General features: G+C 39.0%; 4 protein-coding genes across 15 annotated transcripts; 2 read left to right on the top strand and 2 right to left on the bottom strand.

Annotated features, from left to right (window-relative positions):
• Window positions 1–26556: 26556 nt before the first annotated feature.
• RPS27A (ribosomal protein S27a) lies at window positions 26557–29085 on the top strand. Of its 2 annotated transcripts, none has more exons than XM_075413616.1 (6): window positions 26557–26661; window positions 26747–26808; window positions 27251–27305; window positions 27453–27538; window positions 28180–28311; window positions 28900–29085. In XM_075413616.1, exons 2-6 carry the CDS (start codon window positions 26761–26763, stop codon window positions 29047–29049), a joined length of 471 nt encoding a protein of 156 aa, XP_075269731.1. In that variant the 5' UTR covers window positions 26557–26661; window positions 26747–26760; the 3' UTR covers window positions 29050–29085. The 2 variants fall into 2 exon arrangements, with proteins under 2 accessions (XP_075269731.1, XP_075269732.1); XM_075413617.1 differs by having other exon boundaries at window positions 26616–26654.
• MTIF2 (mitochondrial translational initiation factor 2) lies at window positions 29079–41429 on the bottom strand. The gene is made up of 15 exons (XM_075413615.1): window positions 41321–41429; window positions 40807–40933; window positions 39961–40192; window positions 39363–39468; window positions 37922–38093; window positions 37292–37452; window positions 36668–36844; window positions 35987–36126; window positions 34662–34786; window positions 33584–33788; window positions 32479–32731; window positions 31692–31832; window positions 30711–30875; window positions 30355–30495; window positions 29079–29948 (listed from the first exon to the last, which is right to left on the bottom strand). Exons 3-15 carry the CDS (start codon window positions 40183–40185, stop codon window positions 29779–29781), a joined length of 2181 nt encoding a protein of 726 aa, XP_075269730.1. The 5' UTR covers window positions 40186–40192; window positions 40807–40933; window positions 41321–41429; the 3' UTR covers window positions 29079–29778.
• Window positions 41430–43771: 2342 nt separating this feature from the next.
• Window positions 43772–45083, top strand: LOC104326534 (prolyl-tRNA synthetase associated domain-containing protein 1). Its single transcript, XM_075413614.1, has 2 exons — window positions 43772–43890; window positions 44646–45083. Exons 1-2 carry the CDS (start codon window positions 43807–43809, stop codon window positions 45081–45083), a joined length of 522 nt encoding a protein of 173 aa, XP_075269729.1. The 5' UTR covers window positions 43772–43806.
• A 5757-nt stretch (window positions 45084–50840) lies between these two features.
• CCDC88A (coiled-coil domain containing 88A) lies at window positions 50841–133956 on the bottom strand. 11 transcript variants are annotated; one of them, XM_075413609.1, is made up of 34 exons: window positions 132918–133533; window positions 132698–132798; window positions 114060–114168; window positions 110126–110195; window positions 105499–105557; window positions 104657–104740; window positions 103948–104088; window positions 101070–101239; window positions 97090–97171; window positions 96273–96431; window positions 92499–92645; window positions 91391–91535; window positions 90501–90685; window positions 88810–88947; window positions 85233–86303; window positions 84382–84509; window positions 79286–79427; window positions 78439–78615; window positions 77724–77885; window positions 74597–74874; window positions 74251–74394; window positions 73052–73238; window positions 72542–72687; window positions 71811–71903; window positions 71404–71618; window positions 65669–65752; window positions 64419–64622; window positions 64048–64119; window positions 63419–63505; window positions 62987–63067; window positions 61281–61543; window positions 58557–59046; window positions 52320–52419; window positions 50841–51762 (listed from the first exon to the last, which is right to left on the bottom strand). In XM_075413609.1, the coding sequence occupies exons 1-33, from the start codon at window positions 132978–132980 to the stop codon at window positions 52355–52357; spliced, it is 5742 nt and encodes a 1913-aa protein (XP_075269724.1). In that variant the 5' UTR covers window positions 132981–133533; the 3' UTR covers window positions 50841–51762; window positions 52320–52354. The 11 variants fall into 11 exon arrangements, with proteins under 11 accessions (XP_075269724.1, XP_075269725.1, XP_075269726.1 ...); XM_075413610.1 differs by having other exon boundaries at window positions 61281–61540; XM_075413611.1 differs by lacking the exon at window positions 63419–63505 and having other exon boundaries at window positions 132918–133532.
• Between the last annotated feature and the right edge of the window lie 10223 nt (window positions 133957–144179).

Below are 144179 nucleotides of genomic sequence, written 5' to 3'. Positions count from 1 at the left end.
TATGAGGCGTAGTCTTTCTATATTAATAACAAAGGTTTTTATCACACAGGGTAAATGGAAATTCCCTTAACAGGCAAAATGAAAGGTTTTCTATTCCGCCAAGAAGTCTGCCAACAATATGTCAAAGAGAATATATACCGGCCATCCAAACTGAAAAAAAAAAATCTCCTTATTTCTAGCCTAGCGAAAACTCAGAACTAGAACTGAACTTCAGAAATTAAGCTTATAATGGAAGTCACATAGACCTTCAAACAGCCCCTAGATTTGATGAAACTTATGATCCAAATTAAAACTTCTCTTTTAGGTCCATGTCTATGCCTGAAGATATCTGCTATGCACATATATAGAATTATTGTATCCTAAACTGTGGTAGTTGAATGAACACGGTTTGCCAAAAGAAGAGTATGCCTTTGTCAGCGTATGTACAATGTCAAGGCCAGCAATGTTTGGTACTTTAGCTAGGTAGTCTATCATAGGAAAGATTAAGACATATTTCGGTTGGATCAACACTCTCAGCACTAGGGAAAGACGTATTCTTCCAGTTTCTTCTAAGATATGTGCAATTATTATTCTAATTTTACACAGGGGAGAATGGCAACAGACACAAATCACATCACTTAATTAGCATCTACAGAAAACTTGACAGCATCGTTCCAGGTTAAGCTTTGTTCTCTAAGCAAATATATTTATTCAACATTTATCTCTGTCTTTATCCCAGGAGACATGAGCAGCTGAACAGGTATGCTTGGAAATTGCTGCTTCTCTGTATTTGAGACTTCAGCAACTACAAACTGATGCACCCAACGGGGCAACGCAGAGCCATGGCAGTCAGAGGTTCTAAACTGTAAATATGTTTTAGACTAGGACATTTTCGGTCACAAATAATATCATCAAGTCTGCTGGGGCACAGCTTTTTACAGCTAGTCCAAGCAACATTTATATCCACTGACTCCAGGGGGAGACACACTTAGCACCTCAGGGTGTCATGCCTGGAAAGTAAGTTTCATTTTCTGTAGCAGCAAATCAAGATTGGTATTTACTGCAGAGAGCTATTACAAGGTTTGCATAATATTAGCAGAGTGCTGTGAGCATTAAATATGCCTCATATTATTAAATATGTGACAGATGTACCTGCAGAGAACTCATTAATTCTAATTTCTATTCCTGTTAGTCTAGAAATATTAGCATATAATTGTTAGTGTCTAAAATATTCTGGCAAACTTTTTTTAACTGAAAAACTGTGTCAGCATTTATTTTGGAATATCAGATGAAGTCTGTTCTTTTGTATGCCCCTCAAGTAATGTGCTACAATAACCTCAATTACCTAACAGGAAACGTTAGAGCCTCAGAAAGCAGGCTTTCTGCAAGCCTTTGAGTAGGAGCTGTGAAATTTCTTCTCAATAAACCTAAACTAAGTAGCCTTCAGTATGACAAGAAAATTCAGAATGGACTATTCTGAAAATGAAAACCCAAACCAATGCATGTGTGATACACAAACAGACTGTATGGCAACTCTACATGTATTTTGAGATTGTATTGCAGTGCCCATCATGGAGCAAAAGGCTGAGTGAAGAAGCAGAGAGCAGTAGCAAGATGTAAGTGCATTGTTAGCTGTAACTGCAGTCTGATACAAAAAAATCCAAAGGAATTTGCGTATCTTCTTTCCTTAAAGAGTATGCTAGTTGAAGAAACACTGAATTTCTCTCTTCTGATGTTTTTTTTTTTTTTCCCCTGTAAGCCTCAAGATTAGTTCATTCTACACAAAACCAAAGACTGGAAGTAATATCAGACTCACTGATAGCTGTGTACAAAAGCCCTGCAAAAATGAATACATCCATCTTAGTGACAGAAACAGCTCGCATTCACAAACACTGCTTCCCTAGTAAGAATGGGAGAAGACCACATGTTGTTCTGTACAATAGCATATGGGGACCAGGAATTTAGTGTATGTTTCCCCAGACTGCAGCTTTAGGGACAAAATCTTCTATAAGTTTCAACCTCTCAGTCTGCCTCTTTAGCATCTGGTGATTTGAAAGCCTGACAAAGGAAAACTTCGTTTCACTAGAAAGGTATCAAAAGATGGATGTGCAAACAAAGCACAGCAGTATCTCTGCAAACACTGCTTAAGAATACCAACCGTATATGAGAAACTAGACTATGAAAAAAAAACATAGCTTCAACTCTTTCATAATGTTTAAAACACAGAGATTTGCAGCAATTACAACCTCAGCCAATAGCAAAGCTGAAAGTAAACTTCCAGCTGGCCAACAGATCTTTGCAGGAAATAAGCTGTTTAATTATGTAATTATTTTGAGAGGAAGTTAAAGAGAACAGAAATGCATGGAATAAATATGTGGGAATGTAAACACTTGCATAGCGTGTAATCACAAGCGTGGACAAGACAACTGCAGAAATCATGACATGGTTTTGCTGAGCTGTTTCCCACAGTATGTGATTACATGATTAAAGGCTACATAATAACCCATGTACACGGGGGTGGGGGGTGGGGTGGGGGGGGTGTCCTGCAAATCAGGACAGACTTCCCTCTCTGCTCACTCATGCATACCTTATTTCTGATTATTTATTTTTTATTTCATTGTGCTGTTAATCTAGAACACAGGTCTGTCTTACTGAAACTGAGGGTTGCCTTTGTTTATGGAATAATATGATAAAACGCTATGCAGCAGAATGCCTCTTCTAGTTGCTCCAAAAGCATCTGCTACTCAGAGTTAGTGTCTTGCAAGGTTTTCCTTCCAAGTATGCAGTGCGTTGCAACACTGCATAGTATCTGAGATGGTTTACTGCTTCCGTTTTAATTCCTACTAACTATTCACAGAGTACATATCTACCTTTGACTTCTTTTTGTTTGATTGGTTTTTTGAATCAGCACAGCGTGGCATCTTACCATGAATAGGAGTTCACTGTCTGCTTAAGCTTTTCAGGCCGATTCCTTGCAGTATCATGCACTCTGCAATTTCATAGGAACTCAGAATCCCAACTGAGTAGAATAAAAGTCTTTGAGATCTGTTTCTAAGCAATATCATAACTCTTAAGCCTCTAGTAGTATTTGTACTTTGAGAAACCAAACTAAATTTTATTTCTTGACTAGTATCTGTGAAAAAAAAAAGGCATTTTCTGTGAAACAAATCATGGTGCATAAGCAAATAGCGTACTGTGTTTCTGAACAACTGCTGAGTAAGAAAACAAACCTTATGAAAGGATAGCATTTCATTGCATTAAAGTGTAGCATGGCTCAGAAAATGTTTTTGACAATCAGCCTGCATGATTAACTTCTGCTTAGTTTGGCACATTTCTTTGTGCCATCCTGAACTATACTGAGAATTATAAGGAGCACTTTTAAAAGAGTACACATGGAATAAAAGAGACAAAGAGGGCTAGTAAAGAGTCAATTAGTTTGACAGAAGCCATGGAATAAATGGAAATTATATACACCAGTTTTATACTTTCAACCAAACACAGAACTTCCGTAGAACAGTGATACGGAATTTATGCTATATATTAAATAAACATAGATAGTTAACACATTACACGCTACAATACATTGAGAAAAACATGTTTTAAGCAATGTATGTTACATGTACTCTGCAGGATTTTATCTGTAGGACTAATGAAGGGTATTCATGCTACTCTCTCACAGTAAAGCTATTAGTACAAATGGGACCAACTCCTAGTGTCACAGACAGCATAATGCTAAAAGGTTGAATAGGCTATTTGGCAGGAGACAGACAGAATAGATTCAGCTGCTGAAACTGTGGCACTGACATTTTACCCTTCATTATCAGTGTTCTTATCTTTCCCAATAGAAAAATAAGCGTTGGATGGTGCAAGCTGTCAGTCTATCAGTTTCTAGTTTAGGCTGCACTACAACAGCCCTACTTCACAAAGGGAAATTTATTTCCCAGGAATATTTTTAATCTGTTGCTATTAAAGGTTTAATTAAATATAGCTTTAGGGCACCAATTAACACGTAATAATTACATGCTCTGACTATTCTCCACACCCATCATCTAGGAAATATACAAGTATAAATAAAAATGGGTGCACAAAGTATATACGCGTCATGGCCTCACTTCCTTCCCATTGAATTCAACAATAAAGTTCTGAAATAATCAGGCAGAGAACACTTCCCTAGGGAATAAATTGCCTAAAAGTAAAATTTCATATCTGGACAAGTTGGAATTACACAAGAGCTTTAGTATTAATTTATGGGTCACAGTTTTATTTCCAGTCCTACTGACATTTTAAGGCACATAAGATACATCACGGAAAGGTCATCTGAATAGAATTGTGAAGACACATTGGATACCCTGAAACAGTTAAAAATAAAGATGAGGACGGGAAAGACAAACAAACAAATAAGAAGAAAGCTGTAAATCAGATAAAAGCCAATATAAATACTGTGCTTTTCCACACCAGAAAAGGGCCAGGCAGTTTTTTGCATCCTTCACAATTAATAGGCCAGAGCACTGTTCCCGGAGTTGTCTGCTCCCTCAGGAATGCTTATCTAATCCATTTTTAATCGCTCTCCATGTTTCACCTGAGTGCTGAGAGCAAGAGAAGAAAGGTCCCACATCTAGGCATCCCAACTTATTCTGTCCAATATTTATAAGAGTAAAGAAATGCTTGAACATACGTTGCAAAGCATGACTAAGCAAAAAAATTCATTCCTGACATACCATCACCATTACACCCACCGAAGCAATTATTTATTTGCAATTAACTGGCCTTCTGCAAGGCTTTAGAAGGGTTTTATTTACCATACGCATTTGTTTCAGACAAGTCACTACTTTTGAAGTGAAGCCACATCTGGAACAAGAGATTTTTCCCTCCTGCCATGGGCACTGCCCTCTGGAATCCTGCAGTGCTTCTCTTCCCCTGTCACTAGCACTGCAAAGCCACTTCTTGCTGCAACCAACCTCCAGACAGTTCCAGTTCTTACACATAGCAATGAGTGGTTGTCAATTTGATGCATTATTTGTTGTTCTACGAATTAATTTAGGAAGACATACTATGTGGTGTTTCTCAAAAGTAGCACGTAAAAAAATGTTCTGGTAATACACAAAAGCAAATGAAAGTGGGTGGGACTAAATGACTTCCCTTCCAAGCCGAACTACTCTATGACTCTATGATTCTACATCGGTTCCCAGTGATCTCGGCACTCGATATTCTCGGGCGCCATCTGCCGGCATTTTATTAATTATTGACACCTCTAAGAACATCAAATGCCGAAGTCAAAGTTGAATGTTTTCTTATGAAAGGCATTTTCTCTTACAGAGGTGGAAGTATGCTCACCCACAACTTCTGGCAAAGGTCTGGAACACACATCTTTCTAGTCTTCCTCCACTCCCACTCATGGCAGCTAAAGGTGGGCCAGGAAAGCCCACCCAGCACAGGACACAACTCGTCCCACAGGTGGAGAAACTCCAGGTAGCACCTTGGCCTTTCATTACAAGCCTGTGATCTCCAGCCAACCGCCCTGTCTCTTACACCCTTATCCTAGAGGACAAAACTGAGCAATGCCAATCTCCATGCTCAGACGTTTCCTACCACCAACAGCAAATCATCACAGCAGCTGAATGTGACTTTTTGTCCAAGCTAATAAAACCTACAATATATTCTATTTATACTGCTGTTGTTAACCCACTGTATGTCTCACACATTTAGACAACGGTTGATCATAAGCCACAAAATGTTGGTCTTGACTATGAATGTGACTCTAAGTCTGAGGTCATTCTGACCAGCAGTGAAGACTGTGATTTACCTTCTTTATAAGAGCTTAAAGAGTGCATTGTGCCAAGATCTGGACTCAAAACCATGAATTCCCATTTCCCTGCTACTGAGAAACACATGGATGTGAGATTCCAGTTCATACCTATTCCTAGGGTAGACACTTTCTCTCCTTGTAGACAACGGCACCACACACCGCTCTAGAAAGAACAAACTGTTGTTTGTGGTCTGTCATTCAAAATCCAGCAGAATAAATACCTCTAAGAGTCAGATACTCCCATTAGGCTCAAGAGAATTAGGCATTATTCATGTGTGACAAACAATCTATATTTACAAGTGCATGCATCAAGAAGGGAATTTCCAGAAGCATTTTAGAATGAGAAGACCATTTAGTTGTCCCTCTTCAAACAAAACTGATGACACATGTAGGCTCTGGAATGAGGAAGAAACCCAGCTCTGAGATTCTCTGCCAATGACACAAAACCCCATTTGGAAACATTAGCTATTAAAAAATACAAATGAGCTCCTACAACCACAGCTATGAAGACAAATTGAGTATACTCACTGAAGGGAAATTAGAAGTATTTTTAATAGCTGGGCTTAGCAGAAGCAACTGTACAACTATGAAACCCTGTCATACATTTTTTTTGCCAAAGGTTCAACCCTAAGAATAACTAAAACCACCACTGTAAGTATCTCAATGTAAAGAGGATTTAGACATGTGCAACTAATAAGGGATGTATAAATCCTTATGTATAAGAATATTTATGCCCATACTTAGTACTGAAGGAGAATTCTGAATATAACCTCCCTATTCAAATATTTCATGAGCAGCTGCCAGTTCCCGATTGCACTTCAAATCCCAGCCTGGAATACAACTGCTGGGATTCAAATTCATGCAGCATTACTTGTCTGTCAGTCTAATTAAAGATACAGACCTGCTGCAAATGTAGGGAAAGCAATGCTGGCTCAGCTGTGCATGACATAGCACACCGATTCTGCATCACTCGTGTTCACACACAGAACATTTAGTAAATCATCACTCACCTTTTTGGTCTTCTGTCTGATCCAGTTTCAAATATCCATAAGGACAAAACTATAATCTCCCTTGAACAACACTTCCATATTATTCACACGGCTAAGAAATACCTCCTCATAAACAGAATAATTTAACTTTTCTGAATTTTCAGTTCAATATTGATATGACTGTAAGCAATTCCATTCATTCTTTGGGCTCCTTCTACTGAAAAGCTCAGTGAAAAGGAAGTGTAAAAAAAAAAAAAAAGTCTCCCCTACAGAAAATAAAACGAAAAGCATAAAAGCTATACAACCATCAGCTGAAGGTTTCACTTCTCTACCTGAAAAATAAAGATACGTCTGTCTTCTGACATTCCTTCAATGTTTTTTTATGAACTTGTGGTTGCTTTCTTAAGCATTCCCCTCTGTTTACCCAGAAACATCTGTATTATTTGTTTTTCACCGCTCAAAGATTGCCTATGCTTCCTTACAATTCTGTATCTTCTACCATCTCCTAGGGTTCTCTCCTGCTTTGTTTTTCTCTCATGTGAAAGTTTAGAAAAAATATTAAGCTTTCCCCTTACCTTTCCTCCTTCCTCACTTCCATATGGGTCTCCTCTCTCAGCTCTTCTTTCTACATTTTCCTTTCTGTGCAGCTTTTGACACCCTATATGGAATATACTCTCCCTCTCCCCTCTTGTTGTTCTTGAGCCATCCATTCTTGCACTGATGAAAAGGGTAACAAAACAAAAGCAACTAGTTATGTACCCAATGACAAAAACCCTACATTTTTATAGAATAATATCGCACATTCATGGTACAAAGTTGCAGCTTTCCACCAATGTGAGATACTGGATACTCTGCCGTAAGACATTAAATACCAATGAAGTGCCTTGGACTCCTGGCACGGAGTCACCACCCCATTTGCCAGCTCTTGTCTCCTGTTCATTCCACAGTGCTCTCATTATGGAGTTCTTCACCTTCCAGGTGACTCTGAACTAAATTTTCTTTCCCTTCTGACACCTTTCCACTCCTCCTACCACTTCCTACCCTGATCTAATGAAATCTATTTATTCTTCTTACGGATTCTAAACTCTGCATCTCATTCCAAAGTATTCCCTCTACTGGGACTGATAAAAATTTAGCCAACTGTTATTTTCAAGAGGTGAACTTCAAATGAGGAGGGAAATGTAAAAACTCGAAAGAGTATTTGTTCTGAAGCAGTGGCAAAACCACTTCTATCTGCATATTGCAGCCTTTAGGAGTGCTACACAGCCCAGCCTCAACAGCATCAACAAGTCTGATAACATCATCATTGTGCTGCTGCCATCTCTACCTATTTTAATGGAAAAATATACAGGAGGATGTTGGGATTTCTAGTACCATGCTGCACAAGAGCCCTAATCATAAACAAAACTTCATTTGCAGGGTACTATATATAGAACAAAAGACAATCAGTGCTCCAAAGATTCTACTGTCTGAGATGAGAGACAGCATATGTAAATTTTCTACAAAGGAGGCAATGAGATAATCATATTGGCCAACAGGAGAAGTACTAATCATATGGTTGTGATCAAGATTTTTGTAGGCATGGCTGTAAGAATTAATATCAGATCTTTCAAAAAATGACTACAAAACCAAACAGGTTGATCCAAACAATATCATTCTTCGCAGTTAAGAAGAAAAATCTAGTTGTCGATAGAAAATTTGACTGCAATGCAACTTTTAAAGAATAAAATGCATCTTTTTCATATGGACTGTATCAGACATAACGTAAAGCTTTTTTGCACAAAACAGCTAATAGATAACAGCAGTAAAATATATGTGAACAAAAACCTGGATCCTCCATAAGATGTGATAAAAATAAACATTAGTTCAGCCAATTGATAGTAATTAACTGGAAATCAGAATTGCAAGACAGAATGCAGTAAAGCCTACAGAGTATTCATGTTCTGTTACTGATGAATTCAAAAGCAATAGCTATCAGAACAAACGATAATGAAGAAGTAATATTTAGAACTAAGAAACATTCATTTTTTCTCAGTTTTAAGTTTAAAGAAATTTCAGTAACAAGTCCTTTAAGTAACTTTTAACAGCTTTGATAATGATATCAATACTGCAAAAGCATTTGCAGAAACACTGATTGACAGTCTGTGGGGCTGGGTCTTTTAAATATTTTTTCTACTCCTAAAAGAGGATGATAATTGACACCATCTTCCCCTACTTGGTAAACAAGTTACCAAAACCCGTCACAGGCAGGAGCCCTAAGATACACACCATCATCTCCTGAGAGCCAAGGGGAGAAGATGCCCCGAGTGCTCACAATGGCTCCTGGAGGTCCTAATGCTCCCCTGAAGGATGCACGTGTGTGCCAGAGCAGCTTTGTTGTTGGCCCAATACTGACCTCAGCTTGCGTTTAGCTAGATCAGATGCCTCATACCAATTTTACCAGGTACAGGCACCTAAATGACTCCTTACGAATGCTGTTCCAGTATACAGGAGGATATTAACACTGTCCAACACCAGGCACCTAATTTGATCTGCTCACCTCCTTCAAAAGCCAAGAGAGAGAAAGAAGCTACTCCAAATGGGAAATTTTGAAAGAAGCTTAACTGAAGTGCTTTGCAGCAGCTTCTGGCACCATTGTCTATGTAAGAAGAAGGGCAAATGTCTTCTCCGACACATGTACAATATTCTCCCTCCTCTTTCCTCTGTCCTTTCTATAGTGCCTGGGAAATCTCTCTCCTCCCACTCCTTACAGTTTCCTTCTGTGTCTTTCTGCTGCTGATTGAGCTTGTTGCCTGAGCAACTGCAGCTGAGGAGGGGAGCAGGGAGAGGGTTCTGGCCTAGTTGTGTGCTATCAGCAACAGCACTGCGTTCTGATCCTGCGATGCACGATAGCAACGATAGCAGCCTCAGGAAATTGACAGTTCAGCTGAGTTAGGTGCCTTGGTTTGGGTGTAACCTGCTTACAAGGTGCTGGGGATTTTGCAGCCGCCTTATATTTTTGTTGAAGTATAAATAAAATAACAAGATTGTCAAACGAGTAGTCATTTACCTTATTCACACACCCACATTATACTCACAAAGCAGCCACATTTAGTACACTTTAATTCTGGTCTTCTGACACCTTTCCACTGCTCCTACCCTGATCTAATGAAATTTATTTATTCTTCTTACGGATTCTAAACTCTGCATCTCATTCCAAAGTATTCCCTCTACTGGGACTGATAAAAATTTAGCCAACTGTTATTTTCAGAATACCAACTCAGAAGTACAAATGAGCTGGTAATTAATCTCTAGAAGCAGAATAATCTGCTCTAGAAATTTCATATTATTATGATGTGTGTCTCTCTCCCTTTGCTCTTTTCATTGTGTATTTTAGAACTCAGAAAAGTAACCAGAACAAAAGCATCTATGAATGACCTTTGCAGATCCACTTCAGTATTTCTACTTTGCTTTCTTTTCATCTTTGCTGTCTGTCTCTTGGTATTAGAACAATATCTGGTAAAATGAAAATGTAGTCTTGGTGCTATTGCCGTACAAGAAACAATAATCTCTGCAAGATATCCAGCAGAGATTTCTTTTCTAATATTGTTTTATTGAAAAAAACCCTTTTTTAAAAAAAAAAATAGCATTCTGTTTATAAGATTCTGTGTTCCTATAGTATATGAAACACTACAGGTTGCCTCCCCCCTCCCGTGATGGTTTATGATCAAAATGATTGTAATGGACTACCTGCTGCTCCGCTGATTGTGGGAGGGAGGCTTGTGCAGTTTTTTCCTGCATTTCAGCAAAGTATCACTTGGAACACAAAGCATGGAATTGTCTGTGTTGATACTTCTTAACAGATATTAGCACCAGTCTTGTTAAAATAAAACAAAAAACATCAGGGATTCCAGACCTAAAAGAGTGTAGCTACTATGACATTTCACTCTCTCTTGTATCATTATTTAGTTTTTACTTCTGAAGTAGAGGTGTAGTTAGTTAGAGGTTCCAGTTACATCAGGGGTTAATGGTGAGTTACTGGAAAATGATTTGACCTTTTAAATTTCATATCAATGTGAGTTTCATTCAAAATTTGTTTACTCCATCTTATCAAATCTGCCTTCAGCAGCTGCATGCTTGCTAATTCTGTCCCCTGCACTGTATTTATAGCAATTTTTGTTTAGTTTTTGGACTATGTTTTTATTTTTGTTGAGCATAAAATACAGAACAAATGGAGTTTAAGCTTGACAGAACCCAATCACAACAGCTTAGAAACTAATACTTCATTTTTTGCTCTGTTATCTTCAGAGATAATCTACTTCCATTTTCAGCTATCCAGTAGAATAGTCAGAGTGAATATCACTGGAGCAAAACACAGTCCAGAGTTTGTATCTCACTAAATTCAGTGAGAAACTATAATTAATGAAGTCTGGAGTGCTGTGACTAGACAGCAGATTCCATCAGTTCATTTGGAATAAAACTATCAGGATTTCTCAACTTATGTGGAAGTTTCAAAACTATCTGTCAAAACAATGTTGGCACATCTAGGACATAAGTAATTGTGCTTGGGAGAGCTTAGATAATTGGTCAGGTACATCCAGCGCTGCCTCTTCAATAGCTCTTTCTGACTAATAGCTTCAGCAATGATGCAAATCAGGTGACTGTATATACAGCTTTCAGAAACAGAAGGGAGGCTCACAAAGTCATAACATTTAGTGGAGGAAAAGGCATAAGGCCAAGCATCCTTAGTGTGACTCATGGATTTTGATGGGTTTACAGAAGGATGGAAATAGACCACATTTACCGTATTAGGTCACCATACTAACATCATTAATCTTCTGCCAGTGAAAGACTGATCCCTACCATTCTGTGATTTTAAGTATGAGGATAATTGGCCCATGGGGATACAAGAAAGTTGGAAGAAAAGAAATAATTGGGAGAGCCTGAAGAAGCAATGTAAAAAAATATTTAAAATTTTAATGTCTTAATTTTCCTGAAAAGGCCCTAATGAATATCACAGAATCACAGAATAGCCTACTATTGGGTTGGAAGGGACCTCTGTGGGTCATCTAGTCCAACCCCCCTGCCCGAAGCAGGGTCACCTACAGTAGGCTGCACAGGACCTTGTACAGGCGGGTCTTGAATATCTCCAGAGAAGGAGACTCCACAACCTCCCTGGGCAGCCTGTTCCAGTGCTCCGTCACCCTCAGAGGGAAGAAGTTCTTCCTCATGTTCAGACGGAACTTCCTGTGCCTCAGTTTGAGCCCATTGCCCCTTGTCCTGTCACTGGGCACCACTGAAAAGAGCTTGGCCCCATCCTCCTGACACCCACCCTTCAGATATTTATAAGCATATATTAGGTCCCCTCTCAGCCTTCTCTTCTTCAGGCTGAACAAGCCCAGCTCCCTCAGCCTCTCCTCGTAGGAGAGATGTTCCAGTCCCCTCATCATCCTCGTAGCCCTCCGCTGGACTCTCTCCAGTAGCTCTTCATCTTTCTTGAACTGGGGAGTCCAGAACTGGACACAGTACTCTAGATGAGGCCTCACCAGGGCAGTGTAGAGGGGAAGGAGAACCTCCCTCGTCCTGCTGGCCACACTCTTCTTGATGCACCTCAGGATCCCATTGGCCTTCTTGGCAGCCAGGGCACACTGCTGGCTCATGGTTAACCTGTCATCCACCAGGACGCCCAGGTCCCTCTCCGCAGAGCTGCTCTCCAGCAGGTCCACCCCAAGCCTGTACTGGTGCATGGGGTTGTTCCTCCCCAGGTGCAGGACCCTGCATTTGGCTTTGTTGAACCTCATCAGGTTCCTCTCTGCCCAGCTTTCCAGCCTATCCAGGTCACGCTGAATGGCAGCACAGCCTTCTGGTGTATCTACCACACCTCCCAGTTTGGTGTCATCAGAAAACTTGCTGAGGGTACATCACTGATGGACTCTATCAATATAAACTCTGTGCTGGTTTTGGCTGGGGTAGACTTAACTTTCTTCCTAGTAGCCAGTATGAGGCTATGTTTTGGATTTGGGCTGAAAACAGAGGGATGTTTTTGTTATCACTGAGCAGTGCTTACACAGAGTCAAGGCCTTTTCACATCACCCCACCAGTGAGTAGGCTGGGGATGCACGGGAAGCTGGGAGGGGACAGAGCTGGGACAGCTGACCCCATCTGGCCAAAGGGCTATTCCATGCCCTATGATGTCATGCGCAGCATATAAAACTGGGGAAGAAAGAAGGAAGGGGGGGACGTTCAGAGTGATGGCATTTGTCTTCCCAAGTCACCATTACACATGATAGAGCCCTGCTTTCCTGGAGAACACCTGCCTGCCGATGGGAAGCAGGGAATGAAGTCCTTGTTTTCCTTTGCTTCTGTGCATGGCTTTTGCTGTACCTATTAGACTGTCTTTATCTCAACCCATGAGTTTTCTCAGTTTTACCCTTCTAATTCTCTCCCTCATCCCACCAGGGGCGAGTGAGCAAGTGGCTCTGTGGTGCTTGGTTGCCCACCTGGGCTAAACCACAACAGTTCTTATCAATATCTTTAGCATTTATCTGTTTATCAATATAAACTCTTTTATACTGATAACTCTCTACCCATGATTTGCATTTGGTGAAAGCTGTATCACAAAATTTTATTTTGCTTTTGACAACTTCAGAAAACCTCTCACAGTTCTGTGATTAAAGCATGCAAAAATCTAAGTTACAGCCATCTCCAGTTCATAGAACTCACCAGAGTAACATTAAAAAAAAACAAAACCAAGAATGCAATAAAAATAGCATTATCACTTCTTTAAGCTCTAATGAAATTTCAGGGGTGGGGGGGTGGAACTGGAGCAAGATCATCTTATATATGGTAAGGGCACTCACCTGGGAAGTGGATCTTGGATGGGCTTTCTATTTTTTCCAGTGAATAATGAATTAACTTAAAGACAGAATATGGATAGTGAATTCATTTTAAGACAGAAGAATTCCATGAAGCAGGAAGCACAGCTTATGATTTCCTCCTTCAGGTAAGTGTCCTGGGCACTAGGCTAGGTAACTAACCACACAACATTTCTTCTCATTCCAGTATCTTTCATCTCTCATTCAGCACCTATCTTTTAAGAGCCTAATTTCTTCATTAAATCAAGGTATAAACCTGTTGCTAACCTTTGTGAAGTTTGCATTTGAAGGAAGTGAGTGCAGCACATCAGTCAAGTTGGGATAGGAATTTAGTCAGCTAGTCAGAGCTTGGCAAGAATAAATTGCATAGGACCATGTTGCTGTGTACCTGTAAATTTTGTTCATTATTGAAGTATTTTTAAAACTCACCACCACTTTATTATATTTTGACCAGACTGTTTTATCCAGGTTAAAGTCTGTCAAACACTGGGAAAATGATAAAATCTGAGTTTGATTAATAAATAAGAGAAAAAAAGAAATGTGAGTGCTGGCAGTATCCCACGTGTTTCAGAATCTCTCTTACCCATGAGTTGACAAGACAGCTCTCCTACTTCTCTGTCTGTGAAACTGGATACCTCTTCTTCAAAACAATGTCTAAGATTGGGGACAAAGTTTTGTAAGGAATGGATTTTTAAATCTGCTTAGGCATTTACAGATGTCTCTAGCTTTTTGAGATTCTGTCTCTTCTTTATATATAACTTCGGGTGTTTCAATATTACTAAAATGCTATTTGGGTTTTATGGACACTTTGGGTAGAAGTATATTGTCACCTTGCTAAATAGAATTTTTAAGACAGTGGGGTTTTTTTTCCAAGATGAAGTGACTGAAAATTCTTGATGTTGCTGAATAAAACACACACTTCTAAATCACTTTAAATCCCAACAGCTGATTAGCAACTGATTCTTGGATTGGAAGACACCCAGTTCTTCTGCAGGAAAATAAGGCAGATGAGACAGTGGCACAGTCTTTCTCAGTAACAGTTGTGTTTGCTCTAGAGAGTGTACATTTGACACTGCACTTGCATTGTTTTTCTTACGTAGCACGATTCCTAAAACTTCCAGAGAATGCTTAATACAGAAGAGCTAGCAAGTAAGCAGGCCAACTAAAGAAGCACGTACCTCAGGCCTGCCATTTGATCATGTATCCCTGCTAGAAATCACTTCTGCACAGTTAAAATGGCTATAAAGAATAAAACTTTGCTTTAGCCCATCACTATTGTGTTCGATTTAACAAGTACTTTCATTTTTCAGCTGCCGCAAATATTAAACAAGAATCATAAAATCACTCTTGGGACTATCACAGTTACATCTGCACTGCTTTCTTGTATGATGTCAGCCTTTGTGAGGTAAGAATGTCAGTCATCTTTTCATCCATTGTTTTCATCCTTTTGGTCAAAATCTGGCGTATGTTATACTATAAATTGAGTTACAATATATACAGTGTATCTGAGGTCAAACACCCCGTCTTATGATCGGTGTGACAACTTATCAGATAATGACCTTTTTTCACTCATTACGTATCTAAGAAATAGCACCATTAAAATTCATATACATCCACCAGCATAAAAAGAAATTAGATAATTGAACGGAAGTTTCAGTAGGCTTAGCAATGTATAATAACAAATCAATTTTCATCTAGCATGGACTGTCCATGTTTTACATTAAGATGTATTACTACTTCTGAGAGTTTACACCTGCTGTCTTTTCCCAGCATACAAAATGTATTTGGACATTCTTTCTGATCCCTTGCTTACTCCTGTATTTAATTATACTTCAGCTTTGAACTTTACAATGCAAGATGGTCATTAGTAAAATTCTAGAATTTCATAACTAAATTAAATTATATAAGTGGGAAGAGAAATGGCTATTGACCTCTGCATTCATCATGTGTAATACCACCAGATTCTGGAAAAAGGTCTCCTATGGAATTCAACTGCTCTGCATTTCACAGTCAAAAAGTGCAGAAGTATGCGGTCACTTGGGTGGTGTCAAGCTGAGTTAAGGAGAAGATCAGGTGTCAGTAATGAATATTCCAGTTCTGTTACAGAAATAACAGTCTGGTGAATACTCTAGTTCTGTTACACAAATAACAGTCTGGACAGCTAAAACAATCTCAGTCCGGAAAATAAGCATCTCGAGCTCTCTGCATTTCTTATAAAACCAAACAGTCTCCAAAGCCTGTATTTGCAAACAGTGTGCAAGACTTTTTTTCCCAATCATTAACACTTGCTCAGCACTCTAATATGTAGATGTGCTGTGTTCAGAAATCCCACAGAAACCACCAGCGTTGACCTTTTCACCTGGCTGCTCTTGGAGTATCTGCATCAGCATACACCTTCATAATGGCAGGATTACATTAATTCCAATAACATGAACAGCAAACAGCACTAAAGGGGAGAACTACATGCTTAATTTGTAGTTCACCCTCAGTAATTCTGGGAAAATGTATTTGAACATTAACCAAAATTCAGTTGCAATGATACGTAAAGTAGACATCACCCATGTCATTTGTTCCTGAATATGTTCTTAAACTAAGGCTTCAGTAAATATTTTAAATCCCTGTTCTCACATTCTTTTGACAGTATCACCTCTTTCTCCCACCTCTCCTTTTGAAAATGCTAGAAATTCTTTCTCAGCACAGCAGATGAAGTACAGAAAATGCTACATCAGATTAAAAAAATCCAACCTAGGAAAAGATGTGATCAGCTGAGACAACTACAAAAGCATCCTGGCAAGGCCCTACTTCCCACAGTCATAGAACTTACTTTTTCTCCAGCACTAAACACACTTCGAGCACCACTAAACTGGCCAGTCTTTAATAGATTTGAACCACTCTTGAGGCAGAAGTTTTAATGCCCATTACAAAGAGTATATCTCTAATAAAATTTGCATAAATTGCAAGCTCTTCAGAGCAGTAATAATTCAGAAGCATTTAGAAACACTCTACTAAGTGGCAGCCGTTACCAGAAAAAAAAAATTAACACTAATTTATTTCAGAAAATATCTCTACATTTATATATTTAACTTAAGGGTTATATTTACAGGACGTTATTCTACATGTTGAAAACAGAAGTTGCATACCTTTCCCTGTTCCTCATCCACACAATACATACAGTATCTGTAGACTTGTAATTCTTCTCTTTTAAAGAAAGTTCTCTTGTGAATCCTAACTCTGCAGACTTATCCATATAATAAATATGGCCTAGCATCTTTTAAAAAGTGCCAAAACTTATTAAAGCTGAAACAAAACAGGAGTAGTTATATCTAGCTTAATTATAGAGATATCTGTTATTTGGGAACATGTAGCACAGTGACAACAGCAAATGACATTTAGTGTTCTTCCTGTTTATACTGGTTGTGGGCTGAGAGCTAAAAAGAAGCTCTGCCAACGTGCACCCAGTGAATCTGCCAGCATAGGACTGCAGTTGGACATCTTCCTTTCCCTAAGACTGAATTACCCATCTCTTAATAATCAGCCTAAACTAAGTTCCAGTACTGGCTGTTACAGTGTAATCTAGTGCTCAAAACACACAATTCCCACAATAATCTAAAGAGCAGGTGGATGCACACAATTGAAGCATAAATTTGTTCTAAGTAGACATTTGTTGTGTTTTGGCAGGATTTTTAGATTATCTTAATAATCTAACTTGTACTGTGACTGTAGTGATGGTAAGCCTTCTGGTCTATGAAGAAAAAACCTAAAAGACCAAGGCATCAGGGTACGTCTACACTGCACAACGCCCTTTGCCCAGCTTCCTCAGAATGAGGACCCGCTCGGAGCAGTTTCCCTTACCCATGCTGATTCTAAACCCTGTGCCGTATCTCCCTCCAGCACTATACTAAAGGATAGACACTATGTACTGAAGCTGAGAACAGGATCAAAAGTATGTGTGTACCTTTACCATACACCATGCCGGAGCACAACACATCAACTGTCTTCTACACTGAGAACACATTTTCAGTTAAACAAAACACAAACATGCACACATTCTCACATAGATATATTAAAAGGGACAAATAACTGATATTTGATGGTAAAATAATTCTCAGCACTGTTTCTGCATGCTTAGTGTTTACTACGGTTCATACAAAGAGCTAACAGGATTCTTCACTTGACTGCTCTAAGAGCTCCCTCTGCTGTTATACAGAAAAACTAACAGAAAACACGTTCCATTAGCCTTGTCTTTTCCATCCTGAAGTAGAGAATTTTCAAACACTCCATCCTGTGAATCGACATGATTTTCTGAGATAACTTTTCACACTTTTTTTTCTGCACAAGTAACTGCTGTCTTATTCCAGTCTTCCAAAGTGCAGACAGTATAATTTAGAATAATCTCTTTCAATGCATCTAAGAGAAAAAACCAACTGCATACAAAGACCTGCATTTGCCTTAATACACTTTGTACTATTCATATTAAGCATACTGCACAAATCATTCACTGTTTTTTTAGATGCATTATAAATCCTAAAACTGAGGGGGGAGGAAAAGAAAGCAAGCTGATCAAATTAGAGACCCACAAGAATAACAGTGTTTATTGTAATTAAAAAAGATCACAGGCTAAAATCTCTGATTGCACTCAGAATCACTTCTGAAACCCATAAGAGCAATAGAATGACAGGGGAGTTGCAGGCACTGAAGTTCAGGGCAGTTTACTGAAGCAAGACACAATAAGCAAAATGGACGCAAATAACCATCCCTGGATCCAGAAAAGCTAATTTTCAGAAATCTTATCTTTAAATTTAAGCACTTTTCTTCGCTCAGTCCAGGCAGTAGTCTCAGGATCTGGCACTTGCTGCCCATGTGATTTGTTGCAGCTGTCTGCACCAAAGGGTGCTCTGCGCAACAGTAGAGGGTGAACCTGTGTGCGAGTGCAAGCAGGATGGGTCCTCAAATCCGACACAGTGACCCTCATCCCTGCGGGAGCTCCAGAAGATGTGAGAGTGCACAGTTCAGCTCGCTGCAAAGGAAAAGCTTTTATTCAGATCACAGTATAAACTAGGAGCACTGAATCCAAAGTAATTTATAGGCTAAAATGGGAGTTGAATTAAAATTTCAAGTTTGAAAGTTTGTTATTAAAATTTTGCTGTACTTACTTTTCTTGCTCATTTCCTCCAACAGCTCAAAATTGTGCTTTTCGTGATCAGCTGAGATAAAAGACAGGATCGTAGCTCCCATAGATGAAAATGGGTGTTTTCTAGTCCACTATTGACTGAGACAGCGAATTAATGCAGCGCTAGGACAGTTCTCCAACAGAAAGAAGTAATCATCTGAAAATCAAATACCAAGATTATTATGTATTTGCATACGATTACCTCTCCCTTTCCTCACCGTAAAAACCCACAATGATCTTGACTGATTTCTCTGAACACTGTGGAAAAGCTAGTGGACACATTAAAACCTAACCTTCTTTTACTTGAAAAAAAAAAGTAAAGAATATGCATTTCCAGTAATTATTTCAGAAATCTCATAGAATGAGAAAATCAACAAACATTAGAAGAGATGATAACCTGAAAATCCTTCCTTCAAATTATCTGAAATATGGCCAGGAAATAAAATAAGAATGAAAAGCTGTAACTTAACTGACAATAACAGTCTAGGCAAGAATACATATAGAAGAAAAAAAAGACACTGCCAGAAGGCAGCTAAGTAGAAAGGAACCTAAGAGAGAGCACAGGGCACCCTTCTTTTCTTTCATCATTTGATTAATGAACTCATGATCTACCAGAGAGAGCCACATTAATCTTGGTTTTAGAACTGTAGGCTCTGAGAACCTCCACAGCCTTCTGCTGGACCCCTTGACAAAATGCTGTGGAGATTTTCCAGCAAGTGTACAAAAAGAAATTCCTTACTTCACCAGAGCAAACATATATTATGATAAAATACATATGGGCATTTTAACAGTGCTCTTGACATCTCAGTAAACAAAATTACAAAAGTTCAGATATTTGTATTCACTTCAAAAGCTTTCTATACAAATATGGTCAAAAACATCACCATTAAACCTGATATATATTGTAGAACAATCATGAAAGACAATGCAAGCACCTTACTAAAGAAAAATGCTCCAGTTGCTGAATATAATCCATTGCTCCAGAAATTCGGCCCTGTTTACATAGGCACAGAGCAACTTCTTTGTGTGTGTGCCACACTGACCATACACGACCTGACCCAAAGCCAGGCATTTTGGCTCATTGCTTGGTTCCACTTTGCCATAGTCATAAATAATACCTCCTACTGCCTAGGAAAATGTTAACATGAAGACAATAAGGTAATAAAACAAACCAGAATTACTAAGGTGTTCTGTAACTTTGGAATATTTCCTGAAACTAGGAAAAAGGAAGAAAAAAAACCCCAGAACATGATACGTTATACAAACACTATATAAATACACATATACATAGATAAAATAGTTGGGTGATAGCAATCTAGTCAAAAAGCCCAAACATTGAGAATACACAGCTTTAAAATGTACATTTTTAAACCTAGTATATCTTGATCACACCATTTTGCAGTATGAAACAGCAATTCTGTTTCCACACATCCCATTACATCTCTTCTGCCTCACTACCTAGTGCTTCTGACAGTGTCCATAATTTAAACTTTGAGAAACTTTGGAGTGAGTTATCTATGGGCAACTGGAAGGATAAATTAACTATCTTTTAATGTATGTCTTATAAAAGATTGTGATTTGGGAAGGACCAATCTAATTAATCAATGGTCAGAACCAGGAGAGTGCTATTTCTGAGTAATAGTTACACAGCAGGCCATACGAGATGAGTTCATGAACTAATTCCTGTTTTCAGTATCAAGGTATTATATTAGCAATGAGATCCAGGCACCTAGAAGGAGATGGTTGCATTCCTGGGATTTTCAAAAGCATCTAATGTCCAGTTTCCTCCAGGCATCTAGACACTTTTGAAAAACCCTCAAGTTGTACATTTTCATCTGTACACACAGAAATATATTTAAGATTAACTTGTCAGTTTTCACAACACACGGAACTGCTGGTCTCTTCAATTTCAGTCCCAGGCACAAAGAACCTCTGAAAATGTATAAACAGTTGACTTAATGTGCATGGCTGCAACAACAGCACTTTTTACAAACACCAAAAGGGCCACACAAAGAATGTGTCCTGGAAGGACTGCATTCAATATGATGTATTAACCATGATATTGCAAATTGCTAATGCAGAGCATAATACCCATATTGTTTTTAACTTTCAAAATAGTGAATCTTCAGCCATTTTACTAGGGACATCAAGACCTGAAATACAAAACATAGTAATGTGCTTATCCTACACTGTTATCTCCACAAGCAAATAGGAACTAAGAGTGTTTAAGCATTTAAAAAACAAAACAAAATAAACCAACCAACCACTAACTTTATCAACTGATACATTTATATGAAAACATATTTTTTAAAACTGAGAACATTTTCTTTTTTTTTTTTTTTAAATGTTTTGGTTTGGCCTGGATAAATGCCAGATGCCCACCAAAACCACTCTATCACTCCCCTTCTCAGCTGGACAGGGGACAGGAAATACGATGAAAGGCTCGAGGGTCGAGATGAGGACAGGGAGAAATCGCTCACCAATTACCGTCACGGACAAAACAGACTGAACTTGGGGAGAAAAGGGAGTTTATCACCATTCAAATCAGAGTAGGATAGTGAGAAACACATCCAGATCTTAAAACACCTTCCCCCCACTCCTCCCTTCTTCTCAGGCTCAGCTTCACTCCCCGTTTCTCTCCCTCCTCCCCCTGCAGGGAGACGGGCAATGGGGGTTACGGTCAGTTCATCACACACTGTCTGTGCCGCTCCTTCCTCCTCAGGGGGAGGAATCCTCACACACTTCCCCTGCTCCAGTGTGAGGTCCCTCTCATTGGAGACAGTTCTCCACAAACTTCTCCAACGTGAGTCCTTCCCACGGGCTGCAGCTCTTCACGAACTGCCCCAGCATGGATCCCTTCCCACGGGGTGCAGTCCTTCAGGAACAGGCTGCTCCAGCGTGGGTCCCCCACAGGGTCACAAGTCCTGCCAGCAAACCTGCTCCAGCATAGGCTCCTCTCATTTCATGGGTCCACAGGTCCTGGCAGGAGCCTGCTCCAGCGTGGGCTTCCCACGGGGTCACAGCCTCCTTCAGGCATCCACCTGCTCTGGCGTGGGGTCCCTTCCATGGGCTGCAGGTGGATATCTGCTCCACTGTGGACCTCCATGGGCTGCAGGGGCACAACCTGCCTCACCATGGTCTTCATCACAAGCTGCAGGGGAAAAATCTCTGCTCTGGCCTCTGGAGCACCTCCTCCCCCTCCTTCTTCACTGACCTTGGTGTCTGCACAGTTGTTTCTCTCATTTAATCTCACTCCTCTCTCCCAACTACTGCTTCACCGCAGTTTTGGGTTTTTTTTTTTTTCCCCCCCTTCTTACATACGTTATCCCAGAGGCGCTACCACTGTCGCTGATTGGCTGGGCCTTGGCCAGCAGCTGGTCCGTCTTGGAGCCGGCTGGCATTGGCTCTATCAGATATGGGGGAAGCTTCTAGAAGCTTCTCACAGAAGCCACCCCTAGAGCCCCCCTGCTACCAAAACCTTGCCACGCAAACCCATAACATTAAAGAACTGAAACAATCTCCTTAAAAAGATAATTTAGGGAACACCTTTTAGAGCATCAGTTAAACCCAGTTTTCCCTTCAATGCCCTCAGAGTTCAGCAGGCGGGAATAAAAGACACTATTTTAAATACCAGAGTCTTAGTCCACTATTGCTGATTGTCTAATCTCACACTCTCATTCTCCATCATTCTGACATTTCATTTTTAATGACTTTACATCTTTCATCTTTTTTATTTTTCATGATTGGAGAGAGGAAATCTTGCAGGGTGACAATCTTGTCCGATTTTGCCCAGACAGAAACATCATTTGCAACTAACACAATTCTAGTGTATCTGTGGACAGTTAGAGGGAAAGATGGATGTGATCAGCACAGTTATCCAAATCAAGAAATCTTCATCATGGTATCAACAGTATCTATGTTAATAATTGATTAATGTATAGAACCTAATCCATATGATTAAAAAAAATCTATGTAATGTAATAAACACATCTAAATTAAAAATATTTGTAGATATGCATTTGAACATGAACTTTCACCTTTTCTCTTTTCACTTCAGTTGTATCTCGTACTGCCAGTAAGTGCAGGAGTTCTAACTTAGGGTTTTTCTGCCGAAGGATACACCTTTTTCCCTTTCCTTTTTTGATTCCAGCACCTGTCTGTCTAATTGAGTGAGGTGTTTAGAAAAAGAATCCAAGCTGAGTGATTCTTCTACACTCTGGCCTGTGGGAGAAGAAAATGCTGGTCATGAGCTCCCACCTCAGGGCAGTAAGGCCGGCTGGTAACAGCAATGCAGGCTGCAGCTCCCCACAACAGCAAAGACCTTTGGGATATGTTGCTCTTCAAGCCTACACCTCTCCATTGCTGCTGTGTCACTGCTGTTCTGCATTCCAGCAAACGGATCCGCATTTTGCTGCTACATTGCACTACCCTGGGTGGCTTAGTTTTGGGTTTTTTTTTTGTTTTGGCTTTGTTTTTATGTATTTATTTTTAAAAAATACTTAATCTAGAAGAAACTATCAAACCAGCATGTTGCCGAAAATCCGGGAATAAACCTCGTAACACCAATGTAGTGTTAAAAGGCAGGCATTCTTTATTGCGATGTCGGATGCACGGGGGATAATTCCACCGAACGTGCATACCTCATACCTTTTCCATATAGTTTATATAGATCAAAATATACATATTTATTAGGTTACATAACTTATCCCTTTCATAGTAAAATTAGTTCATTTTCATACACTCCTTCCACCCGCGCTTTGCGCAGTGCCTCCTAGTGGTGGTCATCGGGGGTCCCAAGATGAAGGCTCATCCTCTTCATCACAGTGTCCGCTGGTTGACCCCAGCTTCTGCACATGCGCAGTCCTCTTCTGGCTCTTGTCCCGTAGCTAGGTCGCTGTAACTATGTCGCTGTAGCTAGGTCGCCTTGACTGGCTCTAGGCGACCGCTAACATTCCAGGTGGGAAACATGGGACTTTTTGTTTCAGTTAATTTAGACAATAGATAAAAACCACAAACACACCTGCAACCATAGTAATGCTATTTCTATTAAAATATCACCCTTTACCGTTATTGTTTATCATTGATAATTACCTAGAGACCAAACTCTCTGTTCCTGGACCTAACGTCCAGATGGGCATGGGCTATACAAGGGACATAACTAGTAGCATGATTTATGTTTATGGTTAACAGATTTCATCCCCTTGGTTACAAGCAGAGTATCAATTTTACCTGGGATGGGCTTAAGAGGTTGTGCTGTTTTCTCTGGGGTGCCAAAGGTTTCAGAGGGCACCTTTCTTACATTATAAACTTCTGATGTTACTTTTTTAAATTTTGCAGAATTTTATTGAATAGCTTTTATTCCGGAGAGAAAAGAAAAACCACAAAGAAAAACCCAAATCCCCCAAAAAACCAACAAAACCCTCAAACCAGAAACTATTACCTGGTTCTTTTTATGCATCAGGATGCAAGGATATCAGTACCGAACGTTGCTGAACTAGGCTTGCTGTCACACTGTTCTGCTCTTCTCAGTAAAGCCTGTCCCCCCCCCAGTTTGCCATATTGCTCTAATTCAGACTGCATATGGCAAGGTAACTGGGTCTCTTGACAACCCTATTACATACATGCAGCTACATAACAGTACTCAATATAAGACAGTAAATGAGAAAAAGTGAGCAATTCACTCACTTTTCTGTATTTCTCAACCTCAGACAGCATGTTCTAGCAATGCAATAGCTTCACTTTGAGGCTATACTGTCTTTACAGGCAGAATCTGTATGTCTTTAACTTCCGAGACTGATCCTCCAGTTTTTCTGCAAACAAAGCCTTTGCTGATTACACTACAAGTCTGACTGCCCAAGAATCAGCACCAGGATGTGAAGAGCAGAAATTTAACGTTATCAAGGTTTTACACAATCATTGGCAGCTTCCATACCAAAATAAAACAAAAATTGAAACATTAAAAAATATGAGAGAAGCCAGCGACAATTCATATCGTAATTAAAACAACATATTTTGCTTTAAACATTATTAGAGACAGTTCTTCAAGCTCCATTGCTCTAATATAATAAAAAAACAGCCCCAAAAGCAAGCAACATTGTTCAAGATAATGAAAAAACAGAAGAACTTTACATTGTGAAAGACAGCCACTAAACTTATCTCAGACTTGATAATCACAAATGTTATTTAAAACTAAGGCAATCAGCACTTATTTGGACAGCTGCAGCAACCATTTCCATGCAATAAAAGGTATTTTCTCTAAATGGGCGCTAAATGTCCTTACCACTTACAGGTGTGGAAAACCAAAGAAGCAGGGACTGTGCATTTTAATGTCTTCAAAAAGCAAACCAACTCAAGATTTAAAAGCAGACCCAGGAACCCTTATTCGTATCCATCTCAAAAACTAAGAATCTTTATTTGTTCTTGGCATCTCCCATCTCGGTCAGGCACTGAAAAAGGCAGACAGAATCAGGCAGGCAGGAGTCCTTCAGGAACTTCAGCAATAACCTTTCAGCCAAACTGAAGAGCCGTTCATGCTAATACAGGACATGGGATATACATCATGGGTCTTTTTAGTGACGCAGATTTTCTCCTGTTTTAGGACAGCTTTATAATGCTTCATCATTTCAACACTACCATAAAGTAATGAAAAGTGGTTATCAAGCATGAACCCTACTGTAACTTCTGGTAGCATGAATGCATCATAGTGGCTTCTATTCAACTGCGGTGTATACAGGGGCACAAAAATCAGCTGAAAATATACCAACCCTTGATTTCTGTAACTACACCAACAGGTCACAACTGGTCTGCTTATACCTTTTTTCCCTAGAAGACAAAGAAGCAGGAAACCACTTTTTACTTATTATTATTCATTGCTCATTTACCTGAAAAACACGTTACCTTGTCAAACACATTACTTCATGCAATGCTCCTCAGATGGTCCTTGCTCAGCACAACCCACTTTCTCACTTTCTGTCAATAGGTATGTCTGCACGCTCTCCAGAACTCTCCTGTCCCTCAAACAGGGCAGGAAGGAGAACAGAATGTTTCTGTGCCCCCACGCAATGCTTTGGCACAGCAGCCTAGCACCTTCCTCACACAAAGTCTAAACCCCTATCCTCCCTTGTTCAACAACCGCCTCAGACCAAAACCTAGAAGAGGAGCTGAGACAGTTCAAATAGGATCAGCTGATACTCATGTATTCAAGCAAGCCTTCATTCTGCTGTAACACCTCCCATATCAATTCCTAAGCATAAAGCCACCTAACAAGTAATTTCCAAATTTGACTCTCAGTGCTCCTCTATTCCTAACTTACCTATGGCTTTTCTAATTCTAAAAATATTTCCTCTACGAACGCAGACAAATTTGCCACTGATCTCGGGGAACCTGCAGGTGGCAAGGTGGCTGTGGCATCTATTTAAATCGCCTCCACAGGGCTGAACCACGGGGAGGGCACCGACTTCTGGGATTCCATGCTGCAGCGCAGACCCGTGGAGACACAACTACAGAGAAAAACGGCAGAGCCCACACCGTCAGCCGAGACCCAGAGCGGCGACTCCGCGCAACCACCCTCGGCCGCGGGGGGCCCTCACAGCCGCGCCGCGCCCTCTCCTCACGGCCGAGCCGCGGTGCACGGCGGGAGCTGCAGTTCCCCCTCCCCCTCGCGCCCGCGCCCGACTACGGCTCCCATAGCGCCCCTCGGGCGGGACTACGGCTCCCGGCAGGCCCCGGCGCGGCCGCCGGCGGCGGAGAGCGCCGGGAGCCGTAGTCCCGCCGCGCCCGCCCCTCCTCCGGCGCGGGTGGAAACCCCGTGCGGGCGGACGCGGCGCTCTTTCGGGGAGCCGCCATTCCGCGAGCAGGTCGGGGGTGAGTGCTCGCTCCGCGGCCGCAAGCGTGGCCGCGTCCCCCTCTCCTTTCCCCCCCGCCGCCCCTCACGGCCTCTCCCCCGCAGGTGCCGGCCTCGCCATGCAGATCTTCGTGAAGACCCTCACGGGGAAAACCATCACCCTCGAGGTGAGACGCCGCCGCCGGCCCCTGATTGCGCTGCCCCGGCGGGCGAGGGGAGGCGGGAGCGGTGCCCGGGGAGGGTTTGCGCGGCGGAGGCACGACCCCCGCCCCGGGGCGGCCCAGGCCGGCGAGGCCTCGGCGGGTCCCGGCTCCGTTCGGCGGCAGGGCCGCGCCCACCCTGCTCAGGCTTTCCGCGCTGCCCCCTGTCCCGCTGCCGCCGGGCCGCGGCCGGTGCCTTCCGGTACGCCGAAGTGTCGGCGGGCACGGAGAAACGCGGGCCCTGCCGCTGCGTGGGGCGACGGCGCTCGGGGCTGGCCGCCCCGTGGCGGGGCCGAAAGGGCCGTGACAGCCTCGGTGGTGGTTCTGAAGGTCCTCGTGGTTCTTCTGCTTTTCTGGGCAAATCAGAAGGCACCGTGCCTTTTCACTCCGTGGTTTTGTTTCACGATAGGTTGAACCTTCTGATACTATAGAAAATGTGAAAGCTAAGATCCAGGATAAGGAAGGTAAGTTCAAAATGCACTTACTGTTCTCTTCTCTGTTGGATTGATGTGTATTTTAACCAGATGTGATTGTGTGCAGCAAGCTATTGTTTTGTTAAAGAATATCATAGTTTACGTTACTCCTTTAATCATGATTTATGTCACCATTAGGCATTCCTCCTGATCAGCAGCGACTGATCTTTGCTGGTAAGCAGCTAGAAGACGGACGCACGCTGTCTGACTACAACATTCAAAAAGTGAGTAGGAAAGGCTGAACAGTGCTGTGGTACCAACTAGCTGGTGCTATCGGAGCAGACTGACCTTTGCTGTTGGGCCTGAGAAATGCTTCAGAGGGATTGAACCAAATTAGTTGATTCAGGGTTGGGTATCACTTCTGACTGGGGACTAGAACTGGCAGTTGCTGTAGCCCCGTCTATAGTTTCAGGTTGGAAGAAAACATTTCTAACAGCTTCCACTTCAGCACATCCCTTCTGTCAGTCCTGGCACATGTGGTGAGCTGCTTTAGGGGGCTAACGTGAAAACTCCTGCTCACTTCTGCCAGATTAACCTGATGGTGAGGCCAGTGAGTGCCACCGGAAAGGAGGAGCAACAAATAGCTGTCAATTTGGCTTAGTTACATCATGAAACTATTCTGCAATTGCAGTTGGAACTGAGAAATGTAGTCACAACAATTTTTACAGTAATTGAACCTTCTGGGATTTGGGATGCAGCAGGCCACTGTTGTCTGGAGCCTCTTCATTTGCAGGCATACTGGCAAAAAAACCTTTCAGAGCTCTCCTAGTTCCCTGGAGCTTGAGATCTACTTAAAAGAAAAAGTAAAGCCTCTTGTCTTGAGAAAGCATTTTGAGGCTATTTATTTCATGTGCTTTACAAATAGGAATCAACTCTTCACCTTGTGCTGAGACTTCGTGGTGGTGCCAAGAAAAGAAAGAAGAAGTCTTACACTACTCCCAAGAAGAACAAGCATAAGAGAAAGAAGGTTAAGCTTGCAGTGCTTAAGTACTACAAGGTACGTAGAACTAACTCTAGGAGAAACTTGATGAAGACTTAGCTTTCACCAGGAAGGACATGAAGCCTGTAGCTAATCTGCCTGTAGCCAATCTGCCTGTAGCCTGGCATATTTGAAGTCCTCTATTTGCAAACACCCTACCTGTTAAATATAGAAGAGAAACTGACTTGCAGTTGGGCACTTTTGAACTTTGCTTCAAGAAATTTGATGTAGTAACTATGGTGAAAACTATACTCAGTATATCATAGAATTACTAAAGTTGGAAAAGACCTCTAAGATCGAGTCCAGCCGTCAACCCATCACCACTGTGCCTGCTAAACCATGCCCTAAAATGCCACATCTACACACCTTTTGAACACCTCCAGGGATGGTGACTCCACCACTTCCCTGGGCAGCCTACTCCAATGCCTGACCACTCTTTACTGAAATTTTTCCTAATATCCAATCTAAACCTCCCCTGATGCAACTTGAGGCCACTGCCTCTCGTCCTGTATCAAATATATCAATGTATGAAAATACACAAAGTTATCACTGGTGCTAAAAGGTGGCAGGTATATATATGAGATGTTGCCTCTTTGCCCTTCCCAGGTGGATGAGAATGGCAAGATCAGTCGTCTGCGCCGTGAGTGCCCCTCTGAGGAGTGCGGAGCAGGAGTCTTCATGGCTAGTCACTTCGATAGACACTATTGTGGCAAGTGCTGTCTGACATACTGCTTCAATAAGCCAGAAGACAAGTAAATGTACTAGATAATAAAAATCTGAAACTGTACAGAACTTAAGGATTTATTTCTGCTTCCTGTGGCACTGTATTTCCTCTCTGCTGATAAGCAAGAAAAATCTGTGAAACTTTGGATGGTGACTAAGATGAACTAGACCAACTAGGATGAAATACTTTAGAACTGAAGCAGCAACTTAGTGGCTTCGGTTAGTTAAGTCTCCTTCAAAGGAGATAATGGATAGTGATAGCAGAGAAAAAAAAACCCAACACTAGCTAACCTTAGAAGTGGTCTCTTTAAACATGTGAAGAGTACACAGTACAGTAGTTGTAATCCAGAAAAACAGGATATCAAGAGGTCCGAAGTGATGTCTACAAGTGGGTCAAATGCTAGAGAAAAGGGTAATAGAGTCCTGGTAACAAAATGCAGACTACATACTGAAAAAATGTGTAGCAGCACTGAGGGGGAGAAGGAAGATGGCTCAGCTATTTTGGAACCAACAGTCATCAGAAATAATGTATACTGTGATGGTTTTACACACTTCAAGTGTTTCCAGTTAATTGTTGTCGCTTATCCTGTGTTCCAAGGAGGTAAGCTGGTTGCTTGACAAGATTTAAAAGCAGAACATTGTTACATAAACATCAGATACACAGAAGCTCATGTTCATCTCTGAAAGTTCATTTAATGTTCAGAGGTGAAGGCCAGCCAGGAATAATACATGTCCTTGAGTGTTCATGTATTCAAATGTATTTTAAAATCCTGGATCCCAGGAAGTTGTCTGTTGAACTTCTTTTTCTTCATAGCAGATGATTTCATCTCCAATACTGAATTCTATATACTTGTCCAAACTCAATCCGCAATCCATACCCGTTTTTATTACCTGGACATCATCTTTATGATGCTTCAGTGATGATAAATACCCTACAAAGAGAAAGTGTGTCACAGAAAGAGACCACTGTAACATCAAAGCATAGAAGTGTTCTGGTTTGCCCTTTCAGAGTTAATGTTTCACCTTGTAGCTACAAAATGAAAGCAAGAAAATAGGGATTGTGAGCACTTGCAGCTAACAAAAATCAGACATCAGTCCTTTTCAGCAGGTAAATCCTGTGATGCTACTGCTGTCCTACCAGAGTTGGTGGTTAGAAAAAGGGCGGGATAACAACAGTACAGTGACATTCTGCAGCTTTTCTCTAGTTGGAGCAACTCCATCCTAAATAGCATATGGGATTGCCCTACGACTGGCTGCGCCCATTTTGCACTCACTTCACAGGGAATTAGCAGTGCTAATACTGAATGCAAATACACGTTTTGTAGCAATTACACTTACCTGTCCAAATAATATCCCCATTACGGATTAACTTAAATTTCATTTTTTTGTCTAGCAGCCCCTTCTGTACTCGGCATCCAGCTACTGGAATTTTGTTTTTTCCTACTGTTACAGAGAAGGTGTTGAGAACAGAAGCTTCCCCTAAAAGAAAAAAGTACAAGTTGTATGAAGTACACAAGAATAACAAACTGACAGTAAGTAAAAGCAAGCTATGCTCTTCCACTCAACAAGCTTTGCAACAAAAGAGAAAAGGAGCTACAGAGGAATATGAAATATTTGGTACACTAGGAATACGATAGGAGAACAAACCTCAGGCCACACGGTGAAGCAAAAATTTTAAGTCAATGAAAACTCACCTATTGTATTTTCCACCACAGATGGAGGTAGTCTGCTGTTTAGCTCATTTTTCAAGTCTTCAATAAGTTTGTAGATGATACTGTGAAGTTTAATTTTTATTCCCTTTTTAGCAGCCAGCTGTTCAATACTTGCATTGGCTTTCACACTGAATCCAAATACAACACCTGATAAATAAAACAATCAGCAACTGATGACTACAAGAGATCACTCTTAGTAAGTGAAAGCATCTGCCATCTCTATTCTGTAATGTTGAACTAGCAGCACAGGTTAGAATTGGCAGTCAGCAATACAAGAAACAACCTTTTAGTACTACTTCCCTTTTAAGGAGGGACCATTTACTTCTGCTATTGCACATCAGCTGGCACTAGCCTTGTAGCAAACAAATGGCTCAAAAAAGCCCTCATGGAAAGCTCCCTGATGACAGAACTGTAGGTATTGAGGCAGAAACTAATGCTTACACACAGCTCACCAGAGCTCACGTTAAAGGACAAGAACCCCTGTTTCTGGGCTGGTAAAACAGTCTGGTTGTCCAGCTTAAGCTGGAAGTGAATTCTAAATCATTGTCATCCACCTGTGGACTACAGCAGGTCCAGTGACCCCACACCCTCTATAGCAGGTAAGAATTACAAACAGGAACAACTACTGGCACAGTCTTTCCAACGACCTCCCTGAACAAAAGGAAATTCTTTTGTACAGTGCTTTTCTGGCTTTGTGCTGCTTAAGCATCTTAAAGCAACCCAAGTGAAGAGTCAGAGTTTTAACAGTTCAACTACTGGCAACAGCTTGTCAGAGTACTTCCATTTTCATGAGATTTCCAGCCTTCCCCACCTGCACTACTGTTTAACGTTGAATGAAACATTTTTAAGATACGTGTAAGTTTACCTTATGATGCTGCTAATTGATAAAACAAGACTAGACCAAGACCTACCCATCACAATAGTTTGTACTAATTGCAAACTGATTTTTAAACATACACTTACCATTAAATGCTTCAGCAAGACTTAGATCTGTTTCACTGATATCTCCCATTCCAAAATGTATTACATCCAATTTACATTCATCGTCAGCATCATAGCTGTCCAGAATGTTCAGAATTGCTTCAACAGATCCATCCACGTCACCTGCGCGTGTAAGTGGAAGTACTGCTGACTTTGTATACATCAAAGAAACACTGAAGTAGAACTAAGGGAATGACAGCTCCACACAATGCAATATGAAGTCTTTTGACATCTATCATTCTTACTGTATTTTCAGTAGTATGTTAAAACACATCTAACAAGTCTATTAATTCCAAAAATGAACTGAAATACTGAAATGACATCTGCTGTCATTTTCAGGTCAAGTTTGCATTCAGCTACTACCATCATGCTTGTGTATCACCAAATGTGAGGTCAAACCAAGTTCCTCCTGTCCCACTTCAATTGTTCTTGTCCTCCATTTTGCTGATGCAGTACTGCCGCTCATACAGCTTGGGGTTTTGTTTTGTTTTAAATTTACATACATATACAGGCGCTTCTATGGGTTTTACTCAGGGGTTCCTGGGTAACAGGGCTGCTGTTGCTCTGGCCCTGCTGGAAGCGCATCCTCCGGACCACTGGTTGTTTTCTGATGCCTTTCCCCTTACTAACAGAAGTTCAATCATCTGTTCAGTTTTAAACCGATCAAACTTCTGCTAACAAAAATTTTGTTAATAGTTTAGGGCTATGCTACAGACTGAGCACTTGAGAACACAAAAACAACAGAGCAGTAAACAGAACGGGACAGCACCTTTAACAATTATCGACAGCACATTTTTGTCCATCTCTGTTCTCTCTTTAGGCTTTGAAAATATTAGATGCTTATTGGCCTTGTACAGCACCGCCTTCCTCTGTCTCCAGGTCAGATGGGCTAGCTTCTGTTGCTTCTTCTCATATTCCACCCTGTGTTCCTTTTGCTTTGCTTCAATAACTTCCACATCCCTTTTCATCCTCTCCTGTTGTTCAACATAGGTTCTCCAAGCCACAACTTCATGCGCCCTTTGCTGGGCAGGAAGAGACAGAAACATTATTACCCTTCGAAGCATTGCACCGGAAAACTCCACATTAATGCAGTTTCATCCTTTTGCATCTTCTCTACAGGCTCACTCATTCTCTTTCACATTTAACAACAGATTTCACTGCAAGGATGGCAGAGAACGAGCACAATAGCTGCCTCCCTAGGCTACAACAACATGACCTGAGGCCGATTTATATGATATCTCTGCATTGCACATTCTTTCATGTGGCATTTGTCCAGCTCTCAACAACTATTTCAAGCTATATTTTATGTGTATTATTTTGTCAGAAACTAGTTCTCTCATTCTAAAATTAAAACACTGATACCATTAAGTACTGGATTGTTCTCCACGTAGGGCGATAGTGTGATCATACAAAAGAGACAAGTCTTCTCTGCCTTTAGACAGGGAGCACTTTAGAGCATACCCCATATTACCCCAGCAGAAGCCATTCAAGACTGCAGTCACTGCAAACGAAGCATAGAAGAAGGCAGGATGACCACGAGAAGCAAAAGCATGAACCAAAGGTGACTCATCTGTAATCCCAGCGACAGCATGCTCTCTTCATCTGATTGTAAAGCAGGTTAGTCTGGATGCATGGAGATGAGAGGACAGTCCGGCAGTGGAGAGGTGTGAGCAGCAAAGAAAGAGGCAATACGCAAATCCTCATTTCTTTTACAAAGCACCTAGCTCAGGTCTCTTAACATCCATGCTCGGCCTTCGTCTTTCATTAGATTATCCCGGTTATTTAGAATGAAAGCTATCACTTGTTTTTTACTCAGCTCCTTCCCATCCACCTTACTGCAGTATAACTTTTCCATTAAACAGTTCTTTCTGTACCTCAGATTCTACTTCAAGGATTTCATCTCCCGCTGAAGGGACTTCCTTCCAGCCCATGATTTCCACCGGGATGCCTGGAGAGGCTGCATCCACAGCTTTGCCATTCTCATCAAACATGAAACGCACTTTTGCCCAGGTCTTCCCTGCAACCAGAACACAGCCTTTTCTCAAAGTTCCTCTTTGGATGATGGCAGTGGTAACTGGACTAGTGAAGAGCAGGAGAAAAATAACAGACAAAATTCAAGTGACTCTTCTCCCCATTTGCATTGTTAGCATAAGTAAGCAAACACAAAACGGATCAATCATAGACAGAATATTCCTGTGACACATTTTATTAGAGCGCTAATAACTTTTTAAAGTGACTTGCAAAAAGCTCAAAGCTTGTACTGTACTCTTTTGATTTCTGCAGATCAATACAAGATTTGGCATTTGTGAAATCAGCAACCGGCTGATTTTACACATTGACTCCCCACCACAAAAACAAAAACCTAAACCTGAACAACTTTCTAGAATTCAGTTCATTTTTAAAGAGGGCAGAACACACCTTATTTACAGACAACCTGCAAAAGGACTGAAACATTTTAAAGAGTAAAGTGTCATGTTACACACAATTAACGAAAAATTGTATATGTATTCTGACTGTTAACTTCATCATTCCTACTTTTTAATGACATTTTAAAAAATACATCTGTTCTAGCATTTTAAAGTATTTCCTGTGCTTAGAGGATTTTATTTCAGTGATATGATTAATTTTGCCCTATTAGTTTATCCTTTTTTTCTGGCTCTCATGCTGTGGTATAACATTTCAATGGTTTAGTTACAAACACTGCAAAGAAATTGTTACAGTTTCATTTAACAACAACAAAAAGTTCAACGTTTAACATAAATACTGAGGTACAAACTACCTGAACAGTATCTCTGCATTGTTACGAATTACATCTTTAAAACTGTAAAGGCGGCAGATTAGCAACCTGGTCTAGTTGCACATGTCCCTGCTCACTGCAGGGGGGCTGGGCTAGATGGCCTCTAAAGGTGTCTTCCAACCCAAAGCGTTCTATGTTTCTATGAGATTACTTACCCTTTCCCTTTGTCTTTGCGAGACTCAATTACGCTCCCCTCTACCAGACCTGTGGCATCTGCCTTCAGTTCTAACATCTCTGCTAAAGCAACAGTTGCTTCTGCTAAAACCATCAGGTTTTCACCCTGTATAAAACCATACACACATACAAAAAAAAGGAACAAAGCAAGTGCCCAGTTAAAGTTAAGATCAGAAGTTGAAATATTAGTGCCAAATTCCCCCATTTAATCAAGAACTTCTAACAATACAATACAGTCCAACAGCACAGATCCCTTTGCTTTCAAAACAAGATAGCACTGAAGTAATGAACTGACAAGACTGCTGCACAGCCAGCCCTGAATGCACAAAATATTGAGAAGGACAGCTTCCTTCTTCTCTGTTCACAGCATCTGGGTTAAGGATGCAGGAAATGACCTTGCATTATTCTGTTACAAGTATTGTAGGAATGCAAATTAAACAGACAAACACCTAAACAGCCAAATTAAAACTTGATGACATCTACCACCCAGTCAGGAGTCCAGGACATCAAAGACACAAAACTCTTGGTCTGTTTTCTTTTTTTTCCTTTGTTCTAATTACATTCTATTTTTGAGAACAGATACACCAAGCGAGCTGTCAGTCAGCAGATCCAGATCTACAGGAATTAGGACAACCATGTGTGCTACAGAGGTGAATGGAGAAGCCATTTTTATGTATGCCTATTTTAAAGTGTAAGGCATGACTTCAAAAGGTCTTGAGCTTGCCTCAAATTTTAGAGTATTACTTGGGATGCATTAAGAAAGATAGCAATAAGGCTAAGATACTGCTGCATCATTTTGGACAAAGCTGCTTTGGCCACCACAAAACTAAAGTTCAGCTTTTAGTTCAGGTTCTGCCTAGCAGTTATTTGCAAGGATAACATGGTACATCTTGTGAGACCCCTACAAAACTATGCTCCTGCGGTTAGCCATGTGTTAGGAAAATATTTATTTACACTCATTTGAACTTCCCTCTTCATGCATAGCATTATCACCAACCTTGACTTTGCACCAATTTCATACAATGAGTAAATATATGAAGAAACAACAATTAGGATGAACCTGAAAAATATCCACTAAATTCCGGAAGAAAAATGAGATATTACTGCTCACTGAAGGTCTGAGCCTTCAGCTATGACAGCATTATGTTTCAAATAATTTTGGTGAGAGCTAGCAGCACTTAGCTCATGGTAAGGTGTCAAATACCAGGAAGATAAGCACTTGTTTTCCAGCTGCCAAATAAAAATGCAGCTGTGTGCACATACTAGACACCTATGAACACTGTCATTTTTTCCACCAAAACTTTACCTTGAGTGCAGAAATATTTACAGCTTGAACATCACCTCCAAACTCTTCACAGACCACATCATGAGCCAGCAATTCCTTCTTTACTCTTTCAGGATCAGCTTCAGGTTTGTCACATTTATTAATGGCGAGGATAAGAGGAACTAAAACGAGAACAAAAAAACCTCATTATCAAGCTAACCAAAACTTGCTGCTACTAGCACAATTGCAATAAAAAGTTAGAATAGGTTACGACCACTTAGAACAAATGATCTCACATTCTGTCTGTTGAGCATCCATTGAGATCTGAGCTACCACGAGTAAGCTGGAGGAGTTATCCTAGTAGGGAAGGGGAAAAAAGAACCCAACAATAAAACCCCCACACACACTCCCTGAGTGCTTTTCTTGCAAACCTGCAAGTCTTGCAAAAAATATTAGTATTTTAATATATTTATGTATTACTGCAACATTCAGTATATTTTCAAACACCTTCCCATGGGAGAAGGAATGGGACTACATCAGTTACTTCCCAAGTTCTGAGGATTCCAGGTCAAGGAGTTTCCTTTGAGAGGGAAATAAACATTTGCAAAGCACTCCTTATTTGAACTGCACAGTAACACACACCTTGTATATTAACTTTGTGTACTGGGCTTGCTACTCACTTCAGAACGTAGTATTAACAAGTTAAACACGGTACCACCGTACCTCCTGCATTTTTAGCATGTTGAATGGATTCTATAGTTTGCTGCATTACTCCGTCTTCTGCTGCTACAACCAGTATGACAATGTCAGTAATGTGGGTACCTCTCGCTCGCATGGCTGAAAAAGCTGCATGTCCAGGAGTATCAAGAAAAGTTATCTTTTCCCCAGAAGGCAAATGCACTGTGAACAAATGGATACCGTACATTTTAAAAGCAGAATTTCACATAGTTTTATTTGACCTACTGCAAATCAAGCATCACTCCTTTAAGAACTTTTTTTATAATAATGACATATTTTAGGCAGACAGGTAACTGTTGGCATAGAGGTGAAAGGTGCTTTTAACTCCTCAAGAAAGAAAAAGTGTCCTGGGGTCTTTCATAATCCAAGTTAGTCTAAATATAATTCCAACTGCACAGACACTTCAATATAATTCCAACTGCACAGATACTTCAAAGTTCCATCTGCACAGTTACGACAGTTATCACGTTATTATTTCCTCTTTCACTGCTCATGTATAAACTGTTTATGTCACTACATTTTTCCCCAATAAACTGGCCGCAAGTCAGCCCATTATGCAAGAAAAAGAGTAAGCTGTTTAATACACATGCATGTACATTTGAATCATACCAAGAAAAGCACCAATGTGTTGTGTAATGCCTCCTGCTTCCATTGATGCCACCTGAGTTTTTCGCAGACTGTCAAGTAAGGTTGTTTTCCCATGATCAACGTGGCCCAATATAGTTACAACTGGGGGCCGCGGGGTTAGTACTGCTGGGTCTGCAGGAGGCCTACAGTTAAAACAAGAACGTATTTTGTAAATACTGAAAAAGTTCAATGAGTGATGTGCATGCCCACTATGGCTAACAAAAACCCATTTACCAGAACTCTGTAACGAACAGGTGAGGCTCGCTTCTCCCCACTGTGATCACAAATCCTAGCTACACCACGCAGTTAGCCCTCTTAGTACTCAGTCTCACTGCTGCATCAGTTCATACAGCAATTCAGTATATCAAAAGAAGAATTGGCTTTTCTTCAGAAAACAGCATAGAAAAAGCTCACCTAAAAAAATCAAACCCGAGCATCAGTTTTATGGCCAAAGAAATCAAAATAGTAAACTTTACCCTCTAGATATTATCAGATTGTGACTATATCAGGTATTACCAAAATAACATCAGAACAAAGAAAATACGATGTATGAAGAACATTTGCAGAAACAAATAGGATAAAAAAAGCTAAAAAGAACAGTTCCCAGCTTACCTTTTCACGGCATCTGTGTTTTCTCTTTCTTTTTCCTCTTTCAGTTTTGCTGATTTATACTTCATTCCTGATTTTTTAACAATTAGCTTGATATGATCTTCATATAAGATGGAATCTGGTTCTAGTGAATCAAGGTCAATGTCTGTGTATAGCAGTGCTTCATAAATATGATCTGAAGGAAAGATAAAGGCATTTAACAATTACATCCACAAAACCATATGGGACAAAGAAAACCCCACTTCATACAGTTTAAGACTTTTTCATTAGTAGTTTATATCAAGCTAGTAAGTTTTATTTACAAAGCATTTTTCCTTTAGTTAGATTTATCTAAAAGTTTGTGTTACACTACATACTTGCAAAGAACTTGGCTCAGAAAGATTTACTGAAAATGACTGCCTCATTAGATGCTACAACCTTATTTCTCACTCAGGTTTTCATAACCTACTTCCCCATTAAGCCCTAAGAACAAAACAACCGAAACTCTATCTAAACCAAATAGTTAAGAAGTGATTCAAGGATGGAGGGAGGAAATTTGATAAATCTGTTCACACGCCACTTTCTTTGGCAGTAGAAATACAGAACACACTGCATTAGTCAAAAATTGCTACATGTTGACCCAAATATCATTACAAATCTATCTCAGAAATGCACAGCAAGACATGACAGACTTTTCTGCTTCTCTCTCTCACTGCTGAGAAGGAAGTTTCCCAGAGAAAGCACCCAGATGGATAAAAAGAGATTGGGGATTGGTACAGAATTATCTCAAATGTCAAGTCAAAACTTGTTAATAATCCCCCTAAAACAACACTGAAAACTAGTCAAGCTACGCCACTATGGTTCATGGGATTAAAAGACCAAGCCTGCTTCCGTAACCCAGTTGTCAGGGGCAGTCACCTAAGAGGGGAGTGTTTCCTGACAAGTCCTGCCTGCTCCCAGTAAATCAAATAACTGTTTTAATGAAACACATACTGCTCCTGATCCCAAGATTCCTGTTCCCAGGTGAGTATCTAAGGGTTGGATTACAGCTGAAGCGCTTTTGTGCTTTCTCTCTTTAGCTATGAATTATTTACCCACAGTGATCCAGCTTTGACAAACCAGGGTGCAATGTTTTTCCTTCCAGAATAATTTAGCACTTGGGGAACACAGTCATAAAGAGCAGCCTACATGGATCTGAAGCCTTTTGGCCCGAGATGGAAGAGAGTCCTGGCTTCTTTACATTGAAGTGTTTTGCCTGGTAACCCAACTTCCTTTCTCTTTAATCTGCCATTGCATCTACCAATGTTTTCTTTGGTATGGGTGCAATCTACCGTGCTACAGGAGCGATTAGCAACCACTAATAATGCCACTGTAGACATCTTTGGCTTTACCACTCACGACAGTGGCATGACAGAGTTTAACTGTTGCATTTCATTCAGTCTCAAAAAACAGTGCAAGCTCTCACCTATGTCTTTACCCATAGCTCGTGCAAGTTCCTCGACAGTCATCTTCTGCCTTATCTCTACTTCCCCTTTTGTCAGTGGTATCTTCTTTCTTTTCTTTTTCGTCTCCTACATGGAATTAGACATGTATATAGGAACACATAGCTGGCATAAACTAAGAAATAATAAAAACAATGTTAAAAAGACAATGGTCTCAAGCCATATGTTGTAAACATATCTTTTTGGCTACAATACTAATGAATTACAATAAATGAATGACTTAACACATCACACTGAATATGCAAAATGTATAGCACACTGCACTTAATCTTTTTTAACTGTTCAAAACAAGGAAAAAAAGACAAGAAAATAATTTCTATTTTTGTTTGTAGTCATTTCGTCCTGCTTCTGCAAGGTTCACAATGCTGCTGGTATAAGCACTTTCGGTCAATATCTGAGAGCGAGTCACAGTACGGTCATACACTAAGTACATTTTGTCTTATAACAACTTCTCTATATTCATTAATAAAGCTCTTTTTTTTGTCATTAAAATGCTCAGACTGAGCTCTGGTACTCTGAAATGTCACATAAAAACAGAGATTACTGGATTTTGTTAATTACCTCCTTTGTAGCTAGATGTCTGCATTGCGGTAAGGCAACACTGATTAATCTGTCTTTTTGCCAGAACTGCGGATACAGAAGAACGGACCACACAGGATGTGCAGATGACTGCACAGGCTTCCATTGTGCTCTGTTAACTTTTCTGTAGGAGGGAGTACACAGCTGTCTGCAAGCACCACGTAAATGGACCAGATTTTCAAACTTTAGTATCAACCCTCGATTCATTTCCTCACTGAAAATACAAAGGACGTGTTGAATCAGACTCAAAGGAGAAAGATACTCTTTCCTATGACAATACAGACAGGAACACGGGGCATACGTGTTATGTTTCAAAACAGGCTTTTAAATGCTGAGAAAGTTAAACTATTTGGTAACTGTTCCGGTTTTTTGGTTTCTTTAAGTGCTTCACCTTTCTCCGCTATCCCATTGCAGACACACAGCTCTACTAATATCGCCACAGCTTACAAATCTCTCGCCTATCTCTGCTGATCTTTAATATGAATTACTAAAATCCCCACTTCAGGTTCTTTGACATTGCCTAGGCAAAAAGGGACATTTGCAAAACGCCGCTCACATGAGCATATACCACCATGAAAAGACTGTATCACTGTAGTAATACCAGCGCTGTCACGTGGACAGAGTAGTCCTTTGAGGTTAAGACCTGGCTTAGCAATTAAGCTTTCCAAGACACTTCTGTCAGATCATCCCACATCTCGTTTTAAGCATCTTAACTTTGTTTTCAGTCATTTTGCTAACTACTCTGTACAACAGTCTCCTATCCAAACTTCTCTTCTGGCTCAGAGTTGCCTATTTTGTCCTTCTGCTCAATAACCCCATTCTCTGTACCTTCTTTATCTCCTCTCAAAGGTGGCTTTGTACCATCCCTTCTCAAGCGGCTCCAAATGAGTGAAATGCCCTCAGTTCCTCTCAGAATTCCTGCGGTCCCTTTAAAAACTCTCTTGTATCCGGATGCCTGCAGGAAGGGAGAAGATGACAAACCAACCAACCGAAACCAACGACTCGAAGGACCCCACCCCCCCAAGAGAACTTTACAGGGCCAGAAGCGGTAAAACCGAGGAACCCTCAGCAGCTGCCAGAAGACGCTGCACACGCTGAAAACAAACAGAAGGCCAAGGCGAGGCTGGACAAGCTCCCAGAGGAGAGACCCACGCGAGGTTGCTAACTGCAAAGAAACCGCTCCCGGCTCTCCGGGCCCAATGGCCGGGACAGGCGCACCCGTCCAGCTCGCACCGCTCTCAGGCCGCTCGCTTGGGCTAGCGCTGCAGAGAAGCCACCCCGCTCCACAAGCTCTTCGCCTAACACACGGCGTCCAACGCCGGGGCCTCAAAACCAGCCTCACCCTGCTGCGAGCGGGACTACACCGCACCGGCGCGCACTGCCAGGCCGCCAAGCTCCCGAGACCTGCCGGCCGCGGCCCCCCCAAGCCCCTTCGCCGCTGTGCCCCGGCCCCCCGCCCCGGCAGTCCCGCCGAGGGCGCCCGGCGCCCGCTCCCCCTCCGTGCCTGGCGGCGGGCGAGCCGCTCTCTGCGCAGGCGCCGGGCGGCGCGAGGGCACCGCGCCGCCGCAGTGGCCTCCCCGCCGAGGGGGCGGGAGGAGGCTCCGGGCCTGTGCTGAGGTGTCCTACCCTCATCCCAGGGTTTTGTGTTTAATGTATCTGTGGTGTTTTATGTGTGTGTGTGTATATGTATATAGACACACTTAAATGTGATTTTCTCCTGTCAACCTGGAGCTGGACACTTTTCTTTGCAATGTCCTCCCACCTCCAACGTAAAGCTTTAATATGGCTGATTTTTTACAGTTCTCTCCAATTTGGCATCTCTGAAATAATAATACAGTAGAGAGAAAAAAAAAAGAGGAAGCTCTGTAAGTACTTCTTGAAAAATCCTTCATGTTTCCTCATTAATGGTGTTAGTAGAACCCAGAGATGATCGCAGGTGACATCCTGTGACGCCTGTCAGGCTTGGGGTCCGCTCAGGACAGCAGTGCTTCCACGGTGATGTCCCTTGGGCGGCTGCAAAGGGCTGTCACAAGTAAGAGCCGCCATTCCCTCTGCACGCCTTCGGGCTGGGTGTTAGGCACGCTCTGCCCGTAGCGTGGGACTCGCCATGGTTCACACGGGCGGCTCTCCGCACGCTTGCAGTCGGAGGTAGCTACGTGCTTTGCTGCCCTCCATATCTCGCTGCTGCAAGTATTTGCTAATTCATGATGCCGAGTGTTGACAAAAAACCCGTGTCCTGTATTTCAAAGGCAGTAGCTGCTGAGGAACGAGCCAGGTACTAACTGATACCTTAAAATGCACAAGGCCCTCGAGAGTTTCTGCAAAAGTAAAATGAGGAAAATAAACCATAGTAAAAAAGCTTAAATATCAAAGGTTGTGCAAAGGGCATTAAACACAGTCTGTGTTCCTGCACAGGGAGACAAATCAGTCAGAGAGACTGAGCTGCCAGCCTGCATGCGGAGAGCAATGCGTCCTTCACACGATCAGACTGTCTGGTGAGGCTGGGATTGACCTGGAAAACGTTTTATCTGAAAGATGGATTTAGCAGGCAAAACAGTCACCAGAGTTTACTGCAAATCTGCTTTTTGAGTTGATCATCTGTTGGATGCTGCCTGGAAATCTTTCTATGCGCTGCCTTAAGGCTCTGGGAATTAGTGTGGGATCATATTTTATCCACATGTCTCTTAGCCACAGATTCATACTGTTTTAATTTAAAGCTTTACTATAGGTTGCCTGTTTTTCTGAAGGGCAAACTGAGAATAAATACTTTCTGATGTTATAGATCAGGATGATGGTTTGGGTTGTAGAAGTATTTTCCACTGAACTGTGTGGCTGTTAATGCTTGGCTTTGTCCCTTAGTTGCAATTCTTGATTATTATTGGTTGTCCTTAAAAAAAAAAATTTCATTATGGAGTTATCATTTTTAGTGTGCATGACGAACTAGTTTACCTTGGTTTTTCTAGCTTTTTCTTAACTTATTTAACAGCAACGTTTTCAGCAAAGCTGTATACAGGGAACAAGCTAGCACGTGAAATTGCAGTAGGCACCTATACGGAGAATTTAATGGGTACGTGTTTGAGACAAGTACCTGTTTGAAACCAGTATTTGAACCAAAGACAGGTCACACTGGGTGTGAACACCTGGTGTGTGTCAAAGCAATGCATTGTTTTAATGTCACTGTTTTGACAGGGGAAAGAGACAGATGGTTGTAGGGAGCACGAAATACGTTGAGCCGTGCGGGAGGGCAGGTGCAGGAGTCGCACGGAGAAGCAGTATGGAATTTGTTCTCCAGCTCGGCGAGGCCGAAGCACGGCAGGAGGCCACCCGTGGGGCTGTAAGACGGGAGGGACAGCCAGGCTCTTCTGCCCCGAAGCAGCCAGCCAGCCCGGGGAGCTCGCCTCGGCCCCTGCTGAAGCAGGGCGGGAGGCGGCAGGCTGCCCGGCACCGCGTCCCGCCGGGTGTTCTCTCCACAGACGGAGACCTCACAGCCCCGCCCGGCGTTTGGCGTTAACGGACGGCCTCCGCGCTGGCTCCGAGCTCCCCGCTCTCAGTCCGGCCTGACGGCCAAGACTGCCACTTTCCGAGTGCGCTCGCTGAACCCCGGCCGGCCGATCGCCCCAGGAGGGGCGCAGGCCGAGCGAGCTAGGCGGGTCCCGGCCCCGGCCGGTCGAGGGGCCAGCGCGCCCACCGCGACCCCAAGCCAGCGGCACAGCTGCCGCCACCTCAGGGCGGCCGGCGCGCCCTCCCCGCAGGGCGCTGCCCGACGGAAGGGGCGGTGCTGCCGGCGCTGCCCGCCCCTGCGCGCAGCCCCGGCGGAGCGGGGGGGCGATGGCGGCGGCGGAGCTGCGGGAGGCGCTGGGGCAGCGGCTGCGCGACTTGGGCATCGCCACGGTCACCGCCGAGCACCCCCAGGTAGGGGCCACCGCCGCTCCTCGCCGCGGGCCGTGGCGCTGCGCCGGCCCGTTCGCCTTCCGAGGGGGCTGCGGCGGCAGCGTCCCGCCGCGCCGCCTCTCGGCATCCCCCGCGTCTTTTTAAACCCGGAAGTAAAATCCTACGTACGGACACCGCCGTCACCGTTTGGAGCAGGCCACGGGGCAGATTTAGGCCCCGCGCGAGATTTTTTTAGCATAATCAAGTATCGGTACGCAAAGCGTCAGACTCCGCATTTCCTGCTCCAAGGACCTGCAGGGGCTGGGCCTGGCAGGCAGCTCTGTGGGTTTTTCGGGCTACTTTGAGCGCTGTGTTTCTGCCCCCCGGACCCCCCCCGTTCCCCTCCAGTTCCCTGCGGTCCATCCACTTCACCGTGAAGTCGCCAGCATCTAGGGCGCGTTTTCTCACCCCCGGATGGAAGTACACGCGCCACATCACTCCCATTGGTGCCTGTCGTGGAGCCGCAGAAAGGAGTGCTGGCGGGGCCGCCTTTCTGCGTTGCTGAAGAGTGGTATCCTTGCTGTGAACATGAGACAGAAATGATTCGGACAGCATGCAGTAGCAGTATGTCACATTTTATTTGTGTTGTTTTAAAATTTCTTCATGAAAGGGTACAGTTCTTAGGCTGAGTAGAACATTCAATATTTTCTAAGTATTTAACAAAAGATACCTGCCAGTACGCAACTAAAAGTCTGATGGCACGTAAAGCCTCACTCTACACTGATTATCTTTCCCAGGTGTTCACTGTCGAAGAAATGATGCCTCATGTCCAACACATGAAAGGAGGTCACAGTAAAAACCTTTTTCTTAAAGACAAAAAGAAGAAAGGGTTCTGGCTGGTGACTGTTCTGCACAACAGGCAAATCAATTTAAATGATCTTGCTAAAAAACTGGGTGTTGGAAGTGGAAACCTAAGATTTGCTGATGAAAACGCCATGCTTGAAAAACTAAAAGTGGGCCAGGGCTGTGTGACACCCCTAGCCCTCTTCTGTGACCAGGGAGACGTGAGCTTTGTATTGGATGCTGCCTTTCTGGAAGGTGGCCATGAAAAGGTGTATTTTCATCCAATGACAAACTCAGCAACCATGGGCTTAAGCCCCGACGACTTTTTGAAGTTTGTGAGATCAACAGGCCATGATCCCATCATCGTGCATTTTGATGAAGACACCAAGTAGAGGAAGTTCACTTTTCCATTACTAGGCATAGGTTTTGTAGAGCAAAACTGGTGAAAGTATAATTACAAATAAAATCTGTAAAAAAACAGGCTTACTCCTTTATTTTTGCACTTGTGTAAGTTTATATTGTATCATCTAGTGAGAAAAATACTGTCTTTGGGTTATTAGAAGTTTAACAGAATATTCTTAAGAAGACAAAGACATGTTTGCAATCTAACACTAAGTAACCAGTTAAGTAGAAAAGGCATTATTTAAATAATATTACAGTCTTTATTAACAACATGGATGAAACTGGAACTTCCCGTGTGTGGTACTGGCCTTGAAGGTTTAAACTTAAAACGTCATCATGAGGAAATAACAAATTAACTTCAAAGTTATAAAATACCTGTCAGTACACACAGGACAGAGATGCCTAGATTGTACACCTGTACCCGTTTATTCCCTACTACACGTTGCTTTCTTTTTATTATTTTTGCCTAGAAAAAAACCAACTTGGCTACACTACAGAAAAACGCATTTGATTGTCTACATTTTTAGTTGCATTTTCCCACTCACAGTATCCTCCCCTTGGGAAATACTAAGTCTTCTGGTAATTCCCAGATGACACAGCTACTGATCGCCCTGTTAAGGCAGGTGCATGCCTCACCCATTTCTAGAGCCTCTCCAAAACCAGCAGAACACGAGGGAGCCATCTGCCCGCACATGCGGCAGGACGCGAGCCCTGGTACCAGCCTCTCTCCTGGCAGAAGAGCTCTAGCAATAATGTCACTGTGGGTTCTGGACCAGTTGCAATATGGCCTGGTGACACCTGGTGACACCTGGGAGGAAAGTTAATACAACCCGGAACTGCGTTAACTTTTTGTGCACAATTTCTACAGATTTGCGAACCCATGGAGGACGTGCATCTTCTCTGCTCCACTGCACCTTAACCAGCACCTATGGAAATGGAAAGAATAGTACAACAAGGAGCTGTACTTGAGCTTCTCCCTTCAGCAGAAGGGGACTGCACGTACACATATCCACGTGTTTAAGAGGTTGAGGAGAGGCTGATTTGGCTTTCAATAGATGATATATGTTTTGTATAGAAAATATCTACTATCACAGGAACAATACCAGTACATTCTCAACATTACATTTCTAATTCTTTCTCCTCCTCTCTCCTGACTAAATGAATAAAACCCCCTTCAAACAGATTTTGTGTTGAAGAGAGAAGCAGCAGAAGCTCCATGAAGTCCAGTAAACATACTGTTGGCAACGAGTACCCACACAAAACCCAGAGATGAGAGTAGTGAAAACGAGGGACAGAAATCTGAAGATGATGGGGAAAAGGGCTTTTGAACACAGCATGAAAATGTCATGTACAAACTATGCCTAAAAGGCAAGCAATAGCATCAACACAGGCTGAGACAGAATACAAATAATACAGAGTGAAGAAAAAACACACAAAAAGACCTGCGATCTTGGATGACCATTTGCTACTGCATCATGCTAAACAATGGAATACTAACAGTGACAAAGGAAAACACAAGGCAAAAATTAGCTGATTTGACTCAGTTTCATTCTAGATGGCCAAGACAATTATGTGAGAACATCAATATTTGTGTGTTGGGTTTTCTTCTCCTATTAAGAAAATGAAATCTTTAATTCTACAGAACGAACAACTACCAGTAACCGAGTAAGAAAAAGCATCTTCTAGGGCAAGGCAAGTTACTTCACAAACATCCTTACCATAGTTTCCTGTTCTGAAGGATCTGGCACCTGTTCTCAGAGCTGTGATCTGAACGAGAGTACTTGACGATACAGCAGTTTAAATTCTCCCCTCCACCTCAGAAAGACACAAAGCAACCCCATCTATCACGGAAGTCTTCTCAAATGGGAAAGAAGCAACCTAAAAATGTTGAAGCTATAGGAAGAGTCACTAGAAAGATGTCCAGATACCTGTGATTTTGTATTTGCTGTTAAAGACAAGACTGAAAGGAACATCTGGTGTTTGGGAATACTGGGTTGATTCATGAACTCTGGATTGGAAAATGCGTTACTAAATTAGCTAGATAGTGAGATACAGTCTTACCTGTCTTTAAAATTAAAATTTATCTTAGCCTGTGCCTGCTACTCACTCTCCCTCCCCTTTAAGGTTTCCTCTTTGTGGCACCCCCCAAATCCTTTATCACTTAAAAAAAAAATTAAACTTGACTTGTCAAGGTTTTTAAATCCAGAAAGCTTTAAATGTGAAAAACTGCTTTAAAGACATATGCAGAATAGCAGTTTACTATGCTTCACGTATCTTAAAATCTGTACTACCTAAAATTTAACGACCTTTGTCCTCAGAAGAGATTCTGAGACTTGTCTCAGCAAAAATAACGACCAAGCAAAATCAAAGCTTCAAATACTACATCTGGCAAATCTATAATGATTTCTTTTTGTATTTACTTATGAAATTAGTGTCTTTTTTTTAAAAAATAATTTCAAAATAATGTATAGTTAAAAGCTACACAGGTCTACATAAATAAACAACACAAAACAAACTACATGCTGTCCAGAAAAATTCTGCTACAGTTTTATCGGTTTCCTTCCAGAAGAAATACTCACTGAACACATCACCAACTGACCGTAATGCCATTACTTAACACCAATATCCTTCCAGTAACATCAGTTTCCAGAAAAAGTGTGTATAAATGTACACACAAAATAAGAATAAAAATTATTTGGTTTGGCATTTTAATAACATCATTAATAAATGTATACAATGGCAAACATTAAAAAAAATCAGTATGTAAAGGAAATTACAGTTTTAAATAAGAGCTTTTAAAGTTTTGTTTCACATCTAGGTACATTCCTTTAAGGCAGTTTTATTAATATCAAAGCATTATTTACATATACATTATCATCTAACTCTAAAAATGAGCTCCTTTGTTGAGGCTGCATCATGTCTTGGAAAAAGTTAGAAATGATACATGTTGGGAATGTTACTAAATCCTCAGCAGACTATCAGAAAAGTAAATAAAAAATTATATATTGTACAGTACTACAACCTCTTCTGTACTCTTGAACTAGCAGTGACAGATTTGGCAACTCTTGCAGTAAAAAGCTGTGTACTCTTGTCGTAGGCTGTCCAACAGCTGCCGTGTTTTTCCCCTGGAAGTTTATGTTTCAGAAAATGTGAAGCGGCTCCCACATTAAATTAATTTTAAGGGCACAGACTGGAAAGATTAAGAAAGGAACAACAAAATAATTTAAAAACCATCAGAGCACAGAGAACCTCCTGACTGCTCTTCTGCTCTGAAACTTCTTTGCAAAAAGAAGTGCCAGGAGAAGTAGATTCTGATCTCTTAAATGCAAATGTGTCCCCAGGGCTGCTTTTGGCTAATGTAGCAAGTACAACCCCAAATCCCACTCTGGCCTCTGTATTGATGCAGACTAAGCGGGTCAAAACCTGCTTACAACGGCACAGATGGACATTAGCCAGGACTCCGGCACACAAATCTGACCTGCGCTAGACTTTGACCTAGCAGGATGAATTCTGCCCCAAACTCTTGCTGATTCTCTCACACAAGGAAACTCTGCTCAGGTTTTTGGATGAGGGAGGTTCATTTCTAACACACATTATCAGTTAAATAGTAATTGTAAAGTTTGTGACTACACCCTGGCTGTGATTGCACAGACGCTTTAAGGAAGTATAACAATATGCAAAAAGCAAGGGCAGAAGTTGTGATGGGTTATCCTGGGACAAGTCAATGAAGACAGAGAAAAGCTGAGCTAATAAAAGGTCAGGAGGTGCCCGTGTGATGGAACGAGACAGCCACAGGTGGTGAGGGGAGTTAGGTGTGCCCAGCAATGCTCCTCAAAGAGAAGTGCGTGCTGTGCAACAGTCATGGCAATATGCCATTCTTGCCTAATTCCCAAGGTCTTGTAGAATTGACCTCAACACACACAACTGCTCTGATTCTGTGAATACAAACAGCATTTGGCACTACAATTTAAATCTGTTAATTCAAGACACACGTGTTCCTCTAAAAACAGAGTCATTACTAAATGGTTAGGGTTTAATAGTTTGAAATGCATCAGTTCTCTGTTGTCAAAGAGAGCTAGGAGAATCTGGTCACATCACATCCTGAAATGAGTTCGCAAATATCGTAATTTAGAATCAGAAATGTTTTCCTAGTATTTGTAGTATTTTAATTTTTTTTCATAACAGCTATGCCTTTAGTAAGGGCTACCAGCATTCCAGATTTCATATGTTTGCCTATGAAATTCTGTAAAGGCAACTTTTCCTTCCGTCTCCTTGGCTCTGCTTATACTGCAGTACAGGAATGGCACAAAAACACGGCTCGACACCAGATTCTTATTGCTTAGAGCACTTTTCTCCTAGAGCACGTCTGGGCTCCATCTGTCTCCCTTGGTCTTGGGAAAGTAACTCAGCTGTGCCCTGAGCTCTGAGTGTGTACAAGAAACACACAGATTACCCATATACAGGTATACAGGCCCTGACACACTGCACCTCTTCTAGCCACTGCCACCCGTTCCACCCGCAGCTCTGGGGACATCTTGCAGCTGTCACTGCACGGCTTGGAGTGCCCTGAGCCCTCCTCAAAAACATCACAGCATCAGTTACAACATGGGAAATCAATCCAAATGCAACTGAGCTCAGGCTGCCTACAAAACCGCTGTGCAGCTGGATTTCAGGAGTGTGCTGGGCTTCAGACCACTTCTGGGATTGCTAATCTATGTTGATACTCTGAAAAACTCACTGTGCTTCCACTGACATCTGGGGAAATCTTGACACTGAGAATAAGGGACTGGAAATGGATGCTGGTGTGACTTGGTAATCAAAATAAACCAACGATTTTAATGAAATACCAGAAATGTCTTCAGAGGAAGAATGGAAATTCTATATGGTGGAGAGCTGCAAAATTGGTCCTATTTTCACTGAAGAAAAAAACCCGAAAAATTGTTTAAATTCTCCGTGGAAACAACCCCAGGCTGAACCAAGTATTTCTATTGTAAAACTAAAATATTCTGTTTATGTCTAGAACTTCTACCACATTTTATAATAAAAAGTATTTCAGAAGGAAGTCATTTTAAGGAGAAAAAAAAAGAAAAATTTCCCCTTCTAAAGCTTATTGAACTTTACTCTTCTTTCCCCTTTTCAACAAGATTTCAGGAAAATAAAAAAATTACTTGCCCGTATGCTTTCGAACCTGTTGAACTGCATCCTCTCTCCAGTGAAAAATGATTCTGTTCCAACTGTCCCTGACAGCTTGAGGCTTTGTAAGTGATAAAACCTGTAAGCCTCAAGAAACAAGTTGTTATTCAGTTCATGAAGCTGTAGTGGCTCTACCACACAGCAGTGTGATCAACTTGCACGTAGTCTGCAACCTTAGTTCTGCCTGCAAATGTGTCATGCTTATCTTTCCTTAGGTGAATGGACATAGCTGTAGGTGAAAAGTTATCTACGTGCCTGTTGGAAGACAGGACACTAGGGGGTTACACAGTTAACTTAATCCTTTAGAACAGGAATATGAATGTGCTGGTTGGTTTGTAATAAAATAGAATTCTAACAACTCATTCTGGATCTGCTTACAAGTTCACATACACTTCCTTTGAGCTCTCTGCAAATGCTTTCAAGACAACAAATGTATGCAACCACTGAATGTACCAATAACATCTATTGACTTTAATATAAATCAAGAATGAACAAAATGTGTATCACTAATAAAAGATAAACTTAAGGGGAACTGATTGTAAAATGCGTATGATATTATTTACATTTCTTTTTGCCATCAAGAAACCTCCTAAGCCACAGTCAGCTCATGTCAAGAGACAACAATAAAAAAAATTAGTCAGTACACAAACATCGTAAGACAGTCTTATCCTGGAAATGCCATTTGTTGAAAACAGCCTTATAGCAAAATAAAAGTTATAAAAAAATCATACCTGACAACTTCCTGTCAAAAACATCTGAACATATATATGCAGAATAACTTGGGAATGTGAAAAACACAAATGACAATTTCTACGTAATACGATTATCCCAGGACTCCCACTTTTGTTAGTTGTCAAACTTTTTCATGTATGTAAACAAATTTTTCTCTTGCAGTATGCAACAAAAATCAGCATAAACTTTTTGAAGAGCAATTTCATGCAGATTATACTAACCAAATAAGGCAGTGAAGTGCCAGTAAGCTGTGAGGTTTTTGCATCTGTATATACAGTCAATTTCAACAAAATACTACAGCATTTATTTTGGATTTACAGAAGTAAATATAAACTGCTAGTTATGGGTTTTTTTGGCTAATTATTAGCAGAAGCTTAAGCAAAAGAGTGGCTAATTTAATTAACAGAAAATTCAAGAAGTTGTTTTTTTCTCCCCTGGAGTAATTCTTGAGACCTTAAAATTCTTGGTCTTTAGGGAGATGAGAACTGTCCTTTGTTCAGCAGATCTTAACAGTGCAATGTGCAATAACTCCTAAGACCATCTACAAATTTTCGGCAGTAGACTCCAGTAGAGCTCCTTGATTCAAGGAAGGAAAGAACGTAGGTAGGTTTTTATTTCTTGCCTGCTCTAGTCACGAAGAATGTAAAAAATTCCCTTAATTTTTATTAATGATTCCTACAGTCGCTGTCTTGTTACTTCAGATATAAAGGCTTCATACTGAGATACTGAAGGACACTTTTCTCTCTGTGTTCAGTTGAAAGGCAGAAAGAGAAAAGAACATAAGAAAAGCTTAAAGTGTGGAAGTATAACACACAGAGTTAAGTCACTAACAGAACTAACAGCACTAACAGCATGCATCAAAGATGTTTTAATGAAGTCAAGAGAAGGACAGAATGCCAAAGACAAGCTTTATAAAAAGGCAGTTTCCTTGGGAGTATAGAATACTTTGTGTGTTTTGTTAAACTATTCTTTTTGATTTATCTGTCCCTTTCTAAAAACTGACTTCAATATTATTTCTTAATGTGATTTCTTTGAACATTCTTCTCCAAGGGACTAGAAGAATAAAAATAAATGTAATTTTTACAGGCAAAAGGCTAAATGGATGAAGTTCCCCACTCACACAGGCAAAATAACTGCCGTAAAACAACCTGTTCTGGCTTAACTAATAAGCAAGACAGAAGCCAATTAAGCAAGCAGTATTTACATCTGGTTAATGCAATGTGCACTTGTTCTTATATGTAATGCTGTTAGTTTGTTGTAAATGGAATTAATCTCATTTACATTTTGGGCAGGAAACTCACCACTTCGCCCACATCTCATGTAGTGGGTAATAGAATTAGGAGCTTTGTTGCTCCCTAGACCTGCTTTTTGAATTTCTGCTTTCTGGGATAGCTTCCACATCTGCAGAGAAAAGCATTTCATGTTATTTATTGTGTTTATCAGGACATGAAAAAATACCTTCATGCATTAAAATACATTCTACTTATTAGTAGAGCAAAAGGATATAAACACTTTCTCTTTTTTTTTTAGAGGAAAGGACAGAGGAGAGGGACAGAAGAAACTCACTGGAAATACCTACTCAACTACACTCATTAAAATTAATCTTAGCATTCAGAAAAATCAGGTATTATTTTCAAAGCCACAATCAGATATACTTAACTTTTAGATATACTAATCCTAAATTTCTGCCTGTATGAAAAGGAAAAAAAATAAACAATGTAATCAAGGCGGACTGAACCTAGCTGAGAATGTAACTCATCTTTGCACTTTTTGCCTGCTACACATTGACAAAACTGTTCACATTCAATTCTGCAAAACAGAAAATTATCTTTGCATGCAAAAGCCTGAACGTGCAAAATGTAGTATCTTAATTTAGTATCCCCTTAAAGCAAAGCATCAAGCAAACCTTTAACTGCAAGCAAATTACTGACCCTGAACAACAAAACCTTTTGGCCAGCAGCCACATATTTAGTGTTCAGAATTACCATGCAAAGTCCTAACCGAGCATTTTCAAAGGCAACAGGGACCAAGGAATGAGCAAGTGCACCACGTGTTTTACAGTCAGCCACATGTATAGCTCCAGAGCTGTAGTGACTGGGTTTGAAAGGAATTTCACAGCTAATTCCACTAGTTGAGCATAGACTGAAAGACACATCCATGATGTACAGAAGACCGAAAAGTGGAGGAAAAAAAAAATCCTCCTATACATGAAAACATTTGTTTATAGTAAACAAATGTTGACAATTTATTTTCCAGAGACATTAAAAAGTCTCTAGCAGGATGCTTTTGCTGCTGCAGCTGAACTCAATGGAGCAAAAACAGGAGCACAAAAAGTTATTACTCTCAGAACTGAGAAGTAATTCATTACAAATTTATAAACAATGCAAAATAGTAGCTTGATCTGGACAAGGTTAGTCTAGAACTCCCACAGAGGATCCGAGACGCTAGTATTCAAAGTAACTAAGACTCGGCTATTCTGAAGACCTTTGTGTTTAAAAGAGCAGCTGTTTTTAATGCTGCCCCCCCAACAGAGTAAGGTAAAATACAGGCCACAAACACACTAAATATCAGGCATAAATATTCCCTATCAGATTTGGTTTGATGCAAAAGCTTAGTGCTGTGAAAACAACTGAAACAATGCAAACTTGGTGGAGGAGCCAACAAGGAGAGGCGTGCTGCTGGACCCTGTACTGACAAACAAAGAGGGACTGGTTGAGGATGTGAAGGCTGGGGGCACCTTGGCTGCAGTGACCATGAAATGGTCGAGTTCAGGATCCTGCGTGGAGGAAGCAGGGCGATAAGCAGGATCAAAACCTTGGACCTCAGGACGGCTAACTTTGGCCTCTTCAAGGACCTATTTGGAGGAATCCTGTGGGTCAGGGCTCTAGAAGGCAGGGGGGTCCAAGAGTCCTGGTTGCTGTTTAAGCATCACTTCCTCCATGCTCAGGATCAGTGCATCCCCCTGAGCAAGAAATCTAGAAAAGGAGGCAGGAGACCTGCATGGTTGAACAAGGAGCTTCTAGCGGAGCTCAGGTGGAAGAAAAAGGTCAATGGAATGTGCAAGGAGGGACAGGCCACTTGGGAGGAATACAAGAACACTGTCAGAGCATGCAGGGATGCAACAAGGAAGGCTAAGGCCCCATCTGGAATGAAATCTGGCAAGGGATGTCATAAACAACAAGGGCTTCTTCAAGTACATCAGCAGCAAACGGAAGACTAGGGATAATGTGGGGCCACTGCTGACCGAGGTGGGTGTCCTGGTGACGGAGGATGCAGAGAAGGTAGAGCTACTGAATGCCTTTTTTGCCTCAGTCTTCACTGCTAAGGCCGGCCCTCAGGAATCCCAGGCCCTGGAGGTAAGAGAGGAAGCCTGCAGAAAGGATGACCTTCCCTTGGTCGAGGAGGGCTACGTGAGAGATCATTTAAGCAACCTGGAAGCCCACAAATCCATGGGCCCTGATGGAATGCACGTACAAGTACTGAGGGAGCTGGCAGATGTCATTGCTGAGCCACTCTCCATCATCTTTGAAAGGTCCTGGAGGACAGGAGAAGTGCCTGAAGACTGCAGAAAAGCCAATGTCACTGCAGTCTTCAAAAAGGGCAAGGAGGAGGACCCAAGGAACTACAGGCCGGTCAGCCTCACCTCCATCCCGGGAAAGGTAATGGAACAGCTCATTCTGGATGTCATCACTAAGCAAGTGGAGGAAAAAAGAGGTTATCAGGAGTAGTCAACATGGATTCAGCAAGGGGAAACCATGCTTGACCAATCTGATATCTACGATGGCATGACTGGCTGGGTAGATGAGGGGAGAGCCGTGAATGTTGTCTACCTCGACTTCAGCAAGGCTTTCGACACAGTCTCCCATAACATCCTCCTAGGGAAGCTCAGGAAGTGTGGGCTGGATGAGTGGACAGTGAGGTGGATTGAGAAATGGCTGAATGGCAGAACTCAGAGGGTTGTCATCAGCGGCGCTGAGTCTGGTTGGAGGCCTGTAAGTAGTGGTGTCCCCCAGGGGTCAGTACTGGGCCCAGCCTTGTTTAGCTTCTTCATCAATGACCTGGATGAAGGGTTAGAGTGTACCCTCAGCAAGTTTGCTGATGACACAAAACTGGGAGGAGTGGTGGATACACCAGAAGGCTGTGCTGCCATTCAGCGAGACCTGGACAGGCTGGAGAGCTGGGCGCACAGGAACCTGATGAAGTTCAACAAGTGCAAGTGCAGGGTCCTGCACCTGGGGAGGAACAACCCCATGCACCAGTACAGGCTCAGGGAGGACCTGCTGGAGAGCAGCTCTGTGGAGAAGGACCTGGGTGTGCTGTTGGATGACAGGTTAACCATGAGCCAGCAGTGTGCCCTGGCTGCCAAGAAGGCCAATGGGATCCTGGGGTGCATTAAGAGTGTCCAGCAGGTCGAGGGAGGTTCTCCTCCCCCTCTACTCTGCCGTGGTGAGGCCCCATCTGGAGTACTCTGTCCAGTTCTGGGCTCCCCAGTTCAAGAAAGATGAGGAACTACTGGAGAGAGTCCAGTGGAGGGCTACGAACATGGTTAGGGGACTGGAGCATCTCTCCTACGAGGAAAGGCTGAGGGAGCTGGGCTTTGTTAGCCTGGAGAAAGCTGCGAGGGGACCTTATAAATGCTTATAAATATCTTAAGGGTGGTCATCAAGAGGATGGGGCAAGATTCTTTTCAGTGGTGCCTGGCAACAGGACAAGGGGCAACAGGCACAAACTCAAGCATAAGAAGTTCCATCTGAACATGAGGAAGAACTTCTTCACACTGAGGGTGACGGAGCACTGGAACAGGCTGCCCAGGGAGGTTGTGGAGTTTCCTTTTCTGGAGATATTCAAGACCCGCCTGGACAAGGTCCTGTGCAGCCTGCTGTAGGTGACCCTGCTTTGGCAGAGGGCTTGGACTAGATGATCCCCAGAGGTCCCTTCCAACCCCTACCATTCTGTGTGTGAAACTGAAGTGCCCCATGCACACTGACTGGAAAAAAATTTATTTTGATGCCTTGATAGCAAGGTTTAACTTCACTCTATATGGGTACCCCTTAAAATTTCTTTTTCCACCTTGGCCTTGCTCATGATTACAACTGGGATTTGATGGTCATGCTGGAGAGTTCATAATAAACCTATCTGGAGACAATACTGGTATTTTTTGTAGTTGTGACAGTCTAAGAACTTAAGCAAGACAAGGCTGGCAAACAAGATAATAGCATGCCTGAAAGCTTATCCGATTTCTCAAACAACAGCAGTTGATATAAGTAGAAGATACTACCTCTAGCTAGAAACCTTGCTCTGCTCGTAACAAGCAGTCTCGCTGCAAGACACAGGCTTGTCATCAGTTAAGAAAAATACAGATACTGGTAGCACAGTATGAGTTTATAATGAAGTACTGTCAGAGCTAAGAAGATTTTCTCTATAATTCCTTAAATGATTTGCAAAATGTATTATGCAAACGCCACTTCAGATAACAGTACTGTTCATCTCAAAGCTAATTCAAACACATCTATAGCTTAATAGCAATGCAGTCAAATGACATGACCCAAGATGAGAACACTGATCTTGCTGTGCGAGAGTAAATCCGTGTGAATTTAAAATTGTATTTCAGATTTTTTTTTTTAATGGTGAGACACTTTGAGACAAATACAGGGAATACAGCAGTAACTAACAGCACGCTGTGAACAACATTGAAGAGAGATGAGAAATTTATCAGCCCAGTAATAATGAATGCCTACAATAACTGTCAGTAACTATTTTCTCTTGGAAAAAAAGCACTAACGTCTAAAGCCTCATGTAATTATAGTTTAAGGATGATACAATTTTAAACTCTGTTTGTATTTACCATTGAGAAGTATGAAGCAATTGCAGAGACAGTGGCATATTAAATAATTACTTTTCAACATTTCTCTTTAGCTGGTCATCTGGGATTTAATGAGGTATTCGCTTAAGCATTCCTACACTCCTGTAATTTTACAAGCAAACTTTGTTATTTTTCTTTTATTATGTTAATTTAACAGTTTTTATGTTGTTTTGTTACACATCTTGTTTTCTATATTAGTGTTATTTCTGTTAAGAAGGAAAAATTCATTTCCACCATAATCAATACAGGCTTTTATTACCATACATCACAAGGAGTCTCATATAACTCTGTTATTTGACTCCTAATAAAAGCATACACTTCACATTTGTACACCAGGTGTGGAAAGACAAAGCACACAAAAGGGAAAAGGTGGAAACGGTCATTTTTTCATTACATGTGCTGCATGTCATGGGACTATTTATTACCTCTTCATAAGAATTATCGTTTATGTCTGGGATTATGAATGGTCTTTGTATTTATTAATGTTCAAATATTTCAAGAAGTATTGTGCAAGCTAGAGGCACTGAATTATCGGGCTGTAACTTGTTCCTTGTGCAAAGTGCATTTATGCCAGAACGTGGCATAAATGACAAAGGTAAGACGCTGAAAACTCTCTAAAAGCTTCTTTTCATTAATATCTCATTTTTTAAAGAAGGGGGGGGAAGTATTTTTACTCCAAATACATCATCAGTATGTTACTAATACATCTGAAAACACAAGCACACCTGAAAAGTACTGTCTTTGTACTGGGAAGTATGTTGTTCACTGTGCCATTTTTGGAATGCAGCATGCGATTGGTTTAACATGCATTCAGTAATGTACAGGAAAAAACCAAAATACTTCTAATGTGTGACGAATAAAAATATAGCTTGTATTACAAAGACTTTTAAAGGCATGCAAAATATATACAGTGCAGTTAATGTTTCATGCAAACTTTGGTGAGGTCACAGTTTTACATTCAAACATGCTAGAATACAGAACTGAGCCCTATGCCATTGTTCTTAGAAAACAACAACCCACAGATCTATTAAGAAATTATTTTTTCATTGTATTGAAATTTTCTCTAAATCCTGCGGACATTGAGAATAACACCTATAATGCCGTATTAGACCATACATATATTTAATGATACAACTTCCTTATCATACACAACCATACTCATACCACACTGTTTGATTGTCTTCAGAAACCAGTAGTGGGGATTCAGCCTCACTAGTGTTTACACAGGTGGTAGGAACAAATTCACTAGTTGGAACTGATGGTAGGTCACTATGATCATATTTCTGATTAGCAGAAGGCTGTTCTTGATTTTTCGGTACAGATCTAAATGCTGACAGATTTGCCTGATCAGCTGTTTTTGATGTAGATCTCTGAGGCAATCCACTTATATTACTCACTAATTCAGTGTTAAGGCATAAAAATGGCTGAGCCACAGTAAATGATCCTGTGCTGTCATTACCAGATATACTGACTTTATCATTAAACACATTTGTGCTTAGCAAAGTTCTCTCACGAAAATTTGACCTTTCCATCCTTGAAATCTTAGGCACGTCAGAGTTACATCCTAAATTACATGGTTTAACTGCAGCAGCTGCATTGCTTTGTGGAACACAATCTACTCTGTAAGGCACACAGTGAAAAAAATTAGAAGGTAACTGGTGTGCTGAGTACTCACTGGAGGTTGATGGAACACTTCTGTCAGCGGTGGATGGTGCTGGATCAACTGATACAGGTTGCCTACTGTCCTTCGACAGAAAATCGTGAATGCTTGTCCTTCGAGTAGTTCCTTCTGCCGTAGAAATCACGCTGCTTGCACGAGGTAAGGTAGCGTAAGGATTGCAATCTCTTGATTGTCGCTGTGATACAGTTGCTTGTATCTTTTCTTTAACTGATTTGGCCTTCCCTTGAGCACCTGATGTAAATTTTATTGGAGAGCTAGTAAAGTAGGTATCTTCAGTTTTACGAAGGCTGGGCCTTACAAGTTGTTCTGGTTTAATGGATCGTCCATCTGAGAAATCTACTGTACTTTTTACACTTAATGATCTCACAATACTACAGCCAGCAGATGCCTGCTTTCTTAGCTTTTCCTTTCCTGTCAGCTCTGCAGACTCAGATAAGCTTTTCATGACTTCATCTAAAAGATTCTCTTCACTTGCAGATTTCATCTGTCAAAAATATGAAACACCTTGTGAATTTATAAATTGGAATTTTGACTTTTTCTTAAGCAATCTTTGTGGACATAAATGAAGAACAATTCTAAAAAGGTTTTTTTTTTTTAATTTCTCAGATCTAAAAGCAGCATTAAACATTTACAGTACTTCGTAATAAGTTTTCTGTACAGCTTACAAGCAAGTGCTTTGAAAACAAGGTGTCAGACAGATAACAACTATCTGGAATTAGCTCCTGTAATACTGACACAACAAATCAGATGACCAAAACTTCAATTTCGTCTTCTCACCCACTTGCCCTCTGCCATCACTCATCAACACTTCCTAAGCAATTTCGTATGGACTATTGTTTTATACTGATCATCTGGAGCTAAGAGCTTAAATTCTCTATACACTCAAATAATAAAGATAAAAACCTCAGAAAGTAATACAAAATACATAATTTTTAGGTACCCCTGGTGCCTAAATTTAGACCAGACAGCTCTCAATTTTCTTCTTTTTGGAGAAAAGACTTTACAGCTAGAAAAAAATGTTTAAGTGAATACTATTCACAGACTCAGTGGAGAAGGAGATCGTTTGGAAAGAATTTTTAAGCCAAAAGCATTAAGGAAATGCTCTGGCAGAAGGTTGGAAAGAGACCTCTTGAAGTCCCCCCCAGCCTGAATGATGCTGTGATTCCTGAACAGCAGTGGACTGACTTGATGACTCAAGTGGTTTATTTCAGAAGAGTGTTGTCTAACGCAAAAAAACCCCACCAAAACCACAAACAAAAATCCTTGTCAGAGAGACCACAGATGAGAGGTCATTTTAAGTATCTAACAAAAAATCCAGAAGCTTAGTCTAGACTCAAGTTGCTACCCCAGACTACCCCAATCAATTCAGCTGTGAACGTGTATTTTTCAGTTTAAATTGTGTTGTTAGAAATAGGTGGAATCTGATCCTTACACTTCATGGGCCCTAGTCACAGTAACCAGCTTGCTTTATCCTAGAGCACTTCCAAGTTTCAGACATATGTACTCGAGTGACGAAGAAATTAGAATACTAGGACAGACAAAGTGATTTTGGGCTTCTAACAAACTGTCACTGACTTAGAGGAGCATTCTCTTTGTCTTACTCCTCGCAGATTTCAATGAGCTCCAAGGTACTATTTTTTTGCCCAGTAGAGTTTAAAAAATGAAACTGAAGCAGACGAGAGTCTCTCCTCAGGGAATGCGGTAAAGCATATTCCTTCCTGCTGAAGTAAGACAGATCTGACAACAGCTCTTACAGAAGACAAGTGCTGAACTAGAAAAGTAAACATACTTTTGAGTTTATGGCTTTCCATCTGAACTCTGACGAGTGCACCATGCATCAGTACACTGGACAATTTGGTACAGTAGAGATGGACTTTCTTACCTAATTCAGTAACCTGGAAAGGGTCAAGCTGTGAAATTCCAAGTGATTTTGTGCGTAATACAGCAAGTACCATTTGCCAATCGTATCCTGCGGTGCATTAAGAAGAGTGACCAGCAGGTCGAAGGAGGTTCTCCTCCCCCTCTACTCTGCCCTGGTGAGGCCCCATCTGGAGTACTGTGTCCAGTTCTGGGCTCCCCAGTTCAAGAAAGATGAGGAACTACTGGAGAGAGTCCAGTGGAGGGCTACGAGGATGGTTAGGGGACTGGAAAATCTCTTCTATGAGGAAAGGCGGAGGAAGCTGGGCTTGTTTAGCCTGAGGAAGAGAAGGCTGAGAGGGGACCTTATAAATGCTCTTGAATATCTTATGGGTGGGCGTCAAGAGGATGGGGCCAGACTCTTTTCAGTGGTGCCCAGCAACAGGACAAGGGGCAATGGGCACAAACTCAAGCATAGGAAGTTTCATCTGAACATGAGGAAGAACTTCTTCACGCTGAGGGTGACGGGTCACTGGAACAGGCTGCCCAGATGGGTTGTGGAGTCTCCTTTTCTGGAGATATTCAAGACCCACCTCGACAAGGTCCAGTGCAGCCTGCTCTAGGTGACCCTGCTTTGGCAGGAGGGTTGGACTAGATGACCCACAGAGGTCCCTTCCAACCCCTACCATTCTGTGATTCTGTGAAGTACAGTTTATCAGGATGCAGTCCACACTGCTTCTTAATGCAGGCATAACCAGTATCTCCACAAAGTTTTAAAGCTATTCTACTCACTAGAAGTTGTCTATTAATTCTGTGCCTATATATGGGATAATACATAGTTAAAATATTTTTTAAACTAACCTCGCTTGAGGTACTCTTGTTGCTTTCTTCTAAAAACTGTTGCAGGGTAACAACTTCACTTCCAGGAGAACCGGTTTTGATCTGTTTTCCATGACTATCCAGTGTTTCAGGAGTTCTTTGCTGGAGCACAGGACTAGACCTTGTATGACCTTTCACATACTGAATAGGACTGCTGCTGCTGCTAGACCAAGCCTCATGTTCATGTAGCAGACTGAATTCTCCGCTGCTATGACTTTGGGGCCTGCTTTGATTAACTGCACCTGCTTTTGGGGTAAACGATATTAAATATTCCGTAAGAAAAATATATGAAAGCTGTTAAACTGTATAACCTTACTCAAATCTGGAACATGACTGGATTCAGTTCACAATAATTCTACGTAAAACACTAAAAAATCCAGTTGTCCTTTTTTATTCAAACCAAATGTATTATTAATACAATTGCACTCCCCCGCCTTACCTCTTATAGCTCTTTAAAACGTGAAATGATTTTTTTGAATAAACCCACTACCACCACCTTTCACTCATAATCTGGGCCTCCACCTACATAATACTATAGTCCAAGTGGCTAAAGATATGCCTCCACTCTTGTTCAGTATCACTGTGAGGCACGTGCTCTAATATACTATTAATGAGTTTTACGTTAAATGACATACAAAGGATGGAATGGAAAGAAAGTATTTTCTTCAACATAGTTCTTCAATAAGAACTATTCAGGAGTGTTGCTTCTCCAACAGTTTCTACTGTCACTTCTAGTTTAGTACAACTGTGACCTGAAGGAAGCATATGGCATTAAATGCAAAGTAAATTCCACAACACCAGCTCTTTTTATTTTTCAATGATTGTGAACTGCTTAAAAAAATACTGATGAATAATCAAGTATTTCCCACCTAATGTTACTCCTAAGAAATTAAATTAAGTTTTAAGAAAGACAAATTGTTTACAGCAGGAATTTCTAATACTGTATAGAAACTGGGCCAAGGAGTACCTGAAAGAACCTTTTACAGAAGTGAGTAATCATATAGACAGAAAATAAACTAATAAAAATCTTAAGCTAGCATTCATCTCAAATTCCAGACAAACAGACACTGAAGCCATGAATATTGAAAGTCTTGAGCTGGCAGTGTTCTAGCCTAGTATGTACAACGGTGTCCAGCTAGAACGGCCATTAGAAACAAACAAACAAACAAAATCTATCAGGGCTCGCAGTATATGTATTTTAGAGAATATTGCTTAATCCAGGGATGTTACTGATCTTTTAAAAACAAAACATAAAAGTTCACAGGATGGTATTACATATGCCATTTTGCCTGATTTGTGTTGTACACTACACAGCTTTACAGCAGCAGCACAGCACACGTAGTGGGATGCTAGGAGAAAAAAATGGAGCAACTTCTCTGCTTAAAAAGAAGTGATTTTAAAGTAATTTAAGGGGAATTCCTATTTTGTAACATTGTTACTTGGGTTAGCTTTGGTTTAAAATAGTTTGTAACTGATACACTAATCTCACTCTTTTAATATTTATTAAAAACATAAGTTCTACTAATACTTGTATCCTTTCCTAACTAGGGGAATGAAGGCTAGAAAATGCTTAAAGAAAAACACGCTGTGGTGTGTTGTGAGATTATTTTTTTTTTTAACCTATACAGATGATCTTACAGAGAAAATAACGGAAATGAAGCATGTATGTAAATGCACCTACAGCATACCTTTGATTTCATGGAGTGAAGCATTGTTATTGCTATTGCTAGTGGATGTTCTGCCACTATCAAGGCTGGCTGGTCTGGAAGCTAAATGGAAAATTAGGACACACCATGATGAACCAAGTTTCATCAGATGAGATAGTACCTTTACATTCTGATCACAGAATGCTCAGAGGCAGGAATCATGCACTGTTTCACAGACTGAGCATGCCCATTGTCAACAAAGTGATTTCTTACAGATCAGAAAGCGAAGGGATTTCCAGGCAGTCCAAGAGGACACTTTAGAAAAGGGCACTACAGGAATAGTAAGGTATAAGGGAGAGGAAGAGAGAGACAGAGTGTACATTTAGCATTGAAACTGACTGGGTAGGAGGAAACTAGGATTTTATGGATGAAAGGATGGGCATGCAGAAAGCTGCTTGTGATTAGGTCACTTACAACAGATTTGACAAGGAACCTTGCACATTGTTGAAATGCCACGAACAGGAGGAGCAAGAGCATCTGCACAGATAATGTCCTCTACTCCTATCCAATACAAGGGAAATGTTCTGTTATTAGCTTCAAAAACGTTTGTTGTTCGTACTAATTTTTAGTGTTTATACTAGAGTTAAAACTTCACTTCTAAATAATCTATTATAGCTTTGACTTCATAGCTTTGCTTGAAGGAACAAGGAATGATTTTATAAAATACAGTACATGACAAATTTAGGCTTCACTGAACAATAAACACTGAAAATCAGGCCAGATTTGGATTTGGCTTTTTATCATTGAAATTATACCTTCTTTATTTTATTATTAACTCCAAATATATTTTTGAAGTGAAAGATGTTTTGATCCTGTTCAGATGCACTTCACAGATACTTTCTACTAGAGATATAGAACATCTATCTGATGTAGCAGTAAAGAAAGAAAAGAATAATCTGAAGAAATTATACTATACATTCAAGAGATATGCAAATCACAGAAAGCATGCTCACTTGTAACGATGCCATTCACTTTTTTTTGCAAACTTCATTAACATTCACATAATATATCCTTACTTCATTTAATTAAAGTTCACATCTTACCATGAACTCTTGATCCTGTACTAGAATCATCACTAATACCTTGTGGACTTACATCTTCAAAGGATGTAGTATCTATACATAGAGATATAAAAGAAAATGAAAAATAAAATATTATTGAAATATTTATCATCTGTAAAATATACTAAAATATTTTTCAAACCAATCCATTATTACTTAGGTAGCATTCTGTAGGTAAAAGCCTGAAACATTTTATAACTGCAGTTATTAAACCTATTCAGTATCTTAGCACTGCAACTCAATTATTAAGGTTACTTTCTGCTGGAAAACTTAAAATATAAGTAAAATCAAAATTTACATGAAATTGCTGTTACACATTGTCACATCATGGTGCAAAAAGCTTCTACCTATACCTTTATTATTTAGCAACTGCTTGGATCTGAAGCCTGTAGAAGAGTTGATAGCTGCAAAGTTGATAGCTGTAGTGGAGAAGGCCATAGCTCCCAATTCTTTCCTCCTTTTACCCGTAGATATATCATCAGGACCCTCCAGATGCTCAGTACTACCTGTCCATTGTCCTCCTGCTAGGACCATGGACTGCACCAGGTCATTCATGGCTGGGGTGCAAATGAAAGCAAATGATCAGCATGGTCAATGTATTGGCTTCTATTCTTATTTTGAATTGCAGAAGGTTTGACAGTTTTCTAAGCATTAAAGCGTATTGAATACCGGAAGATATAAACACAAGATCATCCACGTTATGACATGCAATCAGCTCAATGAATGAGAAGTGTTATAAGTCACAGACTTCTTTCAGCTCAGTAAGATTCTTAAAACTGATTTTATTAGATATAATCGCCATGCTTGCGCTGCAATGATATGTAATATGTAAGTTAGAAGCTTTGATATATTGTTTGCAATGATAAAATGGAATGAATAAGGATAAAATCGGCAAAGGTGAGAATACAATATAGTGTCAACAATGATACAGGATCCTTGTACAGTGCAGGTTACTGCAGGGATACTGTATTTTACATAACAACAAATAAAAGGATCTGAAAGATGACATCTGATGACATCCACCTTCACTTCACAAAACTAGAGAAAATTGTCCACCCCTCGTTATGAAAGAAAACAAAATACATCAATACAACATTTTGGTAACAACAACTGATGAATACTTGAAGAGTGACAGACCACCATACAGCCTTGCACTATTTTCTGCACTTTCTTTAAATAAAAAATTGCAGTGATTTCTTAACAAAAGGCTTATGAAATGTGTAATTTAAAACGATTTAGGTTAACACAGTGCACTGCAAATTTATATACACAGAGACGTGTATATAGACAACTATGTATACAAATATATGCAGTCACAATGCACTGAATATATATATGTATGTGCGTGTGCTTGTGCATGTAAATGTGTGGGTATGTGCGTGCACATGTGCACATATATAAAGTATTCAGTGCCAAGGTTTTTAAGAAAAAAAAGAAAAAAAAAAGGAAAGAAGAAAGCTCCAGCTCCTTGTACTGTAGCAGGACTTGCACATTGCAAAATAGGAGGAAAAATACAGCGCAGTCCAGGGAGAGGTTAGTGAAAAATTAGTAATGGAAGCCAGTGTAGCCATTTAAAAGAAGCTGAACTGTCATAAAGTCTTACACATGGAGCGACGGTAGAAGGCCTTCATTTTGTCTTTTTCCTTCGGTCTGTTCCTCAAAAAGGGCAGCCTTTTCAGTGCAACCACTTTTATGTCATAGCATGAGGAAAAACGGAAACAGGGAAATGAAAGAAAAAAAGGGAGAAGAACAGATGGAAGTTAAATGTTGAAACTAAGGACAGAAATGAATGTCTGAGTTTAAGCTATGTATGCTATGCTAAACACTATCATTTTCATGCTTCTGTGTGATAATGAAATATGAAAACTACACTGAAATATGAAAACTACACTATGAAAACTTTAAAATACTCAGAAATGCACCAAAAATAACGGTGAAGAGTATAATACAGTTTGAAAGTTCGAACTGCCAAGGTCTTGAAAAAAATAATTATAGAAATTGACAATTATAATTGTTTTTACTGGGGAAAAAATAACTGAACATAATTCAGTTACTCAGTTACTATTATTCAGTTCAGATTTCATTGATATCAAAAATTTCTTGAACATAAATAAAAATGTGAAGCAAAAAAAGCTTAAAATGAAAGCAACTCTAAGTACAACTTCTACTTTAAAATATGCTCACATGATTATTTTTTGAGATTAATAATTTTTGTAATGTTTTGCCCTGCATCTCTTGTAGGACACCATCTATTATCAGTCTCCATTTGTTACATTTTGTGCTCATTAGTAATTTTGGCTGTCTTGTAGAAAAATTACATGTACCTTATGTTCAATCGACCATTTGTGTGCAGTGACTTTAATATTTTACTGAAATAATACACTTTAAATCTCTAATAAGAAAAATAAAATCAAGATTTATTGGCTGGAACGGTACAGACTGAATTTTTTAGCTGAAAAAATACTACAGTTTTTTGGGGGGTTTTTTTTTTGGTTTTTTTTTTTTTTTTAAAGTAAAACCAAATGTGAGTGTTGCTGTAATATTTTGGGAGCGTTAAGAGAAAACGGAGATACACAATATCATGAAACAGAGTTAAAATTACAAATCGTATTAAAAGATGGAGGAGGGGGAAATCACAAGTTAATCTTGTCCTTAGATTCAGCTGTTCTGCATTAGTAACTGATTACTGGCAGACACCTGCATTTTGAAGCATCAGATAAATGTGTCGTCAGCTGACTGCCAAGCATACAGGAGCCATATGCAAACAACTGGCTTGTAAGATCCAGAAAGAAAGCATGATGAAATTACTGAAAAATTCTTATTTATGCAAATATGAAAGCAGGATAGTCCATTCTATCAGCTCAAGATCTGCTTATCTTATCTCTCTGAAGTCATTTTTGGGACACCTGCTTTGCCATTTGCCTTGGTTTTCTGTTCAACCAGCAGCTTGTTACACAGCAGTTTCTATTTTATACAGCAGTGCATATATACATACCCATTTACAAGTGCACATGAGCTACCTTGAAAGAAATAAAGCTCTCTCTCCATCATATTATTCCCTGTTTGCACTTAAGAGTACACCCTCTTATCTCAGGTTTTTAAGATGTGGGGTGGGGAAGAACAGGGAGAAGAGAAAGGCACATGTGCTACATATGTAAGATAGGAGACATGAAGCAGTACTTCACCTTTGAATTATTCACTACATAGGTACACAGATTTTTTTTTTTTTTTTTTTATGATTTACATATACTTGTAGGTATTTCAAAAGAACTTTTTTTTTCATTTGTTTTTTTCAGATCAGTAAGGCATTCCTCCTCTTGTAGATCGTGAGGAAAGAAGCCAAAACAAACATAGACGCTGACTGGCTTAAAAGCAGCCGACAGGCTGCTAAACCTGCCAAAAAGGAGATATGCATGTTGTCTATCTAATTGCATATAAGAGTATGTAGCTTTGAGTAGCTCCCTGCCAAAGGAGTATGAGGCACAGCATCTGACTAGTTTTCTACCAAGTAACTAATCATTTTTACCGCTAATGCCATCAAACCAAAGAGGTAATTCTGTTCTAGTTCTACTTTTTGTCATCTTGGTAAAAAATGATTCTTTTGTAACTTTTATAATCCTTTTTAGACAAGATACATGATCCCTCTGTAATCCTTTATAGACAAGGTAAATAATCCCTCAATTAAAAACGTCCACCCTAATCTTGCTAAAAAGTAACCAGAGGATGTTCAAGAATCATTTGAGTCATCTGTGATTCTTGTTCATTAACACAGATCACCTCCGAATGGACTGATTTATGGCTCTTGGCAACTGTACGAAACAGAAAACTCCACTGCAACTACTGGAAACCATACATCAAAACCCGTTGTTTGGTAAAATGCAACTACCCTGAGAGGAGGAACTACGTATGTAATATCTGCATAGAATATGACTGAAGATATGTCTTGCAAAACATATTGGAATGGCAGAGCTACAGCAGAAACAAACAGGACACCACAAGGTTTAGCTTAGACAGCTTTAGAACTTTACATCTTTATTCTAACAGACTTTAAAAACTGGGTGGCAGGAGGAGTATTCTGGTCTTAGTAATCATCTACTCAAAGAACTCCAGTTATAATTAATTTCTTTTTCCTCTTTTCAGTATTCTATGAACACGTTCCTGCTTTCTGAGCTGAGAATGAATGATGAGTATTGCAGAATTCCTCCACTGATCAGGAAATTTCCCGTTCTGTAATCTTCCTCCTGTTTGCCAGAAGTACTCTGGGAAATTCTGTATGGAGAGTATTAAAATCCTCAAATTGTTTTGTTCATGCACACAAGAAAATGTTAGGCAGACATCTTACACATGTTTTGGTTATAGAAACTGGAGCCAAATATACTTCTTTTACTTCCACTATGACATAATGTGTCTGCTACTGATACCACTATTTAAAGATGACAGGGTTATTAACAGCCTGAATTCCCTGGGACATTGTTGTTAATCTGAAACGGCTAAAGTGGAAGCTAGCAGAAGTAATGTTTTACTCCACAGAAAAAAAAAAAATCCACTTGCCTGCCTTAGATTTTTTCATGCAAAAGCTCAGAATGGTATCCCATCCCCCTGAGAAAAAAGGCTCTGCACAAAGCACATGTCCGATCTATGGTACTCACCTGATTCAACCACTGAATCCAGGTAAAAAAGCAATGGTGAAACTCAGCAGTTAGAGAAGCATATAGCATCTACACTGCCTGCAAGATTTAACTTGTGCTGCATACAGTACAGCCATACAGGCACTCCCTGCTTTCCAGAGGACCTCTGAAATCAGACAAGGGCTTCAAGCACTCTGTGAGACCTCAGGTGCTGTTTTCTCTACAGAACAGAGTAACCTGATTTTTGCATCCAGATTACCTATCTTTGTAAGAGAATAGATCTCTTGAAAACACTTGCGTGACAAAGTGTCCTGTATTAGGAAAACCGTCTCCATCACCTCCTTCAAAAGACAAAAATCTACAGATTTCACATAGCGAATCTATTTATCTGTAGTGGTAGCAGCAGGATTATTCATTTTGGAATCAATATCTCTTTTTGCTTTCTCTGACAGTGGATACAGGGTAGGAAACCTATACATCTCAAAGATCACTTTATGTCAGATACCCTGTCCTCTAGCTTTTGAGAACACCACAAATTTGTGCCAGTGACTGCAATTTGAGGAATGTAAGCTGCCTTCTCTTGCCTTATGAAGGTCGCGCAGGACATTTCAACTCAGCAGTTCCCTCTGGAACCATCTCCATTCCCAGATGCAGGAGATTAACATGGAACAGAACCTCTCTCTTCTCATACCCAAAACTGCCTTCAACCAGTGCAGAAAGCTACAACACCTGAGCATTTGCATACACAGGCAACAACTTAAAGGTTTTCTCTTTCTTGTAGCTTCTTTCAGTGGAAGCCGCTACTGCAAAGCCCCTTCTTACAGAAAAGAAAGGAGCCACAGTATCTTCGTATTTAGGATTTACAGTAATTCTAAAAGCAGAAGAAATAAATTGCAAAATGCGCACCATTACCAGTACTTCTCACACTGAGATGTTCTCTTCTCACACTGAGATGTTCTCTTAACTTCATGAGACGCAAACTGTCTCAGTGAGATTGTCAGCATTGAACAGGTACGTAATTTATCCAAATTCTATCAAAGTGCAGTTTCCATGGCGACATGTATAATGGAGGAAGGTGAGGATCCAGAATTAGACCAGCCCTTCCAGTTTGTGGATAAATACACTGGGATTAAGGGGAACATGAACAAAGTCCATGGAGTAGAAAATTAATGAGGCCTGCACAACTTCAAACCTCTTTTGAGGATCAGTCACCATAACTTCAACCATGGCTCATCAGGGGGGTAACTACAAGGTCCCAAGTATCATGCAAAGAAAACTGTCACATAAAAGAGCCCTTCCAGAACACGAAATCATTGACAGAGATGCAGGTGGTCTGAACCAAGGCGTGCACACTCTTGATTCAAACACACTTGCAAACACACCCACTACAACTCAGTTACTCCTGAATTCCACAAGACTTCCAGTTTCTATGTAAAAGCAACAGTTGCTTTTTTACAAAGACAAAATTACCTGTTTTGAACCTTACAAGACTCCTAACACTGAAAAATGCCAAGCTTCCCAAAACTGACAAGTTAGCAACAGAAGTGGTAAACTGTACTCTTGAACTATTTTCTTCACTTATTAAAAAAATACTCACAAATCTGATTCTATGTTTCCCTGAAATAGTATTTTTAGATGTTTTATCTTACTAAGCTTCTGCAATAAATACAGAAGAAAAAAATCGTAACAGCTCTAATCATTTCTAACACAGCAAATTCATAGCTAGCACAAAAACTAGAATATCAATTTGCTGCCTTTTGGAACCCAAGACACTAAATTTTAAAAAAGCATTGCAAAGGTTTTAAGTGAATGTTAATACGCATATATTCTGAAGCTTTTACATGCACAGCCAAGATGCTTTTGGTGCGTAATTATTAAACAGAATCATTACAACTTGATAATTTGGCTGAGAAATTGGACAGTATGACCCATGCCAAGAGCGGCTAACAAAAAATGTAGATAATGAATGTACATGCTGCACAGAATCTGGCCCATTATACTGAGGGCATCCTAACTTGATGGCTGTCAGGCTCTTTCAAGGTTAGCAAACTGTGTCTGGGATATTCAAATCTATCCACACATCTGTAACCCTCCTCAGTCTCCCTCTCAGTCACTGAACTCTAATTGTTAGGATCAGTAACAATTCACATCTTTTTAACAGGTTATGTCTCTGTTACACAAAGTCTTCCTATTGCATACTGAAATATCAAAAATCTTCATCATTGGTTTTTTGAGATGCTGGAGGAACACCTTCAGACAGATCTTTTTAGCAATTAAAGGATGTTCGCACAGCCACAGCTTGAAAAGCACTTCCAAGACAAGGGGAAGGATTCATGCTGGGACAAGAGGGAGAAACAAAAAAGGGTCCTAGTGGTGGCATCTGACACGTGATCCGAAACTCTGCTTGCCTCACCCAGCAACAGCACCTGCTTCATCTTACCCAAGCACTGTAAATGTATTTTAACATTTACCTGTAGAGCTACAGACATACTAAAAACTAGTTCCTGCCCAAACACTCAAGGATTTTGCAAGAAGTCAGTATAAATCTGTCATTAATAAATGAATTCAGGCTTCATTTCTAAAGACTTTAAAAATTATCTTTAAAAATCCTCCAAAACACATACCCTTTTCCAGCACCTCTTAATTTTTAGTCATATCAAAAAGACATTTAGCCAAAGATTATTAAAAGAAAATGTTTTGCAGTACTCACTACTACTCTTTTTGGTCCCCAAGGTCTGGCTATCTTCAAGAGAGTTTGAGCCCACAGAGGAACTATCCTGACTGTCCTGGTGGGGCAGCTGAAGAAATCCTTCACTGGATTCGGAACGGGTAGGCGTAAGGGTCACAGACTTCAAACGTTCTCGATTAACATCCTTCTTCGATTTTATCAGCTTCCTCATTTTCAGAGTAATCCAGTTGCCTCTTCTGTTATCAATAATACAGTACATTTATTGCATTTATAATATATTACTTGCATACAAATTAGGAAAAGTCTGAAGGCATAAGAACACAGAGATGATTCTGCTCCCCTGAAGTTTAATGAAATCTTGATTTTCAGTTGGAACAGAATAGATATGTCATGTTTTAAATCTGTGTTTATGTCATGTTCATCAGTACCTTCTAGGCGGAGATGGTTCATAAAATTTGTACTGATCCATTATCTTCTCCTCCAATTTCTCCTTCTGTCGCCTTAATTCATTTAGCTTGTCACTGCGAACAGAAATTAACGACAATGTATACTTCAAAAATGTATACATAATGTGCGAATAGCATGTTCCTTTGGATATATGTTCTCTGAAAGTTGTCACCTTTCACGAGGAATTCTTACATAATACTTGTTTCTTACTGAAAAATCAAGAAAGATACAGCAAACAAGCAGTCTTATATTTAATGTTATGATATAAAATTGAAAAAAATTCCATTTGTTTTTATTACACAACAGAATCTCCCCCCCTTTTAAATAGTAATAAAGTGCATATAAGCTCTAACAGAATCATTTAGACAAGCCCATTTTCTTTTCCCTCAAATTTACTAAAAAAATTTACAGAATACAAACATACCTAGGAACTTTGCTCATAGTAGAATGATGAATAAATAATATTTTTATTCCTTATTTGCATAATCAGTAATGAACACAGTTGCACTAATCCTTTAGAACTAAAAATATAATGTTTGTGGATTGAGTTGTCTGCTTTTCATATATACTTAAAATTTTTATTTTAAAAAGAGAAACATTTCAGAAGTAGCACATGTATTAATTTCTATATAAAACCGCAGCTTTTTTTTAAAAATACAGGTATTAGTATAATTGCCCTATTCACAGTAATTTCATTGTTTTAAAAACTCACATGTACTGCCTTTGCTCCACATGGAAGAGATCCTTGCTTTCCATATTCTGCTCAAGTAATGTTCTATTCTGTAGCATTAATGTCTGAATTTGATCTAGTAGATGTCTGTTTTCCTCCTCCAGATTTCCTTTAAGCTGGCTAAGCAGCTGTTAAAATATATAAATTGGTACATGCATACGTACGTAAGCACATTTTACACACAGATGATGAGATTATCAAGAAAATGTAGGTCTACAAAGGACTGACAGTTAAACAGAAAACTTAACTAAATCATGGCTCAACTGATAAAAGCCTCTGATGCTTTAAATAACTTAAAACAGTTTACCTAACATGAGCCCTAATTTTTGTATTGCCTGTACAACAGGCAAATTAGTCTTCAGACTCACTTCATTATCTATAAACCAAATGACTAATTCTCAAGCACTTCATATAATTTTATGGATCTACAAATACACTTTTATAAATATTACAATGATACCAGTTATGAAAATTAGCATAATGCTCACATACCTCACACTGATTGTTTAGTTTTGTTGATGTAATATCCAGTTGTTGGTACTGTTCTTTGAGTTTAGAAAACTCAGCTTCTAATCGTGTTTGTTCTAGTTTGGAATTGTTCAATAATGTTTTCAAATTCTTATGATCAGTTTGGAGAACTTCATTCTCTCTCAAGAGCTGACTGTACGTATGAGTAAGCCTGGAATTAAGACACCATAAAAGAATACATGCAGATAAAAGGAAACGTATTACATTCCCTCCGAAGCACGAAATATTCCAGGGCTCTATACTACCCCATAGAACACATAAAAATTTCTTAGTATCACATATTGTCGGTAAGTCATCTCTCCACCTTATTTTCCTAGGTGTGCATTCTGCCTTTAAGCCAAACATTCCAGGTTCTCCATACGTTTAAAAATAAAACAGGATTTCTAAATGTGGACATCACATCTAGTTATAAGCAGCCACTTTTCAAAATACAGCAATCTTACAAAACGGCTAGAAGTTCTTGCCAACACAAAACATTAAGGCAATAAGAACAGTCCAAACTCTGGCAACCATGGAGGTTGCATACATTGACTCGTGGGCTCCCTTTGTCCCTACTGGGCCCTGCAACGTCCCTTTCTAAAAACAACCTCTAGTTCTTACTAATCCTCCTCACACAACACCAAAGGTAGGAGGCATTTAATTGTGTGCCTCTTAGCCAGATGAACGGATCTTAATGCCTCTTCTTGAGGAGGGAAGTATGACTATGTAAATACTACTACTCAACCCAATTACTTAAGGCAAGCTATACTTTAGTTTCAGGTGTCAAGCAGGGCTTTGCCACTCACTGCAATTCTACTCCTACTGGCATTAACCTCAGTTATCTTGCCCTTAAGCAACTCACACAGAGTGGCTTGCTCTGTCTACAGCTCACAACCACACTGCATAGTGCTAGGCCAGGCATTCCTCAAGATGCTATCTGGAATTCAGTATCCCCAGGATATAACAATTATTTTTTATGTGTTTTTTGGGATTTTTCCCTCTTCAGTTTTTCTAAAATGACTGTATCGCAGACCAGTGGAGTAGAGTTGCTATAAGGGATGGATCTTAAGTGTCCCGAATTGCAGCATCAGGTATTAGAAATGTGAGAGGATATAACACTTGTTTAGACTGTACTGGCAAGTGCTCAGAGCTCTACTACTACACATTTCAGACTTTTGCTCTACCTTTCATTTTCATCACGAAGTTTTTTATACTCTGTTGCTACAGCTTCATGTTTTTGATTTTGCTCCAGCATTTTCTCCTGTTCTATTTTGAGTACTTTCTCCAATTCTTCCAGCTGCACTTTCTGTTTCAGCAACTGATTGTACCTGCAAACAAGAATAGTATTTCTTTTTTTGGAATGACAAGAAAACACGGATTTTTTTTTTTTAAAGGTGATCTTTCAAAGTTTTAAGATCTTATTGTTATATTTAAGCAATATTTATTTTATTCATACTAGTTATACAGCATTTTTTGCTTTTTGCTCAGGAATTGCAGACTCTCATTTTACTTATGCATATTAGCATTTACCTATCTTCTAAGTCCTTATGCTCCACCTCCAGATTTTTGTGTGCAGATTTAAGACTTCCATGTTTAGCAATCAGAGACTCATACTCGGAAGCTTGGCGTTCATGCAGGTGTTCCAGTTTTTCATGATCTTTGAGAAGTGAATCATACAGTGACTTCAGATCCTCACGTTCCTTAAGCACACATTCATTCTCATTTTCTAAAGCAGACTGTTGGATCAACAGTTGTGCATTCTGATTCATAAGAGATGTGCTTTGAGAATTAAGTGTGGAATTTTCAACCTGTAGTCATAAACATGTAACAAGAGTTGCAAATTAATTTCATAGTCTGGATTACCTTGTCTTTTTCCTCCTATTGAAAGTCTTCCTGAGTTTAACCTTTAGCATCTTAGCAACCTTCTACTTATTCCATTACCTGACAACCTTTAATAGGAATATTTCTTTCTTATATCCCAATGGACAATTCCAATTCAAAATACTCCAAGAATATTTTTATAGCAGTATTTCAAGAAAGCACTTAAGCATATGCTTAAATTGACAAGAGGAGAGGGGAGAAATCACATTATTATTACCTTCAAATATTTGTTGAGGTTCAATCTAGATAGAGGGGCATATTTTCCTCTCAGCACTGACAGCTCTAGTATCAAAAATATCTTAGAGAAATGGATCAGCAGTGATCCTCATATCACAGAAGCGAAACCTGTGACATGACTTAAAAGGAACTTTAATAATGGCACAGATTAAAAAAATGAAAAAACAAGAATCTTTTTGTACAGAATCTCTATTTTTACTATAAAATCCTTATTGCACCCACATATCTTTCACAATGAGACTTCAAACGGTAGCATCCATTTAACAGAGAAACAGGGAAATAAATTGCTAGGCGCCTGGAAGGAACCACCCACATTCTGTTTTACTGAGGAACTGCCATTCACAGTTCTCTTCCAACAACAGTAATGTCAGTTGATCGCTTCATGTATGTGTTGTGAGATCTGGTGGAAAGTACTGTTCTTGTAGAAGAGTGTAATTTCTTCAACAATTATGTCAGAACAGTATTAATGTCTATTAATAACATTAAAGCCTTCAACATTAGACAGATTTAAAAAAAACAAACAACAAACCACAAACAACAACTTTACTTTGTGTACCTCTGGAAAGATTAACCTAATCTAATCCTTGGATATCCTGAAGAATTGATGATACCCAATGTGCTTGTCATCTGACCTGTCTTAGGCTAGTTTCCTTCTCTTTCCTATTCAAGAGATGAAAAATACAAACCACTGAAGCTTCTAACATCCTCAGGGTATCTATTAAGGAAAAAACCACCACCAAACTATCACTCCAGTGCACGCTGTTACTGAAGAACAAATCCCTTTCTGTTGGAACTGCAGCATTCTGTGTTACAGATGAGCAATGTCTGATGGCATGCGTATGCTGTGAAACTTCCCAGACTGAATCCTGAGTTTGATTTAGTTCAGAATTCCCAGTCACCCTTTAAGATATCCTTTCTCTTATATATTCCTTATGGGTATCAGAAGGAACTGTAGAATTACAGTTCCCTAAGAACAGTTTTAACACAGTCCATGCAGACCAGCTTAGTTTGCACTCCAGATTTAGCTAATAGTTCATTACTCTTATTTTCATGAATATATTTCACCTTTCATTTTGATTTAGAGTTGATGGAGAGTTGTCTTGCAACTTGCCTGAAGCGACAAGCAAAATAGCGGAATTCTCAAAGAAGTAGAACTCCCTTTCTCAGTCTGTTGGGTGTAATACTATTCAGTCATCCCTGGCAACAAAAATTACATTGCTTGATGAGGTTCACCACAGAAAAAAAATCCACTAAAAACCCAAAAACCACGCAGGAAATGCTTCCTTCTCCCAAATCACTGTCTCAATACATTCAAATATCACAGTTAATTCATTCTCCAGATTTATTGGATAGGAAAGGCCTGGGCTGTTGCGCAATTCATGAAGCCAAAAAGGAACTACATAGATATTCCTGTTTTTTTGACAAATGGTATTACAAAATACTCACAGTTATGAACCCCAGAGATATATCCTCATCTGTTTAAAACGGTATATTACCATGCCCACGTCTACTAATTTTTAACGACTAGACAAGACACAGCATGTGCACAAATGTTCTATTTTGTTTGTAGGCTTGCCAGCCACAAAGGGGAGTACTGTGCACTAATTACATTTCAATATGGTAGACAGAAAGTGCATCTGTGGTACAACTGTGTTCTGCTTTCCAGAAAGAGACAGGGTGACAACTTGCAGCATTCACAAAATGCATTATTTGTTTGTTTGTTTGAAGACTCCTTCACTCTTTGATTTCCATCCACCCTCCATAATTTCTGACATTGTTTACTATTTCTGATGAATTGTGGACTTTGTATTCCCTCTAAGTAGTTTTGATTCTTAGAGCTCCAAAAGCTTTAGATCCATTAACAAGAATATTTCATTTAGCAGAGAAAAAAGGTTATGTATTTAATGGCCCTGTTAAAAGTATAAGAATGACATCTCAATTTTGGCTGTAAGAGTTGCAAGACTGTGGGCAACCGTTTTTATAATAATTTCCATGGACACACATTACTTTTGTTGCCTCTGAATTATCTGAAATCAATCTTCATATATTTATGTAGTTTTCAAAGGTTTTTTCCAAGTCTTCTGTACTTACCAACAATCTTGATTTTCCTCTTATTTATGGCTTTTACTTTTTTTTTTTTAAACTCTATTTATAAAAATAGACAAAATACTAAATTTACTAGAATCTCTTCGGACACACTATTTCCCTGACGTAATTAGAAGTAAAAAAGAAATTTTAAAAAAATTATCTTCGAATACTAGATGAGAGAATATACTCTTCTCCTAATCGTAAAGTCAACAGTTTAAATTGGACAAACGTGAAGGATGAAAACCAACTTCTAGAAATGTTATTATTCATCAGTCAAGAAAATATTATTTGACTGCTTTTAATGCAGATTATTTGCACATTACTTTCTTTTCCATGTCTGTACCAGAAGCAAAATGTGACTTACAATACATTATTGCCATTGGCTATAAAGCTTACATTTGGAAAAACTTTGAATTAATTTTATTTTTAAAGCATAATAGGAAACTATTACCTGCAGCTTGGCATTTTGAGTTTGTAGAGTTGTATTTTGTTCCTGTAGAGAAACAGTCTGCCTCTGAAGTGCAAGAATCTGAGCCTGCAGATTGCTATTCTGTGTCTCAAGTTGCTTTAATTGTGTCTTCAGTGCTTGCTTCTCTGCCTGCAGTGTAGCATTCTTTAAACATTAAGAAAAAAAAGGAAAATTTGAGTTCACAGCTGTTTACTGAACTTCAAGGGAAAAAAAAACCAAACAAAAAACATTTCTCCAAAACAAATAGAGCAGCATGACTTCACAGAGATTTACCAGGTGGAACAAAACTGTAAATCATCTTATATAACAAAGTAACACACAGTGATATTATCACTACAGGTTAAGATTGCAAAAATGGGTAACTAATATTGTACCTATGGAGAAACAGTAGAGAAATCTCCATGACTCATGTAAATAAGGATTAAATAAGAGGGATTTGAGAGATATCTGTGGATTCTAAAGGACAAATTCAGGTTTCCACAGTTCCTTTTAAATGCTGGTCAAGTGCTTTACAGCATCTGTCAGAGCAGAACCCAGCTGCTTCATAACTATATTTAATTCAGATTCTGCTTGGTATGTAAACTAGGTGATAAACTGCATACTTTCTTAACAATATTCTTAGTACTCTCATTCGTATCACTGGGAATAGCTTACAACACATCATTAAAATTGGAGTAATATTAAAAACACATCTTACATTCCTTTCCACTTCGATTAATCTATCTTTAACTTTTAATAACTCTCTAGTAGTTTCCTGATTTTCTTTCTCCCACTTATTGACAGATTGATTGTCTTCTCCACTTCTTGGAGGAGAATTCTGAACCATCCTTTCCTCTTCTTGTCTTTGCTTGAGAGCCTCATAGTTCTTTTTCACCTGAAATTATTTAGGACAACTTACATTAGGTTTAGAATTTTCCATTTTCTACATTCTAACCTATTACATGACCATATCACTTTTCAAAGAACAGAAAGTGCTATATGTATGTTACTGTATTTGTAAATTTGCTTTTTGGTATATGTTTGGGGAGATGATATAACAGATAATTTATGGTTACTGATCGCTTAAACATACTAAACACTTCGGCTCACAGTCATACTTGTCTAAGAGAATGAGTCCTCTATTTTCTATTCTATTTCAGTGCTTTCAGCTGTATCCCCCAACTTTTATGATAAAGTACAACAACAAAGGAGACTATTTTTTTTTTAACCAGTCCGTTCAGGCTGTTCAAGGTAGATCAGAAAATGTAACTTTCTAAGGAATTACTATTTTTAGCATTCCAAATCAAATCAACTTCAGATTATTTATCCACCTGACATATTCAATGACCAATGAATAAACTCATCAACAGCTTTTCATGTGATTTCAACACTGGGCCTGTATTATTGCAGTCTTAAAATTCAGTCATACCTTACCTTTGTCCTGCTTTATCTTACCCCCAACAATGTCCACCTTTTGCTGTCTTATGCAAAAGGTCACGTGTAGGAATAACAATAGCTAGTACAGGAGTAATTTAATCTTACAGAAGAAATGTCATCCTCCTTACTGTTTTAAGTTCCTGACGGAGTTGCTGGTTTAAATTTGTTGATTCTTCTAAACGAGCCTCCAAAGCAGCAATTTTTTCTTCTTTTATTTCAAGCGACTTCTTAAGCGTGGATTCTAATTTTGACTCCAGAAGCTTGTACCTACTGACGAATGACAACACACACACAAAAGTCTGTATTTCAAAAAATCATCTGAGGTATTTAAATTCTAGAGTGTTCTGAAACAGTAGCCTCATAGCTACGTTCAAAAATGCTTGAACACTGACTCTACTCAAAAGAAGAAACACACCTCACTAATATTCAGTTTCATGTCTAAAACAAACAGAAGACGGTAGTCAAAAAGATTTTTGCATCCTTCTTTTAAAACACATTAGACATACAAAAAGCCACATTCAGACACACCAGCAGGGTCCTGGCTGTATCTGGATCATTAGCGTGTCCGTGATGACAGCACACTTCCTTCTGGCTCCACTCCAGTGAATCCAGTGGAGACCCGAACTAAATTAGAATGTGAAGTATTTGGAGAGCAAGATTTTAATCAATTTCTATTTCCTGCCAGCTCACAAAGAGGAGGCACTAGGAAAGTACCTGCAGTACTTTGCAGGTGCATACTCATTTGATGTATGAATGTGCAAATTGCTCACTCAGCCCAGCTGCTGATATTTTAAGACTGCTGCCACTCCTGATGCATAAAACTTCAATTTTTTACCACATTTACAATATTGCAGTGCACTTAAACCCAAACCACGTATCTGGGACAGAAGTGGTCAGATTCAGAATATACCGGTTTAGAACAGTATCTCCTTTTTAGAAATACTGAAACCCACGCTCATTAATCACTTTTAAGCAGTTCAGTCACTGTACATGTGCTTAGAATCTGGAAAACATCCCACTTCTTCCCACAGTAGGCTAAAATAAAACAAACCACTAATATCCCCCTTTTTAATCTTGACTGCTGAAGAATCTATCAGTTTAGTGAATGGAACAGATTGCAAAAGAATCCTGAATGAACAACAGCAGTAGATCTAGTCAGGAACTGGAGCAGAAGACCAATGGTAGGAGAATTGATAAATAGAAAGCTGTCCAGTAGCATCACATAGTAGAATGAGAATCCTAGATTTTAAGGTGTAAGAAGTAATTCCCAGGGACTTAAGAAACAGTAGGAAGTCTATGACTAGTAAATAGATAGCATTTCATCTTCTTGAGCCAAAGCATATATTCAGCCACAAATAAGAATTTCTGTTCCTGAAAATTTATACAATAATGTAAACAACAAAGAAGGAAAAAGACTAATAGCAGAGACCCAATATCTAGGTTCCTTTTGAACACCTAATAATGAAAGATGGTACAAATTTTCTAATTTAACTGAGATTTAGGTACTTCAGATTCAGGGTCAAAATCCATAAATCTGTCTGTCTAAAGCCAACAGCCATTTGAAAGGCAAGAGAAAATGGAAAACGCTTCAAAAGTTAACTCAAATGTGGTCAGCTTAGGCTCCAACAGAAAGTCTCTGAAGTGTTACCAAGAACAAGCAACAAAAAACACAAGCAGCTCTCTCCAATCATGGACAGAAAAATTGTGCATTTTTCATTTCCATCATCAAAATGAGAGAGGCAGACCAAAAATACACTGAGGAGTAATTTTGGCCATAACAAACCTAGCTTTTTCCAGGCCTGATGAAATAATTGCTAATGCCTCACCTACGTAATAATATAAGGAAAGCAATCCAGACACCTTTCAGATAAATGAAAAAGTTGAGAATAATGGAAAGGCAGGATAGTGGCAGAGCAAAAGCTCAAACCAACCAACATTTCCACTTTGAAAACAAATATTATTCATTCAGTCTTCCAACTCTACGTGAAGTTTGAGAAGAAGCTCAAAACAGTAGCATAGCCTGAATTCCTTCACATCTAAAACTATCTGGCTACAAGCTTGAGCTCAGAGGTAGGCTTTAGACATATGTTCTGGGTAAGCTTCAAGATACAATGCTTACTGCATACCTCCCCACAGATCAGCCTGAATAGGCATATCATACCCAGCCTGACAGCCAAATATCTTGTACCATCAAATATTCCACCTGCTTTTGTGCTGCTTTCACATGGTCAGTGCTGGAGAATCAAGTTTGCCGCGAACATCTTTCTAGACAGGCTTTTACCTACTGCTGCAAGGCAATTTGCAAAGAATTAAGCATGAGCTGTTCTTAGGACAGTGCAGCTGTCAGGAGTTACCAGCAACAGACATTTGCCACATGGAGATCAACCAGTACGCAGTGCTCGAGCCTGCTGCCTGGGCTGTGCTCTTAATATACAGTATATACATAGCAAAAACGTGCACTGACTCCTTGAAAAAGGAATACCCGTTAGAAGAGAACTACAGGGATGTGGGGGGAATGAAAATTAACTTATTTGTGTAATTCCCACACACAGCTAACTTGGAAGCAAAGGAAAAAATGTAACAGGTCATAATAGGTGCCAGAAGTACGCTGAAAGTTCATTTACAGATTATAGTTTAACGAAATATAGATAAAACTCCCCATTCCAGAGACATGTAACTCCAAATTTTCTTCCAAATTATAATTTATAGATCCAATATCACACTATTCTGTAAAATGCAAAAGAAACACTAGTATTATATGGCCCAAAGTCATTAATTCATATAAAGTCACAAGCCAACTAACCTATGAGAAGTGAACCCACACCACCTGATGTTTGGAAGCATGAGCACTTGACAAGTGCCATTGTCTGGAAAGTAGAAGTAGACTCATAAATCTTTTCATGTAGTACAATTTGCAAAAGCACCTTTAAAGCGTTGTGGGTTTGCGTTGCAAGGTTTTGGTAGCAGGGGAGCTACAAGGGGGTGGTGGCTTCTGTGAGAAGCTGTGAGAAGCTTCTCCCATGTCTGATAAAGCCAGTGCCAGCTAGCTCTAAGATGGACCTGCTGCTGGCCAAGGCCAAGCCAATCAGCGACAGTGGTAGCGCCTCTGGGATAACGTATTTAAGAAGGGGGAAAAACCTGCAGTGAAACAGCAGTTCAGGAGCGAGGAGTCACACAATGTGAGAGAAAAAATTCTGCAGACACCAAGCTCAGTGAAGAAGGAGGGGGAGGACATGCTCCAGCTGCCAGAGCAGAGATTTTTTTCCCCTGCAGCCCGTGATGAAGACCATGGTGAGGCAGGCTGTCCCCTTGCAGCCCTTGGAGGTCCACAGTGGAGCAGATATCTACCTGCAGCCCGTGGAAAGGACCCCATGACGGAGCAGGTGGATGCCTGAAGGAGGCTGTGACCCCATTGGGAGCTCCTGGCAGGACCTGTGGACCCATGAAATGAGAGTAGCCTATGCTGGAGCAGGTTTGCTGGCAGGACTTGTGACCCCATGGAAGGGAACCACGCTGGGGCAGTTCGTGAAGAGCTGCAGCCCGTGGGAAGGACTCATGTTGGAGAAGTTCATGGAGAACTGTCTCCTGTGAGAGGGACCTCACGCTGGAGCAGGGGAAGAGCGTGAGTCCTCTCCGCTGAGGAAGGAGTGGCAGAGATAACGTGCGATGAACTGACTGCAGCCCTCATACCTCATCCCCTGCACTGCTCGGGGGAAGGAGATAGAAAAATGGGATTGAAGTTGAGACCAGGAAGAAGGAAGGGGTGGGGGGAAGGTGTTTTAAGATTTAGTTTTATTTCTCATTATCCTACTCTGATTCGATCAGTGATAAATTAATTTTTTTTTCCTCCTCAATCTGTTTTGTCTGTGACAGTAATTGGTGAGTGATCTCTCCCTGTCCTTGTCTCAACCCATGAGCCTTTCATCATACTTCCTCTCCCCTGTCCAGCTGAGCACCTGGTATTTATCCAGGCTAAACCTTAATACAGAGCAATATTCCTTCCCTTTGTTGAAGCACTCACTCCAATCACTTGGAATCTAGAACATGATTCAGAAAAATGTTGCTCAATCTGGACTTCATCTAAGCACTCAACTTCAACTTAGCTCAAGGACTGGTTTCTTCTTTGTACAGTATAATCACCTAAGGACAAACCAAACACACACAATGCACTGTATGCTACATATCAATGCTTAAATCAGAAGAAGTCACACTAGTCAAAGTTCTGAGGACTCTTCTTGACAGAACTCTTCATCTGTGAGCCAAGAAAGGTAGATGAAAGACAAAAGCAGAAAACAAGAGGTGGTAACAGTTTCTCCCTACAGGATTCTGGCACCACTCCACTAACAGAGCACTGGCAGCAAGAAAGGCAAACTGAAGGAAAAAAAACCCACAACAAACAAAAACTGTTTGGTTTTCCTTTGATATACAAGGCCAAAAAAAAAAAAAATTTCAATCTGCATGTTCATGACAATCAGTTTGAATAACAGATCGTGATAGCAGCTTTTATTTTTTAAAGAGCACAACTGAATAGCATAGTGAAATAAAGACTGACTAGGAGCCCATACTAGTCTGCTTTTCTCCTGTCACAAGTTTTCCCTAAATCCCTGCAGGATAAGACAGAACACAACATACAGTAGAGGAAACAGATGTCTGGATAGCAGCTGCTTTATAATGGCAGGTGTGGTACAGTGATAGAGCCAGTACAAAGTTCTGGAGATTCTTAAGTATTGGATACTTCCCAGCCAGTGTAAGTGGGAATGCGGCTTCTGTTTGGTATGAAGAATTAGAAGGAAATGGTTGTAGAGAAAGAGTGAGACAGTTTAAGACAACCACTATGTGACAAAAGTGTAAAAAACATTTACATCCGTAAAGCAATCAAAAAAGGAAAAAAAAACACTTTGAGCCTGTTATCTTTCACTGCTACTGCTCCTGCTGCTAACTACAACAGAAAGCATTTCAATTATACATGAACTGTATCTACTGACACACTTAAGAAAATTCTTAGTAACAAGAAGTGGCAACTCACTTTCAGAGACAGCTGAATGTAAAAGCACATCAACTACTTCATTAATTTCAAAGAATAACAAGTTCCATTTTGGGTCTGTTAGTGTGTCTTAAAAAAATCTAAGAGTATGCACAAAATGACTCTGAAAAAACATTTTATCTTTAGGAATAAAAAGACCCTTATTTCTACACTGTTCCAGACAGGCATCGACATTCTCACCTGTCATCACTGCTCTGCTCATCATGCAAGAGACGCTCCTTGTTTAAGCCTATTTTTTCAAGTTCATGGGCAAGTTTTTCTAGATCATTGTTCATTTGTTGAGTCTTCAATTTTTCATTCACCAAGTCCTTACACAGAAAAAAAATTACATGCAGTATTATCATAAATAAATAATGTAGTCTTAATTGTAAAAGTGCTGAGGCAAGAGTCTTTTATTCCTGCATGACCTGAATAACTCAGTGTTAACTCTCCTCTCAATCGCTAGCTTTCAGCTACATCAGACGTTACATTATAACTATAATATGATTACACCGTAGTTCTTTACTCCTTTCCTTTCTGTATAACTTCCCTTTCAAATTTGGTCTTGAACATTACAGAATCACAAAATGGTAGGGGTTGGAAGGGACCTCAGTGGATCATCTAGTCCAACCCTCCTGCCGAAGCAGGGTCACCTACAGCAGGCTGCACAGGACCTTGTTCAGACGGGTGTTGAATATCTCCAGAGAAGGAGACTCCACAACCTCCCTGGGCAGCCTGTTCCAGTGCTCCATCGGGAATTGTTTCAGCCACAACAAATGCTAACACGAAGAATCTGAACAACGTTCATTTAACAGAGGCTCCATGACAGTCTGTAAACAACCTTACAGAATTAAGTGTAATACGGTTATAATACTGTTTCATTATTATGATTATATAAATTTTGATAATCTCTCTCCCTATTGTAGTCATTAAAGATACCAACAGTATACAGATTAAAGCATAAAAAACCACAACATTTTTCAAAAATTCAGATATAATTTCTCTGCATTATGATCAGATTATGATAGCGATGGTAACTGATTTCTGTTTACCTCTCGTAAAGTGACAAGAGTTTTCTTATCAATGGTAGCTCTTTTCACAAGTTCTTTATTTTCCTTTTCTAGTTCTTTCAGGCGTACACATGACTCTTTATATACAACTATTTCTTTAAATAGAGATTTATTTTCCTTTTCCAGATTACTAATTTTTACATTGTTTTCTTCTAAAGTACTGTCTTTAATTTCTGCTTGTTGTCGAAGCCTTTTATTTTCTTTTTCTAGCTGTTTCTTATCTTTTTCCAGCTGAGAAGTCTCTTGTTCTAACATCTTATTCTCCTTTTCCAATTGCTCTAGGCGCTTACTAGAGATTTTTAGCTCTTCTAAATTCTTTTGCAGAGTCTGATTTTCAGATTCTAAATCTTGTAATTCACTTTCTAATTGCTGAATCTTCTTATTGCTGTTTTCAAGGGCTTTCTGTAGCCTTTGGTTTTCTGTGTCTAGGCCTTGGTAGCTGACTTCCAAACGTTCAGTTTTCTTAAACGAGGCCTTCATAAGTTCAAGGCTTTTTTTAAGTTGCTCCTTTTCACTCTCTAGTTCCTTATTTTCTAACTGCAACTGCGCCACTTTAATACTTGTACACTTCAAGGATTCAATTGTTCTTCTTAATTCTAAATTTTCTTCATCGAGCTGTGAATTCTCCTTTTCCAAGGATTCTAATTGAAAAGTGAGATTTTTCAGGCTATCCAAAGTTTTTTTCAGTTTTCTGTTTTCCATTTCGAGGTCTGAGTTTTCTTGTTCTAAGGCCTCTATCTTCTCACACGTAATTTTTAAGTTAGTAATTTTTTTCTGTAATAATTCATTTTCCTTCCCCAGGTGATGCAGCTCATTCTCAAGTTCTTCTGCTCTCTCCCCTTTCTCTTTGTAGTGTTCCAGTTCTTTTCTGACTTGTTTTTTTTCAAATTCAATCTTGTTTAACTTACTGCTGGTCTCTTTAATAGACTCATGGAGGATTTTATTTTCTTTTTCAATTTCTTTCATTCTTGCTTCAGCACTGATTTGTGAGCGTTGTCTTAGAGAAGCTACAGTTTGATTCAAATCTTCGTTTTCTTGTTCTAACAGCTTAACCTAATTTGGGGGGGAAAATTGTAAACACTGGTAAGCAACATGCCAACAAGTAATTACTTCTATATATAAACTGAAAGCTACCAAGATAGTTAGATTACACCGTATTTCCATTTTAAGTTTTAACAAAAAATTCTCTTACACTACTGGTATTTATTTGCAGCATTATAAACATTGTATGTTGACAACAAAATAAGTCAATCTTCAAATATGTTCCTCTTGGATGTTAGTGGATAACAAAAATAAAACTAATGAAGCACAAACCAAAGCAAAGCTGTATCCTTCTTAGCTTCACTTCATTTTCATTTGTGTTTACCCAGATCTAGATTATTTTCCTTAAACTCTGTAATTTCCAGAGATGTGTGTCCACAAAAAAAAAAAACCTGCAGACAAACTTGAGATGAAGGGAGGTGTGAAAATGGCCCAAGTGTCTTTATTTCAGTTGGAAATAATAGAGGCGATCTGTGGGGTATGAGGGCCTCTTGATCAGTCAATAACATTTTGGGAAGAAACACATCAATTTTACACTAATTCTTGAGTTAAAAAGAATCCTTAGATACGCTGTTCCAAAACAGCTTCCAGAGAAAGTTAATCACATTAGAAGTAAATTGTTTTCTTAGGTAACATATTCCCAGACATACTTCAAGGATAAAGGAAGCATTTACATCTTAATTTATAGTATTTCTTGACTTTTTCAATCCCTCCAAATCATTTGAAATTATTTGGGTATGTAACAACAGACAGCAAATCCAGAAAACTGTTTAGATCAGTATTTAAGAATACACTAATAACATAGCATAAGGGATGTTTTAACAATAAACTGTTTTGGAGAAAAGCAAAAGTGCTAGTTGCAATGAAAAACAGACTGAGAAAATTATAGACTGTTCTTTCATATTTAAGTCTGAATGTAACTATTAATTACAGGATCTATGGCTCTGTTCCCAACAATGACAAACTGTTCTGAAATGATTGATGAGAAACTAATTAACAGGTGTCTAAACCCACAACTTTGTAACACTTCTTTACATAACCTGGTATGTTACTGAACATACATAACTACTTTCCATGAATTCTGCTTGTACAATCCAAACGTAAAAAAAAAAATCATGATCAATATGTCCATAATTTTTGATGAAATCAAGTGAACCTTGTACAGTTGACACCAGTAAGTTTCAGCAGGGGATTTGTAAAAGACACAAAAGATACTCTAACTCATCACAGCCCCTATTATTTCTAAGAAGAAGTCGTCCCACTGAAACATCAGTCCTACTCTAACACATTTAAAACAGCACATATATGCTTGATAGTTGAACAGTGACTTATGACTTCTTCCAGAAAGTTTTAGTCCTTTTTTTCCCCCAGAGTACACTTCTAATACAACGTATAAATCAATTATTGTAACAACAAACACTTCTAAACAAGACAAGCTGGTATATTTTTCTTCAAAATTATCCCCAGTGTTCTCTTTAAATGAAAGTAAAGCTTCAATGCCAAGCTTTTTTGTTTGTTTGTTTTCTTTACTAAGTCTGGATTTTCATTTTCTGATTGAGTCTTGAAAAATTTTCAGGATTTTTGAAGTACAGTATTCTGTATTCTAAAATAGGGTACTTTTAAATTAAACTAAAAAAAAGTCAATCTTGTCAATTTCATCAAGAAGCATCACTGGAATTTATGAAAGGTAACTGAAGTTCTAATTCTGAAGGATTTGATTATTAAACATGGAACTTCCAGAAGTTTCCATTACTCATTTCCTAGTGTCTGCCTTCCATAGGTCCTCCGAATTGCTCTGCAAAGACCTTAGAAGGTGTCAGCACTCATTAGATACAGGTATGTCAGTGACACTCAGTACTCCAGTACTCCCACAAATACAGCTCAAATATTTTACAAAGACACAGATGCCATTTTCTGCAACCAGAAATAAATTCTGACATCCACCTACAAGTCACAGCTGAAAAACATTCTAGTATAGGGGAATATTATGAAGCTGGATATGAAGGTTCCCACCCCAGATAACCAAGACTGCGAGCGACACAGGGGGAACAGAGTCAGCAGTGGAGCAGCAGATCAGCTCTGCTACACTGGTCTCTCTCAGGCTCCTTTGTGGGACAGGCTGCTGTAATTCTCATTAATACTCCGACATTACTTCAAACACTGACCAGCTGTCCAGAATCTGTTTTCCTCCACTGAGAGGTGTCTGGCCTACCTTCAAAGTTCCCAGTTTTCTATTTTGGCTGAACTACACCCTTTAAGCAACTATAACAAATGCACAGCCCATGAAAGCCACAGAAGCATTACCAAACACTAAAACATTTTAAAACTAACAGTAAAGCCTCAGCTAAAATCAAGTCATGCCTCTTACTGGCTGCAGGACTCAGGCAAGCTATTTGGCTGCAGATATGTCCTTTTGGAAAATCTGCTACATTTACAATCCCTTTGTGCCTGTAAAAAAGTAAAAAATGAGAACAGTACAGTATGATGCAGCATTAAGACTTTCAATTCTGCTACTCACTTGTCGCTCTGAGTTTTCTCGAAGTGCTTCAAGTGTCTTTTCAAGCTGTGCTTTTTCTTTCATCAAATCTTTACTCAAATTTTGACTGTTCTGAAGACTTTGTTTCTCTTGGCTAATTTCATTCTCTAGCTCTTCAAGCTAGGGAAAAAACCCCAAATTTTTACAAACTTACTTAAAAATGACAATAGTATTACGCTTAGCTGAGTTGAAGGTACCCTTACAGAAATGGAAAAAAAAAAAGGTTAAAGGAAAGAATAAAGTGGAATTTTCTATTCTTTATCTGAAACAACTAATCTCTTCTAGGAATAAATTTAATTCTGCCAGAATTTTCTCCCTGGCTCAGAAGATTGTGTCTATAAAGTACTTTTGCATTAAAAAATTGGTCAGATTTTATTAGGCTCTGGATATTTTCCCAAGCATCTTTTTTTCTTTTAAAATTCCGTATTAGTGAGATTTATACTGCTCCTCCAAGTCACTTTTAGCTTACAAACATCAAATGTTGTTTGATCTTACTTAGTTCAAGAGATACTTACGATTATTCCTTGGGAATTAAATGTATGGGTTTATTTTGCCAAATGGCTCCAACTCTTAGTGGAGTTCCTGTGGTCACTGTATCTCGGATTTATAAGACTCTAAATCAGCGGTTTGTTTCAGGAGAAATCATGTCCAGATAGCAGGAGACTACACATACAGGACTCGTACCAGACATTTTGATCAAATTCACGGTTTTTGCTGATCACTGTTCAGAGCATTGTTTTTAGGGGCAAGGGAGAAAAAGGACATGTTGCCAGACATCCAAAGTGGTAAAAGAGTTATCAGACAACCACAAAGGCCTACTATTGCTTGCTTCTTATACCTATTTCTTTCTTTTGTACCCTCCTAGCTGTCTTTCTGGTACCATAAAGAAACTCAAAGCAGCACACAGGTTGCTGCAAAAAATACCATATTGTTAACAAATCAGAAAAAGCATGGAAGTATGGAATACAATTGGGATTTTTTTTTTTTTTTTTTTAATTATTTCTTACCTACTCTAAGAATAGTCTAACACCTGAAATATCTGAAGTAAAAGCTATTTCAGAAACTTCAGACATTTAATTTCACTGTAATTAGTCCCCACTTTTTTCCAATTTTTATTCTCTATAAATACCACTGACTAAATTACTCTATACATAATTTGGAGAGTAAAATATTGTAGATTAGCACAGATAAAATCTGACAAACTCCTCTCACTCACTTGCTCATCAGTTCTTGGCCCATCTTCTCTTTCTCAGTTATGAATGAGGACATATGACCAAGTTTTCTGTTTAGACTTACCAGTCAATCTTCACCTTTGTACACATACTTTCCTCTGCTTAATAACTACAAAAATTAAAGTAACATTCTCAAGTATCATAAAACATTTTCATTACGCACTGCGCCCCCAACACGTTAATATTTTTTCCCCTCACTGCTACAAGACCTTTCTGAATAAAAGTCACATTCTTACATCAATTAAAAAGCTAACTAAAAAGAGAAAAAGTCTCCGAGATGGTTTTCTTTTTTATCATAAACTTACAAACACCATAACACCATTCAGACCCTAGTAACACTTTACCCAAAATAACAGTGATTCATAAAATTACCCCTTAGAAAGAAAATGGCAAGCAACATTAGGCAACTCACACAGAATTCAAACATACACTGATGATTACCTTTTTGCTAAGTCTTTGGTTTTCTTTTTCCATTTTCAGAATCCTTGAACTACTGCCTTCTACAGAACCCACTGCACTTTGCAGTTCTTCCACTGTCTTCAGCAAACTTTGGTTTTCCATTTCCAACTTCAGTAATCTGCTTGATGTCAGTTCATTTACTTCACGACCAAGTGATTTCTGTGGCACTGTAAGAGAAAAACACCATTAAAAAAAAGGTTACTTATTATCTGGAGTTCTTGGAATTTCCATTTTTAGACTTAGGGGATTCAGAAGCCTTTGACAGTCCTCCAGCACCTTCTTGGTGAAGAAAGCTAGTTAGGATTAATGACCCATCCTGCTTAACCAAGAGAAAACACTCCAGATGCATAAAAGGAAATGTTCTACTCATCCTACTGTTGCTAATCACAGCAGAGATTTGTTTCCTGCAGCTGAGGATGTATCTCCAAATTTCCACAAACCATTTGTATGGGATCCAGTGTATGACCAAGTATGCTATATTGGAAGAATCACGATTTTTGTCACTGCTATCTCTGCAAAGAACTACCCTGAGAAGCCTTAACAAATCTCTCTTGAGAACAGTAAAGCAAGAAGACTCATGATCTGTGCTACAGAGTAGGGAAATTTGAATGGCAATGTGATGTAACTCCAAGGTTATTTATAGGTTTTAAACCTCTGTTTAACTGGACAAGAATCACAAGAATGATTAAAGAAACCAAAACCAAACCAGAACAAAAGGAAACAAAAAAACCCAAACCCCAAACTATCACATCTCTCCAGACAACAAAAGACTCTGTACTTTAGAAATAAGGACCTGTAATTTCCTAATGCTGTCCAGCCTCTGAACTTTCATTTTTTGTATTATATCAGTTTACAAGTATTACTACGTTTACCTTCAGACAGTTCAGTAGTCCTATTTATCTGTTCAAGTTCCCAGCCAAGATGCAACGATTCATCCATACTTTGTTTCTGAGCCATTTCTAGAGTCATATTTTCCTCCATGAGTTCCTCAATCTTCTTTCTGTCCATATCACGCTCCTTAAAAATTATTTCACATGTCAAAAAAAAAAAAATAGGTCTCAACACACAAAAAATATTTCCGTATCTAGTATACCACAGAGAAATGCATTTTCTTATTTGCTAATACAGTGAGGAACAGACAGAAGTATGGAAAACTTAGAAGAGAAGTGTAACAACCAGTAAAGAAATATATACAGAGAACAACCTCTTCTCATCATAACCTATGACAATGAGTACCTACTCATTTTCAAAGTTCATTTCTCTCCGATTATCGGGAAAGAAAGTATATATGATAAGTAAAGCTTGGTAGCGCTCTCAAAAAAGAAAGACAACATTTCACCTTTGCTAAACTAGCATAAGACTACTTTAATGCAAAAAACTATAAAAGGACTGGGTCCATGATGAGAGTGTCTCACCTGGCTCTTTACGAACCCCTCTCCCCACACACGCTATTTTAACGGGACTAAGTTGCAGCCGCACCTCTCAACATTTTGCAGAAAATTAAAGTAAACAAGGGAACAAACATAGAATCATAAAGGTTGGAAAAGACTTCTAAGATCAAGTCCAACCATCAGCCCACCACCACGTCTACTAAACCATATCCTGAACTACCACATCTACACGTTCTTTGAACACCTCCAGGGATGGTGACTCAACCACTTCCCTGGGCATCTTGTTCTAAAGCCTGACCACTCTTCCAGTAACCTGTCACCCCCTACAGAAAACAAAAAAAAAAACCCCACCCAAGCAAATTATGACTTGATACTTCAGAATACTGACTTTTCAGAGAAGAACTGGTTAAAACATAAATTTCCCCAAGCAGAACCAAAGCTACTGTAGGAAACCATATCCGAAAAGCATTAGTAAATCAAGACATACCTTCCTCCTCTCCCCCACTATTTTGACTGCAAGTTCTTTTATTAAAAAAGGACATGAAATTCAATGCATATCAGTTCTTTGTCATCCTCCATTTACACTTACCATTTCCATATCATGTAATTTAGCTTTTAATTGTAGATTCTCTTTTTCTAACTCATGTAATTTATCGGACCGAGCTCGAGTCCCCTCTAACTGATCTTCCAACATTGTCTTTGTTTCTAGTAACACTTGATTGTCTTCCTTTAATTCCTGCAAGAATTCAGCAACAAAAAACCCTCACAACAAAAGTATTTCTTTATTCACATAAACTTTGATGCACATCATAGCTAGGCTTAGAAACATTGCTCTAATGCCAAAACATTCATTTGGAAGCTGTAACAGGCTTTTTCTAAAAAAAACCAAATTCACAGCCATTTCACATAACATGAATTTTTTATGAAAATAAAATTTTACATAAGAGAAAAGAAATAGTCAAACCATTAAGAATAAACAAGGTGTTCACAACTACAATCAAACCATAAGTATCTCTGTGACTTGAGATGTGATCTGGAAAGATGTATTGCACATACATGAACTGCAGCTAAGCAAAAGGCTGACATCCAATAAAAATTGAAGGTGCCAGGCTCAAAACAAATAAAACCAAGTACTTCACACACCATGTAACTGAATTGTGGAGCTTACTGCTGCATGAATGTATAGATGAAAAGGCTTACATGTGTTGAGATGTTATCTAATTCATGCAAGAGAAGGCCAAAAAGCTCAAATGTACCACCTCCAAGCATGATTTTCCGGAGCAGAGGCTGGAGGTTGGGGAGCACAATAGGGAAGTATCACCAAGTGCTGGCCCTGTTATTTTACTCTCCTCTAAGCATCTACTATTGGCCGCTGTCAAAGACTGGAGACAGATGTAGATGCTCCTTTTCAGTCTGTAATTTATCTTATTAACAGACTGAACTCCCTAATCTTTGGGTTGAAGGAAATGGAGAACAAAACTTAAGAAAATAATTTTTTACAGGGCATAATTAGGTTTACAGGCCATCGAGCAACCTTACTTAAGCTGAAAGTCATGACATGACACTGAAAATACAACTGCATTCTTATAATACAACCAGCCATATTCAACGGTCCTAAACAGCTTTAATCTATGTACATAGAGGATTTTTTTAATGTTATCTGATGAAAACAATAATGTGCAAAAACACGTCACTGGCAATTTTACTCATGATATAAACAAAACTTCCCAAACTTCAGCATGCAATCAGCTGCAAAATCTGAAAAGATCAGTGAATATAAAATAAGTATTTATCCTTCATACTTCTCCCTACACAAACATTATGTTAACTTCTAATTGTTATTATTATGAAGCAAACCCAACTAATTAGCATCTGTCTCTATTCAAGCATGTTTAAAAAATCAGATAGTTTACAAGCTATGAAACATGTAAACAGATTTTAGGTTTTTTACTAGTTTAAACATTCTATCGAAATGAAATTTCCACTGTTTTCAAATCCTGTATGCTAATCTCTTCACCAATTTTTTAACCCTATGCTCTCAGTCCCTCTTACAGCAGCAGCAGATATATGTAGTTTACAAAGTCATTCATGTTAGATGATTTTCAAATAGCTCACATACAGAGGTTCACTCATATGCGGGCAGTCTGATGATAACGCTAACTACTCACAGTACCCAATTTTCCAATGGAACCATGTATGCTAACCTATTACATCATATATAGGTAACAGCCAACAACTGCAAGGGAGTTCGAGAACATAAATCACAGATCTGGACCTCTATCACTGAGCACAAGCTGAACAGCAGTATCTTGTTTAAAGTATGTCAAACACTGAGAAAAGATACAGAGTTGGGAAGTAGTTATGAGCCTTTGTTTTCAAGTGGCATACAAAGGCAGCTTTGGAGCCTGTATGGATGTTTCAATGACAGCTGTTCAGGTCTGTGTTTACTGTATCTTGAGAAAATTTCTCAAATTTTATCAAATTATTTCACATTACAGAGTAAGATGATAAAATTCATTTCCACAAGTAAGGCTATAAACAAGTCACCTTAAAAAAAAGTCTTGGGAATCATGATTTTTTTTTTTTAATTTCAGAAATGTCTAAAGCCCTTTTAACAATGTTTTGATCTGCACCATGCACCCTATCTCCCACTACACTCTTTCGTTAACTTTTTTACACTGTAGCCCTCTTGGAAAAAAACTATCCATCTCACTTTCCATTAAAAAGCTAATAACTCCCATGTCAGTTGACACGATTTCTGACTAAAGTTATTATTAGAAGTTTTGGATGAAGGATCTACAATTGAACATTAAAAAGATTTGGGTTTTGCCTTGCTGTTTTCCCCCTCTTGTCAATAAGCTTTTATCAGTAGTAGCCATTTTATACTATGACATATCAAGCACACATTCATTAAAAGGTTTTAACTTTTAAATGTTCAAAGAAAGAAGTCTCTCTCTGGAGGATGGTATATCATTGGTCATTAGTGACATTATGACATTTTTTAGATGCAATTACTAGAATACTGGGGATATTGTATCATGTCTAGGCAGCAGTTCAGTGTCAAGACAATCCGATGGTTACCACAGATCACAATGTTGAGATGTTGCTTAGGAGCTGCTATACTAGAGGGTTTAGAGAAAAGTAATCTTTCCACTGTATTCAGAACTGGTAGAAACATAATTAGAGTATGAGATCCCACTTTAGGGACTCAATTTTAAGATAAATATGAATTAAGACAGAACCCAAAGAAATAAAAAAAAACAACCGTGTAATGCAAAATGCTGTGGGGTTGTAGAGCACAAAGAACTAGGACAGAGGACATGTGAAAGGTTGCTACAAAAGGCTGTGCACACTTCATCGCTCAGGTCTTAAAGCACCAATCAATGCCAAGCATTCATTTGGAGCGGTATGGTTATATAAAAATACCTTGCTTAAAGCTGAAGGCCTGAATGAGTTCCCGAGATCCCATCCAGGCCTGTGAATCCAAGAGTCCACATTAAATAAAGACGTTATGTAAAAATACTCTGTATCTTAGTTTAGCCTAATACCTTGGGTTTGCTTTTTGGTCATTTTTTACCCTAAAGAGAGGGCTTCATACCAGTATCTCAATAACTGCATCTAGACAACGTATATTTTTTTCCAACAAGCATTCATTTCAAGTTCTCTGTGCTTTTCCAGGATTCTTTTTTTTTTTTTCCAGTGACCATCTTCAAAATTTCTTTAACCTTGATTAGTTTTGACTCCCACAAGTAATTATTTCTTTCACAAATTCTGCCACCTTGGCATCTGCCCAACGAATTTGCCATTTACAATCAGAATGATGGCCTAGTAAAACCCTGCATGTTGATGATTTGCTTCCTAAACTTCTAATTCATGACAGAACAAGTTTCTCTTGCCTGGTGTCGGTGCATCTTTTTTTAGTACATTTTATTCATGGAATGTCGTCATCCTACACTCATTTATGTGTATAGCCATTATTTCCTCAACCGTTTACTTAGAAAATTACCTTCTCTTAGGAGACCCACAAAAGGAGAAAGAAACCATTACATTTATAGCATATTTTAAATTAATTCCTCTCTAGGTTTCTCAATACATATATACCCTAAACAGCAACTCCTACTGACCTTGCTAGCATAAAGCTATGGTGAATACTGCTGACTTCAAATAAAGCTGCATGCCACTAGACACAGGGACTCTTATGTAAAAACTCTAATTTATCACCAAAGACTATCATATATCCCAGAGCAAGAAGCTATAACACTGTTTTCACGTCCCAGTGTTTAAGTCACCAAAATAACTTTGAAAAAGCCACAGCAAACAAAAAATGATGGTTATTTAGTATTTTTTTTTTTCCTTAACATACCTCCACTCTAGCTTTGTAGAATTCAATATCATGCAGCCTCTCTTTATACCGGCTGACTTCACTTTCAAGCTTGTCGACTCGAATTGCCTTCTCACGAAGAGCATCTAGTTCATCTCTATACACTCTGGCAGAACGGGCATCTGACAGTAAATTCATATTCTAGAAAATAAGAAAATATAGAAATTAACAGCAAGAATACTGGACAGTACATGCTGAAGGATAACGTAACAGCTTCATTATTTAAATCAGTGTAATGCAGAGCAATATCATAAGTTAATTCTGAGAAAGGTAAAGTAAAAGAAAGCGTATTTTAGAGGCTCAGTCCAGATGATCCATTTCCAAGAAAACTTCACGGGCCTTTTTCAGGGAGAGGTATTTACACTTTTGTAAATTTCAGAACAGCACATTTCTTTTACAAATAATATTCTCAAATGACCCCAAAATAATTTTATACACTCATATCCTAATAATAAATGAATCAGATGTTTTCGCTCATTATCAACACACCGACTAAAAGTATAAAGAAAACCAGTCAACATTTCTGCACATTGTTTTTCAGAAATATTTAGCCCACATACACACATAAGATATGTTAGTGGTAAATTGCTTGAATGTGGAAACAAAAAAAATCAGAGAAAAATTACTAATTTAACTCAGAATATTTTTCTAGCATACTAGGCCAAACAGAGTGCAAAATAAAACAACGCATGAAAACATACCTTCTAATAAAAAAAAAAGGAGGGGGGAAATCATTCTGGTGGTGGCGACTTTTTTCGGCCCACTTCTTTTTTAAACAATAGATTTACAAAACCCATACCTCTTGCTGAAGTCTCTTTAGTTCAGCTTCCATCTGCTCAAGTTCTTGTTTACAGTCAAGTAACTGCTCAGTCTTTTCCTCACTTAAAAGAGAAAATACAAAACAGTCAATTATGACTGCAGTAACTTGATAATTATCAACTTGTTTGAGAACAAAATACTGAGATTTATGAGACTACCCTTATTTAATCCAGAATTTCATGGACATCAGAGTGTAAAACTTTGGTATGCCGTTATGTTTTAGGTATTCTTTATGTTTTAGTCTATATCTAATCTTTTTAATTTGGTCAGATTTTTTGTAGTCCTTTAAATTGTTGTTCACTAAGATTTCCCACTTACACCGGACAGAAAATTTTAGGGCGTAATAAGGGTATTTTTCCTGTGGTAAGGGACTTATTTTTGGTAAAAAACCCCCACACAATACACATGAATGTGTACCAGAAGATTCACATCCAAAAGTAAACTTCCAGTAATTTCAAAATATACATTCAAAAGGTCCAAACGTTTTGCAGGAGAACAGACAACGACCACTGATGCATCCTGTCACAGATCAGGTAAAGCCAATTTTAAAAGCACTTCTATATTTTTGTAATTTTTCTTTTTTTTACAGAGAAGAATTAAGGTTTTCAGGTGCCTTGACTCATTAAAAGAAGATACCACTTAATAACCTTCATAACTTCATGAAATGCATAATACATTCTAATTTTATGGAAACCATGCAGTGTCTGCCTTAGTCTATTCAGAAATTTGTAATAAAAACAATTTGACATAATACAGTTTTTACAGGATTCCTTCACTTCCAGCTAACACTTCTTTCTCAATGCTCAAAAAATGAGTTTGTTAAACAATGAGTAAATGCAAGGGAAATATCTGATTCACTCAAAGACACAATATAGCTAACGTTCAAAATAAAACTGCACAGTATTCACTGTTGAAAAAGACTGCCACATTGAAAACTGTGTACCCTTAAAAGATACACTGCATATTCAAACATACTACTATATTATTAATATTTTGGAATACAAGTATGAAACAAAACAAGCAGAAAAAGGGGAAATAAGATAATTTAATGGACTGAGATGTATAATACAATTTAAAAGTAATCATACAAACAACAATGTTTGTTTTAAACAAAACTAGAGCAGTTGTTTTTAAAAATGAGCCAGTCTCACAATGTACGCTGTTTCAAAAAGGTCACTGACAGCCTACAAGTATACAAGGGTTCATCTATGTATAGCTCACTGGAAATCACTGTTCATAGCAAAAGCTTTCCCTCTACATAGGTGTTCCGAAACCATACAGAAATACAAATTAATTCTGTATTATTTTAGCTTACTGTAACTTTTCTATTAACATTCATATTCCTGTACCATTGTTCTATCTAGAAACACACAGGACTTAATATACAAAATTAGGTGTGCAATTTTCAGTTCTGAAGTTTCTACATTACAAGCTTCAAATCTCTGTTTTGCATCCAACTGAAAAAAAAAATCTTTACAGACATTTTGTATGAAATTATATTAGCTGCAGTGCATATTAAAACATACGAAGGTCTATTGCCAAAGCCAGATTATAAATAAATTTTAAGCTGAATATTTTCAACTCTGGAATGAATTTAATTTTATATTTATCAAATATATGCAGCATTTAATACCAAATGCTATAGACAGAAGTCAATTTATCAAAGTCTAGTATTTTAAATATACTGCTATACATAAAGGGAATTTATTTACGAATTGAATTCAAATAAGAGTGCAAAATGTGGAATGCTCCGAGCCATCACTGTTGCCCTAATTGCATGCTTCAGCTACAGACTAGAGAGAATTGTACTAAATTATACAGAACATACCAGTGTTCACTGTTTAGGCTATCTATTAACTGTCAATCAAACTAATAACAGCAATTTTTTCACTAATTTTCTTGGTGCAGCTGTTTATAGAATATCCTGGGCGGGCTCACTGCAGTAGATACATAATAGTACAGACATCAGCAGAGAAGAGCCGTATTTTTTTGTCCTCTATTCTTCATGAAGACCAAGATGTAGTGGGGGAAGGGGATCCTCTGAGTAAATCAACCAGATACTTAATCCATCCAACTACAGATGATCTGATCGACACACTCTGATAAGAGCAGACCAGCGAGCTGATAGCTGTAACTTATGGTACCTCCAACTTTTAATTTAATTTTACCTGTCTCCTCTCTCCACAAGATACAGAACAGAATGAATTGTTTAGGTTGGAAAAGACTTTTAAGATCACTGAGTCCAACCGTAAACCTAATGCTGCCAAGTCCGCCACTAAACCATGTCTCTAAGGGCCACATCTTTTGAACACCTCCAGGGATGGTGACTCAACCACTTCCCTGGGCAGCCTGTTCCAACACTTGATAACCCTTTCAGTGAAAAAATATTTCCTATTATCCAGTCTAAACCTCCCCAGTGCAATCTGAGGCTGTTTCCTGTTGGATTAAAAAAATATTTATTTGTGCTGTTTCTAAACTATAGGCAAGTTACTACACATATTGAATCTCTTCAGATTTAACATTTGTATTTTAAGTTCAAACTGCAAGTACTTGACTTTGGTAAAACAACTTTATACATTGCTGTAGGGAGAAACAGATTCTCCACTGGCCTATTACTGTTTAAAAGGGTTTTCACTAGAATATGAAAAACAAAGAAACAAAAGAAGATCTTTGTTATAATGGGACTGATTTTTCACAGTACTTGGATAAGGTGAAGGAGAGGAATATACCTCTTAGCTAAGAGGTCAGCATCATGGGGAGAACAGAGCACTCCCTTGCCTGAATGAACGTAGCAAGTTGGAAACTGTAAGAAACCATAACTGACCCAAGCTACAAAATTTACTCATTTTTCAAATTACATTATTCCTCAGACATAAATAACCACCCCTGCCAGTAAACTCGAAGTCTGTTTCACTGCATCCAGGTTTGCAGTGGGTCAAGAGATTTAGTGGAGTTTGGTTTGCATAATTTTCTTTCTGTCTTTTTTTCTCTGTAGCGGCATGGCAGATAAAAGCAGAACAGTATCAAAGGGCATGACCAAACAAGTGTTATGCAGACAAGGAATCTTCTACATAGAAAGAAACAAAGAGATAGGGGACGGGAAATTATTCTAATTATATTTTTCATCCTGCCTGCAACAAATTCAAACATTTTTTAAACCATGAATGAACCACAGATGACTATTTCTTACCCTGTTTCCAACAAGAAAAAGGCTACTTAATCATGCTGTCACTAAGGAATCACTACAGCACTTTTTAAAAAGCATGATTTTGCCACTAATCCTTGCATGGTCAGGACACAGCTCCTGCTTCCAGTCCCTACCTTCTTGCCCCATATAATTGTTCTTGAGTGTGTCACACCGTAATTGCCTCGACTGCAAAGCTATTATCTTAAAAACACATACAAATATAGATATATTAAAACTATAGTCAAGACATTCATTAATGATAACAAACAATAGAGGAAGTACAAAGAACCGCCTCTGAAACAACAATAGGGACACGACATGTAAAAGAAAAAGGCAACGCTGCATTAGATTAGCTGTGAGTATTTCTAAAAGACAACATATGCAGAGCAAAGAGCCCATTACTGTGTTGTAACATGCTCAAGAGATTGCTCATAGTTAGTTTTTCAGAAAGTTCAGAGCACAAAAGATACAAAATTACCACAGCACTAGTTCACTTATTTCAGTATGTTTATGGTTAAAAAAATTTATGTAATTCATGACACAGATCAAGACAAACACAGATGAAAGTTGTATCTGTCACGTTGGTCCACAAATATGCTTACATGCTAAAAATATGCCTTCTGGGGTGCAATAACTAAAAAAAGCATTTAAAACATGTACAAATTCAACATTTGAAAGACTGAAGAATTCATCCAGAGGACTATCGTGTGAAAGCAACAACATTTTAAAACCCTACTACTCTCCACACACTTCTGCAATCGATGTGTACTCACAGCTCTTGCCTAAGCCTTCTTATCTTTGCCTTGGCATCTGCTAGCTCTACAGACAGGTGCTGTCTGCTTTCAGTGCGTTTCATGCCAGGAGATCCACAAGGTGATTGTGCTGCTGATGCATGAGGTAGAAAACGGAGACAGTCCCGTTCTTCTGAGAGTTCTACGATAGTCTATTAAAACAAAAAAGGAGAAAAAAGTATAGAATTGCATTCAGAGTGCCATTTATATGTCAGAAACTAGTATAATTCACTGCCTTAATAAATCAAAGACTGAAATGAAGCAAGATTAATGGAAAAATTTTGCCATAAAAGAAGTTAGAAGCCCTACATACACCTCTATATCTAAAGCAAATAGTCACAGCTATTTAACAGTATTGTCTGACTATTCACAGAATCACAGAATGGTAGGGGTTGGAAGGGACCTCTGTGGGTCATCTAGTCCAACCCCCCTGCCGAAGCAGGGTCACCTACAGCAGGCTGCACAGGACCACGTCCAGGCAGGTGTTGAGTATCTCCAGAGAAGGAGAATCCACAACCTCCCTGGGCAGCCTGTTCCAGTGCTCCGTCACCGTCAGAGGGAAGAAGTTCTTCCTCATGTTCAGACGGAACTTCCTGTGCCTCAGTTTGTGCCCATTGCCCCTTGTCCTGTCGCTGGGCACTACTGAAAAGAGTCTGGCCCCATCCTCCTGACACCCACCCTTCAGATATTTGTAAGCATATATTAGGTCCCCTCGCAGCCTTCTCTTCTTCAGGCTGAACAAGCCCAGCTCCCTCAGCCTCTCCTCGTAGGAGAGATGTTCCAGTCCCCTCACCATCCTCGTAGCCCTCCGCTGGACCCTCTCCAGTAGCTCTTCATCTTTCTTGAACTGGGGAGCCCAGAACTGGACACAGTACTCCAGATGGGGCCTCACTAGGGCAGAGTAGAGGGGGAGAAGAACCTCCCTCGACCTGCTGGCCACACTGCTCCTAATGCACCCCAGGATGCCACTGGTCGTCTTGGCAGCCAGGGCACACTGCTGGCTCATGGTCAACCTGTCATCCACCAGGACACCCAGGTCCCTCTCCGCAGAGCTGCTCTCCAGCAGGTCTGCCCAGAGCCTGTACTGCTGCATGGGGTTGATCCTCCCCAGGTGCAGGACCCTGCATTTGCCCTTGTTGAACTTCATCAGCTTCCTCTCTGCCCAACACTCCAGCCTGTCCAGGTCACGCTGAATGGCAGCACAGCCTTCTGGTGTATCTACCACTCCTCCCAGTTTTGTGTCATCAGCAAACTTGCTGAGAGTATATTCTAACTCTTCATCCAGGTCGTTGATGAAGAAGTTATTCTTAAACTACTCAAAATTTAGACTTTTAAGTCATAGAATCGTTTAGGTGGGAAAAGACCCTTATGATCACTGAGTCCAACCACTAACTTAACACTGTCAAGTCCACCAGTAAACCATGTCCCTAAGCACCATATCTCTATGTCTTTTAAACACCTCCAGGGACGGTGGCTCCACCACTTTCCTGGGCAGCCTGTTCCAACAGTTGACAACCCTTTCAGTAAAGACATTTTCCCCAATATCCATTCTAAACCTCCCCTGACGCAACTTGGGGCCATTTCCTCTTGTCCTATTACTAGTTACTTGGGAGGAGACCAACACGTGCCTCACTACAACCTCCTTTCAGGTAGTTGTAGAGAGCGGTAAGGTCCCCCCTCAGCCTCCTTTTTCTCCAGCCTAAACAACCCCAGTTCCCTCAGCCACTCCTCATAAGGCTTGTGCTCTAGACTTCACCAGCTTCATTGCCCTTCTTTGGACACGCTCCAGCAGCTCAGCGTCTTTCTTGTAGTGAGGGCCCAAAACTGAACACATTATTCAGGCTGCGGCCTCACCAGTCCTGAGCACAGGGAGACGATCATTTCCCTCCTCCTGCTGGCCACACTATTTCTGATACAAGCCAGGATGCCATTTGCCTTCTCGGCCACCTGGGCACACCGCCACAAAATTGTCAGTGTAATGAAATGGCATGAATTCCTTCAACACAACAATCAATAGAAATCTCTAAAGAAACTGGTGTTCTTCATTGAGCAGCAGCATCCTTGCCAACCAAATAAACCATTAGACCTAACCAAATATTCCTGTTTCATCATATACATAAAGGTCCTATCCTGATACAAAGATCTCTTGCATTTTAAAGTTACTTTTCCTTTGCATTGCAAGAAAGGATTACCATACAACCTCTACCCTCACGGTTAAGTTCATGTTTTACACTTATCAAGGCAGTGAACTGGAAAGACATTTGCTAACTGTCAGAGAATATTTGGAATAATTGCAACATTAACATATCCACACTCTACTGATGAGCAAATCTGGGACCACCAAGATGATTCGTCACTTGAAATTTGTACTAAATACATCTGTTTGATTCTTGCACAGTACAGCGATTGTGCCTTGCAATAAGCTTGTAAAACTTCCTCTCCTAGCGTCAATACTGTTTCAGTTCAATCCACTCAAAGCTCTACAATAGGATATGGTAATGTAACAGGCACCTTTCAGTGACTGGCTTGCAGACTGACAGGTTACTAATTCCTGGAAACTTGAGCTGATACAGCTTTGAATTTTCTGTTTTCAACTACAGATGAATGTTAAACTTGTTTCAGACTTTGGTTACATTAAAAAGATCATCTGCTATTATCTCTTCTAGTTTGTCACAGTATTCAACAACTAGTATGCACACCATAACTACCCAAACCAACTTTCTGGCGATAAAGAATCCTTTCTTAAATATGCTAACAGAACATACATTAAACTATTAGCTATAAAAATTATAAGCTATATCATTAAAAAAAAACGCAACTATTTCTTATCTTTCTATTCAGCAGCTAACAACATCCATACCTCTGAGTGCTCATCTCTTTCATCTATAAGTCTTTTCAAATGTAACGCCATATTTTTCAAGAGAGGTTCAACATATTCTTGTGTCAATACAATGACATCCATCCACTGCAGATCAAACACATTTTCCTGATTATGAGTTACCTACACAGAAAGAAGTGGAAGAGAAAAAGCACTCTCTTTAAATTATACAAGTAGAAAGGAAGCATAAGAAAATAAAGCTGAAACTCTATGGGTTAAATTCTCTAGACAGGATATGAAAAAACATTTAGAAAGTAAATTAAATCGTATGTTATGGAATAGTTTCTTATCTACCAGAAAGTAGTACCTTGTACTTCTTGCAAAATAAAAAGCAAAAGGTGACTATGACATAATACATCTATTACATCTCACATACATGGAATTTGAATTGTATTTCATAAATAAAATTGCATATGAAATTTTCATTAAACTAATTTTGCTGTAATTCTAAGAAATTCTTGGAGTAAAATACTTGCTCCCTGGTACTGCTTTAACAATGTAACCCAAAAAAGCTTGCTCATGAAATATTTTGTGAATTGAGTTTAAAAAAAAGGCATTTTTTGCTCACTAAGAACACTAAATACACAAATCATGCATTTGATTTACTTGCTTTTGAACAACTGCAAATAATCTTCTTCCCATAGAATATTCCACCTCCAAAAAAATTAAAAGCATAGAAATAACAATGTACCTCTTGAATATGGGCTGCAACAGCTGCTCTAGTGTCAAAATCCAGACCTTGGATTCTTTCAATAAATTCTTCTTTTTTCTGACACTAAAAAGAGACATATATTTTGTATACATACATAGATAATCACAAGTATTTCCAGTCTTCTTTTGTATTTCTAAGAGCTGAAAATTATAAAGCTCACATTAAAATGGTCGCACTACTAAATTATCCAATAATTTTGTTGACCAGTAAGTACTTGGTCTATGCCATGTTACTGTAATTATAACAACTTCAACACTAATAAAACAACAAAGAATAAACAGCTATTGAAATGGGGCAAGGAAGAGGTTTTCTAATAGCTACTTACTCAAATTTTAGGATAGTGAGTTCCAGAGGTATTTTTTCAGTGTCCTCCTCTAGTACTAAAGTTGCTTATTTAAGTTGTTGAGAACATATGACTGATTCTACCTTTACAGTTTAATTAGCTGAATGGTACACTTTCCTAATAAGAACCGCAGTCCATCAAAAAAACTCATCAAATACATGAAACAGTTTCAGTAAGATAATCTTCAGTACTTTAACCCTTTTCTTCCTTCCTTTACAGCATCAAATGAATTAACAATACTAAAATTAATAAACCATTAGAAATCCTACACACACAGCTCACTGCATTCACACAATGCAACGTAAGAGGTGTGCAGTTGCAGTCATTTTAACTGTAATAATATCCAGATTTTCAAGGAATTTCGTAACTATAGGAAGGAAGATCAAAGTTATATACAACCTCAGGTATTAAAATAGTAAGAAAAGAGATCAGTAACATTTAAACCATTCCATACAGATGTAAACATAAACAAACTTACCTGAACTGCACAACCAAGTAAAAGCAGGAGGAGTTTTTTTATTTCTTCAGTACCTGGCTCTAGCAAGAAAACAAGTAAAAAAAGGGTAGGTGTAAAACGGTAATTTGAGCTTCTTCCCCCACTCCTCAGAAAACTTCATATTTTCTCCTCATTTTCATACAATTTACGTTAACCTAGTTTAGAAAACAGCAATATGAAGAAAATCTTGTCTTTCCAGCTTTCAGCTTAGTCCTTTTTGCCATTTATCTGCCAACCTTTAGTGTTAACAAATAGCGTAACATCCATAATAGTTTCAAATGGAAAAAACCGTAATTTCAGCCCTTCATAAAGCAAAGGTTCAGAGTGGCATTTTCAAAAGTGCTTTGAAGACCTATAATCACATCTTCAATTATAATCTTAGGTATGTTAAGGTAGATACAAAAGTGCTTACATTATTTGCCACCTCCAGGCTGTAAGAGTTAGGTGACAAGTTCATTTAAATTATTTTATAAAGCTGTATTAGATATTCATCTGCACATCTATAAATCAAAATGCATTTCCAAATCTGGCCTTAAGCATCTTTATCTCCTAAAGAAGCTTAAGAACTCTGATTACAGATTAGTAAAGATGTTTCTTACTTATTACACGCAAAACGTCCTTATCCTGCTACTAAATATATGCCATATCTAGAATATAAATACCATAAAGCAAGCACTTTAAGGATGGCAAAATAGCTTAGGCTAGTTGGAATTAAACTCTATATGGTTATATCATTTTGCTTTACTGAAACAGAAAACTGTCCATTGGGCTATCTAGGAATAACAGGGTCCTGATACCATTCTTTCTACATTATACTCTGGATTTCAGCCAATCATTCATTTCATTGTTAGCTAATCAGATAAAAGCTATGCTGTCAAACGTGATCATGCTGGGTCTGGCTAGAAACCTGACCTTTGATCTGCAAAACTGTACTCTGCAACACAGCTGGTGTAACCTCTACTGATACAGAGAGATTCACTCTCAGACCAACTGTGCAAACAATGAATGTCTAGCATGTACCAAGGTATGCAGGGTCATTCTTGAACCTGACCTACGTTACTGAAGTCCCCCCCCCCCCTTTTTTTTTTATAAAGGACTCGGTAATCACAGATGATACCCAGTGATCACGAGACAATTATAAGCACCTAAAAGAAAATTCAACCAGAACCTTCCATCCAAAATGGCAGTTTGCAATCTTCTTCTACATTGGACAACTAAGTCTATTTTAGATGAACTCCCACGTAAGAAAGACGTAACCACTCACTCACAAGCACCTTAAAAAATGTCCTTTGATTTGATTCACTACGGTATTTTCTAAGTGAAACAAATGTAAAATCCTTCTCGAGAAGTTAAGAGATATGCAGCAATCTTGATCAAAAGGGGACATTAAAAAGCAATCACAACAAAACCCTAGAAGTGCAAAGAACTCTTAATGATTTCGACTGCTGCAATAAACCAGAGACGAAAGACAGATGCTAAGCTTCTCCACCTTCCTCTGGGAGTCAAGAGTTCTCTGCGCCTTTTAATATTGAGTAGAGGACCTTTTTTCAACACTGACTCAACCTGCTTCTTTTAGGGGGAGATACGTATAATCCCAAAGAACATGTAATGTTTAAATTTTTCAAAAGAGGTTTGTCAAGTAGCTACATTACAAAGAACATCAAATGGGAGATCTTTAATCATTTATACAGACTTCTTGTATTCCAAAGACTCGAGTTGTGAAGTCTTCTGCACAGAAATAGAAAACATCAATGAACATGCTTCATCAGAGGCAGGCTTCTTCAGCTAAAGAAGCGTAATTCCACCTGGCTGCCTGTCTTAATAAAGGTTAACCAGAATACTGTAATAGAAGAAATCCATCCCAACACCACACATCCTACATTTGTTCATACCAATAAATTCATCATACTTTTTTTGTTTTTAAAAAAACACAATCTCTGAACTTCTTTGCATGCTCATTTACACACTGCTTCAGCATCTCTTGACTGGCTTTTAGAAGCCTGCCTGAATACTGTTTCCATGTCTCTCCTGCACATGCCCTGAAGGAACATGGCAAAATACTGAATCTCAGCTTCCCACTGCTACCACCCATCTTGCACGTTTTTCTTCCTTTTTCTCTATCACAAATACAGAAACAGACCATTCCCTTCTACATCCTCCAGCCTGCTGCTTGAACTTTGTCCCTAACCTATCCTAGCCTATCCTTTGATCTTCTCTATACTGATTCTTATCCCTGACTTTCATACCCTCTGCAGCCTTCAATCCTCCCTTGGTTTGTTCCCTCAGAAATACAAACTTCTTTTAATATTTCCTCTTTCCCCGTTAAAAGAACATTCACCTCGTCATTACCTCCTCTCTCCTTCTCCTCTGTAATTTAACTTAACATTTACAGTCACAGGCTGCAGCTGTTCTCCAGTTTTCTCCTCAAACTGGCTTCCTGCCAATTAACTCAACTGAAATATTTCTTTATAAAGTCTCTGATGACCTCTTTTGTACCAAAGCTCAAATCCAGCATTCTACCTGCATTTTCCGTGATTAGCCAACTACTTCTGATCCAGTCAAACATATCTGTCTTCCTGAAATCTTATCTGCTCTTGCCTTCTGCAATTCGTCATCTTCCGGTATTTCTTTACTAATAATTCCTTAAGTGCCAAGTAGTGCAAAGGGGAAAAACTGGGAAATACTCCTGCGAAAAATCACAGCCACAGCCTAAGCTTTAGTGAATCAAATCCAACTCATTATCAGAGAACCAACTTTTACTATGGGGGCTCACCTTCATGCAATCATATTTACACAGCAAATCTCTCAAAAGGTCATTGAGGTTTGGATTCACTACACTTGCCCATCAAAGAAACAAAGCTTAAAAATCCTTATAGGGATGAGGTTCTCCAAGTTGACACAGCAAGAACAGTCAACTTTCAAAGAGGAAAGGTTCTGGATGGAACCCGAAAGAACAGGTCTATCTTCTGATTCAGATCAAACTCCATTATGAACTCAGGCAGGAATCTGAAACATCTTCAAGAATATCACCCGTATGTAACAATTTTTTTTTTTAAATATGTGGGCTACGCTACAGTAAAGTCCGTATTTTCTCACAAATCCAGTAACGTCCCCACCGAAGAACAATGCACACACCATTAGAGGTTCCAGCTGCCAAGCCACAAAAGCTACATGGACTTAGCTGAGGTCCCAAAAAAAGAAGCAGCCTTCTTACTAATGACTAAAGCATAGGTTTTATGTATACAACTGAATACTAAATTATCTTTGTGGCTTTTTGTAGTGCATTATTAATAAAATTTCATCTTCTATTACACAATATTGTTAAGATATGTTTTGTCTCAGTATCTTAAAGAGAATTAAAAATGGCACTACAAAACCAATACTCTGATCTGGATTTTTTTAATCTGTTTTTCCACTAAATCTAGTCTCTAGGCAAATCCATGGAGTCTTACAAAAACCTTACGAAAGTCTGGAATCAAAATATAAAAGCACAACGGATTCTATTATTTTGGAAAAGAAGACACCACATTCACACTTCTTGGTGCATATGATATATTACAGCACCTACACATATAAAAACTTAAAAGGCTGTGATCTCAGAAGCAAAAGCAGCAATATTCAAAAGCAGAAAGTAACAATCAAAAAAATTAAATCAGGATACCTACATAAATGGGATATATGCAGATGGGATATGGAAAGTATCAATGTTATGAACCCTGGAATTAGAAAGTGAGGTAACACAGATGGCTCTTCTTGCTCATGAGAAAAATCTTGTCTCACATACACAGAAGCATGGCATATAAGATGTCTTAAAAAAAAAAAAAAAGCCAGGGGAAGCTACACAGCCTGTTAGAGTAGTTCCTAACCTCTCTGTTGAGGTGCTAGAACTTCAGAAGTACAACACCTGGGACACATTAGACCCAAGTAAATCAATTCTGCCCAATCCATAGTGGTTCCATGCAGGCCAGGTGTGTCTGCTCCGTGCTTCTGGAATTGAGAGCATGGTGCAGAGATTCCCAAGTGGCTGTGGATAGTCAGCTGGGTCCATACAGGCTAATTTTCTTGGTCTGAAAATTGCATTTCTCAGAGCTGGAAGCAGAGAAGGTGGGAGCATGGAGAAGAAAGTGTCAGCTCAGGGGAGCAAGCAAGAAGGTAACTGCAATATTTTTCAGGTAACGATGCAAGAGAAGCAAGAGAGCTTTGGGGACGGAAAAAACAAGGATTAGGAGTCGCAACAAGTGAGATGCATTGAACTGCCAATTTTCTCAGGGGTGGCTTAGGTAAAGAAAATTGGAAGTGAAGAGGCTGGGAATACATGAAACTTATACATTGTATCAGTTGCTCACTGGTGCTGGGAAATGCACTTCATTTCAGTATAAACCCTAATGACAGCCAGTGCTGAGGTCTGGACAAAACACGTTTTTATAAAGTGTGGACCTTTGGTGTAAACAAAGAAAATATTACTCATCTTTATTAAACCACTTATTTGCTAAAAGTATTTACAAAATCTTCTGTTGAAAGGTTCAATCTTCTGAATTCTATTTCCAGTGAAATAATACAAATTATTACACAGACACAACATTTTCATCTTTGTTAAAAATAAACTTACCAGAAAAAGGATTTTTGCCAATTATCAATACATTTGGCAAAGACATCACGATCAACTGCTGCAAATTCTCCTATAAAAGTTAATTAAAATATTATTTAAATCATATGTATTGAATGAAAGCAAACACTAAATACTAACCAGCACTAAAGAGAAATTAGTATAAGTAGTTTAAAAATTTTCAAGTATTAGTATATACATGTTCAATATTTAATTGTTTGGATTCTATTTTAAAAAAAAAACTTACAAGTATGAATTACTTCTACAAAAGCCTTGTTTCATTGGTTTGCAAGTTCATCTCAACATAATAAAATCCTCTTATGGCAATGAGCTGGCTTATGGATCTTAAGCCAACTAGATCCTGTGTCTCAGAATGCAGCAAAATTCCTTTAAATTATTAGCATTCATGTTTCTCTGACTGGCTTATTGATAGATGTTTATTTTATTGGCTGTAAATTGCACTTATACTACATAAGATCAATTTCCTCTATTTCATGTCCATAGTCTCAGTGGCCTCGCCAAAACACGGATGTGAAAATTACAGGTTTTTTGCTGCAGTTATGCTGGGACAATGCTGAATATAAAGGCACAAAATCCTATTTGCATGATCAGGCTGAGTTTTACTTTGGTTAAGTCCCACACGCTCAAGCAGTAGCTTTGCCTAACTATTCTATAGATTGTATCCACGGATAGCTTCTGTCAGCCAGTACTGTCTATAATCAGGTCAAATCCCCAGTCTAGACAGAACCTAATTCTTCTGAAGCAGAATAGTCTTCCTCCTGTTCCCAGATGTTTATTCAGAGCAGATGCCACCCTATCAGAAATCTGGAGTCATGCTTTTTGTTTTTTCCACAGTGACAGATTCATTAATACATAAAACACTCATACTCAAAAGCAACGTATTCCAGAACCATCACCACTTTACATCCAAAAGGCACGTGTCATATTGTAAGTTAAAAGGTAACATAACTCATTTTATGTCAAGTTTCAAAAATCGCAATATTACTTGAAAAACACCTGTAGAAATAATTAGCTATAGCTACACTTGAAAGTTCTCACCAGTTAATATAGGACATTAAAAAAATATCTGAACTGATTAATACTAGACTGAAAAATAGGTACTCTCATTGCACATGCCTAAAACAAACTACAAGGAGGGAGAAAATACCTTTGACCTACGCAAATATCACGAATTTCAACCAGCCGTGACTCTTGTACTTCTAAGATCTTGATTAAGACAATTTTCAGAGAAAATTTATAAAAAAAAAGACACGAAGTACACCACAGGAAGTTTTAAATGAATAAAGAACAGAGGAAAATATAAGGAATTCATTGAGTATTTATAGCTGCTATAAAAGAAAATCACATACTTTAAAAAGTGGGGGCTTAGTGGCTTTTTTGTTGTTTATTTTTGGTTTTTTTTTGTAATAGCTCAAATAATTTGATGATGCTATCATAAAACTTTTCTTACTGTGAAGCAGAGTACAAGCAGGGGTAACCAAAAAATGTGTTCTCTATGGACTAATGACATTATCACCTCTTTCCTCACAACACCTTGCTTCAAAGATGTCTACCACCTTTTCTGTCACACGGTGTTAACTTCATCAGTAAGCTTGGTGCAACTGCTCTCAATTTCTGTTTACTTTTGAAATGACTGCTTCTATTAAAAATCTGAAATTGCAACCTGTGCGTCCCAAAATTCACATATTTCTTTTAAATGTTGTTTAACCTGCAAAAATAAACTAAGCCTATTCACAAAATTCTGCCTTGCTTGTACAAACTTTTAGAGGTCATTAGCATTTATTTTACTAAATACTCACATATTATCTGTCAAATGAGGCTGACAGAGCACCCATGGGAGTCATGGAAGCTCACTGCACTAAACCTCCCAAGCCCACCAAAACTTATAGGGGCATCAGTTCTCTTGGATCAGCTGCTGAGAACAATTCCACACTCTTATGCTGCCAGGAAATGTATGGGTTCAAAAGACTGGATGCTGTAAAGAATTTAAGCAGCTTCATTTGAAAAAGAAGATGCAATTGTAACTACAGAGAAGAACTTTCCATGTTCCACTACTTTCAGATCTCAGGCATTCCGCTGAGACCAATATACCAAGCATGACACCTGTATAGACAGCTTTCTGAAGCACACGGGCATGAGTGCTCACGCCCCTGCCAAGGCACACCCCAGGCTAAGAGAAGCCTCTCAGATTGATTCCAAGGCATCTGTCAAGCGCTAGCTGTACTGCCTTGGGTAATTTCACAAGTGACAGGAACTAAAACGACCCCTTCTTGAAACTGAGTTTGCTATGCTGCCTTGCTAACCCACGCGCAGGCTGTGGGAAAACACCAGCTGCCAGGATGCACAAAGTTTGAGAGGAAACAAAGACTACAGTCCATCCTTTAACACTTGTCTCCAAATCCAAATGCATAAACCTCCCTGCATGCATGTGGGCATATCTGAGTGAACATCAAGACATGCAAAAAGCAATTTTAAATTTGAACAAGCATTCCAGTTTGACTACTAAATGCCTTTACTCCCACTAAAATGTCAGACCTGCAGTGTTTGCAAGTTCCCTCACATGGACTATCTGAAAAGGCTGGCATCTCACAAGGCTAGAAGCCTGAGAGACAAGGGAGGGTAAGCAGGAAAAAGTGTACGCAGTTCTCCAAAGCTTACGCTTACATAGGACCAATTTGAACCACTAAAGGCATGGTGACCGATTTGAACATTTATTGAATACTTTTTTATTCTAAAAAAAGCTGTAATAAACTATTTCTAACACAAGGGTTTGGAGCAGCATTCACAATCCTGAATCATTCAAAGATAAGCCACCCAAACGCAAGCAATTCTGTCTGACACTGTTGCACTAGGACTGTCTGATACCATAAGGTCAAAGAAGCACAGGGAATGCCTTGTATTCAAACAAAGATCAATCCTGTCAGTGTTTGTACCTTCTGCTGCACCAGCTGTGAAACACTAATGCCTGGCTGAAGATGATGACCATCAGGAAATGGAAAAGCCTATGGGTCTTCCAGGCAGCACTTACATCCCCATGCAGTAGCTGCCAAGAAAAGAGCAATGCGAAGCATGTACACGCACAAAGCGCTAGCTAGAAAGATGCACAGTGGTTGACCATTGCAGTAAGTGACAGCTGGGAGTTTTCTTTGGAGTTTTTGAGAACATGTACTATGTGTGTACACGTGTGGAAAAATATACAACAGTACAGGGTCTGTCACGAGGCACTTGCTGTAAGAGGCCGATCACAGGAGATTTTCTCCCAGATCTGGACTCTCCTGGCAGAAAGCTGCAAGGAATCGCAAAAGACACACTATAAGGGACACTGGCAATACCTGCAGTGTCCTACTATAGTGTGTCCACGTGTACACCACTCTATTCAGGCTCTGCATCAAGAAGGCATAATACCAGCTCTTACCTATCGCACAAACAACAAAAATTCAATGGTTATTTTACAGCTCAAAATTACATAATCACCGCGTTTACTATGAATTTCCATTTGATTGTTATCACCTCAATGTTTTTTCCTACTGAAAATCAAAATAATTCTAAAACCAACACATTTTATCACATTTTTCTTATAAAAACTCCCTTGATAAGACTAAATGCACATTTAGTAATTTCTCTCAGGCACAAAACTTGCCCCAATTCAGAAAATTCCAACTGATTCTGCCTAATGTACTACATGAGTAAGCAAAGATGCAGAATATCTATTATATAAACATATGATCATTGACATACAAATGTTTCCAGACTACTACTATACCTGTAAATTAAGCGTGATAACACATTTGACCAGATATACAAACAACCATCCATCCATATGATACCTGAAAATCTTAATATGACTATTGTCCTTAAAGGCATAGCTATAAAAGACGATTCTAGGCAAAACATAATACAAGAAACAATTACTGACCTGATAGTAAGTTTTTATCTGTTTCACCAAAATAGACAAGTTTTGAATCCTTAATGATGCATCATTGTTTACTTTTTTGTTTATCCTCTGACTAGCAGACTTTGGATTACTGGAAAAAAAAAAAAAGCACAACTACAAATTAAACACACTGAACATCAGTCTTTGAATCTCTCTATACAACAAATTATATAGTTAATGTAGCAGTGTAACAACTTCTTGACTTAATTACCATGCCTTTTTTTTCCTCCACAAGTAAATAAGGAGCTGTGGAAGTGACTGTCAAGGGCAGAAAAAAGTAACTTGAAACATCTGTGTCTGATACAGCTAGTCAGATTAGCACCCTTTTTGGCCATTAACGCAGTATGTAATTTGGAGCACCCATCACAATTACCAGAGAATGCATATAAGAAGAAAGTTTTTGTGGCTCTGCACTTCTCCAGAAGCAGCCCCATCCCTGACAGAATACAGAAAGCAGAACACAGCTATAATGTAAATATTCCAGCACGCACTGCAGACATCAGGAACCATTCTTGCTGAAGCAGACAATTATGAACAACAGAATTTAGACTGGCTACATTGACAAATGTCTATACACTGAAAAATTACATGATGTTATTTTACTGTCACGAAGCACAAAAACAGAATGTAAGTTTTCATTTTTAGAACAATGAAGAATATGAAATATATCACACTAATACACACCAAATTGTTTTATACTCATCTACAGATGACAGAAATCTGTCAACAAAGCAAATTTTTTTTTTTTTTTTTTGAGTTTTTGTCATATAATCTCACATATTATCAGATTTTTCTCTGGTTTATCTTGGCTTCAGAGAAGAAATCAATCCCTTTTTCCTTCAAAAAGTAGAAAGGATCTGAGGAAATGCACGAGTCACCCTTTTTCAATACCTCATCACATACCAAGTTATCACCACATACAAGACAGCGTGATGACAATTCATTATGATTTTTCAAGTAAAACAATGCAGAACCAATGCAACTCCCCCCCAATACCCTGTAAAAGGCTCAGAGAATTCGTAAAGCATGGCCAGTGAGAAGTTTCTTAACTTTTACAAAGATACTTGATACAGCTGGACAACACAGCTTCCGATATTTAATAATATTATTGTATTGTTTAACAATATTATTGTCACATAAATGTGCAGCTGGCTGGAATACTGCACTCAAACAAGAAACTATCAACTTCTCACTGTCAAACTGGAAGCTCCTGCAAGGGTGAGTGCCTGCTGGGTCTGGTTTTATTCAACGCTGTCATTAATGATTTAGACAACAGAATACAGAATATACTTAGTGGAACTGCCATTGGCAAAAAGTGGGAGCAATTAAAAAAAAACCCACCAAAAAACTTCAAAGAGCACTATGGCAACTGAGGATGATCCTGATGGAAGTGCAAAAGTGGTGTGACAGCAGTATAAAGGAATTCAATAACAACACGTACAGGCAAAGGATTATACTCAGAAATTAAATGTGGAAAGAAGAGTAACTCATGATAATACAAAATGAATATTGTAGTGGACACAACCGAATACTGAGGGAAAAGAAATGCCATTGCCAAAAACCCCCTAATTCTTCAATTTTTTCAAACAAGTGTTGTCTAAAAGAGAGACAGTTACTCTATGCACGGCACAGATGATGTTTCACCTACTACAGAGTCACACTTCTGTATTTATGCTTTTGTATTTATACTTTTTCCACAGATGAATCACCTGGGTTCTAAGCAGCATGCAAAGGCTCACCACAGGCCTTCCCTCAATTTCTTGGGTGTCATGTACTGCCAGGTGACATACAGGTACATCTGCACCTGGAGAATAGGAACTGCCTATTGAAAAGCACGTCCATCACACAGTGTATTGCTGTAGAGCTCCTCAGAAGGTGCCTGGATGGAGCAGGTTACAGGTCAGCATGAATTGTCTTGGCAGGACACCAAGGACCTGGCACCTGAAAGCCAGATGTGACCGACACACTCAAACTGTAGGCTGTGCAGAGGACACCAGAAAAAGAGTATGCATCATACAGAACAGATGTATCTTATCTAAAGAAACGACATGCAAGTAGTCTACAAGATCATCGAACTACATGCGATTCCTCTATTTCTATAAGGATACCCAATTCAACTGTAATGTGTAAGTGTAAACAACCAACACCCCAAAATGAACTATTCCCTCTACTCCACTGAACACAATACCACCATGATTTATTTTGCTGGTATTTCTCACTTTGGTAGTTCCACATGCTCTTTGTACGAGTGTCGCTATAGACAAAATCAACATATTTTTAATTTAAGTTACCTAAACCAACTTTTATTTGCCTTTCACAGCTTTCTTTGGTTTTAGCATGTTATAATTTTTAGAAGATGCATTTGTCTTTTCTTCAGTTTACTGCTTCAGTTTACAGAATTTCCTGGTTTGTAAGCATGAACAGAAATAACATAGAAAAAACACTGCTGGGAAAGGAAGTCGGATCCTATGTAAAATGCATAGTCATTTTTAAAGGAAAAGCAGTAAACATAGCATCTTCTTCCTCGTATATGTGAGTATAAATCCGGGAAAATTATGACACTGGTTCTTACACAGGTAATTGCTCCATTCCTAAATGCTCATCACCATGTTTCTAAAGATACTATAAACAACTGAACTACATTTTAGAATGTGTTAGCCAAAACTATATGACTAAGATGACACCTTTGATTTATTAATTGAGCCAACCTGTAGCTGAAAAAGGAACTAAATGGGATAAAAATAATTTTGATTTGCAGATGGTCAGAACTGAACTCCTTTCCAAACTGAATTCATTCGAATTTGTTACAATCAGAAGAGAAGATCCAGGATAAATCCTGCTGACCTGACAGCATACAGAGATCAGCTGAAGTCTCCTATTTCCACGTTCATGTCTCCAAAAGGCCGACTTGGTCCCTTAATCTTCATCTTTAATCTTAAAGACTGTCGGATTATCTCCAGGCTTTTTCATCATCTTCAGCAGCATTTCTACAGCCACATATTTTAGATGAATCTCCCTTTAGAGCATTCAAAATAGAAGGCACTGGAGCTTCCTGGATATCGTAATAGCTCTTATTTTATTATCAACATGAAAACTAGTGTGTAACCACAAAAATTCAGAACACAAGTGTCATAAAAGCTCAGGCTTTACACTTTCTCATTTCAAAAGCTGTACTAGAAACTTTAGACAGATCCTGTATTAAAAAAAAAATTAACATTAACATTTGTGTAGCACTATGTCTCCATAATGGTATGCAAAGAAAAATCTTTACACACTTTTAAGACAAAACAAATTGTTACTATCCCAACACAATGAATGGGAAATGAACACAAATGAAAAATTCCTGAACAACACCAGAAACAATCAATGCCAAAGATATCTGTGTGGAGGTGGAAAAAAAAAAAAAAAAGGGTGATAAGAGCCCAAGATTTCTTAGGAAACAAGTTCTTAGTTCCACACCTTTGTCACCGCTGTCATCTTCATGTTTCGCAGTACAATATTTCACTACTGGGACTTGCATACACCACAGATACAGCATACGTGCTTTGTTTCTTGTTTGATCATAAGAAAATACATTTTTGTATTGGATCTTTTGTATTGGATCTATCACTATACCCATACCTGGACTTTGCTCCCAAATAACAAAATTTCTTCTCACAGTACAAAAATAAACCATTCATAACTCTCAAATCATGCACTAACAGATACTAATCAAACATTTTCAGAACCCTTTAGTGGACACTTTGTCAACAGTACTGCAGTAAATCACTCTTACATTTCATCCTCTCCATCTTAATCCTTAAAAAGCTAACAGCATATGAATCAACTCTTCCAAATTATGCATGAACAAAGATAATCAGAAATTCTGTGGTATTAGGCTTGTGTCAAAGTTATTGTTGATACATATCAAAGATTTTTTTAATTGTTAACTTGCGCTACTGTTGAAAATAAAGTAACATTCCTTTATTTCCACCAATTCACCCAATGTATCCTGCATATCTTCATCTATCAAGACCAATTCAATGGCTGACATATTCCTTACATTTTATAGAAACTGCAGGCTTTCTTTTCAGTAAAAGTTACACTGTTCTGGGTCAAAATGATTCCTTCCTGTATCTTAAAACAAAAAGCATTCCAACTTTCTTTTTTAAACTGTTTACTGAGATTGTGAATTTTACTGGGAAAACTTGGGCCATAGATGTGCTCTGCAACTGTATCTTTACCACCTGAAAAAACTTACAGTCCAGTTATATGCTCCTCTGCTACTGCAGACTATTAACAATTAAAATCCGAATGCCAGCCTCAGGACAACCCATTGCACAGAATAAATTTATTTTAATAATCTTAAATTTTTTCCAAAATATTATTGTTACAGGTCCAACAGAAACTTAAAGCCCAAAGTTCCCCTGCCATTTTTCAGCAGAACTTTCAAACAGATTATGGCACCAAGAAGTTTAACTCCTTGCTCTTGAGGATGGACAAAATTAAGTTACTTAAATATCAGTATTAACAATACTAATCTCCACAAATCATTTTTAATGTAATTAAACATGTAGCTTCAATAACTCACTATAGCTAGTATGAAGTTATATTTCGTTGATTTTGTCACTTTTTTTGTAAAGATTGTTGTATTGGGTCATTATTCTTCAAACAAGAGACATAAGTTGTCTTCAATGCTCTCTCCATCAACACGTTAGCAATGACTAGGATGACTTGGAAAAAAATTGCTTCTAACTCTTCCCAGACTCAAATCCTGCTCTCAATACCTTCTAGTGCAAACAGGACTTTACCTCTGTACTACGGTGATTTAAATCTTTCTAACCACATGATGTCATGAAATGATTATACTTTGTAAACACAGAATATTAATAGGCTACCTACTAAAATGACCCACATGTTGAAATGTAAACATTTAAATAGTGGCCACTTTGTAGAAAAATCCTTCAGTGTGTTTATTTACCAGTGTTCCCTAATCTTCAACCATTGACTTCTAGATTTCAGATTATGTTTGAACTGTCAGTTTTGACTTGCGAAGTGTATTGAACAGGCAAGAACAGGCTCAACAGACCACTTCGCGCACCATGCAGTTACCAAAAGAACTGTGATTAGGTCCTTCAGCAGCAAATTCACTATTTTAAAAAAAATAAACCCACCCTCACTCCCAATACCGATAACCATGCCTCATTCTCTCAAAGCCTCCATCTTTAAAGCTCAGTAGTCTCCTTAGTGCACAAAACACCATTTTAAATAATATTCATTTAGTTAATACAGTTCATCTTCTTAAATATTGATGTGTTAACTCATTCCTCTCAATGAAGTAACATAGCATGATGTCAGCTACACGTTTTCCATTACATGTTGTTTGTATAGTTATATTTTCTCAGATTGGTCCAAGCCAGGAATGGACACACTGATTTTCTTATCAAGCATTTTGAATTAACTAACGACCAAAACAAAGGAAACATAATGTGCAAATATTTTTCATACAGAAAGATAAAATTCTACACATAAGTTGCCAAAATTTGTATTGCTTTCAAGAGCATGCATCTTTAGATTACCTTTTTTAGCAACTTATTACAGATCTTAATAAATTACTTGTATCCATATGATGAATTAATTTTTATGACCAAAAAAATCTCTGTAATAATTAAATTTTTATTAATACTAAACAATTCTGCTTATTACAATACATTTGGTACAATACCACTGAAATAAACATGCTGTTGGGAACACAATAAGATGCAAATGAAATAATTTTGAAAATAAATTGGTTCTAAAATAGACTTTTGTAAAAGACAGCTTTTAAAGAACTGTTTTCTAAAAATGTAAGACTCTAGCGGCTACTGTGATAGTTACACTACAAACATTTTTAAGGCAATACATGCTCTGAATTCTGAATTGTTCCTTTTATTATGTGGAGATACTGAACTGCTTCAGTGGCAAACAGCCTAGCAAAATAGGGCAAATCTGTCTAGAAGTCAATAGGAAGCAGAGCAGTAAAAGATACCCTTAAGCAATTTTACATTTAAAAGCAACCTACTTATGACAAGATACATTAATTTCAATAGCAATAAAAACAGACAAGAGCATCTATGCCAATAATGGATTAGTTTAAAACTACTGATTACAGAAAGAACTTCAGTGATTCTGAAATACTATCAGTGTCATGAATTACAGATTGAGACCTCATATAATCAGGGATTACTTGTCTTTAATTTTTCATTGACCAAAATCTATCAGAAAGGGGAATGTGATACCTTAATGGCTTCATGCTTAAAGCTATGCAGACTGCAAACCAGTTGTGTCCTCTCTTGCCATCTGTTATTCCTTGATGGTGCTTAATGATAAAGTCTAGTATTACAATGCGCCCTCATTTTAAATATATCTTTGTTTGAATGTATTTGTTAACTACAGTGAAATGCTGAAACAAGCACTTTGGAAAAAATTCTACAGAAGTGTACATCTCAAAAGGTAATAAGTATTGACTGTTACTCTATCTGTATTTAAGCTTACAGTAGCACAGTATTCACTTTTACACATAAATGTTGCTTGCCTAGTAAAGTTTTATTTTCTGCTAAGTCCCTTTAAATGGAATACCAAGGCTCACTCCTGAGCTCTGCCAAATATTTCAATAAGTACTGATATCAGATTTTTTAAATAGATTCCAAATAATAAAGCAGCATTTCCATTATTTACTATCAGCAAGACAGTCATGAACACACACAGAATGCGTTTTACAAAGAAATTTAATACAGCAGTGTTTTTTACTGGGAAAGTTGAAATAAAACCAGGGCCTTCACTGAAGAGTAACTGATAATCTCCAATTTGCTTTAAACATTTGAGGTAACAACAGACAAAGCAGTACACTGAGGCAATGAAGTTACCAGAAGCACCTCTGCATATGGGACAAGAGGAGCACTGACCTTCAGCAGTGTACTGTTTGATCAGTTTTTAAAATCATCAATCATACTCAAAGGGTCAGTTAGTAAGAGTTACAGTATCAAAGAATGGGACAGATTCTGAAGTACAGTACTGTGAGTATCTGAACCTTGCGATCATGCATGTTCCAGAAACGCTGGTGTAAGATGGCATACTTCAAACTCCTCCTGCATCTATCAGTATGATCAATTTCTGCTGCCGAGGAGTTATTTCCATGCTAAATCTATCAAAAAGATAAAGAAAACAAATTGTAACTCTTTCTCTATACCTCTGGCACATGCTTATCAGGATTTCTGTGTGGATAGAAATGGATTTAAATAGATGACTTCCCTAAAGAATAATTCATGACACAGACTACCCACTGTTGAAGTGCACAGAGAACCAACTCAGTACATTCTTATCTGAAAAATAGACCACAATAAACCCCTTCCACCTCTTGAAGAGCATCATGCAAGACATGCAGGCCCTGAGGTTGCAATGTATTGATGATATTGAACAACGTGATGGTACAGTGATACTACACAATGCACACATGACTATTACAGCTGGATAGCCGCAGTGTGACTTGCTGAAGACACAAGGGATGTATGTTCTCGAGTTGCTCAAGTGTTCACTTTTGAATCCTGCTTAGCCATTGTATCTTTGTGCACTTACACAGGATCAACTAAAAGCATGCTTTAATCTTAACTTGCAATAAGCAAGCAAATGTTGAGATTTATACTAATCACTCTTCTTTGTTGAGATTTATACTAACCACCCTTACTTGTCTTTTTAGCAGACATTTACGACAATCTACCTCTTACTTGTACAACGTCTGTATTTCTACCCTTGAGACAATACTGTTCAAGCAGCAATCACAGTTAAAATGTTTGTGTAGTTCTGCAGACATCTGCTCAAACATCTAAAGGTAATCATTACAAATGCTGATATATCCTTTACCACAAAATAAGGTGCATACTAATATCTCAAACTAAGGACACATTGTTAATTCTGCACTTAGTAAAGACTGACTGTATGTGCCAGAAGTTCAACAGTTGTATCAAAGGTTTTTTGACTCATGCTAAAGTGAGTTTTAAAAGTAGATCTAACATCATAAACCTTTTGGCCCTTGCACAAAACTCCATTTCCTAGGATTATGTCCAACATCATAAACTATTAGGAGGCTGAAGCACTATGCCTACTTTAAAGAAAACACAACCAAGTGGCATGCAACATATCAACTGGCTGGTGGGGATCACAGGGAACACTGCCAAGAACATATGAGTAGACACTGAGCATATGCAGACAGCTTTCCTACTCCCTGCCTTAGCTCTGCAGCATCTGACCAGGCTGAACTACTCACAGGGTAGTTGCACAGTGCCTAAGCTCTCTTGTTGGCGCTCACAGCAGAGGAGCTGCCTAATTACTCATGGCTGAAGTGTGCTAGAATCTGAAGCAGTGCCACAAGCCTTCATGCCAAGTAACTCTGCCTCTTTCTCCATCAATATGAACCTGTTGCACCTCACGACCTCAGGGCTGCTCTGACCAACAACTGCTCTACTGGGCGGTCCCGCTGTTAGTGGTATTATTTGCCTGAAGAGACATCCCCTCACGTCTATACGCTCCCAGGTTTACATCTGAATGGGCAAACAGCCAGACAAAATCACAGTATATTCAAATGGTATCGTGAGTGATCTTTAACTTCTCCCTCCCAGGGTATTAAAAAAGGCAGAGTCCAGAGCAGCCCAGATAATCTTTTTTTTGTCCTTCTCTTTTCCTTAATAGTAATAAGGAAGATGCATGTAGGAGGAAATAAGAGAGGAAATACAACCATTCACCTATCATTTACTAAATACACACTTGTATCACTGAATAAACACCCCCCAAAACCCCATAACTTCCAAGCTTACAGAGCAATAGCTGTCTTTATCACCACATAGTATGAAACAACTTTACTACTACTGTTTCAACTTGACTATCAGGTGTACTCTTTTCCTATCACATTAAAAGATACTATGTCCAAAAAGAAAAAGCTTTCTGCCAGATTGAAAATGGTGAATCACCACTCACTACACTGACTAACCTGGATGAGCTCCTCGCAACAATCAATGAGAATGCGGAGCAGCCTCTGCTCCACAGCTAGCAATAGGTAAGCTGGCTTCCACCAAAATAAAAAGTTTCAGTGATGGAAAGGAAAATCTACAGGATTCAGAGCATTACAGAACACTTAACATTGTCACACAAAATAAACATCCCTGAGTATTAAATTGAGAATTCCTAGAAGAAACAACTTGACAAACAAAACTTTTTTTGAGCAAACAAATGAGAACCAGAAGTCTGACAAACATACTTTACTACTCCAACAAATCTAAATATCTTACAAGGGTCTTCTTGTTTTGGGTTTTTGTGAGGTTTTTTGTTTGGTTTGACTTTTTATTTGCAAAGGGCCTAGTAGCAAATACTATTTGAAAAAGCAGAATTAGATTGCTGTAGTACTTGCACTATACCACCTTCCAGACGCAAATAAAACAAAAAGGCAGCACAGGACGCTAGAGCATACAGCAAACAAAGGACAAGCAAGAAAGAAGATGGACATAGCACAAAAACAAAGTACTGAGGATAATGAATACTGAAGTTCTGATCTCTACTTTAAGCACCGTGTGTTATTTTTCCTCTCAGGGTCAAAACTTTTTTACTTCTCAAACGAGTTCAAATTTTAAGATCTATTCAGTCCAATACGAATTTACAGAGTAACTGAAAACTCAAACTGACCATTAAAACACTGAAAACATTTACACCTGCAATTATCCTGTGACAACAGTAAGATGAGCTTTACATATGTAGCACTCACAGATCTGGATCACAAGATGCAGCATGACTTGATACCAAACATCACGGGGTATTAAGTGAGAAAATGTTTTTACAGTCTACCTTGGAAGGAAAATTCTGCAAACATACAGGTAGTAGCTTGGAAGAAACATCAGAAACAGTCACAAAAGAAGCAGAATAGAGCCAGAAAGTTGTCATCACAGATAGGAAGCAGCAAGAATTACAGAAGAGAAGCAAATAAACACCTACTGCCCTTAGCAATAACATTCGTGGAGCTAACGTGCTTTCTAAAATATTTAAAATATTAATATAAAGGAAAACAACTTATGCAGGATTTAAAATCAACACACATTTATGCAGTCTTCTTTATTTAAGCTTAAAAAAAAAAAGCCGCTTAAAAGCTTACTAAGTTTGTATATACAAGTTTTTCTCTTCTACTCTAACTTCCAACACCACAGCAGTATGTACTTTGCTTTATTTGATAATCATAGCACTACCAAAAATAATTTCTCCTTTAGAAGACTTGGAAAAATGTTCACTCGTTTTATAGCTTCAGCAAAGTTCAAAGTAAAGAATAAATTCTAAAAAATAATTGGTTAGCACTTCAGCTTCACAATAGTCTGATGATAGGTAAAACATCTCAGTGCACTGAGTATTGAAAAAAGCAGAAAATACTGATGCGAGATCAGTCTACTGAGATGACATGACAGCTACCCAAATACTGCAGTTTCAGTGACTGAAAAAATCTTAAGTTGTAGAAAGTGCCACATAGATCTTCATTAAATACTTTTAGTTAGAACACTATGACTCCAGAATTTCCCTTTCTTATGAAGTACAATAAACCTTCTATAAGTAAATTAACCCCAATAAAATACACTTCCTCATCTTTTCCCATACCAATTTTTAGACTACCAAGTAACACATCTGAGCCTTTTGTACAAATTATTCCAGATAATACAACAAATTCAAATGCAAAGCTCCTGGATATAAGGGGACTGACAAAGAGAGTAAGTCAGATTTCTTGCAAAAATTTTATCCATGTGAGCAACTTCATCGCTTCAGCACACTAACTGAAATGTACTGCAGATTTTGCATGCACATCAATACACGTACAATCCCCTCCTGATTTAGATATAAATACAGCAGTACACGAAGGACCTTACCCCTGTTAACTACCCAAAGCTACAAGATAAGCATACATACAAGGGCCTGTAAAAGTGCATTCTTTTAATCTTAGAACATTAATATTCTTGCCAAGATGTAAACCAGCACTTTGTACATACGACATTTGTCTACACTCTTATCATACATCAACTAGAATCTGTATTTTGTCTGCCATACACAATACTCTAAATATACAGCAAGTATACTCCCAAGTTACTAGGAAATTACACTAGATGTTTTTTTGCTCAAGGACTTCTTTAATAAAAACAAAAATATCACACAAACAAAAAACTAGAGCAAATATTTCCCTGCAGCTTAAAATAAGATAAAATTCTGAAATAAAAAAATAAAGGACTTTATCTCCTATCACTACAGAAAAGGACGCAAGTTTTCAAGAATATATCAATGTGCAACACAGATTCAAAGATTCACTCAACCCCCAGGAATACAATAGTAGCCACTTACCAGTTCATCCCTTACCATTTCCCAATCCAAAAATAGAACATAAGATAACTTTTGCTTTTTATTCAGAGTAAGCCAATGGAAAAGCACACCAACCAAGCTTGGGTCAAGCAGTAGCCTGGCTTCAATTCAATGCCTTAACATCAGTTAGTACAACGAAATCAAGGGGAGTCATTCTGTAAATAAATGCTTAATAACAACTGCCTAAGAGGCTATGCCCCTTTGGTGCATCTTAAGGCATAAATACAGCACTCAAACAAAGCAAACAAACAAACACAGCTTCCCACACAGTTATTACCAAATAACCTCTGACCACTGAGGTCATGTGCTCTAACAAAGCAGCATTTTGAAAATGTGTCTTGATCCCTAAATAATTACTGTGCCACTTCTCCCTATGTAGTATGAAGACAAGGAAGGCAACAATTTGGTATTTAGTTTAGAAAAAGAGGAGGAACCAAAAATAAGAGGAACATATGAAAGAACACAAAGCTAAAAAGCCCCTCCTTAACAGAAGAAACAAATGAGGAAAATCTGGAGGTAAGCTTCTCAAATTTAACATCGGATTAAGATGTGCTTGATTTAGCAACCAATTTGTCAGTTAACTAGATTACTTTTTAAAAGAAAGATCAGAGCACAGTAATACTTTGTAAAGGTTTGTGGTGTAGAGCTTCCCCAACTACCCAATGAACCTGAAGAAATACAGCCTTGTCAATGAAAGATGCAAGCTGATCAGCCCAGGTAAGATATTTTTAGCTAACCTAAAACTTTGGAATTTATTGCTGCTATACTACCAAGAAATACGACAATGTTGTAGGGCAGCTCAAGGCATCTCAGCCACCTTGGCAAAGTGACAGATCTGGCACAAAAATTAGAGCAAAACAAGTTGTGTATTTCCTTTCCTTAAAACACAGGGAGCTAGGACAGTGGCAGCACAGAAGCAGAGGCAGGTGAAGAGCAAAGTCAGCACTGCAAACAGAAGTATTACAGCCAGCTGCAACTCGAACTGGAAAGCTCACCCAGCCTCAATGTTGCAAATGATGCTTAGATGAGCCACTCGGCCACTACTCCTGAACCATTAATGCACACAGCACAGCCACCAGTGTGAAATCAGGAGATGTATTCCTCTGGCCCTAAGTCACACTCGTGGCGTTCCTCACACGGTCCTGCAACGTCAGCCATACCAGACTCTGCCTTGTGCAAGTGCAGCTCTGCTCAGTAGTGCTGCACTGCGCTCTGTGCCTCCATCTCCTCCACCACCTCGCTCAGGCATCTCTGCCCTGTAGTCTTAATGTAGTATACACATGTCCCTACATAATAAACAGCCTTAACTGAGCTACGTCATAGGAGACAGTTTGTCAGTACACTCTTACCTACCTTTCCTGACAACGAAACATGTAAAATATAGGCCTAGAAAGCTATTCCTAAGTTTATTTCATCATTTTTGTAGTGTGCTTTGAAACAGCACGTAGAATGTGAGTGAAATGCAGAACACTCTGAAAACTATAAAGCCATAGCGAATACACGCTGTTTCCTTGCCAGAGTATTTTCAATGATGAAACAAGTTATTTTGATTACAAAGTTTGATTAGTTATTTTGATTACAAAATTTGATTTGATCTCCAACTAAGACTGCTATTTATGGGACATGCAGATAGACTCAATAGAGCACCCCTGTGCATACAAAGAAATGTTTCTCAAACAACCTTTTATTCCCCCGGAGCCAGTCACTAGACTAGACTAAAGCTGGAATAAGTAGTACACTACCAAAAGAAATGAGTAGCCAGAGTCAAAGAAACAAAGAAGACAGCACATGAAGAAGACAGCAAAGAAGCGGATGTATGTATGCAGACGAAGATTAGATTATTTACTTCCTAATCGTCAAAATACTGCAAGAAACAAGAGTGAACCACAGAACAGTTTACTGCATGGTAATAAATGAGAGCAGACAGGATGAAGGAAAGTGAACATCAACTGTGGAAAAGGATACAAAAGCAAAAAAACCTTAGTAAAACAGAGGCATAAGCAAAGATCAAACACTTAAAGCATTCCATGTTCAACTCACACTTTTCTTTACCTGTCAAAAACCCAAGCATCTCAGAAGCACAGGTTTCAGCCTATGTTCACCTCATTTGCCCAATTCAAAGCTCACTGCAGGCAGGCATTCCAGCCTAAAATGAATCATCACACTACAAGAACTACCTTTTCCTTTTTAAGGTTTGAATTTCAACAATCTTGGACATGGTGCACTTTCTACAGGACCATTTATTGAAGAATTTGCTGCTTTTTTTTTTTTTTACAAAAAAAAAGTGTGTGTTATAAACTCACCTTTCCTTAAGGAGAATCTAGGCCCTACTGCTGCAGAAACCACTCTTATGAGCAATAACTTTCACAAACTACCAGAGTGACATCTACCTTGCATGTGTGGAAGCCTGACAGAGCATGTCTGGAAAGTGAATCAAATCCATTTGCTTCAAGAAAGTGAGAAAGATGCAGACTTCATAGTATTTGACTTTTTTCTAAAATACGTGCTCATATTTTTACTGCCAAACTCACAAATTTAATTTTCCAAAAAACGTTTTTCCATTTCTCGACCCAGCCAGAACCTGGCTGAAGCTGCCTCTTGCTATACGGTCTTCTTCAAAAGAAAGAGTTAATTGGATTGGAGTGCACGTTCCTGCACTCTTTCACAGAGCCAGGCAGCTGGCTCAAGCACTACAGATGTAGTCCAGTTTTCAGGGAAAGATATAGGCAAGCCAGAAGTATGGGCTGGCAAGCCCAACTGTTTGGAAAAACATGCACAGTTAAGACTAAGAGCTCAGAAAAGGACTCAGTGAAGCAGTCTATATATTCTAGGCACACGCCACCAGAGTGGTGGAAGGCAACAGTCAGCTGGTCCACCTGGAAAATTCTATGGGCATCAAAGGTCTCCATGTGGATCCAGTCAGTGAAAAGCAGAGGGAAAACAGCAGAAGAGAGAAAACCAGGAGAACAATAAAATACTTCATCCTTTGAAGCAGTTTTCAGCATGTCTGGATGCAACAACTGGTATGGATAGTATCGATTAATAAGTTCAATTAAGCCAAAAGTTATGAACGGAACACTGGTGAAAGCAGGCAGGTTCTCCAGACAGTGGATTAAATCAGCTTCAGAGTTTGGTTCCATGTTACCGATTCTGTGTGCAGTATTTGTCCAATAGTTCCTTTAAAACAGATCTGTTTCCACAAATACAAAGCACAGTAAAATAAAACCATTAGAACTAAAATACAGTTTAAAGTCTTTGTTACTTGACCAAATAGTAATGGTGGTGCTAAATGTAATGAAAGTCTCCATCTTATAATCACTTACAGCTGTCTTTTTATTCACATGAACTAGTAAGACTCTTACCAGTTTAGGAACCACAGTCCATACCACAGTCTGTACCACAAGACTTTCAGCATTTCTTACACAATCCTACTGGAATTCAATTAACAAATATCACAGAACAAGACTTAGAAATGAAAATTCAAAAACCACTTAGAAAAATCAGTGTTTCTGTAAGAATACTTTCATCTTTTTGAATCAAAAGAGTATATAAACAGCACACTACTAAGACTCAAAAAAAAATGAGGTGTTAGGTTCTGGAAAAATATCTCTAAGACTACTAATAATTGCACTTAGATGCGCAACAGGTGACTAATCCACTGAATTATATTGCTTTGTTTATTTTAGTAATATATGCAACATATTCTACTCAAGTATATGAGCAGTTCATAATGTTAGAAGTATTATGATACAGAGGTATAGTACAGGTAGGAAGTATTGTTGGTATGTTCCTCCACCTTTCTGCCATGGCAGAACATCACTGCAGTGATCTCCCGCGTTCTGATTTATTTCCAAGCAGTATGACCCCTTTTTGTATCAAAGAACAGAAAGATAAAGACTCAGATTTAGAAAGACAGATGGGTTTCTATCCAGAAGTATCAGATACTGACTGATCCTAGCAGAAGGTAGGTAACCGAATACTTCTGAAGAACTGGACCTAAATTTAAACAGGAAATGAGAGACATTCTCTCAAATTAGGAGCTAATATTATAACACTGAAACTCTCCTTAATTAAAAACAAAATAAAACTTAAAAAGGTCTGTAGCATCTCCAGCAAAGGAAGAACTTTTCAGATGTAACTGGACACTGAACCGAATCTGTGTAGTTCTCATGTGTACTAAAATGTCCAAAAAGTAAAAAGCAAAAGACTTACAATGAATACAACAAATTACTCCTTCTCATGGATGAGGAACTAATAAACTCAGTGCTGATAAAACCCAACCATCTCAGCACCATTATCCTGCAACTACTCTATCTGAATCATTACAATTGTTGAAAATAAATTTGGTCTAGACAAGCACAAACAAATGCCATACTAAGAAACTCTTACTTGTAGCTGATAGAGGGCAGAATCAACTCTTTTTTAACTGAACAAAAAAACCTCCTCTAAGTAACAACGCCACTTTTTTTGATTGTGGAACTGCTTACAAACCATGCCTAATCCAATCTTAACACTCACTTTTATGGTCACAGCATTTTGTTTTTTCAACATTTGGCAAAAATAAAGTATAAATAAAGCAGGACCACAACACCTCTAACAGCCTCCACTTGCTAATGCTTTTAATGCCCTTTAAAGCATTTAATGATGCAATGGCTTTCCAACCATAGGAACCGACCTACACCACCACAACATCACAAAGTCCTTAGGTGACAGGTACTCACTAGCTGTTTTGTCACACTAAAACATTAATAGCCTCAAATACCTCAAAACTAGAGGAAAAAGTAAGCACCATATAACACAACTCATGCAAAAAAAACCACCAACTTCTAGCAGTGCTTTCCACATATTTCTACAAATGGCACTCCTGGTGACTTCTGCAAGAACATTTCTCTGTAGCTTCTAATAGTGCCATGGCTCCTAACCACGAATCTCTAGCTCTCAAGTCAGTCATCGAGAGCTAAAAAAAAAAAAAAAACCAACACAAAAAACAAAAAACACCCCCCCCCCAAAACATCATTCTGAAGAAAAATATTTTGCTTTTGAAGTCGTTATACAAATTTTTCTGCCACATTTCCTCAACATATGGTAGTTAAGACTGAAAGGAAAAAAACAGAAGTACTAAGAAGTGGAAAATACTGAAAATAAGTTCTATTAATCATTAGTTGGAGCTACATCTTTTAAACGCTTTTACAAATGAAGGCATGTGTTTAGTAGGTGGATATTCAAAGTAAACAGGAGTAGAAGTTAACACAGGTTTCCACAGTGACTTCAGAGATAGCACCTGCCTGCAAAACATGAAACATTTTTTCTCCTCCTTCCTGGCTAAAAACCCAAAACAAATTAACACACACCACACCCCCCACAACAAAGAGTACAGTTCTGGAAACATTAATTCTAAGTAGTAATCACTCATAATACATTTCAGTCCCCCAAAAATGTATTTTAAATAAAAAACACCTTCCAGGGTAATTACATATCTGTAAAATGAACTTTATTTGTATGCCAGCCCTTTTACACACACCTCTAGTTTAAGGTAGTTTTTAATCGTTCTGACTACTAAATTATCTTAAATTCATACTTCCCATGTGTATTTTTTTTATACATCCACACACAACTCCTCCTAAGTAAACTACAGTAAACATGGTACGGGGTCAAAGATGCACAAAGTCAAAGCCAAATTCAAAGCACAGTGCCTTAAGCATGGGAACATTCCCTCTCAGCAGCTTTTCATTTTACATATATGTATGCCACATAATAGATCAGATGTCAATTTACACTGCTAGTATTACAAAAAATTGCTGAGAAAGTTTAATTGCAATGTTATATTCTTCAAAATCAACTTGTTCCAGTTCCAGTACTAAATTTGCCTTCCAGCTGTCAAAAACTTTTACCCAATAGAAGCACTACATGTTAAATGCATGGTCATAATTGACAAGCTACTTAATTTATATGTAGTCCAAGAAAAAAATAGATACATTGTGAAATAAAAATAGTACACTTTGGTGAATGCATCGCTTAAAATTCTTCTTAAAATATGCCAGAAATACACTCAAGATTTTTTTCAAAAAGTTCACTTCCACCAAGTTTTCCATATTTCTCAGCATTAGAAGTGAATATTTCCAATTTTAGCTGCACAGAAGTAGGTGACAAAGAAAATACTGGTTTCAGAGGAGGCGAATTCAAACTTAAATGTCGTAACACGTAGATCTTTTTACATAGATTACAAGCTGAATACCAAGAGCAAAAGCTTTTAAAGTACTAAATATGAGTAAAAACTATAAACAGAGTAAAAGGATGCCCATCACTAAGCAGTGTTCCTGACGCACAGCTGTCAACACAAGCTGCTCATGCACTGATGTAACTATCCAGCCATCCATAAGCCTACATTTTTTCATACCTGTACAAACCAAAGATGTATTTCTCTGTAAAGACTTAACATATCAAAAAAAATGTATGCAGAAATTTTTTCCACTAGTAACATTTTTATGATTATACCACTAGACACTTGACAAAAGTGTTACTCTCCACTATTACAGTAGTGGGCAATATTCCAGTCAAAGCTATGATTAACAAAATGCCACTATAGTTATAAAGAAATTTTTCTAACAGAGTTTTCAATAAACAATTTATAAAACCATGTAAAAATGTTTCTTCAGTGGTTCATAGCTAGAAAACATTCTCTATTCTCAATTAAAATTTCAGCTTTACTGCACAGCTGCTGTTTAATCTGGAACTGTAAAAAATAAAGCGGAAGGAGTTAAAGGATGGTCCATTTGCTCAGTAAACATTATGTGACTCGCATACAATCATTAAGTTGTATGTCACACGAATTAAGAGATGTATTAAAACCTTATTAGCCAAGCAAATTTATTCAAAATACTGTTTATGAGCATGACTTATAGTAGAATGAACCTTTATGCTTCTCGGTGGAAACCTGGGAAGCTATTTACAGTCATCCAGTTTTCCAGGAAGTTGTATGTATCATTATTCAGCCTGTATTACACTATGCATCCTGCAAATACATCACTTGGACATTAAACTGGAAAGAGTATCTGCTATGCTCCAAAGCCCCCTCTTAACTGACCACAAGACCACTTCAAGTATAAAAGAAATACATTTACCAAGGTCAATATGGGGGGGAAAAGTTTTCATAAGAAAACAAAATATACAAGAGAAACAAGACAATAGCAAAAAATAAACCCAAGGCACAACTGGCACATACTTACATTTGCAGCATGACTTCGTTCAGAAACACGCCATCCACTAGCGCCACATACTCTTCCAGGTTGGTCCCATTTCCTCCAGCTAATGGTCCAAATGTCTTAACCTAAAACATAATCACCACCACCATGACACTAACTCCACCTCATTCTCTGCCTCAAGGCATTTACCTTCAAACAATGAGGAAATAAATGAATAATGCGTGAGGAAAAAATGAATGCTTACCCAGGTGACAAGAGGGCTAGACATGAACTGCTCCAAAAGGGGTGTGAATATTTCGTTCTCCATTTTACAAAAAAACGGTTAACATCAATACAGCTCCTCTGATGCAAAAAATATGAAGTCCTTCACTGTAGCCACTCTCTGAAATGCTCCACGAATTTAGCTGGAGTAAGCGAACCCCATTTTTACCAAGCAATGCAAAGGCAACAAAAAAGTCAGTGCACTGGCAACTGGGATTTATCTTCCTCCTCCAGGAAAAAATACATTTGAGAGTCCATATACGCGTATTTCAGCCTTTCCGCTGATGTCTCTCCCTTCCTACATATCGAAGGGGTAGAAGGAAGGAAGGAAAGAAAAGAGGGAGGCTGCCTAGCTACTGTGATTCTGCATCAGACAAAAAAAGAAAGGAAGGAAAAATCTGCTTCAGCAGCGGCAGCTCCTCAGAAAGGAAGGAGGAATTCCAACAAAACTCCGCAAGCTCATCCTGGCCCCTTCCCCTCAAAAAAAAAAAAAACCAATCCAGACGAGGGGAGGCAATGAGGGACAGAGTCCTCCCCTCAACAGCTAATCCCCCCAGGCTGCTTCTGCACACAAGAGAATCCCTCTGCCCTCCCCGCCCCCCCCCCCCACCCAACGGCACAGGCAGTCCACAGAGAGGGAACCAGCCCCCGGCAGGGATGGGAGGCTATTTTAAATCACTTCCCTTTTCTAACCCCTTCCTTTTTCCACTAAACTACGACACAGCATGGGGACAGGACGGGCATACGCCGCCTTGCCCCACAGCCTCGCCCTTCCCCCGCGCTGGCCGCTCCCCTCAGCGCCCCGGCGCCTTCCCGCCCCCCGCAGCCCCCCGACCCGCTCCTCAGCCCCAACGCCCGGCTCCAGCTTTTCGCCCGCCGCTCTGCTACTCCCGCAGGCTCCCGCGGCACCGGCTCCGCTTCCCCCTCCCGTCTCCCAAATAACGGCCACCTCGCCTCAACCAGCCCGGCCGCGCCGCATCGCGCTCTCCCTCCCACGCCGACAAGCGGATCCAGCGTGCGAATCCCTCCGCGCGGGTTGCGTGCCGCTGCCGGTTATCCCTCCGCCAGCCCGGGTCCCTTCCTTCCCCCCCCGCTGCTATTAGAAAGGGGCGGGGCCCGGAGGGGGTGGCTGCCGGGCGGGCGCTGCGGCGGCGCGCGAGCCCAACGGCTGAGGCGGCCCGTGCCCCGCAGCAGCAGGAGGCGGAGGAGAACCAGCGGGGGCCTGGAACACGCAGGTCTGCCCCCGGGGTGCTGGAGGGAGATGCTCTGCGATTCCCCTTTGGGGAGATGGGTGCCCGTGAGGAAAAACTCGTCACGGGGGGAGGAAAGGGGAGTCGCTAACGGCCTTGAAGAGAAAAATGGGGGACTGATGGCACGATCCGCACCCCAACCACACACTCCCGCCTCTCGGGGGAGGGAGGAGAGGTTTTTCTCTTGAGGAGGTGCAATCCAGACACACCCACGTTAACACAAAATACAGCTTTCTGGAGAAATTGCGCGGGGATAGAGGAGAGAAGGGGGGCGACCTGGTTACAGAAAAGCAAATGATGACAAGCAATTTGCTTGCCTAAGCTATTGTTGTTAAGCTATCTCTTGCCACTTGGGTTTCAGATCTCAAATACTGTATTAACATACAGACCGTATCTGTTTAATAGATTACAAAGCACTTTACAAAAATCTCAAATCCAGCTTCTCTTCCATGTAGTATAAATTAAATTGCAGCAGCATTTTTCCAGATACCTTTAGTTTTACACACAGTGAAAAAACCAAAACAAAACTGTGTGCTAAAAGTGACAGAAATTAAGTCCTTTTGAAAAACATCCCAACTAAACAGATTAGGGTTTTTTTAAGCCAAATACTGGATGTAGTATTTCTCCTAATAGTCCCAGATTGGAAAAAAAATTCCAATCATGACCTTTTCCCTGTAAGTGAAACTGAAGAGAATGTTGAAGTCAAATATTAGAAAAATAAATTACGGACCTTGAAATATTAGTATGTAATTTGTATTCCAGGAATTTGGTTTTTAAACAAAATTTCATAGCTAAATGACTTTGGATTCAGCGCATTTTCAGCAAAAATCAGGTCTTTCCCTCACAAACCAGATCTTCATCATGAACTCATAGTCCTCCTGTGAAACGTATAGGAAAGAACAAGGGAAAAATCTGCAGTCTTGGATCTGAGTAAGAATCTAGTGATCCATGGATGAAACAACTGCCAATAAACTACTAGCCCTTAAAGGCAACTACAAAAGCATTTTGTAAAAGCCTGACTAACCAAGCACTAATGTCCTTTTATCGGCAACAGTATATAATACGCAATTGTGTATGCAACACTATGGAACTTCCCTGGCGCATCAGTTTGTTTCTTGTGGGCTCTAATTAGGCAGTAATGACTTTGGCTTAAAGTAATTTCAAGAATTAGAGACTGGCTTGTATAAATTGATAGCCCATGTAGTAGTCACATGTTAATAACACCAGCTGGCTTATAAATTCCTGAAAAATATTTTATACTGACATTTCATAACATTGAGATAAAGATTGGATTAAACAGTTTTAGATGTTCTTTCTTTCATCCACACCATGCATGCATTCTCAGCATTGCTGTTGGTCAGTGTTGCTGCAGAAAGACTATTTTAGATAAATACTGCATAATATCTTTATGAAATACATCGTAGGATGGTTTATCTGAAATGATTTACGATTCCTTATTAGAACTGGAAATTAGTACAGAGAAACTAAAATTGCAGAAAAGGTGTCCAGAAGCAGTCATATGAGTTTTATTTTTGGCCTTTTTTTTTTTTTTTTTTTTTTTTTTAAGACTAAGACCCCTCAAAACCTGCGAAGAAGCTCTGTGGTTTCTGTAGCTTACACTTTGTCAAACCATATTTACACTTTATCAAACCATATTTACCTCATTTTCAGGTATACACAGATGTCAGTCAGAACAAATTGCTGTAATGGTATCTATTTACAATGTAGTAATAGCTAGAAGAAATTTAATGAGCTAGAGATTGTTCAGTTCTCTTTAGAGTTCATCGTGTAGGGACCAGTAGGATGCCTATACATGGTAGGGACATTGTTGGTACCTCCTGGTGTAGCCAGGCTTCACCATCTGTGGCTCTCCTGGACCAGCTTGCTTGCTCACTCACTTGTGCTTAGCTGCAGAGTGATGCAAACTAGTTATTTAAAATGCAAGCCCCCTAACAGAGGTGAGACCACTTGCTGTAGGACGGGAAGCTATCTACCTTTGATTGCTGAGCCCTTGTTTCACAGACATCACTTGATGAATTAAAAGGTAGAAAGAAATGTTTGTCTTGTGTTGTTTTTCTAATCCCTGACTGAATATGGAAGCCTTCCATTTTTAGCATAGTTGTCAGGAGTCTTCAGGAGTACTGATCTAGGAAATACTTAGAAGTCATACCTCTACTTCAAGTGGCAGGGCAACATCACTAACCTGTAGCTTGCGATATATTTGCACTGTTTTAGCACTTTTTACCTGAGAAGACTCCTAAAGGCAAGTTTATGACTACACTTAGAGTGGTGAATCCAAAAACTTTGTTACTACTATTCAGTACTAGCTGAGGAAGTTGGTGAATTAACTGACTCAGAGAAGGCTGGTAGCAGGTGACTGCTTATGTCTCAAAGTGTGAGCTGACTGAAATCCTCCTCTCTCCACTCCTTCACCTCCAGGGTGTAGCATCTGGATTCTCAGCTGTTTAATGAGGTGTATGCTTAGATCAGTACCACTTCTGCAATTAGGAAACCAGTGGGCCACCTAAGATGGTAGGAACCCATCTTTGCTCCTCCTCTCCTAATCCCAGCATTGTACACCTCCTAAAGGTCACACTCCTAGCTTTCAGATTTCATTAGTGTATATGCAGCTCTCCTAAATGGTATGATTCAGTCTGAAATTATATCTCTATCTTCTCCTTGGAAAGTAAAATACTCTATTTTGGCTATAATAGAACTGATAAGATAGTTTGATTCTTTTACTTTGAAAGAATAAAATGCAGAAACATTATTGTTAAATTTAAGTTTTAATCACTTTATTCTAGGAATGCATATTCAGGAATATTTTGGAACTAAAAAATTATCCTTTTTGTAATTTGAAAAAATGCACGGAGAACAGTCTTGTACTTTCACATCTCCTTTCTCTAGAACAGACCTGTCAGTATTTAATACAGTGTGTGGCCTACTGCTTCTGCAAGAACAGATTTAGAGATTAACCTCGTTATTTGAAGTGTAGTGTTTGTTCTTCTGCAGGTAAAGCATCCCCATCTCATTTCTATTGCATCTTTTTTGGTACCACAAAAATTCTACACAGAAGACACGGAAATGATAAACAATCTGTGCCTAGACCCCAGATGTGCAAAACACAGAATTACTTCATGATCTCGCTTTAACTTGATTTCCTCATAGCATAATTTCCTATGCCTGCTGTTGCAAAATAAAAATTGAAAAAGAATGACTAGAACACAAAGTGATGCCTTATGTCTGCAGATGGCAGGAAAGCATAACTGCATACAGCAGCATTTACCTTATCAGAGTTTGTCAAAAGATTTCTGGTCAGCCCTGCCCACAGTGAGCCAAGGCAGGGGATTGTTTTGGGAGGAGAGTATAAACAATCTACCCATCTTTAGCTGATGCAAGAGACTGTGGTTTTCTCTTCCTCTCCTACATAAGCAAAGGAAAGAGGTGAGAGAGAAAGCTCTTGCTGATGGTTTGCCTACTGATTTGCACTGCTGGGTTGCTAGGCCTGTGCCTGGTGTGATGAAACTTAAGAAGAGGGCAAAACAGGAACAAAGTGTGGATGCTCACGATCCACAGCAGGGTTATAAAAGTAGAGTCAGAACTAGAATTTTCTGAATATGGGCTGACTTGACAAGACAGTGAGTGGTGAAAATTGCAAGCTAATGACAAGGACAGTCACCTTCTTGTCCTATGCTTCCTCCCAAAGAAACCTGTTTCCCTATCAAACCAAGGCTATAGGAATAGATGGGGCAATAAAGGAAAGAGTAAAGGCACTGAGGGGTTGAGTCTTTTTAAGTATGGCTAGTAATCCCAAAGGTCCCACAGGTACAGTAGACTAAGAATTACTTCTTGTTCCACAGGAGTAGAAAGAAGGGGAAATCCCTCTATAACATGAAAAATGAAGTGGAAATTCCACAACAATTTTTGAGTATTTCTGCCCTGCTACTGCGTCTGCTCTGATGTGACCAAAATTCCCCCATCAACTTTAAGGGAACTTTCTGAGCAAGAACTGTAAGTAACCTCAGTATGAGAGTATTTTGAGTGAAAAATTAAGAACAAAACAGTATGGGCTTGGGGAAAGTGGCTGTTGTCCATTTAAGGTTTGGTTTGGTATTTTTTTTTAATAGACCCCAGACATTTTACAGTTTATGTCCAATTATACCAAACAGCAAGAAATAAGTATAGATATGGTAGACAAGGAATATGTTGTATGGATATCTGCAATCCAGAACAGTTCTCTGTATCAGCATCAATGCAAATGCTTCAGAATTTCCTGTCAGGCAGAATGCTAGCTGCAAGAACAGGTATTTATCATTTCCAGCCATGCCTAGCTAACATATTCACATCAATCTGATTCCTTCTTAGCCATGTGGATATTGAATCCATTCTTTTCCATTGAATTATAATTAAAAGTACAATCTAGCAGATTCACACAAATCTAGAGGTGACTTCCAATAATAATTTTTGTTACTAACAATAAACAATGACTTGATTTTAAGTTCTAACTTTCAGTACTTTTTTTTTTTTTAAAGGACACTGCATCTTAAATTCAAGAGATGTCAATGCAGTATATTGACAGGGGTGGAACTACAACAGTAGAGACAGATTCTAACTCCTACCATACCACTGAATTGCACATGGCACAACTTTATCCCTTTAAGTCTTAATTTACTTGAAGAACTACATTGGTACTTAAACTGTGAAATAGTTGGTGAAAGTATTGTATTTAATACTGCTATTTATCTGAAGAGGGAGGTGCTTACAGCTTTTTGTTCCTTTTCAATCGGTTGGACTGGCAGAAAGTATGTTACTGTGGCAAGTCAGCTAATCAAAACCACACAGCAAATATCTATCTTGATTTTTAAATTTAATATCCACTCCTAAACATTTCCATAGGCTCCGACTCCTAAGAGGATGTCAGACAGACACTGCCTTACCAAAGAAATCATTTGAACTTAGTGTTAATTCAGATCTTTTCCTGCTTAGCCAATAAAACATTTATCTGCGTTTCTGACTTTCATCTCTGAACTGCAAGACTGTCTAGTAGTGTTGTCTATGGACTTCCCTTTGTTATTTGCTACATACAAAGAAAATAGATTGTTTTCTCTAAAAGAAAGCTTTAAACATTACAGCAAGAACAGCAGTTACCTAGGACACTAGCTTTGGTACTAACTTCTGTTGTGGCCAGTGGAGTGAGACTGAGCAGAAGCTCTTGCTGACAAGCCTTCTGTCGAACAGGTTCCTGCCAGTATGAGTAGTGTTTCTTACGAACTGGGTCAGAAAGATGAATTATAGGGCATGCTATGCATTTCCTCTGACACGGAGCAAAGTGCAGCCCCATCTGCTAATTGTTAGCAATTACAGCTAGCTGTGTATATGCAGATTGGTGGCTAGAAAAGCAAGATGCTGTAATTGTATCAACAGCACTATGCCATCTTGGATCCCGAACATACAGAAATGTTGAGCTGTTTCTTCTCTAGTGTATTCCTAGAGCACTCTTGCCATTCAGCTTAAGAGAAGAGGTTCTGTATTGCCTGTGAAAGATTTGCTTACCTCTTCAAACTCCAGTTGCCTCAGTTTCATTTCATTATGACATTAAGTTTGCTTTTCCTCACACAGCACCACGTTACCGGTAATTGCCTCCCTGTCCTTTGCCACAGACTCTTGCTGGTGGCTCTCTACTTTCATCCACATTTTCACAGTCTTGATGTCACTTGACCCCAGTATCTTGGGCAGCGTTGGCATGAAACCCATATTTATCATCTCAGCAGAGGTTATTAGCTTCCATTTCACATAGAGCCCTGCATCACCTTTGATGTTAGCACGTCTCGTTAGAGAGGCATTCCTCACCAGCTGGAGATGGTGTTTAATATCTTCCCAAGGTCAGTAAATAATGAACTGGATGGACTACTTTTCTATGTTTGATATTTCAGTTTGTGTACATGGTAGTTATGCCCATGGGAAGAATGAAAAATACACAGCACTAAGAATATAATTGTAGTAGAATAATTTCTGCTCAAATCTGTTCTTCTGAGCTCCCTCCCTCAGGATTACCTATTTGTTTTCATGTCTTATTGTACCTCTGGTTATTTGTCAAATTATTTACGTCTGAGAACAGCTTTTCTCTCTATGAAATACTAGCGAAACAATTAAAAGCTTTTAAGAAATCCCTATTTTGCCTTCGGGAAGATCCTTCAACAGGCTTGTAGGGCAAGAAAACAAATTATTCTTTTGAAACATTACATTAAAAGACTGAAATTAAAACATTTGAACTAATTAGTAGAAAAAAAATAAAGGTCAAGAAAAAATAACCAATGCCGAATAAAAAATGGTAATTACACTTACTAGATAGCATTCCTGATTAAGCTTCTTGCAAGAGTGTGGATCATGAGCCACCTCAAACTGGGAACAGCCTACTCATTCACACCTCTCTCATAGGCCACTGTTAACTGTAAGACCCCTTTGTTTGCATTATGTCCAGATGTTTCAATTCACTGTGATACCAGTTTAATTATGAGTTCAGTTTAACTGGAGGTGAACACAGAATTGGATTTCTTACCTATTCCTGTTCATCTCTGGAAAACATGCCATAAAGGTTTGTAAAGGCACCTCAAAATTACAAAGCACTGATGCAGAGCAGGTTTTGTGAATCACAGTAAATGCTAGGGCTGTTTTCAGTAGCACACAATTACTGGCATGTTCATACCGTCTTCACTTCTATTATAGCCACTGAATGAGCTAATGGTGAATAGTAAGAACACCTAGGTTATTTTCCATAGTATATTAGAAGTAATCTTGAGAAGGAACTAAAAGGTTCTTACTGTGTATACAATCACAGTGTGATAGCTACCATTATACTAAATAGAAAAATGATGTTAAGTAGAAGCAATTAAAATAGTCACCACTATCAGCATTAACAAATCTTAACTTCTTAACTATTTCGCTTTCTCTTATCTTCTGGTATTTTTACCCTGCCATTTTTTACTGATCTATCTATTTTTACTGAAATCTACCCCATTTTTTAAATTTTTATTCAAGTATTTTTGTATGACAGCTATTTTTTCTTCTCCTAAAACCTACAGTGATATTTTGTCATCTTGTTTAGGCTTTTGTGAACCACTGTCATATTAACAGCTGGTTCCTTTATATTCATTTCCAGTGTCTAAATAACTTCCTTAGGTGGATTCTTCTTGCCATCTTTAAATACCTGTTAAATGCCATCTTTTTTCCTAAGGTGGTCATACAATACTGAAGTTCTTTAGGATTTTTACATACTGCTCTGTAACAAAATTTCTGAGATCGTCTAAGTTAAGTGTATAGCATAGCGTGCTGGTGGCTTAAAGGTCAAAGGATAGTTTGGCAAAGGAGTAATTTTTCCCTGTAATTTCAGGCTTATACTGAGATGTCAGATTTTTTAAATCTATCAGGAAGTAATTTAACATACTAATGATTTTTAATGCTTACATTAATAAACAATCTTCTAAAATCGATTTATTTTTTAATAACCTGGGTAAGATTAGAATTCTAATTTCTGTGTACATCGGTCTTGATTCCAGTTTGATAATTCTTGTGTGGGCCAAAAAGGGTTTATTTTTGCTTAAGATTATTACTTTTAAATATTAGTAACAGGTCAAAACCCATGTAAAACATTAACCATAAGTAGGAGAATAGTGTAGCCCTTTTCACAGAGATTTTAAGAAAATGCTATACTAAAATAATGAATGGTTCAAAATCTATTCCTTACAATTCCTTTCTGCTACTGTGACCTATAGGCTATTTTTGATCATAGAAGTAGTCCACCTTAACGGTCTACCTTAAAAAGATGAGATTATTCAGCTTGTTAAGTCTGTATCTCTGTAAAAGGAAAACACCTTAACAAAGAATGGTTTGTTGCTGACCTGCAGCTGGTTATGGTATTTCATCTGAAAGCCTATTTAAGTCCCTAATGGTAACATTTATTCCCTCTCCCTCAGAGGAGTATTTTACAAACAAAATTAATTAACAAATGAGGTTAGCCAATTTTGTGCTATAGTTTAGGCTGACAGTCACCCAAAAGGGGTGTCAGCACTAATAATAATAATTATCTCAAAGTATCAAGATGTCTTCTGACTTTGATGAGATCTCTGCTGGAGCTGAAGCTTTCATCCTGGGTGGTGTGCCTGGAGCACAGCAGAATAGATAGCAGCTGGCAGAAAAGCAGAAGCTGTTGCAGAGGGCACAGGTACTAATAGTGGAAATACCATACAAGTAATCTCTGACTCAAATTATCAGAATCTGAACTCTTGATACTTTACCCAATTTATTCATAGTTCCATTAAAAAGATGACTGACATGCCTCCAGCTCTTGAGGCTTTTTTTAAAGCCTTCTACACCAAGTGGATATACACTCTTGCAAATGATTCACATTGACTTGACTTCATAACTGTTCTGCTTCGAGCTCAGATCTTTTGCTCTGTCTGCTTCAGTCTTTTACTGCTTCTGTCTTGTCTTGATGCAGTTAAGTAGAAGCATGTAACAGTGAAGTATTAGAAGTACTGTAGTTTGCTTTATAGCAACATGGACTGTGTTTAAGAAATTAGTCAAGCATTTAGGAACTGCTAATCCTTCCTGTAAAGAATAAAAGGCTTCTTTCTTCAAAGGAATGTCTCATTCAAGGGCCCAGACTTAATTCAGTTTTACCTACTAAATGGTCTTGCAGCAAGACAATGATAAAAAAGTAAAAATAGGGTTTTCATGTAATTTTCTTTCCTTACTGCCAATTTTTCTTGGGCTGTTTTGTGATGGCATGGTTATAATAGATAATATCATATTTATATGTCTGCTCTTGAAGAACTAATACTTATCCCAGTGCTTAATAACAACGATAACCAAGAGAAATACAACTGTTCAAGGTGTAGTAAAAGAAGCTTAATAGCAACATCGGTTTAGAAATAAATTGCAGCTCAGTTATCATGTGTTTGGGAAACAGACACAAAACAAGAAGCTTCCTCTAAATTACCAAATAAATTCTTCTGATAAGTATCATGTTTGTCACTATGGGTCTGCTCAACGTATGTGTCCTAGTCTGTAACAGCAGGAAATCCACAATGTCACATATAGTGATTTTCCCTCTGCTTTTACACCAAAAAAATAGTAGCTGCAGAAGAAATAAGAAAAACAATGAAACAGTTAAGTGAATACCAAATTTCTAAATAATAAGCCTTTATTCCTAGTGTGACCCTAATTTAAGTGAAAGTCAAAATTCTGGCTGTAGACATTATATAACTAGATTTACTTTACACCAGAATTACAGAATTGAAGAACCTTTACCTTATGTAACACTTATTTTAACTGTGACTTGAAAGTCATTCTAGGAGCTCCTTGAGCTTTTTTGTCAATGTACTACAAAGGAAAAGCAAGGTGAAAAGGCACCTACCCTATATTGTGCTTAAACCAATAGTGCCCCCTTGAGGAGATTTTTTTTTTTCTAATATGCATAGGAGGGCTTGAGGATGACTGTTCAACTACAAGGTAAACTAAACATAGTACTTCTGTCTACAAATAAGGCCCCAAAAAGTTGCACACATTTATGATATTTCTACAGATTTTCTTATTGGACTAATGTGGATACAAACGAGCCTTGTTGCTTCCCAACGTCTCTAATTTTGGCACTACCTAAAGATGCGGAACTAAAGTGTTGTATCCAACTATGGGACAAATGCTGCAATTTTGTACTGAGGGTGATACTTGTAGGACCATTAAAGTTGACGAAGTTCTCAGACTTAACCCTCTGCAATCCCAACATTTTGAGAAAATGACATCACAGATCCTATATGCCTTCTACTTCAGCCTGCTAATACTGACGAGGCATTCATATGAGTTGAAATACATCTGCGTGCAGAACTCAAGTCTGCCTGCAGCTCCAAGTTCTGTCCAAACTGGAAACCAATAAATGAGTTAAAATATTATCAGCATAGCTATAGTAACTCTGGATTCATCTGCTGCATGTTTACTGA

The sequence above is a fragment of the Opisthocomus hoazin genome, chromosome 2, assembly GCF_030867145.1.
Source record: "Opisthocomus hoazin isolate bOpiHoa1 chromosome 2, bOpiHoa1.hap1, whole genome shotgun sequence".
Lineage (NCBI taxonomy): Eukaryota > Metazoa > Chordata > Aves > Opisthocomiformes > Opisthocomidae > Opisthocomus > Opisthocomus hoazin.
The sequence above is the reverse complement of the archived record's forward strand: the minus strand, read 5'-3'. Positions and strand labels throughout refer to the sequence as shown.

What these genes read in the sequence shown, in the direction of transcription:
- RPS27A (XM_075413616.1), top strand. Translation starts at nt 26,761, where the DNA reads ATGCAGATCTTCGTGAAGACCCTCACGGGGAAAACCATCACCCTCGAG. An exon ending in TAAGATCCAGGATAAGGAAG is followed by an intron (nt 27,306 to 27,452) that starts GTAAGTTCAAAA and finishes TGTCACCATTAG; the next exon opens with GCATTCCTCCTGATCAGCAG. An exon ending in CAGTGCTTAAGTACTACAAG is followed by an intron (nt 28,312 to 28,899) that starts GTACGTAGAACT and finishes TGCCCTTCCCAG; the next exon opens with GTGGATGAGAATGGCAAGAT.
- MTIF2 (XM_075413615.1), bottom strand. Translation starts at nt 40,185, where the DNA reads ATGAATCGAGGGTTGATACTAAAGTTTGAAAATCTGGTCCATTTACGT. An exon ending in GACATCTAGCTACAAAGGAG is followed by an intron (nt 39,469 to 39,960) that starts GTAATTAACAAA and finishes AATTCCATGTAG; the next exon opens with GAGACGAAAAAGAAAAGAAA. An exon ending in GCTGTCGATAATTGTTAAAG is followed by an intron (nt 31,833 to 32,478) that starts GTGCTGTCCCGT and finishes TTACACGCGCAG; the next exon opens with GTGACGTGGATGGATCTGTT.
- LOC104326534 (XM_075413614.1), top strand. Translation starts at nt 43,807, where the DNA reads ATGGCGGCGGCGGAGCTGCGGGAGGCGCTGGGGCAGCGGCTGCGCGAC. An exon ending in TCACCGCCGAGCACCCCCAG is followed by an intron (nt 43,891 to 44,645) that starts GTAGGGGCCACC and finishes TATCTTTCCCAG; the next exon opens with GTGTTCACTGTCGAAGAAAT.
- CCDC88A (XM_075413603.1), bottom strand. Translation starts at nt 132,980, where the DNA reads ATGGAGAACGAAATATTCACACCCCTTTTGGAGCAGTTCATGTCTAGC. An exon ending in GAGAAAACTCAGAGCGACAA is followed by an intron (nt 86,304 to 88,809) that starts GTGAGTAGCAGA and finishes CCCCCAAATTAG; the next exon opens with GTTAAGCTGTTAGAACAAGA. An exon ending in TACAGGATCAAGAGTTCATG is followed by an intron (nt 63,506 to 64,047) that starts GTAAGATGTGAA and finishes TGTATTGGATAG; the next exon opens with GAGTAGAGGACATTATCTGT.